General features: G+C 37.7%; 11 protein-coding genes across 14 annotated transcripts; 7 read left to right on the top strand and 4 right to left on the bottom strand.

Annotated features, from left to right (window-relative positions):
• Positions 1–7,903: 7,903 nt before the first annotated feature.
• Positions 7,904–8,838, top strand: LOC128235073 (uncharacterized). The gene has a single exon (XM_052949788.1). It carries the CDS (start codon positions 7,929–7,931, stop codon positions 8,700–8,702), a length of 774 nt encoding a protein of 257 aa, XP_052805748.1. The 5' UTR covers positions 7,904–7,928; the 3' UTR covers positions 8,703–8,838.
• Positions 8,839–17,994: 9,156 nt separating this feature from the next.
• LOC128235206 (uncharacterized) lies at positions 17,995–20,704 on the top strand. Its single transcript, XM_052949971.1, has one exon. It carries the CDS (start codon positions 18,105–18,107, stop codon positions 20,364–20,366), a length of 2,262 nt encoding a protein of 753 aa, XP_052805931.1. The 5' UTR covers positions 17,995–18,104; the 3' UTR covers positions 20,367–20,704.
• Positions 20,705–40,282: 19,578 nt separating this feature from the next.
• Positions 40,283–53,468, bottom strand: LOC128234309 (uncharacterized). The gene is made up of 12 exons (XM_052948477.1): positions 53,053–53,468; positions 52,142–52,516; positions 51,650–51,829; positions 51,201–51,314; positions 50,732–51,043; positions 50,572–50,631; positions 50,051–50,093; positions 49,471–49,541; positions 48,513–48,671; positions 44,453–44,575; positions 43,962–44,144; positions 40,283–43,708 (listed from the first exon to the last, which is right to left on the bottom strand). The coding sequence occupies exons 1-12, from the start codon at positions 53,117–53,119 to the stop codon at positions 42,645–42,647; spliced, it is 2,751 nt and encodes a 916-aa protein (XP_052804437.1). The 5' UTR covers positions 53,120–53,468; the 3' UTR covers positions 40,283–42,644.
• A 6,850-nt stretch (positions 53,469–60,318) lies between these two features.
• Positions 60,319–64,649, top strand: LOC128234311 (uncharacterized). Its single transcript, XM_052948479.1, has 3 exons — positions 60,319–60,474; positions 62,197–62,367; positions 64,090–64,649. The coding sequence occupies exons 1-3, from the start codon at positions 60,429–60,431 to the stop codon at positions 64,296–64,298; spliced, it is 426 nt and encodes a 141-aa protein (XP_052804439.1). The 5' UTR covers positions 60,319–60,428; the 3' UTR covers positions 64,299–64,649.
• Positions 64,650–64,740: 91 nt separating this feature from the next.
• On the bottom strand, positions 64,741–68,722 carry LOC128234310 (protein quiver-like). The gene is made up of 3 exons (XM_052948478.1): positions 68,514–68,722; positions 67,936–68,079; positions 64,741–64,982 (listed from the first exon to the last, which is right to left on the bottom strand). The coding sequence occupies exons 1-3, from the start codon at positions 68,683–68,685 to the stop codon at positions 64,765–64,767; spliced, it is 534 nt and encodes a 177-aa protein (XP_052804438.1). The 5' UTR covers positions 68,686–68,722; the 3' UTR covers positions 64,741–64,764.
• Positions 68,723–71,394: 2,672 nt separating this feature from the next.
• On the top strand, positions 71,395–78,293 carry LOC128236267 (protein quiver-like). The gene is made up of 3 exons (XM_052951149.1): positions 71,395–71,552; positions 75,881–76,036; positions 76,945–78,293. Exons 1-3 carry the CDS (start codon positions 71,486–71,488, stop codon positions 77,139–77,141), a joined length of 420 nt encoding a protein of 139 aa, XP_052807109.1. The 5' UTR covers positions 71,395–71,485; the 3' UTR covers positions 77,142–78,293.
• A 6,072-nt stretch (positions 78,294–84,365) lies between these two features.
• LOC128234000 (ATP-dependent RNA helicase me31b-like) lies at positions 84,366–101,865 on the bottom strand. 2 transcript variants are annotated; one of them, XM_052947918.1, is made up of 11 exons: positions 101,808–101,865; positions 99,823–100,201; positions 98,265–98,325; positions 97,609–97,843; positions 96,833–96,976; positions 95,548–95,642; positions 93,772–93,894; positions 92,814–92,942; positions 91,543–91,723; positions 90,660–90,813; positions 84,366–89,661 (listed from the first exon to the last, which is right to left on the bottom strand). In XM_052947918.1, the coding sequence occupies exons 2-11, from the start codon at positions 99,894–99,896 to the stop codon at positions 89,514–89,516; spliced, it is 1,344 nt and encodes a 447-aa protein (XP_052803878.1). In that variant the 5' UTR covers positions 99,897–100,201; positions 101,808–101,865; the 3' UTR covers positions 84,366–89,513. The 2 variants fall into 2 exon arrangements, with proteins under 2 accessions (XP_052803878.1, XP_052803879.1); XM_052947919.1 differs by having other exon boundaries at positions 92,814–92,939.
• Positions 101,863–110,339, top strand: LOC128234003 (cingulin-like protein 1). 2 transcript variants are annotated; one of them, XM_052947921.1, is made up of 8 exons: positions 101,863–102,148; positions 104,388–104,533; positions 104,909–105,018; positions 105,474–105,561; positions 106,148–106,270; positions 106,551–106,745; positions 107,060–107,148; positions 109,202–110,339. In XM_052947921.1, the coding sequence occupies exons 2-8, from the start codon at positions 104,465–104,467 to the stop codon at positions 109,260–109,262; spliced, it is 735 nt and encodes a 244-aa protein (XP_052803881.1). In that variant the 5' UTR covers positions 101,863–102,148; positions 104,388–104,464; the 3' UTR covers positions 109,263–110,339. The 2 variants fall into 2 exon arrangements, with proteins under 2 accessions (XP_052803881.1, XP_052803883.1); XM_052947923.1 differs by lacking the exon at positions 106,148–106,270.
• A 1,288-nt stretch (positions 110,340–111,627) lies between these two features.
• On the bottom strand, positions 111,628–115,576 carry LOC128234002 (E3 ubiquitin/ISG15 ligase TRIM25-like). Its single transcript, XM_052947920.1, has 2 exons — positions 115,418–115,576; positions 111,628–113,260 (listed from the first exon to the last, which is right to left on the bottom strand). Exon 2 carries the CDS (start codon positions 113,249–113,251, stop codon positions 111,920–111,922), a length of 1,332 nt encoding a protein of 443 aa, XP_052803880.1. The 5' UTR covers positions 113,252–113,260; positions 115,418–115,576; the 3' UTR covers positions 111,628–111,919.
• A 1,029-nt stretch (positions 115,577–116,605) lies between these two features.
• Positions 116,606–133,811, top strand: LOC128236013 (zinc transporter ZIP4-like). Of its 2 annotated transcripts, XR_008261218.1 has the most exons (16): positions 116,606–117,299; positions 120,257–120,500; positions 121,033–121,160; positions 122,597–122,708; positions 124,893–124,997; positions 125,346–125,476; positions 125,870–126,044; positions 126,459–126,628; positions 127,109–127,208; positions 127,497–127,555; positions 127,817–127,909; positions 128,222–128,339; positions 128,595–128,747; positions 130,887–131,074; positions 131,592–132,965; positions 133,023–133,811. XR_008261218.1 is itself a non-coding variant. In XM_052950802.1 (15 exons), the coding sequence occupies exons 1-15, from the start codon at positions 117,063–117,065 to the stop codon at positions 131,715–131,717; spliced, it is 2,139 nt and encodes a 712-aa protein (XP_052806762.1). In that variant the 5' UTR covers positions 116,606–117,062; the 3' UTR covers positions 131,718–133,811. The 2 variants fall into 2 exon arrangements, 1 of the variants encoding a protein (XP_052806762.1); XM_052950802.1 differs by having other exon boundaries at positions 131,592–133,811.
• Positions 133,812–134,329: 518 nt separating this feature from the next.
• LOC128233804 (tetraspanin-19-like) lies at positions 134,330–142,286 on the top strand. Its single transcript, XM_052947658.1, has 7 exons — positions 134,330–134,843; positions 135,788–136,018; positions 136,585–136,659; positions 136,930–137,028; positions 137,447–137,542; positions 140,567–140,650; positions 141,818–142,286. The coding sequence occupies exons 1-7, from the start codon at positions 134,769–134,771 to the stop codon at positions 141,884–141,886; spliced, it is 729 nt and encodes a 242-aa protein (XP_052803618.1). The 5' UTR covers positions 134,330–134,768; the 3' UTR covers positions 141,887–142,286.
• The last annotated feature ends 1,893 nt before the right edge of the window (positions 142,287–144,179 follow it).

The raw sequence follows: 144,179 nt of genomic DNA, 5'->3' as shown, positions 1-144,179 counted from the left end.
CAATGAACGAAAATTAATAGCATACATAAAATAGTGAACGAAATTCAATACGAACTTCAGTTGTTGAGTTGTTTACTCTACAATTTTATTTTTTTTAAATGATAGTTTTTCGTACTGTGTAATTGTTGTTGACCTCATTAATATTCATAATTCTTGATTTAAAATATCAACCAATCAATTGTGATAATCATTGCAAAAATAGTTAAAATACGCCCATTAAGAAATCAATTCTCGTAAACAGTCGATATTCTTTCGCTCGTTAGCGTCCATTGTTTGGTGGAAGGTCTCTAATTGGTATACAATAGAATTATGTAGGTGAAAGTACCGCTATCAAAACTTCGCTACTTCACATCAGTGCTAATTTGAAATAAGGGTCCTTTGTTGACAGTTTGCAACTATCACAACTACTGTCAACTAATTGATTGAGGTCAATTGTGTACACAGCGGGGATTAGAGGGACCGTAAATTGTCCTCTTGGCAACTAACCAGATCTGATATTTTGTCTGTAAATCGTGTATTTGGTGATTTTTATAGATGTTTTTGATTTTTTTTCCGAGTACTCGAGTAGTTATTTGGTACTCGAGTACTCGGACGTTCGATCGAGTACTCGGGTACTCGTTGCCATCCCTACTATTATTGTAAGCTTGATATTTCACAACCATTTTCTACGAATTCGTTCTTTACAAATTACTTACACTCTATCTTTAAATTACGCAATCAAAATTTAATACACATAAACTAGTAACAAGAAGAGCGTCGTTCTGTTCTAAAATTTATAACTTAACCTTGTATTGTTGATGTCGAAATCTATTCACAAAGTACACAGTTTAAGGCAATATTAACTTCCCGCTTCCTTTTTTATCGCTATTTGTTAAATGGCAACGATAAAGGTAAAAACGCCGACCTTTGACTTGCAAGGTTACCTACCACTATAATATTAACTACGTTACGACCCATATGCTTTTCAAAATAATAATTGTGTAAGAACAGATCAGTAAACTATTACTGAGTTTCAATATAAACATAATTAGAAAAATTATCGAATAGATTCTATTTGTAACTTTTTGAGTGTTCCGGAGAAGCATAAGTTTAACACTTAAGATATCTTATTGAAACGAGACCAAGGGTCACACAAGTGTGGACTCATGATCGATACGATGTTTTGTTTTTGTTTTACAGGCTTTCGAGTTCTGAGAAAGTTGGGTATATACTCGATCATATGAGTTTTAAATTAACACGGCCATCCTACGTTATGTCAAAGTAAAATAATAGTACTCAGTCCAAAATTGCAAAAAGCCAGACGATAAACGTAGATTTACAGCCTTGGTGTTGGTTTGACACTAGGATTCCTTGGAGTATGGACTTTTCACCAATGCAGCACTAGCTCTAGGTTGAATTAACTTTGCAAGGAGGATCGACCTCGGACAAGTTCTGCCTTGTGAAAAGTCCATACTCGTAAGAATCCAAACTAGTGTAAAACGTCGTTTCGGAAAAGACTAGTCCTATATAAGATAAGGTATGATCTGATAACTTAAGTTTTATGTTTTCTGTATTGAGGTATGTATTGTTGTGTGGACTTTAGTGTGGGGTTTTCCAAGTATTAAAAGCATACATTTTCCCGCCATGACAAATTGGAGATTTTAAAGAACGATTTCATTTCCTAGGTTGGTTACCCTCTCCTTAGTTAAGGGACGGATATGTTTGCCATACCGTGTGTGTTCGTACTTGAAGTATTCCATCCAATTCACGAATGCGGTCAGTTTGTAGTTGTTGGGACTTGTTAAGTCACTGTCATCCCAGGTCTTCTTTTGTGGATCTACTTTGATGTTAGTTATGCAGCTTCCAGATCATTTATTCATTTTCAAATAGCTGTTTGCAATATTGACAGTATTTAACTCTTGCAGGTTCCTTGCTTGTACCGACCTGATCCAAGTAAAGTCGTTTTTTTAGATTGCATCCGTATGTGTATCGGAAGCCAGGGTTCCTACACTTATTCATACCTTAGATCGAAAGAATTCCAAGACAAATCACTTAATATTGTGTAAACCTGATTACTCAGGTTGTCCATTACGACACGCGGAGTATATTTGTGCATGAACAAAGAACGAATTGAACAACAACACACTCATGATGGGCAGTTTAACACTGCTCGGCTTAACATTAATTTGGATGCCTGATACCACCATCAAAACAACCACATACACCCACTATCATAACACACATCTATAGGCCACGCTAGAGCGTTTACATTTTGTACAGCTTATCCTGTTCCATTCCCAGTCCACCTTTTTCAACATGATGTCCTGTGAAACCAACTTTCCCATTACACATAAAACACTTGTGCTGTTGAGTGCGCCGTGAGGCCTGTCTGTCTGTTGCGATCGAACAAATCCCTGAGTAAGGATGTATGCTTATGTTGTATGGGAGGACAGTGCTAATATTTGCGTGTGTCCAAGTTTATCATCCGCATAGTTTCTCTTTTGAACGCAGGTTTCTTAGAGGTTTCGCATCATTCAGTTGAATGTAGCACCTGAGTTGATCATACAAAACGGCATCTTCTAGGTCCCAGACTGAGTTGTTAATGCGGTAACATGTCTAGACTTCTCTTCCACATCTATTTGCCAGTAAAACCTATGGCAAGATCAATGTTCATGAAGAACCGGTCAGGCTTTAACTTGGAAAATATATATTTATTTAAGCCATTGGTTCCGTGTCGAAATATGTCACAGTATTGTTCTTTTCAATTTAAAACGACTTTGTTAAATCTTTCTTTTTCACCAACACAACAGGCAAGTTGTATTCAGATTTTGCAGGTTCTATCCCTCTATGCTTTAACATAGACAGAACCTTAGTTTTAACGTAAACTCGTTTTGAACACGGGATGGGGTATTACTTCTCACGAATCAATTCCTCAGTGGTAAGAGCAATATAATGCTCTATAGGTTGGTGTGACCAGGCTTTTTTGTGAAAATATCATTGTATCAATGAAGCATATTCTTAACTTGGCATCGCTGAGACTCTATCAAGATAGGCCATGTGTTCATATATTTGTACGTCCCATGGCCTCTGGTTATATCGGGTATTTCAAGCTGTCTACCTTATTGACTACATCTTAAACTAGATAGGTCCCTTCCACTGTAATAATAGTTTATCGTGGTCAGTGGGCAGCAATATACGCATTTTGTCACGAGCCTGCAACAGTCTTGATCTTGTTTGTTGGTTATAGTGGTGATTTTGTATATCAAGCACTGACAATAGGCTTCCACGGGAAAGCTTGCACATTTCTTCTAGGCTATTTACGGGTTAAATAACATACTCGTACGTTTCTGCTTCCGACCACTTCAATGCCTGCATGGGACATCATACTGTCCTCCCGTACAAATGTACAAACGGCAAAAACGCAGTGCTCGCATGGAGTACTTCTCGGTATGCAAACAATACCGCTGGCAAGTATCTATCCCAATCCTTGGGCCTTTCCTGGCACATGCGATTCAGCATACTCTTGAGAAGACATTTCTTTTTTTTGACATAATTGAATACACTTCAAACACACACCAAAAGAGCTTCCTCCTGCACTAGTTCGGAAGAAGACTGAGTCCCTGTTACTCTATATCTCTGACGGGAACCCTATCCGACAAAATATCTCTAGCAAAGCCTCAGCCACTCACACATCTTCTATTCTAGGCAATGTTACTGCTTCGTGGTAGTGATTGGCATAATCAACCACCATCAAAATATACCTGTTGCCTTGTCCGATATTGGTGATATAGGTCTGACCAAGTCTTTAGTGACTCTGTGGTATGATTCGTAAATCACATGCATGTAAACAAGCGGTGTCTTCCCAACCTGTCCTTTTGGTGTTATTGTTTGGCACACATCACACGACCTGCAGAAGCGCGACACATTGCCTGTGATCCCTGGCCAGTAAAACCTGTATTCTATCTTCAGACTTCCCTGCAGAAAGTTGGCCACCGACTATTGACACATGTGCTAGAGCCATAATTGTTTGTCGTTGCGAAGTAGGTACAACAATTTGCAATGCATGCAAAGCTTCTAAACCTCGGTTTTGCCGAACATACGATATAAGGTTATATTTTTTATCTCATATAAGAACCTGTTCCCATTCTTTGTGATCATGACATTTTGAACAGAGCTTAATTCTCTCGGCGTAGGCGAGTAAGCGGCAATCAAAGGTTAAAACAGCTTCAGCACTCTGTATATGTACTCGTGTCATCACTGGAACTTTGACCGTTTGTTGCTGCGGGATTCATTGCGGGTCTAAGCTGTCTCTAACGCCCGATATCTTTCCGATAACTCAATCACAGATCATAGGTTTTGGAACCATTGCATCAAGTTCGTCTTCGAAAGATGACGAGATCAACAATAAAGCGAGCTATTTTTGCGACTTTTCCGGCTCCATCAATGGTTATCATGACACAGCCCTTGTTAAGCAATTGGTCGTCTTGTACCAATGATCGACTCACTCAATTTACATCCAATGTCACGACGTACACGGACTGTTTGTGAACCAACGTAATCGTCTTTAAGTGCCAAATTCCGTTCGCCTGCAATGGACATAATAGTGCAAACCCCTGAGACCAATGGCACCTTGTCACTACTTGCGAGCTTTAGTTCCCCATCTGCAGTATTTTCTTCAAAAACAGAATAGTTAAAATCGAAATTTTTCTAGTGTGCAAACCCGCTTTATCATGGCTTATTTTACTGTCTTATTGAAAATCCTTTGCAACATGCTCATCACGACCACACAGGAAACATGTTCGTTGATTTGCTGGCTTTTTATCGTACCGAGGTGGATTGGAGCTATGTTTTTGCTCAGGCCTATTATTTGGTACTCGTTTTGGAGCCGTATTGAACTGTTGCCTGTTGTCATGGAATTTGACTTTGCCTGTCATGGTGCCGCCAAGTATTGCTCTGCAAGCATGACTATTTCTTCGATGCACGGAGGCACACGTTCCTTCAAGAAAAGAACCAATTTTGTGGAACATGATTGCACGAATCGTTCGAAATCATGAGGTCTATCAACGCCTCATATGCCTCAGCTACCTCGGCTAGCTCAGTCCAGCGGTTTAAATAGCGCCTCAATCTTGCAACAAACTGAAAAACAGTTTCCCCAGTCACCAATTAAGTAGTTCAGATAATTGCGAACACATATGTAATGTTTCAATGCAATGTTGATGCATTTGCCTTAAAAATGACTTAAAGCATCGTCGGCAACCACGGTACTTTCTTCCGTAACACTTCATGCATACCATGGGACTATTGACTGACAAAATCTTCTTTTTTAGCTCGACTATTCGAAGAATAAGGAGAGCTTTACTACTCACATAAGCTTTGGCGTTGGCGTCGGCGTTTGCGTGGGCCTTGGTTAAGGTTTTGCATGTAAGCACCTTTAAGTCATTATCTCAGTAAATACATCATGCATTGCATTGAAATTGTTGTATTCCCAACTATCTAACCTACTAAATTAAAGTTAGATAACACTTATTTGAATTTAATGCATATAATGGGCCTTTATTATTTGACTTAAAAATTCTGGTTAAGGTTTTGCATGTAAGAACACATAGGTTAAGATCTCAGCAACTACTTGATGTATTGCATTGAGACTTTATACAATGGTACTCAACCATCCAATTTACTTAAATAACCAAGTAAAATAACTCGAATTTGTATTAAATTCAAATTATGGCCCTTTTTTATTCGACATATAAATTCGAATACATCATGTATTGCATTGAAACTTAATACACAGGCTCCCAACCATTCAACCTTCTTAATAAATCAGAAAAGATAACTCTATTTTGCATATTATATAATTTTTGCCCCTTTATAATGCGATTTAGAAATTTTGATTAAGGTTTTGCATGTATGACACATAGGTTAATATAACAGCAACTACTTCATGTATTGCATTGAGACTTTATACAATGGTACTCAACCACCCAACCAACTTGAATAACCAAGTTAGATAACTGTATTTTACAAATAATGGCCCTTTATTATTGGACTAAGAAATTCTAGTTAAAAGTTTGCATGTAACAACATTTATTTTAATATCTCGGCAAATACCGTACATCATGTATTGCATTGAAATCTAATCTAATATTACAGTGATCCATGTTTCGCCAAATCTTTTCAATCCTTACACTGAAAAGTGGCGGAATATTAGAGCGCGCTGTCCCTGTGACAGCTCTTGTTATGAATATGCATGAAGCAGGAGAGATAACTCTCCTTCCCAATGCATTTGCCAGTTACACTCAAATATTGTTCAAAAACTCCACAGGGTCAGTAGCCTCTATGGCCGTGTGGTTTTTTTCTGCTGCTTATTATTATTGTACAGGGAAACGGACCCGGCTCAACTCCGGCGATCGCCAGAGTATTTTTCAACCGTTATGCATCTGGTTCTTTGCGAGTCCAATAAAACTGCCTCCTTAATTATTCATGATTACGAGATTTTCCTGGCCAAATTGCCCACGTTACACAACGAGGCATAGCGTGTATCGGGGGTATCCGACGATGGACTTAATGGTGCTTACATGCAAAAACAACGCCGACGCCGTAGCTCTAGTAAGTATGAAAAGTCGAGATAAAATTACTACTGGTCACATACTATATTGTGTCAGCGTTAAGTTACACAGACTATATGCGTTATAATGTAGTGTGAATTGAGATGAATCAGTATCAGCCGTTAATTTGTAACTCCGCAACGGCGGCTTATACGTCAAATAGTTTTGTCAGAACACACGATCTTGCGAGCGTCATTCAAAGCTACGGTGAAATGAGTCGATTGATGTGAAACTAACGTTACCTGTACATGTATGGGTGCATTACTTTGGTTTTTGAGCTCGTTTTTTCAGTTGTTAGTTCCAGTTGATACGTAAACGTATACTCCAACAGTCGGGTTCTTTTATGTGTATCGATGTTGGCAGGCGGTTTCTTTGATGTGTAAAGTCGAACAACTGACTAAAGACGCTGCTCTTGATCTGAAATTCACTTGTTGGAGTTAAGACAATGACCATTGAATTCTTCAAAACCTGTCACTAGCCAGCAATACAATGTATGTGTTTCGTAAATGCGTGCGTGCAAGATGAGCGATCACAGAATAATAACTATGCATCAAGAATTTGTAATGCAAAGCGACTGCAAAGTGGGAATTTAGTCTCCTTGATGTGAGAAGAAGCTTCAAAATACTACAAAGGCATATGCATGAACAACACAAGTGTGTGATTACTGCTATGTGTAACACTATGCTGGAAAAGTAATGTTTTTAACATACTTTTTAAAGGGCGCATTATAGTTTGATGCAAAAGAAAATCTTTTAAATTTAATGCATATTATGTTTTACTCATATGACTTTAAAGCTCAAAACAAAAAAGGCATATGAGTTGTGTCCAGATACAAAATATTAGCCTTTTTAAAAGTTGTTTTGTTTAATTAATAGCTACGTGTCAATGAATTCCCCAGTTAAAAGGCTCTTATATCGCTTATATTGTTTTATCCGTATACAAATTATGTTTTTTGGTGTTGATTATTAAAGTAAATTTGCATCAACATATTGTATTGTTCATTGTATTGTATTTCTTTAAAAGAAACCGAATAATGTCATTACTTCTAACACTCGTACATAGACTTAATGAAAAACATGTTTGAGTTCGGAACCAACGCAATAACTATGTTCTTTATTGTCTTAAATGCCACATCGCGTAATTTCATAGCACCAAACCCTTCACAATCTCTTTACATGCCAATATTTCGATGGCATGTAATTCCGTTCCAGCCCAGGCTACTTACGTATGTGGCAATTAGCATGTTGGTCCACTTAACAATAGTTTTAATGAAACATACTTTGCTTTCAGATTCCATCTATAAAGCCATTTAAAAAACATATTGTTATTGAATAGTGAGTCAAAATGGGAGCCCGTTTCGCCATTTTTATTTACATTTTGATAGGCGGAACCTTTTCAGTTGACGCCGAAAACGAAACCGAATTGTCTTTTCCTGAGCAACAAATTGACGGAAGTGTCCTGATAAAAATTGGAGATAATATGAACTCTCCTTTTATGAAACTTGTTGGACATGCATTTCGAAACATGGAACGCAAAATAGAAAAACAAATGTGCAAAACGTGTAGTGAATGGTCACCGTGGTCTCTGTGTTCTGCAGTTGAATCGGCAACGTTCGGTGTTAGGAGCAGGTCACGACCATGCTGGTATCAACAGAAAGACTGTGTTAAGAGCGGTAGGAAAACCTTTGAAAATGAGACAGCGCTGTGTGAAGGATTTTGCTCACCAGGATTTAACTTTACCCAAGGTGGACTGTGCCTCAGCCTCCATGTGTTTAAACTTGACAAGCATTCAGCTGAACAGTCTTGCCAGAAGTACGGAGGTCATATCCTTAATACCGATACGGAAGATCGATGGAATCAGGCGATAGCAATAGCCGCTTCTGAAAACATCGACGTACTGTGGGTAGATGGACAAAGATCGCAGAAGGGAGGGGAATGGAGCTTTATTCACGGACACGATCCGGAAACGAATGGCGTGACCTCGAAATGGCTTACCGGTGAACCGTCCAATGGTTCGTCGGAACTCTGCAGAGTGATTGACTTTGAACAGGGTGGCTACACTTGGTGCGATAGAAGCTGCACCAGCGAGTACCCATTCATTTGTGAGATTAGATCCTAGACATGCTATCATGCCAATTGAGAATATAAGCAGTACTTCATCAAATATTTTCTTTCTGATGAGATTGACATTCTTGTGAATGTTTATAAGAAGTATTATATTTCTCGATATTTTCTATTCAACAGTATAATGTTTATAATTTGAAATGTCATGCTAGTGAAACCTTTGAACAAATGTATGAATACTTAAAAAGTCGTGTTTTTGTGTCTGCAAATACGAATAAATGTGTTTGATTTTTGTTTTGTATCTTCTTATTTAAAACTGTAGTGCATTCAATAATTTTCTAGTATGTTCGAGAAGAAAAATAATTCAATGATTTATAAATCGGCGGAAATTATTTCTTATTTACGTTTACTTCAATAAACTTTATTTGACTCTCCAAGTCAGAATCACTTATCTATGGCATATCATGTGAAAATAAAGTTCAGAATGTTAAAAAAGACCTGATTGAAATCTTCACCCAATTCTTGATGCATATTAAGCCGCCACAATATTTTGTTCTATTCAAGCATGCCATATAGACTCGCGTTATCCTACTATCATTCAATCATGGAATTGAATCTCATGCTATACTACAACCATTCTAGTATAAAATTGAGGCCGACACAATTCTTCTCACATCCGAGCATGGAATTGAGCCTCACTCTATAGCACTATCATTCGAGAATGGAATCTAGCGTCATGCAATAATTCTACCATTTAAGAATGGAATTAAGGCTCACGCTATGCTATTACCATTCCAGCATGGAATTTAGCGACACGCTATTCTCCTATCCTGTGTATGGAAGAGAGCCTCACGAAATACTTATACTATTCAAGAATGTAATTTAGCCTCACGTTAAAATGCTACCATTTAAGAACGCAGTTGAGCATCATGCTACAGTACTACCATTTGATTTCGGTAATTACACCTCACGCTATACGACTACCATTCGAGCATGTAATTAAGCCTCACGCTATACCACTTCCATTCGGGCATGAAATTGAGCTTCACGCTATACTACTACCATTTGAGCATGAAATTGAGCCTCACGCTATACTACTACCATTCGAGCATGGAATTAAGCCTCACGCTATACCACTTCCATTCGACCATGGAATTAAGCCTCACGCTATACAACTTCCATGCGGGCATGAAATTGAGCTTCACGCTATACTACTACCATTTGAGCATGAAATTGAGCCTCACGCTATACTACTACCATTCGAGCATGGAATTAAGCCTCACGCTATACCACTTCCATTTGAGCATGGAATTAAGCCTCACGCTATACAACTTCCATGCGGGCATGAAATTGAGCTTCACGCTATACTACTACCATTCGAGCATGGAATTAAGCCTCCTCACGCTATACCACTTTCATTCGAGCATGAAATTGAGCCTCACGCTATATTACCACCATTCGAAAATAATTCAGCCTCACGCTATACCACTTACATTCAAGCATTAAATTGAGCCTCACGCTATACCTACCATTCGAGCATGAAATTTAGCCTCACACTATACTACTACCATTCGAGCATGGCATTAAGCCTCACGCTATACCACTTCCATTCGACCATGGAATTGAGCTTCTCGCAAATCAACTGTCATTCGAGTATGGAATTGAACATCTCGTTATTCTGCCACCAATCGTGCATATAATTGAACCTCACACAATAATACTTCTATTGAAGCATGGAATTGAACTTCATGCTATACAACATTCATACAAGCGTGGATTTTTGTCTCATGTTACTACTACCATTCAAGTATTGTATTGAACCTGACTCTGTACTACTACAATTTACGGATGGATTGCAGATTCACGCTATACTATTCTCATACTAAAATGGACTTGAGTCTTATGGAATATTACTGCCATTCATGCTTAGAATAGAGACTCACGCCATATATTACTACCATCCAAGCAGGGAATCGAGATACACGCCTTACTACTACCATTCAAGCATGGAATTGAGAATCGCGCTACACTTTTATCGTTTGAGCTTGGAATGTAGACCTACGCTATACTTCTACCATTCAAGCATTGAATTGAGACTGGCTCTATACTACTACTGTTCGATTATGGAAATGAGATTCACGCTATACAACTTCATTTCGAGTCTGGAATTGAACCGCACGCTATATAATTTCCATCGAGCATGGAATTGAGCCTCACGCAATACTTCTATCATTCGAGTATGGAATGAGTTCCATGATAAACTTCTACCATTTATGCATGGACTTGGTTTTCACGCTATAATATAACCTTTTAGATATGAAATCGAGCCTCACGCTTCTCTACATATACTACCCTTTAAGTACGAAATTAAGCCTCACGCAATAATACTACAATTCAAGCCCGGAGCTGAACATGATGCTATACAAAATCCATTTAGGCATTCTACTACCATTAAACCTCAAGCTACACTTCTACGATTCAAGCATGGAATTAAATCTCAATCTATAGTACAACCGTTTAAGAATGGAATTAAGACCTACACAGTGTACTTCCATTCAAACACGGATTAAACTTTACGCTATACTTGTACCATTTAAGCATTGAGTTGAGCCTCATGCTATTCTACTTCCATGCGAGCAGGGAGTTCAACCACACTTCTTTCATTCAAGCTTGGGAATGAGTATCATGCAAGTATACTACTTGTAGCTTTCAAGCATAGAATTAAGCCTCGCGCTTTACTTCTATCAATTAATCATGCAAATGAGCCTCATGCTAAACTTCTTCCATACAAGTATGGAAATGAGACCGACACAATACTTCTTCGATTCAAGTATGAAATTGAAACTCCTGAAACTACTTCCATTCAAACAAGGAAATGACTCTAATACTATACTATTACCATTCAAGTATGGAATTGGGATTCATGCAATACTACTACCATGGAAATATGGATTTGAGACGCACGCTAGATTATACCATTTAGGCATGGAATTTGGCGAAACGGTATACTCCTTCCCTTCAAGTATTGAAAATAGCCTCGCGCACTACTAATTTTATTCATGCATGGAATTAAACATATTGCAATATTACTGCAATTAAATAATCGACTTGAGCCTCACGTCAAAATAATTTCATTCAAGTAAAAATTGAGCCTCACTTCATCCATGCGAGCATAGGATTAAGCCTCACTCAATAACTCTACCATTCAAGCATGGAATGAGACTCAGTCTATATAACTTCCATTCAAACATGGGATTGAGTCTAACGGTATCCTACTCCCATTCAGGCATAGTTTTGGGCCTCATGCAATACCATCTCCTTTCCAGCATGGAATTGAGCCTCACACAATACAACTACCATTGAAGATAGGAACTGAGCTCCACGTTGTATTAACATTTCGTGTATTGAATAAAAGACTCACGCTATGGTTTGAATTGGTTCATTTGGTTTCAAGGGCGCTTAAGTGCGCAAAAAAGTGCGTATTTTTGGCCAATTTCGCGTACGGCGCTGCTCAGTTTTGTCTGGCTTTAAGGTGTTGTTAGTTTGAGGACCATCCACTCTCGACAACTAAACCGGATTTAACCGGTTCAGTTGATTCATGGGCGTTTTGGGGTAAATTTGGCGCTGCTCGATGTAATCGATTTTGAAAATCGATTTAAACAATTGAAAGTGTGATTCCTTCGGGGACCATCCACTCCCAACAAACAAACTTGTTTGAACCGGTTCTATATGATTTCAAGGGCGCTGAAATGGGCAGCAAAAGTCGAGCTTTAGATCCAATTTCGCATTTGAGAATTGATCTGAAATCAATTGAAATCTGCGTTTCGTCTGAGGACCATCCACACTGGACCACTAAACCGGTTTGAACCGGTTTTTAAGGGCGCTTACGAATATTCCAACAGTCGGTGTTTGATGTGTATTGATGTTGGCAGGCGGTTTCTCTGATATGTAAAGTCGAACAATTCTAGACAATGCTCTTGATCTGAAATTCCCTTATTGGACTTAAAGCCATCCACTGTCGACAATCACAGTACATTCAACCCATCATGTCGATTACAAGGGTCCTAATGTGCGCACCAAAGTTGTGCGATTTGGCCAAATTCGAGTACCGCTGCCTCATTAAATCGGTTTTGGAAACCGGTTTTAACAGGTTTTAAAAGTATGATTCACCCAAGGACCATCCACACTCAAATACCAAATGGGTTTGAACCGGTTAAGTTTATTAAAAGGGCCCTTAAGTGCGTACTTAAATTTTCTATTTTGGGCCAACGGCGCTGCCCGATGTAATAGATTTTTGTAATCGAATGAAATCTCTGGTTTACTCGAGGGCTATCCACATTCGACAACAAACTCAAATTGAACCGGTTCAGTCGATTACATGGGCCCGTAAGTGCGCACAAAGTTGCACGTTTTGGCAAAGTTCGCATACAACGCTGTCCTTAAAATCTGTTTTGGAAAACGGTTTGAACGGGTTAAAAAGTTTGGTTCACTAAAAGGCCATCGACATTTGACAACCAAACCGGTTAGAACCTGTTAAGTCGATTAAAGGGCTTTTAGGTGCGAACATATAAAGCTCTTTTTGAGCCAATTTCGCGTACAGTGCTGCCCGATATAATCGAATTTTGTAATCGATTTGAATCGATTGAAAGCTCTGGTTTACTCACGGGCCATCCACTCTCGACAACAAAATCGGTTTGAACAGGTTCAATCGATTACAAGGGCCATTGAGTGTGCACCGAAGTTGCGCATTTTGGCAAGGTTCGCGTACATAAGTCGGTTCTGGAACCGGTTTGAACCGGTTTAAAAGTGTGGTTTACTCGAGGGCCATCAACACTCGACAACCAGACCAGTTTGAACCGGTTCAGTCAGTTACAAGAGCTTTAAGTGCGCACCAAAGTTGCGCACATTAGCCAAGTTTGGTACGTGCCAAATAAAACAGGTTTTGGAAACCGGTTGGAACCGGTTGAAATCGTGGTTCACTCGAGGGCCACCCACATCCGACAACCGAACCGGTTTGAACCGGTTCAGTGGAGCTCGAGGGCGTACAAGTGCGTACCAAAGAGCTCTATTTTGGGACCCAAACACGCAACCTTGGTGCTCCATGTCATCAATAAATACTACAAAAGATTGAAACCGGTTTTGTTGTCGAGTGTGGAAGGCCCTCGAGTGAACCACACTTTTAAACCGGTTCAAACCTGTTTCCAAAACCGATTTTATTGGTCACCATTGCCGCTCGTGTAAGATAGGTTAATCCCGACCCTCGCGCAGGGTGTTCAGCGAAAACTCGGTAAACCTCGTTGCCGCAAAACACTCTACGTTCGGATTGGAATGAACCTATCTTACACTCTCGGCCATGGAAGAAACTTATAATATTTAGGCTTACTCATTAATACCTAGACAATGTTTTTTAACTGGTTGTTATCATTAATAATTTATCGCGAAAAGCATAACTAAATAATGTTTTATTCAATTATCACAGCTATGAAAGCCTTTTTTTATGAAAGTATCTTTTAAAAAATATATCTTTGGGGTGTGATCCAAAAATTGAGTTATCTTACTTATTTCAACTTAAATAGAGAACAAACGTGTTAAGAAATATGTAACAAACAGAAAATACATAAATAAAACTAATAGCATATAAATAATGACTGCACAAAAGAATATTACAAACAAGAGTTATAGTATTGTAACTAGAATTGGAAAACATCTCAGTGAGATTACAGAAAATAGTTTTATTTGTTTGTTACAAAAATAACATAACCCAAAATAGTTAAAAAAATATGTTGCAAAATATAAAAAAAAATGTGTTGTTTAGATTTAAATGGAAAAACTGCTTTCAACGATGACTTTCAAAATCTTTCAAATACCTTTAAGCATTTGAAATGATATATGAATTTGACAAACATCATGTTAGCAGTTTAATAAGTTTATTACCTTTGTTGACAGCTTTTAACACCCCCCCCCCCCTCCACCCCCGTTTGATAAAAATGGATATATCGAAATAGCAAACGTAGCACGACGGAAAGTATATTCAAAATTTAGCACACAAAAAGTTAAAATCAAATTTCCATGCCAAGTGACTTTCTTAAAGGCCCATTACATTTTGTAGTGTCAACTTATCAATGTGTTTTAATATACAAATGACTAAGTCTCTTTACCCATTTGAAAAAAAATTAACACACAATATTATAAATGTAATGCATTTATCGCAATTGAAATTAACATTCAACAGAACCGAAAGTATATTTTAGCGCCTATATAGCATATACAAATGAAAGGTCGAGTCAATGATTCTGCTTGATATTTCCATACATTCACACACATTTCTGTTTAATAAAGCCTGGTATGGACGTCGGGGTTTTAAACTACATTATCTGAGACTCTATCATAATTTTATACACACTTTTATTTTTCTCTAAATTATAAAGCCCCAAAACATTCTGGGCCTTTAAAGTATGAACTTGATTACCTATCAAATAAGAATCGAGCCAAATGTCACAACTGACAGCTGAGCTTGTTAAGCACTATTTTATATCTAAACATGCATATTAGGATTAAAAGCCGTAAGTAACTATTCGTATATTGACTGTACCAGCAAATAGAGCAGACGGCAATTTCTTATAAAATATATATATATATATGAAAGCAATTTGAATGATTAAAATGAAAATTGTATTTTATACACAAAATACCTTAATGAGGCTTATATGTAAATATGACACTGCGATGAATAGAACAAGTTGAGGAAACAGTCAAAATTTATATTACTTTATGTAGACTTATCTGGATTAATGTTTGCAATACAAGAACAAACTTGGCTAACAAATGACATTGGTCACACATAAGACATACAAAAACCCACTATCGACAAACATCGAGAGTAATGGAACGGGTCGATATAATCAATATCATATGCTCCTTCAGGAACACAACTGTCACCCAGGTTTGCAGGGATGAAGTTGGCAGATGAACAGATACCAGGTCTGTTAAAAAAAAAACATTCTTCGATGAACCGAAAGTTCTATATTGGTAAGATAACAAGGTTATTTAGGTTGACAAGTTGGTAATGGATTTTCGGTTATCAGGCATCGAACACTCCATGTTACCGATGAAGCTGTGCAGCTCATGTTGTTTAAAGTTTGTAAACTCCCTGACATAAATAGCTAAGGAGTTTATAGGAGTTGCGTGCCGTCTCACAGTCTTATTGCACATGCAACACAAAAACAATGCAATAAAACTCATGAAATGTTGCATGTAACCTAATTTATTTTCGACATACTACACAAAACATCGAATCGACAGACAAAGAACGAAGATGACATATAACCATCTTTTGAATTAAATAGACAAAAAAGAAAGGCCATTTTCAGAAAATACTTGTGCTGTCCAGTGTTTGTTTAGCATATATGTATTATTTATATGTACGATTGTTACGAGTTGAATTTGTGGAGGTAAGTCGTTGGAGAACGTTCATGGTGGTAAACACGACCAGAAATAAGAAATTTCATTACAGTAATCGAGAAATTGATTTTTTACTAGCATAGCTGCAATATGATCCCCTGTTATTGATTCCATGTTTTTGATTTCCTCTTCAATGTCGCGGTTTCCCCAATCATTCGAGAAAAAGATAACAGTTACATGTGTATATGGAAAGTATGATCGGCGAACTTTAAAAGTTAAAAAACATAAACAAACACGATCATAGAATGACAAGACAGCTTCTGTCCGTAAACATTATCTGTAGTGTATTTTGGTAAAGGACGCGTGTAAAATTGTCATTAAAGATGTTGTTAAGCTGTATGTTGTGGTGGACCTGTCAGAATGTGTTGGGCAACGCTGCTTCCATGATATTGGTTAATACAACAACAACTTTTAATGCATTCAGGCAATAATGCCTATAGCATACAAACAGTTTAAGAGCAAACAGGTAAAATTTAGCGGAAGCATAAAAATAAAATGAGAACAAAAAATAAATGATTGTTAGTCAGTAGTAGTGAACTATTTTGCAATTAATAGTAAATCTAGAATGCTTATACAACCCATAAATGAATCAACAATTTCACAGTTTAAGCTTTAAACAATAAGGTGTGAGCTTCGATGCTACAGTTCTATTTTAAATAAAGAAAATCAAAGAAAATCATGTATTTATCACCTTTGAAACTGATAATTGAAAAATCTAAATAATTCCCATCAATGTCTTTGATCGTTATGTTAAACGTATTTGAGGTTAAAACTCTCATTATATCATATTCTGGCGGATCCGTGGTCTAGTGGTAACACACTTGACTATCAATCCAGGGGTCGCGGGTTAGATTCCCCGTCGCATCACTAAACAAAATATTAATCGTCTTCCGGGAGGGCCGTTTAAATGGGGGTCCCGTGTGACAGTAATATACACTATTGCACGTTATTAAAATCAGGGTAGCTTTAACAAGGGTTACATTCTGTCTGTGCCTTTTGCTCCAACAATCTAAAATGACTAACAGTCTTAAAGGGACTATGCACCAGATTGGGACCAAAAAAGTTTTTTTCTGTAACGAATCTCAGGACAATTATTTAATAAAATGTTTTACTCTTTGATAGCATAATGGTAAAACAATGACCAAAATGTAAAAAAACGAGTCGGAGACCGGGTTCGAACCGTTGTCGCCAAAACTGCAGTCCACTGTTGTATCCACTGTGCTTGGAATATTTAAGATTATTATATACCTAACTTGGTAATATCACGTGATAACATCGACTAGCCAACCACGCACAGTGAATTAATTCTACTAGGTAGATATACCTAGTATTCTTTTTTAATGGAAAAATACGAAAGAACTGTGAAAATAAACTAATTGTTAACTATGTGGTACTTCAGTTAGTAAGTTTCAATGCACTGTACACATCGATACCAAGTTTATGTCAGTATTCGACAATTTCCTTTTTTTTTTCGCTATTTCATCATACGGGGTACAGCCCCTTTAACGGAGCTCTTGCCGAATGGGCAAGGCCCGAGTGCGAGTATAAATAAGCTTAAACACCACCAACATTATATCATTATATCTATCACTATATTAATTACATGAAAGGTTAAAATCTACTATAACTATTCAAAACATATTTTGAAACTCCACAGAATAGTTTATCATTAAAGTAACCAATTTGAACTTTTTTTCCGTATCCAATTTATATAGCATGTAACTGATATTGAAAGTTGTACCATGCTTTTTTGAAAACCCTGCGATATACAACATTGTGATACTATCTGTCAATCACAAACGTGCATTCAATTTAGAAAAAGGAAGTTAAATTCAGTCTCGATGTAAACAGGAAATATATCTACTTCTCCACACAATGATAAAGAGTGAACATTTTAAGAACAAATATGGAACTGTTATCGTAGTTTCATCATGCGGTTAAACAAAATGATCACATTTATATCATACAGAAGTTTGAGAAACTGTTTTGAAATTGAATGAAAATGTTGGAAGCAAGAACGTTGTTTCTTTTTCTGCTTCATACATTATTTTGTACAAATTCAGGCCTACAGACACATTGTGAAATCAGAGACAGTAGAATATATGTGTGTATAGACGGAATACCATCAGATCCTTGTGGATATACTTATATAATTGTAAATTTTACATCATACCATGAATCGTACACGATAGCAAATGAAACTTTTTTGGGTGATACATGGCTTGAAGTTGAGCGGTTTGAAATAACGAAGTCGCCAGCAATTCATACATCAATTGAGATAAGGCCTCATGCGTTTACAAAACTTGAAAAATTACAACATTTAAGTTTACATTTATTCACATCAGTTGTAAATATATTCAATGACTCGTTCACCGGTCTTATCAGCCTGAGAACACTGGATCTAACAGAATGGCAAAGGTTCGACGATCAGCTACTGCATGATATGTTTTCATCTAACGAATCATTTCCCAAATTACAAACACTTCTTCTTACTAATTCAGGAATTCAGTCCACGGTCTTTAATTTCGACGATGTGTTATTGGAACAATTATTTGTGCGGCCGTTGAAAGCATTATATTTGCAAGCAATTAAAGCTAATATTGACCTGTACGTATTTTCGCGAGTTTGTGGAAGTTTAGAATATGTTAATGTGTCAGAATCAATACTTCGGATATATGACAGAGAGAGGGTACAATATGCCGGTGTGTGCGATCATTTAAAGGTTTTAGACGTCAGTGGCATGCATGTTAAGTCGATGTATTGCTTTACAAATGTTTACGAAAATGCACACTTTACTGTAAACGAGTCTCATTTGAAAAACTTTTCACCAATTCGTAATGTGGAAAATGTCACTTACGACCGCTTGTGTACATTTACTAGTAGTGTTAGTTTCATAAGTATAACAGCTGACGTAAACATCACTTTACATGTGAAGTCTATTCGATCTCGTTACAACAGTTTTGACATTTTCGATGTTGCACTGAGCATGAATAATTGTCCTCTTGAGCAGATAGATTTGGCTGAAAACGGAATTTCATTCTTAAGCCCAAAGTTTGTTTCACAATGCACACGTATTACGGAAGTCAATTTGGCTGGAAATCGTTTATCAAAAATGTCAGAATACAACACTACACAATTCATTCAACTGTTCATGCTACTTTCTAATTTGTCAGTTATAAACTTAGCAGGAAATGGTTTGAACGTATTGCATGAAGGTTTGTTCTCAAGTAACAAAATGCTAGCATATCTTGACCTGTCTCAAAACGAGTTTAAAGTATTTGCGCTCTCATTAACAAATCTTAAAAATTTAGCCCTGCTCTCTTTGTCATCGAATAATCTCAACCTGAAATATGCAACAACAAGATTGTATCTTACTGAATACCTGAATAACTCGAAATCAAATAAACTTATGTTAGCCGACAATCCATTTGCATGTTATGATTGTGACGATTTAGAGGGAATTAAATGGCTAGTCCAAAATATGAAATCTATAGTCGACAGTGACAGTGTTCATTGCTCAGCAGATAGTGCAAAAGTTCAATTAGTTAAAAACGAAACGGTTACTGAGTTGGAAGACATCTGCAAAAGACCATTCCGGCAAAAAATGATCACTATAATACTGTGCTGTTCCTCGTTCCTTGTACTTATTTTGTCTTTATATTTGGCAAAGAAGAGCTTTCAACGTTATAACCAGCACAGAAAGCAAAAGCAAGACGAATGCCGTCTATTACATGAAGCTGAACTAGAAAAAGAGACGGTAAGTGTTTTGAAGCAAGAACAACACGCCAATACATTCGCAGTATTTCTAAGTTTTAGTGGTAATGACAAGGATTTTGTCAAAACATTCATCTTTGAATCCCTTAATGAAAAGTTGAAGTCACGTGTGGGGACTGACCGGGATTTAGTATTCTTCAGCGAGATTCATATGGAATTTGGCAAATTAACAAACGTGATAAAGGATGGATTAAGAAAATGTAAATCAATGCTGTTTATTCTCTCAGACTCATCGTGCAGGCCTGACAACGATAATTGGTGTATATTTGAATTTAACACAGCAATGGAATTAAATATTCCTGTGACATTGATGGTGAAAGAATATGTTAATGAAAGTACAATGCATCCGGATATAAGAAAATATTTCAAAAACAACTCGAGAATCATGTGGACCAAAGATGAGACGGGCACGTACCAATTGGAGAGTAGCTGGGACGTTGTTTGTTCCGCCATTCTTCGTTCTACGACGGATAACACTATGTAGAGTGTATTGCATACAGGATATGAATTTGGAACACACTATGTAAACACTTTCTCTATAACCTTCTTATTTAAGTCCAAATTGTTCGAGATAATATGTACACCATAAATAATAAGATTAACTCGCAAACTCCATTAATCATGTACATGCACAATTAACAACTTGCTGAGCATGTGCAGCATATGTTACATGTATGGTTTTGTCGTGAACTAGTACATCGTATAGAATTGTGGATAATTGTGAAAAAATATGTTTTCGTTGCAAAAGTGATCGCTTAAGTAAGTGTTTCTGTTAATGCAGAATATTTAAGATCGTTTATTTCTTCTTTATTTTTCCATTGCTTCTTTACTTTACCATTGCTTTGTGTTACAATAATTTTAATGTGTGTTTTATACTGCTGCAAGTTATACTGTTTTGTGGCAAAATAGATACTTATGATGATATTGTTGTTGATATTAAAGTGTAACATCTCGATATACTCGTGTGAGCTCCAATAGCTATACACTGATCAACTTTTCTCATTGGTCAGTTTTCAATTTTTCATATTTTTGAAGATTGATAAAGCAAATTAAACCGAACTCAATGATGAAGATGACATGGCCGTTTTTAAAGCATAAATGACTATTTTGATGTATCCACCAAATATATTGAGTTATAACCCCTTTTGTTCCTAACAGAATTTGTGTTCATTTCAGATAAATACTTTGTACATTAAAGTACAGAATAGCATATTAGGATAAAAAAAAAACAGTTTGTCTACCACTAGGGTAGTTTGAACAGAAAACGGTGTCAAGGTATCTTAATGTTAAATTACATCCATTGAAAATAAAAGGAAATTAACCCTTAAATTAATGTTCAATCAGTCTAAATTTGCAGCCGTTTTAATGATGAAGCATATTTTTAATAATTGCAATCGGAGTCTTAATTCGGCTAAAATGGCGAGGCATTAAAAAGGGAACCAGCAACGACATTGCGGCGGGTCTAGGACTTGCGCAGTATTTTTATCGATGGTCTTACGATAATCGTAACCTTTGGATGTTCGATAACCGGATATGTGCACCGTTTTTGAAACTAATTTTTTAGATCAAAACGATGTAAGTTTAGATGATATTTAAACCGTTAGCTTGCTCACCATTTATTTTCATTTTTTCTGCCACGAAAGTTATTTTAAAATGAGTTTGAATCATGGTCAACTCCTCATGTACTGTTTGCACTACACATGTTCACATTCAATCTGTTTACTTCCATGATTGGTAAATTTTGTCTACCTGATTTATTGTCTTGTTTATGTCCCAAGAAGCTAAATATATTATGAAACTGCTTAGTACAATCACTTTTCTGCTCTCAGGGTGCCTAGACTTCCTTTTCATGGAATACAATGGATCATTATCTCCTGTAAGGCATAAAGTCAAACTGTTTCACCATATTATATTAATCAACCTGGTTTCACGTTCAAATTCAGGATAGTATATACGATCTGCATGTCTTAAACACACAATTCAGACAAGTTTGCCAAATTTATTCTATCCAAGAAAATGCCATTCCCGATTTGTTATTGTTGATAAGTTATCGACTTTCGTTTCCGCTGTGAATGATGAAATTTGCCAGTTCATTTGAAGATTTACTTCTTGCAAACAACGCTTATATGTTTTTCACAAACAGGTATTAACAATTTTGATCATGAAATTGGATTCATATATTTAATATTTGTTTTGTAACTTTTCAAGAAACTCTACGAAAAAAATAGTCAGTCTCTCAAATTCTAAAAAATATAAAGGTACATTTTTGGCATTTCGGAAAGAAGAGGTGCGATAAATCCGATGAACAACTGATCAATTTGTTTTTGCCTAATTATGACCCCTTCGAAGGGTATATTGCTTTGCACATGTCGGTCGGTCGGTATGTCGGTCCGTCGGTAGACCAAAGCTTGTCCGAGGGATAACTCAACAATTCCTGGACGTATGGTCATTAAACTTGACATGAAGGTTGGGCCTAAAAAGTATTGATTTAAGGGCTCATCGGGTCAAAGGTCAAGGTCACAGTGACCTTTAATGGTAAAAGAATTCTAAAGCTTATCCGAGTGACAACTCAACAATGCCTAGACCTATGGTCATCAAACTTGATATGGTACAACAGAAAACGAGAAAAGTTGTTCAAAATATGCAAAAGACTGTCACGCCCTTCAAAATTTTATAAACAACGGAGACCCTAAATGTCTGTCTGATACGTTTACCAAAAACAAACTGTATACAAAGACCAGGGACACAACCGCAAAAGAAGCCAGCTTGACACTGATGCAAAATGAATTAGCGACAGTAATGACCAGAACAAGTCTCCTCACCCAAAAACTCTCTGAGCTTGAAACGAAAACCGCCTCTGAAGCAGACACTATATGCAAATTATATACAGACTTAGCGGAAATGAAAAGCTATTGCGCTGATCTCGCGCAGGCGACCAATCGAACAGTGAATTATCATATGCACCTTATACAACAAAGAGTGAAGTAGATACACTGAAGAAAAATGCGTCAGCTCAAAGCTCAGTAAGACAAACGAATATGAATGAACAAGAAAAAGTCCCGCAATTCGAACATAAACCGCCAAACAAGGTAACGCAAATAGAATCGCAAGAACAAACTCAAACTAGAATTGTGGATAAAACACAGGAATTGTTGTATGCTACTGCTCTGAAAAAGTCAGGGCCAGCTGAAAAAGTCACAGCCAAACAAATAGCAGTTCGGGTCACACAACGTTCCCCAAATCAAACCGCCGAACTACAACACAGAAGTGTAGAACCGAAATCTACGCAACAGGAAATACATAGAACATATATGAAACAACTTTGTCCGAAAACACCAAGACAAAACACACTTCACGGCTTTCGGACAAAACTCATTACGAACAGAGTACCGATACTGAACCAGTTTTTGAAAGTGTACAATCGGGTCGCACAAGAAGGTATTATGTGGGAGGCATTTCTTCTAACTCCAATCGCTCCGGAGTGTTGAAGTTTTTTACGGACTGTGGGATTAAACCTACTGGTGTACGGTTAATTGGCACTAAACGTGGCAGCCTCGCTGCTAAGGTAACCCTTTTCCAAAAAGACTGGCATAAGGTTGAAAGTAAACAGTTCTGGCCGCGTAAAATGTACTGTCGACGCTGGTACTCTGAAAATGAATTGGATTCTCTTTTCTACACCACGGCCGAAAGGGAATATGAACAAAAAGAGAAATTAGATTAATGTTGGCAGTTAAAATGAAGTGTTTGATTCCTATCCTTATATGAACAATGTCAATTAATGAATCAAAATCAGCGGTATGTAACATTCTTAATTGGAACGTAAGAGGTGCTATGTCCTCGGCTGCTAGCCTAAGTCATCTTCTAGATAAATATTCGATCGATTTAGCAGTCGTTACAGAACATAAATTGATGGAAAAATCAAAAACATTTTTCAACTCAGTTCATAACAGCTACACAGCAGTGACAGTTTGCGAAAATGTTATGAACGCTCAAGCTAGAAGCGGAAAAGGCGGAGTTAGTATCTTGTATAAAAAGTCGCTCTCATTTGCATCAAAACAAATAATATTACCAGAATGTAGCAGAATTGTTGGATTGAAATTATTCTCAGAAAACAGATTACCTATATTTATATTTGCAGTGTATATGCCCTCTGTAAACTATGACATTCAAGACTATATAGATTGCCTAGACCATATGCAAGGTCTGTTTAACAGATACACAGCTGAAGGTGTCGTCATCTTCGCAGGTGACATGAATGCTGACGTCACAATAGGACCTCTTCATAAAAATTCACGTGCACGGGAACTTAAACGGTTTCTAAACAAAAACAACATGTCACGAGTATTATGCAAAGACAATTCTGCATACACCTTCAGACCAACGCTCCGAACCCTCGACTACTTCCTCACCGGGTCATGGCAGTTGGACCTATTTCAAACGTGTGACGTCATCTGTGACGAATGTTGTAGCGTCTCCGACCACCTCCCATTACGGACAGTGTTAAAAATACCGGTGACACATTTCAAAATAAGTGATGTCAATCTGATTGCTTGGAACAAATGCTCAGATAGTCAGCTAACAAACTATTCAGATTTGCTTGACGCATACCTAAAATGTTTAGATGTAACGAATCTTATCGCCGATGAAAATAATATTGAAATAATATACAAACATATAGTTAAATCGATCGAACGCGCATCTCATGCATTACCACCAAGCAAGTTTAATAAACATGCGAAACCATATTGGAATAACGAAGTAAAAGAAGCACATTGCAATCAACGAAAAGCAAGGAAAGAACTTATATCGAATGGCAATATACGCACAAAAGGCAACGTGTATTTTGAACATTACAAAGACTCTAAACGCATGTTTCGACAAACACAGAAACGCGCAATCGCATCATGCAACGAAAAGTTTTACAATGAACTTAATAACGCGGCTTCTTGCGACATGCGGCTCTTCTGGCGAATGATACGTCTTAAGCAAAACAAGGAAAAAGAAACGATAAATGAAATTGCATCAGGAAACAAAACAGCACGTAACCCTATAGACATTTCCACGGCGTTTGGCAGCTACTTCGAGAACGTGTTCACTCCTAAACGTTCTCAAACTTTTAACACAGATCTAGACAATAGAGTGCAGACCTTCTTATACTCAGCTGACCGTAGCACTGATAACATTCTAGATCGTGACGTCACCCATGATGAAATAAATACTCTTTTTCGAAATCTCAAAAAGCGTAAAGCGGGCGGCCATGACAGACATGCCAATGAACATCTCATCTATGGAGGTCACACACTTTGTGTCTATGTGCAAAAGTTATTTACAATGATATTGACTGCATCTTACGTTCCTATAGACTGCAAAATGGGGATCATTATTCCTATTCATAAGCAAAATAAGCCAAAGAATGAGTGCAAAAGTTACAGGCCTATAACTCTACAACCTGTCATTTACAAGGTATTTGAAAACCTTATACACGATCGACTCACTCGTTGGTCCAAGGTACATGGTAAAAAGTTTCCCAATCCACAACAGAACGCATATCAACGTGAACTGGGTTCGCTGACAGTGTCTTTTAGTCTACAAGAAACAATTGCATCAAATCAGGAATACGGCTCCCCGTCCCATGTGACCATGCTTGACACTTCCGGTGCCTTCGACAACGTTCTTCACTCCGCACTATTTGTTAAGTTACACGAGTACGGAATACGCGGGCAGACACTACGCACGCTCATTAGCTGCTACACTAACATTGAAAGCGTTGTTATTGCAAATGGCGTCCAGTCATCACCATTTCCGGTACTACAAGGTGTCCGCCAGGGTGACGTACTGTCAACCTAGCTCTACCTCCTGTTTATCAACAAACTATTATGTGATCTGGAAGAATCTCCATATGGATCCTTTATTGGTGACATGAAAACGGGAAATCCAACCCTAGCTGACGACTTAACTCTAGTTTCTACAAATAAATCGTGTCTGCAATCCCAAATAAACATCGTTATATCGTATGCCAATGAATGGGGATACAAACTTAACGAATCAAAATGTGCATGTATTATCTTTGGCGGACGCAGGAATTACATCGATTCTGTACTAATTAATGAAACTATTCTCAATTCGTCTGATAGCGCCACCCACGTCGGAATAGTTCTACATAAGTCAAACAAATGCAGTTATGCTGTTGACGCAAGAGTGCGAAAAGGGCGTGCATCCATATTTTTCCTGATGACCATCCGTGACGCAAATTATGATGTCAACCCACTTATCATGTCGGATTTGGTCCAGAAGATTACAGTCCCATCTCTGCTATACGGGTCCGAGCTATGGTCGACTCTTACTGTAAACGACATTCTAAATCTGGAACGTGTATTAAGACTGGCTGCAAAGATGTGCCAAAACGTTTCATCACGAACACGCACTGACATGGCTTTGGGACTTCTCGGGTGGTACCCAGTGATTGCAAATGTCGACAAACGAAAGCTGATGTTCTTTCACAAGCTTTGCTGCATGAACGCTAACTACGCAGCTAAGAAAATCTTCGACTACAGATGGAGTTTATTCATGTTACGTAACACCACTGGTCAACGCGGTGTTATACCGGATTTATACAATGTGCTGAGGAAGTATGATATGCTGAACTACCTGACCTCTTACAAAGAAACATTCTCGATGCCGAGCAAAACATCATGGAAACGCATTGTCAGCGCACGTGTTAGTGACTATCACAAGCAACAGTGGCTTATTCGTACCAGCGGAGACCCTGACTTTACTCGGTTTACAACGGTCCATCCACTTCCTAGAAGGGCGTCTATATGGGCCGCCGCCGACTCCCCGACTGAAGTACGCAACGCCACGGTCGTGATTCGTTTACTGACGGACACGCGGACAAACGCTCGATCGTTGTGCAGAAGATGCAATGTTGTTACAGACAATGTTTGTGATCACAGGATCAATTCGTGCAACTATTTCAACCAATCAAGGAACGAACTGATAAACAAACATCCCATAGTGTGCGCCGGGTCAGACGTTGATATTATATCACATATGTTTAGTGAACGAACGCTACATACACTTGACCACCATATGGAACAGACATATATAAATGATGTGTGCAAATACGTATCATCAGTAATCCGTGGAGAAATAGACTAAGATGTTACAATGTTACTATTGCAAACTGTATATTGACTAGATCACAGTCTAAAACTCTGAAAGACGTATCACCTCATAAATGCTTGTTTTTGCATTATGTTGATATGAAATATTCTTCACATTAAATTCATGTTACATGTTTTACATGTTTGTTCGTAAATTGAATAAGCTTAACAATTTAACAATTCATATTTAGCTGATCTCATTAGCAACTAAATATTGTGCTCTGTTTTTGTTTGCTCTATAATAATGTAAAGCAATTTGTTTGTCAGGAACATATTTCCTCTTTTATTATTTCTATTTTTAATTTGGTAATTACAAATATTTTAATATTACTAATTAAATCATTATGGGAACTTAAACCATTCTTCCATATCAACATCAAACCACTTTAATTAAAGTGAGACGTATCACAAATACTATTTCCTTTTTACACTGTTTTCAACGTAGATGTTTAACACCGCACAACCTTCACTTGTATTTCGTTTCGACAAGTGCGGGTATTAATGCCTAACTCATCTAATATTATTTCTACAGTTATCATCCCTTGCCAAATCATCACCAATTTAAGTTATTCGGCAAATCTACCTTATCAACAACACCATTATTAACCTAAACTTCTCTACTCTAGCCATTGCCTTTTTACGATAAACGAGTACTCTTTTTCCTATATTTCCTTTGCATAAAGTTTAATATTACATAAATGTTCTTACTTTTTTGTCACCAAATACTACTATGATTGTGTTTGAGAGTGTGTAATAATGTTATAATTTGTTCATGGCATGTATGTGATATTGCATATAATTTATAATATTTCTATGACTGTTTATTATGTGTAACACTTGTACTATTTATATAATTTGTATTATTTATATAATTTATCACTGTAATGGTGGAAATAAAGAGAATATATATAGTACATCATATAGAATTGTGGATAATTGTGAAAAAAATCTGTTTTCGTTGCAAAAGTGATCGCTTAAATACGTGTTTCTGTTAATGCAGAATATTTAAGATCGTTTATTTCTTCTTTATTTTTCCATTCCTCCTTACTTTACTATTGCTTTGTGTTACAATAATTTTAATGTGTGTTTTATACTGCTGCAAGTTATACTGTTTTGTGGCAAAATAGATACTTATGATGATATTGTTGTTGATATTAAAGTGTAAAATCTCGATATACTCGTGTGAGCTCCAATAGCTATACACTGATCAACTTTTCTCATTGGTCAGTTTTCAATTTTTCATATTTTTGAAGATTGATAAAGCAAATTAAACCGAACTCAATGATGAAGATGACATGGCCGTTTATATAGCATAAATGACTATTTTGATGTATCCACCAAATATATTGAGTTATAACCCCTTTTGTTCCTAACAGGATTTTTGTTCATTTCATTAACACTTTTTTCTTATCAGATAAATACTTTGTACATTCAAGTACCGAATAGCCTCTTAGGATAAAAAAACAGCAGTTTATCTTTCAAAACCACAAGGGTAGTTTGAACAGAAAACGGCGTCAAGGTATCTTTTAAATTACATCCATTGAAAATAAAAGGAAATTAACCCTTAAATTAGTGTTCAATCAGTCTAAATTTGCAGCCGTTTTAATGATGAAGCATATTTTTAATAATTGCAATCGGAGTCTTAATTCGGCTAAAATGGCGAGGCATTAAAAAGGGAACCAGCAACGACATTGCGGCGGGTCTAGGACTTGCACAGTATTTTTATTGATGGTCTTACGATAATCGTAACCTTTGGATGTTCGATAACCGGATATGTGCACCGTTTTTTAAACTAATTTTTTAGATCAAAACGATGTAAGTTTAGATGATATTTAAACCGTTAGCTTGCTCACCATTTATTTTCATTTTTTCTGCCACGAAAGTTATTTTAAAATGAGTTTGAATCATGGTCAACTCCTCATGTACTGTTTACACTACACATGTTCACATTCAATCTGTTTACTTCCATGATTGGTAAATTTTGTCTACCTGATTTATTGTCTTGTTTATGTCCCAAGAAGCTAAAAATATTATGAAACTGCTTAGTACAATCACTTTTCTGCTCTCAGGGTGCCTAGACTTCCTTTTCATGGAATACAATGGATCATTATCTCCTGTAAGGCATAAAGTCAAACTGTTTTACCATATTATATTAATCAACCTGGTTTCACGTTCAAATTCAGGATAGTATATACGATCTGCATGTCTTAAACACACAATTCAGACAATTTTGCCAAATTCATTCTATCCAAGAAAATGCCATTCCCGATTTGTTATTGTTGATAAGTTATCGACTTTCGTTTCCGCTGTGAATGATGAAATTTGCCAGTTCATTTGAAGATTTACTTCTTGCAAACAACGCTTATATGTTTTTCACAAACAGGTATTAACAATTTTGATCATGAAATTGGATTCATATATTTAATATTTGTTTTGTAACTTTTCAAGAAACTCTACGAAAAAAATAGTCAGTCTCTCAAATTCTAAAAAATATAAAGGTACATTTTTGGCATTTCGGAAAGAAGAGGTGCGATAAATCCGATGAACAACTGATCAATTTGTTTTTGCCTAATTATGACCCCTTCGAAGGGCATATTGCTTTGCACATGTCGGTCGGTCGGTCGGTCGGTATGTCGGTCGGTCGGTAGACCAAAGCTTGTCCGAGTGATAACTCAACAATTCCTGGACGTATGGTCATTAAACTTGACATGAAGGTTGGGCCTAAAAAGTATTGATTTAAGGGCATCGGGTCAAAGGTCAAGGTCACAGTGACCTTTAATGGTAAAAGAATTCTAAAGCATATCCGAGTGACAAACTTGATATGGTAGTTGGGCCTGACCAGTAGATTGCCCTTATTGATATTAGGGGTCATCTGGCCAAAGGTCAAGGTCCGTGTGATAACTCAACAAAGCATGCACCCATGGCCCTTAAACTTTATTTGGAGGTTTGGCCTGACCTAGATTTGTAGATGACCCCTATTGTGACTTTGAATGGTTAAGGGTTGTCCAAGTGATTACTCGACAATGCCTGCACCCATAGCCCTCAAACTTGATTTGTAGGTTGGGCCTGACCTGTAGATTGGCCTTATTGATTTTAGGGGTCGTTGGGCCAAAGGTCAAGGTCACAGTGACATTGAATGATAAAAGGTAGTCCGAGTGAGAACTCGACAATGCCTGCACCCATGGCCCTCAGACTTGACTTGGAGGTTGGACCTGACCAGTATTCAACCCCTATTGATTTTAGGGATCAAAGGTCACAGTGACCTTGAAAGCAAACTCGACAATTCCTGGACCTATGGTCATCAAACTTTACATGCAGGTCGCGCCTGACCAGTAGATGACCTCTCTTCACTTTTGGGGTCATCGGGCCAAGGTCAAGGTCACAGTAACTTTTAACGCAAAAAAGTTAACAAATTTTCTCCCAGTGATAGCTCAACAATGCCTAAACCTATGATCATCGAACTTGACATAAAAGTTGGGCCTGACCAGTATATGACCCTTAATGATTTTAGGAATCATTGGGTCAAAGGTCAAGTTCATAGTGACCTTGAATGCGAAAATGTTTCGAGTGATAATATGACAAGCCTGCACCCATGGCCTTCAAACTTGACTTGGAGTTGCATCTGACCTGAAGATAACCCCTTATGATTTTAGGGGTCATCGGTCCAAAGGTCAAGGTCATAGTGACCTTGAACGAAATAAACCTGTCTGTGCGATAACTTGCCAATGCTTGCACCCATGGCCCTCAAACTTGACATTTAGATTTTTGGTGACCAGCTGATGACTCCTATGGATTTTGAGGTCAAAGGTCATGGTCATAACACACTCCATCCTCACACTTTGAAAGGTCATAAACTTAAAACTGCATCAACAACATCCAATGTAAGTGACAATTATTATTATTATTATTATTATTATTATTATTATTATTATTATTATTATTATTATTATTATACAGCCAAAACTGTATATTGCGGTAGTCAGTCCGGTGTATCGGCTGTACTTGCATACTTAGAATTGGGAACAAAATCTTCTTTTCTATTCACTCATTGTCAAGTAGTAAAACATCTACGTGTACGCATTTCGCATTCGCAGTGAAAGACGCAGTGACAGACGCAAAAGGGAAGTAACTCTTTCAATTTGTTCCTTGCGTTACGTTCGACAATCCTATTGATAGATAGGACCTTTAAATTTAATCCAAATCCTTGAGCATCGGTTTTGTCGTGGACTATCATGTACGAGGGTAATTAAAGGTAACTGGGACCATTAATATAATTATTTTCAGAACTGTTCATGCTCAACTTCTCATTTACACACAAACAAAATATTTCAAGCGTAACAGGTATGCAATGTTACAAATATGGCTGTGTATTAAAGAATTTAAATAAATTTAAAACAGGTATATCGTTGTAAAAGGAGCAGGATTTCGAGTTTAAACGTTGTGGACAAACGGATGTTCACGATGATCGAAATTTACATAAAATAAAACCAGGGAAACCCGTCACGCACCTTTTAAATCATTTGTTCAATTAAGTAGGTCCTATTGTATTTCTTCATTGACCCGTTATAGTTTTTTTTTAAATAAAGTCCATACTTGTGATGGAATCGTCATGTAAACTAACAAACGTCAGCCGAATCATTTACCGTGAAAAATGTTTACGACAGATGACAATTTGTCTTTCCTTAAATAAAATTATTTTTATATATGCTTTCATTTATTGTTCAGTAAGTGAATTCACTTTTTCACTTTATATGTTCAAAAAATGCGCATGTGAACAATTGAGGTCATATATTCGTTAACATTCAAATCACGAATTTGCAAATTCGTTGATCGAAACAGTTTTATTTGTGTATTTCTTGCGACTTCAGTTCACCGCAAACAGGACGTTCAATATGGGTTACAACCCCAGAACGGAAAAGGGATGAAATATCTCTTTCTACAACTAATATCAGTTCTTGGGAAAATAAAACTACCAATGAGTATTTAACAAAAAAACAGCATTCCTTTTATTTCCAATTTAGTGAAACAAGATTCAAAAATGTATATGAGAGTTCAATGGACATTTTGTCCATAAATATAGACAGTTCATTGGAAATTTAAACTGATTATTCCATTAGTTAGACTTATAATATTTAAATTATATTCAAATATTTTACATAGGTAATCATTGTGAAGAAAAGTTTAGCTAAAATATGTTTTTAGTTTTAGTACAATGATGCTTTTTTACTATGAAACTCTATGATCACACAGTCTTAAACCTTTTATTTTCTAAGGCAGACTGTGTGTGATGCTCATAGTTTCAAACAAATACTGCATCGTATCATTGAAATATTTTTGCATTAGGTCCTCTGAATTGTATTCCTCCGTCTGCATATAGAGTTGGGATCCCTAATCATTGAAGTACTTGGGGTTTACCTGTTAGTTTATTATTATTTATTTTATTATTAAGTTTCCTCAAGTTAATGCATACTTTGATAAGATTTACCTTTTTTCGTTTTTACTTTATACAGGATTGTTGGGATAAGAGTGAGGTTTGTGCACGTAAACTGATTTAAACCCCCCAGTAAATTTACATTTTACTGACCATTCCAAGGCGGTACCTAAAATCCTTGATAAACACACCTTTTATATAGTATATATGCACTGTGCTGTTTGTGTTGTTTTGTGATGTTGTTCCATGGCTACTGAGCTTGTTTCTATAGTTTTTCACTTAAATATTAGAATACTAATCCACCAAATAATTAATCCAAAACACAAGCATACTACAATGTATATAAAATGATGCAAACAAATGAATGATATGCTAAAAAAGACACATAAAGACTTTTGAAAGATATTTAAGAGTAAGACCGATGGAAGTTCTGGGGACGATATATAAAATAGTGTTAAGGGATTACTTATATAACTTAATGTCAACTATTGATGTTCAAGCTGTTGACGAAAGCAGGCACTTTGTGGAGGGTTTCGATATTATTCTCTTTAGTTGCCCTACAATTGAGAGTTTAGAAAAACTAATAAGTTACCAGGAAATTGTAAATGCTCTTAAGAAATTAGAGAACAATAATGCCCTTTTTCTTGATACATGGAGAAAATAAGGTTAGTGCAATGGAAGGAGAAAGTTTAACTGGCACGGGGGTTGAATTTATCGGGATTACTGAAGGTCATATAGGAAATATCCAATTATTTTCCAGATTATGGACAACAGGGTCTACAATTTGTATTTATTAAAAGGGAAATATATCTGATCAAAATATTTATAGCGTTTATCACGCTCTTAACAGTTAAAAATTGTACAGTTATAATTAATGACCGACTTAAAATGTGATCCAAAGAGCAAGATATTCTGACTGATGATCATTTTGGTTTTAAAAGCAATCACAGTTAGGTTGATCACGTATTGATACTTAACCCCCCGCATACAAAGGCAATCAGGAAAGACATTTATAATCGAATAATTTGCCATTTGCAATAAAAAGGGGAAATATTGTAAAAGACTGAAACAAACAATATAGACAGGAAGTTTAGTAAAACAAAGTGTGAACACGTCAATAAGATTAATTTTGCACATACATGAGAGGCACTTACCAACAATCTCTAGTTCATAATTGAAACACTTCAACATGAGAGGCAAGTGTTGAATGTACATGATAAGTGCTTACTATTAAGAATCGGTATGTGTCAGTCCTGAACAATGACTTATAGCACTCGAGCTCGAGTCAAAAGTCCAATAGTGTACCATATTTAGACAATAAAATAATTGTATTCGGTATTCAGTATACACATAGTTCTTCTGTTATCCCAGAATATGATTTAGGTTGACACCGTTCTGGCCGGAGGAAGTATCGGCATTTTTGCACATATAAATGAAAAACTGAAGCCGATTGTTCCATTCAAGATATTTACCCCATCACCCACCATCACATCTTGGATCAGCAATTATTTAAGCATGCCATTACCCGTCTTAAAAAGGTGGAAAGGATATTCCAATAATCCAACCACACAAGAGACAAGGTTCAACAAGAAAGGGAGACGTCATGGGCTATGCCTGTTTCGTTCAGGACAACAACGCAAGCGCAGAGCGAAGAGTAGAATAGAATCACTACAACGTCTACACACTGCCGGGACGAGTTTTTCCTATAGTCGCTAAAGTGTTATGTCAATGCTACAGAAACTGAAAGACCCACTTTTCTAGGAAGGTCCCTAGATCGGGCTCTAGATGACTGAGACAGCGAAACCAAAAGGGCAGGAAGAAGCATTGTCAGGTCACAAAAAATGGTGTATTAACCGCCAAAGGGGGTATAATATTGGCTACTGTGGACTAGAAGACTTCCGTGGGTTCGATAGAACGGAATGTTGTGGTAGTCATCGAGGCTTTAACAAAAGCTTTTAAAGACAAGATTTGCAAGGGCGTTTGGCGAACACACGAAAGAGCTGACCAGGATTCAGCGCAACGTAGACGCCATTCAACTAGTATGCGACAAAGAGACATCGAGCTGAGGAAAAACAGAAAGAAGCGCAGTCACAACGACTAAGTACGGGCAGGAGCGGGGACTTGAGGGGAGCAATAAGGTGTATGGGTATTTAAGACCACCATCATAAACTGACATTAATTTTCGTGTTCATTGTTTAAGGAGGAAACTACTGTACCAAGCTTATTCAATTAATTCAGAAACATTGACATGTTTACGCAAATAGATTAACCGTATTTACCGTATTGAAATTCATTTGTTCGAATCTCCGAAGGGCAAAAGCATATAAGCTGACTTTCTATTATTTCCAAAAGTGCAATTTTAGACCTTACCCCACCCGGCCATGGCCATTTTTGTGAATTTTGGTTCTAGCTTCAAATTGTTTGTAACGATGCCTGATCGTAAAATAGGACAAGGAAAACGCTCAAAACACCTTATTCATACTGTTAAGGCAACATTTTTATTCAAATGTAAATTTAATTTAGTCATAAATGTTTCATGATAGAGTTCTAGGATAGTTAAGAATATAAATCATGTAAAAAGGTTGGTCATTAGGTCAAATATGATAAAATAACTTTCAGTTTGTCTATTTTGCCATATCCCCTGAACTGACTTAAAATATGTGTATCTGTAAATGATTTACGCAATTTGATTATGAGCCATGTCCTGATGATAGAGTTTTAGGACAATTTAGAATATGGTTCATATCAAAAAGTTTGTCATTTGGTCAATTATTACACAATAACTTAATAGTCTTTTCGTTTTATCCTCTCCTCTGAAACTGACTCAAAATATGTATATCTATAAATAATTTCCTCAATTGAATTAAGGGTTATGTCCTGTCAACGAGAAGTTTGAACTTTTTCGAAATGTTCGGGAGAAATCGCTAACATTTATGGGGCCACAATCTATGAAATTTTAAAAAACAAAATCATACCGCATGTCCTCGCCATTATAAGGTCAAAATATTATATTAATTATAACAAAAAACAGCCATTCGGCGTTAGAAAAAGTGTCCCAATCTTCGTCTTAACTTTATTAGAATGTTAAGATAAACTCATTACTTGGGTCATGTAAGGAATATATTGTTTAGGTAACTCCACAAAATGTTTGAAAACCCTTTATAAAGCTCCGAAGGTCATATTTTAAACCTTAAATCAGTACAACTGGATTACTGAAGGCGTTTTTGTTGGTAATTTAACATCGGTTTTACGAACTGTGTGTTAGTGGTAACAGTTGCAAATAAAATGAAAACAGGTTTTATCGTTTGTTTTACACAAACCAAAACTGTTTTTTGAATTATCGAAACCCCGTCCGGAGGCGGTATCGTCGGTTCGTTCCATCCGAAAACGTGTTCACTTTGAAAAAACAACATGGCTGACAGTGATCCAACACGTGTGTTGTAACACCATTAAGTTAAAACAGGCAAACGACCATATGTGGTATCATTGTTATGAAGATATTCAGAAGTAATGGCTACATACATAAGCTCCACCATGTTGTTAAAACTGTTCACAAAACCATGCATTTGCTACTTCAAGATAAACTTTCCGAACAGGTTTCCAAACCGCCGAAACCCATGAAACCAATTCTGAAACTGAAAAATAGTTTTGTATCAACAAAAACACACTGAGCTGCTTGTTTATGAGTTTCTGTCAAGGTAAAATAACATCGTAAGGGTTATGTCAGATCAAAAAGTTTGATGCTTATACTTTATTCGAGGTGACAAACTGATTTGTGATGTTTTTATTTCATCAAGCTAAAAGTACACATTTGTTTACTAAAAGATTATGACTTAGATTATATTTCACGGAACGTCAAGCACAGAATAATAGAAGCGTTTCTCGATTTGAGTCTGTACAAAAAGGAAGCAACTTTTGTGTAGATAAATACAGGAAAGTCTGAAGAAAACGGTGAAATGATGACATTTTTGGCAACCACGCACTCTTTCACAAATAAGCATACAAATATTAATTTGCTAAGAGTTTGATGCAAACAAAATGTTTCATAAAAATGATTTAGTTAACAAATAAAGCAGTTTTGTTTTCGATTTTGATGTCACCTGCGTTAACGCTCAATAGGTAACATTTCCTTCCGAATCGTAATGAATATTTCTACATGTTATATTTAAATTGGTTTTGAGGTTCAGTACTTAGCTATCACAAACAAATCATCCTTTGCAACATGCATAAGTGCAATAACGAGTAGCAAAGTGTCACAGGAGGTGAGAGTGATGTCCCTTTAGATAGCCGTGTTTACTTTTTGGCCATAGAAAAAGTGTTAAATTTGTTTTTTGTGTTAAAAAAACACGGAGTTTGGAAAAATAAAGTTAACTTCAAATGAAAGTACCAGAAAATACCTTAGCTTTAACATAAAAACATGACTTTGTAAATCATTTTTAGTAAGCATTAGGTCATTGATGAATGTTCAATGCTAAAACAGTTAACTCGCTATATGTGTGATATATAGTTTAAAAGTTATTGTCAACGATTATTTAGCACGCTCTACTGAACAACCACGCGGTTACATACCGGTCACACCGCATTGTTCACCAATTACACTGCACAACAAAGTTTTGGGATGCAGGGTAACGAAAATAGAAAACGCGACAGAGAAGGTGAAAGCAGCATAAGTAGGGTTGAACTCGAGACAAGTGATATGGGAAAAGAAAGGTTTAATATTAAACAGCAAAAGAAAAAGGGAGGAAAGAAAATAAAGAATCTCAAACAACTTTATTTGAGAAAGTAAACTCCAAGACAAACACCGATTGAAAATGATGAAACCCAAACACAATCCAGTCAAGACTCCAGTTGTAACATGTTTGAAATACAAAAAGCACTTTCAGAATAAATCATGTTGATTATTTTATTTATTAAATGCAAATCTTATTTGTAAAACTGAAATAAGAGTTATCTATATATAATACTTCAAATATCGCATAAGCCTGAAACACTTAAAAACGTTACTCTATATATAGAATGATGTACATGTGTATATGTAAACGTAAGTATGTGTGTATGTGTAGGTGTTTGTAGGTGTATGTATGTGCATGTATACAGGTATATATGTGGATGTGTGTGTATATGTGTGTATATATGTTTATAAAAAATCTAGTTAATCGCCCTATTATAACCTCTTATTTTAAAGGAATATACAAACTTAAAATAAATGATGATATCCTGACATGGACAAAAACACACACACAGGGAAGAAGTTGAATTTTATAAAAATGCTTTACAGTAAAGATATACACATAAACAAAGAGGTAAGAGAAACATTTCTGAACTTAAATAAAAAAAAACTTCTCCAAAAGCAAAAGCGATGCTTGTGAAGGTATTCTGTATATATATGAATGCGGAAACGCCCATAAAGACATGAATAATAACAATAGTCCCGGTTCAGATGGCCTTGCAACAGAATTTTATAAAATATTTTGGAACGACATCAAAACCGTTTTAATAAACTCACTAAACTACTCCTTCCTGAATGGACACTTAACACCACTACAAAAACAAGGTATAATCACTTTAATACCAAAACCTGATAACGATTTAGAAAACCTCTCAAACTGGAGACCTATAAGCTTACTTAATATTTATAGCGACGAAAGCAATCGGAAACTTAATAAAAAAGGTACTACCACAAATAATTGATTTCGAACAAACAGGCTTTTTTAAAGGTAGGCACATTGGGGAAAATGTTCGACTGATTATAGAAGTAATGCAATATCTAGAGGAAAATAACTTACCTGGTATTTTATTCTTTGCCGACTTTCACAAAGCATTCGATAGCATTGACCACTCATTCATAGTAGATCCTTTTAAAACGTTTAACTTCGGCTCAGATATCATGCAATGGACTAAACTATTTTATACTGATGTACAAAGTTTAATCATAAACAATAAACACTTACCAGATGTATTTGCCATCGAAAAGGGAGTACGACAGGGCTGTCCACTGTCTTCGATATTATGTATCATTTGCCTACAAATACTATCAGGCCATATAAATCAAAACTCGGATATAAAAGGGATAAATGTTGGTAACACAGAAATCTAACAATCACTGTTTGCTGATGACGCGACTTACTTCAATAACGGTTCAGAAAAATCATATGAATCTTTAATTAACACATTAAACTCATAATGAGTACACAGAAACCTTACTCTCATGGGTAAAGTAACTATGATAAAAACATATGTATTACCGAAACTTATATATCCATTTACAGTCTTAACAAATCAAAATAACGGGGGTCCGCTGGTCTTTATATACAGTAAATTCTCAATCCACACAGAACCCGGGCTTTGCATATTACCAACCAAGTAAACAAACGTACTTTGAACGTACTTCCGTGTATAACGGAATGGTCTACTATGAACGCACATCCGCCGTTACATTATTATGAACGCACATCCGCCGTTACATTATTATGAACGCACATCCGCCGCCTACAGCGGACCGTTACATTACTTTCCCCTCCGAGAAGACTCGTCCCGAGTCTTGGTCTGGGAAAAAAGGTAAGGCAACTTCGTTCCGGCAGTTGTCAATATCCCACCGCTGCCACCATTTGTAACGTGCGACAAGAAGCTGATGCCTTACGGAAATTAATTAATCTTTGATTTTGAAAAAGATCAAACTCTAAATAGAATTTCTAAGAATCGTTCATCTTTAAACGACGTTCTTAAAGCTTGGAGTAATAATAAATAGTATGATATAAATAATATTTTACATACAAAACAAGTTTTATGGAACAATAAAAATATTTGTAGCAGAAACCTAACCTTATTCTATAGAGAGTGGTTTGAAAAAGTCATTAAACATCTTGAGCATATATTAGACTTTAGAAGAAACAATTTTTATGACTACAATCAAATGAGGTACCGTTACGATATAAATGATAATGCTTTCATAAAATATCAAACTCTTATTCGTTCAGTGCCACAACATATAATTAAGAATTGAACATTATTTTTCTGCGTTTCATTGATGTATGAAGTGTGGGTGTTCGGTGTTTATGCAAATTAGGCGTATTTTTTCCGACACTTCATACATCAATGAAACGCAGAAAAATAATGTTCAATACTTATAATTACAACTATAAAACAATAAATATAATCATTTTTATTTTGCTATTATCCAAGACCCGCAATTCATCACTCGATAATTCCAAGTAGTTTGAAGCCTTCCCACGCGTATGAATACATCGTCGTCTTGGAGACACGTGGAGCTAACCTTATTAACAATGAGACCAGTAATGGCTGCCGACTCCTCATTTTTTTTCCATTTTGAAGCGGATTGACAGCACTTTTCAGGTAAGATATTTACGTAAAGGCGACTTGTTTAAACTCTGAAATGTATTTTCCATTATTCCTTGCCTAAGTCTGAGTATTAGCCTAAGACAATATTTTTACCATTAAACCTACTGCCCTGTTGTTTATATTCATGAATTCTCGGCATGTCATTACTTTCATGAAGCTGTTGACCAAGAACTTGACTTTCATTTTCACTTTCATTTGTATTTGTTACTTCAGGCAAATCATCAAATGTAATGTTCATCAGTTGTTCAATTTCTGGAGAAATCACAGCAGCAGCAGCAGTTTTCTCACTCAATTGCAGCACAAACAACTCGAAACTACCAAAAAGATCTTTAAAAAAGTCGAAATCTGACAGATTATCCACCATGTTTCCTCTGCAGACGAACTTTTAGCTTCCAGTTCGCCGCAATCAGTTTATTGTCATTTATAATAAAAAAAATACAAGATCAATATTTTTAAAAGGTTTATTGTTCATTGTTGCTTTATTTTAACCCCAAATATTTTAAAGAAGGAAAATAGACATGTAAACAACGTAAACAATGCTTCATGGAGAAATGAATTAATGTCACATGGGGTGTCTTATCCAATAGGATTTAAGTATTCCTCGCAACTGCTCAAATTTTAATTATATATGCAATCAATCAAAGACGGCATCAACCTTACAGAAAACATAACACTGAAAGAAAAAGTTGTTGAAAAATCAGTTCTAACAAACGAATTTCTTTACTTAATACTGACCAAAACATCTATCCGTCTAACCTAAAAAATTATATTGACCGAACACATGGAAATCGAAAATAAACAATTAGATTGGAACAAAATATACGGTAATATATACCAATTAACAATAGATACAAGCTTGCGTAGTTTCCATTATTTTTTATGAGAATAATACCCATAAACAAATTACTCTATAAGTTAAAACTTGTCGATTGCACATTCTGTTACTCGAATGTAGAGTTAATTGAACATTTGTATCGGGAATGTAGTAAAGAACAACAATTATGGAACAAATTGTGTAAATCAATTGCATTAACGACAATTAATATAAACATAGGTAAATGCGAGGCTTTACTGGGAATATTAAGTACAAGCAGACACACGACAGCAAAATGCAACAATAGAGTATTGTCGTATGATGCATCCTTGATGAACCTAAAGCTAAGAATCAAAATAGGCTAATCATGACAAATAGGAGACCGAAAATCAAAAATGGAGAGTACTTGATATCTTATATGATTAATTAAAACATGACATGAGTAGCCACAACAATAACAACCAAAAATAACATTTTATAAAAATATAACAACATTTTTATGAAAAAAGAGACGTCACTCAGTAGGTGTGTGAATGCGTGTACATGTGTTTGTTTGTGTGTGTGCGTGCGTGCGTGCGTGTGTGTCTGTGTGTGTGTGTGTGTGTGTGTGTGTGTGTGTGTGTATTTTGTAAAATGTACTCAGCATTGGAATGTGGTTTTTTTTCAAAATACCATATTTGTTGTTTTTTATGTAAACATCATATGTAGAAAATAAAAGAGAAAAAAGAGTTACACTTAGCAAAACTTTTAACTTAGCAGTTTTAATATCGAGTAACCTTTAATAATCAATACATTTCTGCATGCCATTTTATGAATCGCCGGAAATCAAAAACATGTCATTATTAAGATCAGATGCGTTGGTGCGTGAAACGAAGAAAACATCAAAATACACGAGGAATTGTTGGTTTGGCGCGAAATAAAATCGCATGCGGTTATTCTGTATAATTAAACAGCCCGCATTACCAAATTGCTCTATGTCGATACAACAACATGGTTTAGCTGTCAGGATTTCGAATGCGGGAGTTGTATCGTGAGCGCGGGAAAGGTTCAACGACATTTGCGCTATTAAACGTAATAGATACGGTGGAAGATCAGTTATGGTCTAGATGGGTGTTTCATAAGACTAAAATTGTTTTTATTGATGGTATTCTCAAGCCGCACGTTTTCAAAATGAAGTTATTGCCTTTGATGAGACAAATCTTAAGTTTACGCCTGCTCCAAGACGATTCACCTCCAAACGCAGCTAGAACTTCAATCAAGCTAACAATATGAACTTTATTGACATAACACCAACGTCACCGGATCTCATAGAAAACATTTGGGATGAGCTTAATCGTCGAGTGAGGAAAAGGGTTAAAGCGCCTCAGACACTGGACCAGTTAGGAGCAAGTATTATTGCTGAGTTGGCTGATCCCAAAATTATGTGAAACGTAATGTAATGTCCATGCGACGACCCTCTCTCACCGTAATTACCAGCCAGGGTGGGCACAGCCGTTATTAGACTGTTTACGGCCTACCATATTGAAATTAACTAGATTTTTACACTTGTTGATCCTGTTCGTTTAATCTGTATAAACTGAACTGAATGCGCGAAATATCTAATCTGTATTTCCTGAAATTTTCAGCAAGATCGACCCAATACTAACCGAGATATGCCCATCTATATACCTGCTTAGTTTTAGGTTTTGCTAAGCTTAAATGCATTTATCAGTAAACTGATAAATTAAGAACTCAACACGTTGTTCTTCAATGAGGTGGGAAATATTTTTGGAATGTATTGCTCTCCTCATTTTGACGCTAACCACTGTAAACACTGACGTCATGAGACACCCTCGAACGTTGCATGTCAAATAGCGTCAAAGTTATGTCCAATGTACCATTATACTTGTGTATGACTATGACGTGGATGAGCAACGTTACAGAAAAAAGGCACTTATTATTCACTCGGACATCACTGATGATGGGCTGAAGGTTCTGTCACCTCAACTCATCAATTCACGCCATGTTCATTGTGTAAGCCTCCTCCGAGGCCAGGACGTGCTTAAACTCAGACCGAAATGTGTCGTAGTCCTTGTACGTGTCCGGAAGTACAATCATGTTCGAGCACGTGTGCGCCATGGGAATGCGTTTAAGGCCCGACTCGTGGGTAAAATCTATTATGATTCGCGAACGAGGTGTTGATTTTGATCCCGTCACAAAATGAAGAAACTCCAACAATTCCATTTGAGGCATTTCCTTGACAAAGTCCTTCAGGTAATTGAAAACCTTGCGCTCGTTTCTCGAAAGGTCATCATGCGATTTCTCTGTGTCAAGGCGCGCGACAACGCGGTCCGGCGTCGGTTCAAGTGCTCGGAACATTACATCGAGCGTGTGCAAGTGGAACCGAGACCAAAAATGGGTAAAATGAGCTTCCGGTAGCCCTGAACGCATCATCTCTAGCAAAGGCCGCGGCCGGATGCACACTACGTTTCGCGCTAGTAACGTTAAGTGATACTTGAATGTTTCTGGTTTCAACGACACTACCGCATAGTCAAACCTCTCAAATATAGATCGAACCTCGTCTGTCTGTTCGGGTGACAAGCTGTCCACGTCTTTGAGTGCGTCCATCACGAGTTTTCGGTCGACCTCGTCGAGGAAGTACATGAAATCCTCAATTATCGTCTCCTCTGCTACTTCCGTTGTATCATAAATCATACCAATAATAGCCGCCTTGCACATGGGGAGCGGAAACTCTCTGGTTACGGCGAGAGTGTGGGATAGAATGCGTCCGAGCGTCCGAAACGTTATGTCCTCCGAAAACCGGTGTGCGTGTAGGAAGGGAACCACTGCCTCGCAGCCTTGGAAGTAACGCTCGCGCACTTGGTCCCAGAACGTGGTGAACATGTCTGATGTCACACCGCCACAATCGAGCCCACTCTCGTCCAACATTTTGACAGTTATTCGAGACAAGGCGACATTTTCGTCGCTGTAGTAGGCCAGCACATTTTCGACGATGTTGTCGCGGCTGATTTCAAGAGTAACAACCTCGCTACGCAGATGACGGTGGTGGTTTGTCAAAACTGAATTAAACAAAGAGCTGTAAGATTTCAGGACAGATTTAATGCAATGCCTAATCCTATGTTAAGTGGGTTTAATTTATCAATTGAAAAGTTATATGGCTATAACTTAAGTAAATAATACTTAGAATGCAATATCCGTGCAGGTATACAAAGAAAACTAAAGTAGCGACAACGAAGATAACTTTGAGATTGCTTACATGATCTGATTATATTAAACAAAAGCAGATTTATCAGATGAGCTCTCTGTACATACGGGTTTCTACTTCCTTGAGCACCGCCCTATCATCCTTGTTACCGGAACCACTCCCTACGGCACCCGAAAGTCCGTCCTCGTCCTCGTCATCGCTGTCCAGTAGTGGTGGAATCTGTACCATTTCCGGGCTCAAAGAAGGTAGTGAACCATGACCATCATTTGAATTGCCGGCCACTTGATCACCTGTGCGGGTGTTATGAATGAAAATAAAACGCTGACGTTACTTTACTTATTTGGTTTCAGCTAGATGAAACTCGTATTATATAAAAGTATTGAACTTAAAAAAGGTCAGCGGTGTCGCAGGATTTTTGTTTGAAAATTTCAACTACCTGTGTAATACTTAGTGAAACGAACTATGGCTTCTTAGTGAGAACTATCTAGTGCTCATAGCAAAAGTCATATCTGGTTGACGTTGTAGTTAACGATGGCTTGAAAAAACGGAAGCACACGTACACAAACAAAATATAAAAACAAACGAGACGCTACAATACCGTCAGTTGCTTGGTTGGGTCTTGGTGGTAGATCCGGTGGGAGGTTCTCCGAGGCCTGTCGTGACTCCTCGAGCGCTATCTGCAACTGCTGTTGGAAATCCAGTCTCTCGCTGGTCCGTCCTACTGTTAAGTAAATGGGACGACAGGTGGAAAAAATGTTAAATAATTTTTTTTTTTTTCCGCAAACATTGAGCTTCAAAGACCTATTAATTTCCCGCTTTTTTCGGTATTAATCACGCGCGGAGTTTGATACAATGTAACACTTGATCTTAAGTGTTGACGGTTTAATTAGACAATACATGGTTGGTGACGAGATGGTGGAAGTTTATGACGGTTTAATTAGACAATACATGGTTGGTGACGAGATGGTGGAAGTTTATGACGGTTTAATTAGACAATACATGGTTGGTGACGAGATGGTGGAAGTTTATGACGGTTTAATTAGACAATACATGGTTGGTGACGAGATGGTGGAAGTTTATCCGGCGAGCGAGAAAGCTATCTTGCTTCAGCGAGCCATGATAGCTTTCGTAGCGAGCCGGTTAACTTCCCCCCACCTCGACGCTTTCCATGTATTCGATTTAACCTGCTGTTTGTCATATTATCTTCATATTATATAATCGTTGTTTCCACATGTATACCATTTTCATGTATTACTACTCATCGTGAGACGTCAAAGGAACAACTACATCAGTCCATGCAAACATGGCCAAATTTTAATATATTCACCAAAATAAAGGTATACGAGTGGCGAAGATTTGAGTGAAAATATTGTGTGTGTGTGTGTGGGGGGGGGGGGGTCTATGAGCACGAGTTGTTTTTCTATAATCACGAGTAAAAAAGATACCATCTTACACTTTAATCAACAAATTGTCTGTTTCTTTTATGCTTATTTTCGAGGTTTCATTGATATCTTAATTTATTTTCCCGAATACCACCATTTTTAGAAAAGACAGTTTTGTTATGGCGCTAACCGTGGAACACCCCTCACAACTACATCAGTACATACAAACACCGTGGAACACCCCTCACGACTACATCAGTACATGCAAACACCGTGGAACACCCCTCACGACTACATCAGTACATGCAAACACCGTGGAACACCCCTCACGACTACATCAGTATATGCAAACACCGTGGAACACCCCTCACGACTACATCAGTATATGCAAACACCGTGGAACACCCCTCACGACTACATCAGTACATGCAAACACCGTGGAACACCCCTCACGACTACATCAGTACATGCAAACACCGTGGAACACCCCTCACAACTACATCAGTATATGCAAACACCGTGGAACACCCCTCACGACTACATCAGTATATGCAAACACCGTGGAACACCCCTCACGACTACATCAGTATATGCAAACACCGTGGAACACCCCTCACAACTACATCAGTATATGCAAACACCGTGGAACACCCCTCACGACTACATCAGTACATGCAAACACCGTGGAACACCCCTCACGACTACATCAGTACATGCAAACACCGTGGAACACCCCTCACGACTACATCAGTATATGCAAACACCGTGGAACACCCCTCACGACTACATCAGTATATGCAAACACCGTGGAACACCCCTCACGACTACATCAGTATATGCAAACACCGTGGAACACCCCTCACGACTACATCAGTATATGCAAACACCGTGGAACACCCCTCACGACTACATCAGTATATGCAAACACCGTGGAACACCCCTCACGACTACATCAGTACATGCAAACACCGTGGAATACCCCTCACGACTACATCAGTACATGCAAACACCGTGGAACACCCCTCACGACTACATCAGTACATGCAAACACCGTGGAACACCCCTCACGACTACATCAGTACATGCAAACACCGTGGAACACCCCTCACGACTACATCAGTACATGCAAACACCGTGGAACACCCCTCACGACTACATCAGTACATGCAAACACCGTGGAACACCCCTCACGACTACATCAGTACATGCAAACACCGTGGAACACCCCTCACGACTACATCAGTACATGCAAACACCGTGGAACACCCCTCACGACTACATCAGTACATGCAAACACCGTGGAACACCCCTCACGACTACATCAGTATATGCAAACACCGTGGAACACCCCTCACGCCGCAGTGTTTACAGCTGATTACGTAGACTCTGTCATTCCTATTTCCGGCTCGTGGAGAAATATAGTTCTCAAAGATTGTTTCTATTGTATATCATTTACTCGTGCAATCATTTGATGATCATTTATTAATGAACTTTTATTAATGAATCTGTGTTCCAAATAATAACGAACACTGGTCGCCATTAACTAAATGAAATCGAAAATTCGAACGCGTAAAAACAAAACAAATGTGAATAAGTGTAGATAGGTGACATTTCAGTGGTCAGGCCTATTTACCTTATGCGCTTATTTGCAACATCAGAAAAATTATTAAAGCGGGCATTACGTCAAATTTAAAAAAAATGTTTAGGCCACATTGCAGTAATAATACAATCATCTATATTAGCAAGAACCGAACGGTAAAAGACACACGTAAGACGTACATGGCTTTAAAGCTGCACTCTCATAGAAGGACCGTTTTGACAACTTGTTTTTAGTTTTTGTCGTAGAATAAGCCCATGTTCGCGTAAATGTCAGATAACCAGTGATATAAGCCTGCTGATAAAGGATCAAATCACAGTTTTTCTTAGGCCTAAAAAATAATTGTTTGGTAAGGGTTACATCCTTTTCAAAAATAGGTAGGATTTTTTTTATTATTAGGTTTATATAAGAATGTCATTTTCATTATAGCGGAATGGTGTTAAAGTTATCTTCTGAGCAAGCATTTAAGGTTTTAACCTACATATTGAAAAGCAATGGAAAAAAAATGTATTTTTAGGCCCTATTAACGGTCGGAAATTGATGTTTTATTTCGAAAACTCAACTTTGGACTAGGGCACTTGTGCCGTAGCTCGTAGTGGTGCACCAGACATCGACCTTCTCGGATGTCCGTTAGCAGATTCGAATAATCAAAGTAGTACCAGGACTGATAACAGTGTAGAACATGAAAAATAGTTCTCTTAGCCAGTCATTATGAAACTGACAGCAGCCTTCGTTGTTAGATTATTCGAAATCAACAACATAAAAACGACAACAAGCCTAGCAGAATGCATGACATATTCTAGTAATGTAGTGTATAAAAAATGAAAGTAATCGATTAAATGATATCAATCAAGTCTGCAAAAATTTGACATGACAATACTACTTCCAGATAACATATATTTTATACAAGTTCAAGTGAAGTTATTCAGCAGTAAGGCCGCCAATATAATGATTTCCATCATCAAATGGATTCATTTACAATTTCGCGTGAGTAGCATGGATAATTTGACACGAAAGATCATATGCAATAAAATTCGTTGAATCCCGATCGAAAGCGGGTCAAATCAGTCATTTAATTTTTGCAAATTTCAAATATATTGAAATTATGCACATAATTAGTCTCAATGAAGCTAAATGTATGAATATGTGTATATAGCACCTAGATCATGAAACTGATGGTAGTTAACTGACGCCTTGTAAAGTCTTCGGAAACATTTATATTATTTAAGCGCTAGGAGCGATTATCGAATGTAAATATTAAAAGCTGCGATCTGATATTTTGTCACCAGTCTTGATCACTGGTTTTTATATATGTATGCAAAAATTGGTTCTTTCCAAGACAAAGAAATGAAAAACAGATGTCAAAACGGTCGATCTGTGAGAGTGCAGCTTTAAGAGAAACTAGTGTTATCCATATACATATACCGTGCATACAAAATCTAAGCACATATTCGCATTGAGATTTATTTTTTCTCAAGGTCATGTTTATAATTTAAGTTTGTCACATAAAAGTCACATGTTATTTATACTCAACACAGAAAGTGGTTACGCCTAAAGGTACCAGTATCTGACATTCAATTTTCTGACCCTTTTAATCCATGGAATTGAATTGTACGATTTACCCTGACCAATTTTTAATAATTTATAAAATGCCAAAATAATAAACAGTGGATACACACGTCCATCCTCGAGTCCAGTTCCAGAATCGCCGTTGTTATTGCCAACAAGATCCAAAATCTCCCTGCGCCGTCTACCGCCACCAAGCCTATGGCCAGCACGCTCCCCACCCAAAAAGCCCTCAAGGTCGGAGTCCGTGTCTGAGCTACTTCCTGCACAATCTGGATATAAATGAAATAAATAGTTGCTAAAACGTCCAGTGAACATATTTTGCATTGTTTTCTCTTATAATAATTAACGTTTTGTGTTCGTTTTTTTCTTCTGCATATTAGTTGTTTCAGGATGTTTTGTTTTCGTTCCTATTCGGTTGCCGTTTGATTTCAAATGTAAATAGAGAGACGTTTATTGTGTATTGGAGCTCATTGTTAAAGATTTCATTCGTAGGTATGTCATTCAGTCGCAGTACCTTTCTCCGTCCAACTGTCGGCCGCCTTTCCCAGTACGCTTCCATTTTGTGTTATGCGAGAGCTTATCCATTTAACAGATTTTGAAGGGTAAGAATTAAGTTTCTACTCAATGATTTCAAATTTACCAAGGTTAAAGATGAACTCTTACTCCAAAATAAGAATTTCCACAAATTATACAATAATATACCAAATAGGAAGAATAACTATCGAAAACAATGGTTCTTATGAAGGATACCGAGTTGAATTTGAAAGAAAAGTGCAGAAAACACTGTATCTCTACCTTACGAGACGATAAAAGTAAATCTTTTAGCACTGACTAATAATTTAATACTTTTTTGCGTTTTCAGCTATCAAATACATAGTTGCAATGTTGTAAGCATTAATTAATATTTTCATAAATGCAGTATTTAGGAAGAAGTTAAAGGTTTATCACTCAAAAATTATGTTTGTTATGCATGTGTATGTATTAATTTTGAATACGAGTGTCACTTTAAATGTTTAATTCACTTGTTTGTATTTATATTAATATTTTTTATATTGAATGTATACTTACTTTCACAAGCAGAGCAGCATTTCCCACAGCGCTTGGCGGTTCTCTTCCAGCACTTCCGGATCCGCTGTCGTCTAGTTTCAAAATGGACCGATTTAGACATGGACAACCAATCAAGTGTACTGTTTAACAAGATTCCTAGGTCCACGTTTGATGAAAATAGACAAACCGCGGCTTAAATCAAACAGCTCTGCCCACTAGAAACTAAATATAAGTAATAGATGACTTGAATTAAAATCTTAACGAATAAGAATAGGCGGAGTTGGCATAGGGAACGAGCCGTTCTTAATCATTACGAATTTAATTCAGGTCATCTTACTGGTTGGTTGATTCATTGTCGACGCAAGGATTGTGTATCGGATGAGTGGCAGTGGGCGGACCTTTTAAACACCCTCAAATTTTGAAATTCTTAATGATTAAGCCTAGTACTTCTGACTGTCTGCAATTTCGTTGAATGTATTCTAACCTGATATAAGCTGCAAATGAGTTTAATTGGGCACGAAAATCACGCCATTTCTTGGCGACAGAGCCTATTTACACTAATAAAACATTCAGTTTTCGGATTAACATCCAATCGACTTACCCCAAGACCAAGGAGATGACGATGGTAAAGATAAGCAACACCGCTGAAAACAAATAACAGTGGTAAAAACACTTGCAGCTTTAACTGTGTTCTTCCTCCCCGCTCCGTATTCCCAGCCCCAATGAATCGTTAGCATAAGAGGTAAATGTATTTTATTTCATTTATCTCATTTAGCCATATTACTTACTCAAGTTAATTATTTGATTTTACATAATAAACGATTGATCATAAACATGATTCATTTTTTAGTATCCGAGCTCTTCAAAATGATATTACATAAATTATACCATAAACAAAAATGTTGATCTTAGCTTGATCCGTTTTTAAGATATTTAAGATAGTTTGAGTATTTGGGGCAAGATCATTAGACCCATGGAATAACACCTAATACCGTAACAAATCGAATAGTCTGACAGCATCATTATTTTGATGAAGATGATCATTATTATCATTTCTTAATCGCAATTCTGAACGTGCGTATAAGCAGTTAATGGTATAACCTCTAAAGGAACAGTAGTTACCTAACACGATCATGGCTATGACGAATCCTTGCTTCCGGAAATCTTCTTGAAATGTATTACCTGAATAAAAGTATATACATGGTAAAAATACGGATGAACACAAACACATGTTTAATTTTAATTAACGCCAGCTCTAAATCTGTGATCAGTGAATTCTCACCACATTTGTTGCTGACGTATGCCGCGTCACTCTCGGATGTGAGGTCACCCTCCGTCACGATGCAGTACACCGGAAGTTGTGTCCTCTGATTGCAATCTAATCCGGACACCAACAGAGTTTGGTTGCTAGGTGACGCTTGGTATCCTGCATCGTCTGCGGGATCGGGAATGAACCAGGTGTATGCTAAAGAGGCGCCAAAGAAGGGCGGGGCAACAGACAGGGATTTTGAGAGGCAGGCGAGACTTCCTGTGAGAATGTTTGAAGCATTTTTCCAGTCATTGTTGAACTTAATGACTGGAACTTCCGGTGAATCTGAAAGAATACATAGCCCTTCACTTCATATATATGCCATTTTTAAAAATAAAAAATGCACAACGAAAACAATAAAATTAAAATTGAAACTGTGTATAAAGACATTTAAAAATAATTCAGCCCGATTGCGAAAATGTGGCTTCAATAAAACACTCACGTCTGATGACGAGTGTGCGGCCTATCCGGGTTTTTGATGTTGACAGAACATACGTTCCGTTATCGGCATCTTGTGCGTCCGGTATTTCGATCGTAACCGCCGAGTTAACGATACCTGTTAAGTTTTAGTCTCTGTGTTATTGTGTTGATTTTGAAAAGTAAGAAAACTATTCAGTTAAAAAAAACCAGAAGAAAATACAATTGGTGCAATACAAGTACAACGATGCAGTTTATGGTTTATACTTTATACTATATATAGTACGAGTTACCTAGTGACCTATTTCAGATGTTCTTTATTGAGGCGTTTTGAACGTAAGTAAGCATATAGTTACGGTTCCCACAATCCGAGTAATTGATTTTATACACGAGCACCTTGTTATGTAAATCACGAGCCAATGAGTTGTTCTTCCAAATTCACAGTTTTATGAGATCATTTACTCGAATACATACCCAAGTATGAAACCCGGTTGCTGTTCAACACGGTGGCGTTATTCGTTTGGTCAATGTGTACCAACGTTGTGCCATTGGGCGCCAAGATGTTGACGCCACTGCTTGATGTCACCATTGGCCACGTCAGGTGTACACTTTCTCCAGGTCTCCCATTGGCAAAGCCAAGATGTGCATCAAGCACTGAATGTAGCAAGATAACTTAATTGACTTTATTCACCAGTATATCATATTTGACTATATACATGTATACGAATACATACAGTATTGAAGTCTTAATAAAAAGCTAAGATTTATTCATTCGAACAAACCTCAGCTTTAGTTAATGTATGTTGTTTTTCTTGTTTTTTTTTAACATATTTTAAGGAGCAATAATCACAGTTTCAAATATCATCTAAATTAGTTCAAAAGATAAATCGACCAATACAGGGTTGCGGTCCTGTACATTAGTCATCTGAGCAAAACTATAAAGGCGATGTTAAAAAAGAAACCTACTCTCTTCTGTGTGTATCTTGAATGTACTGGAATTTCCGTAGAAACCACATTTCCAAGTTTCCCCTGCGTGCTGATTTAACAGATTTCCAGAGCGTTCAAATACCAACGCATCATCATTTTGCATCGTCACTATACTAAAATTTCGCACCAAACCGTCAAATTGGCACGGACCGGCTGCGAACCCCACATCAGCTTTCAGCAAACTGCATGAAGTTGTGATCCTCGCCATGACATCAAATGTTCCAGTCTTAGTCTGGCGCGAGAAGAAAACGGAAGCGGAAGTTGGGAGGTTTTCCAGGAAGCAGCAAAGAGAGAATGGCGCCTCGCGGAGAGGCGGTCCGCACGTAGAGAGATGCACGGGGGTTTTCGACTCTCCTATGAATGCACAAGCCGAACAATAAACACCATGCAAGTAAATAGGACTGGTACTCGTATATAAAGGTAAATATTTACTTCAGAATTTAAGAATATATAGTGAAAACCGATACAAACTTTTCAATTTCCTAAAGGCATGTTAAAGGCCCAGTTAAAGGAATGTTTGCAGGATACTTAGATTGGAGATCTGATAAGACAATTAGGCAAAAAGATTAAGATCAATTAACAGAGGTTGTGTACAAATACATGGGGGGGGGGGCGGGGAAGGAGGTCACTTATAGAAGGCTTAAACTCGGGGAAGGAGGTCACTTATAGAAGGCTTAAACTAGGCCTTTAACCAGAACCTAATTCTGAGTGATACATATTAAACAAATACTTCGTATTAGTTATGTTACGTTGAAATACTATTTAATTAAATGGCAATCAGATGTTATGGTCATGCATATACATTGGTCACTAGGTAACAAGATTAGCAGAGAAAATATAATATTCAGTAATAAAATAGGTGAAGGTTTAATTACGAAATAACTACTCACCATAACAAATGCTACAAATGAAAGCTAAAATCACCCATGAGCGTAATAAGGTAGATATCATATTCATTATTATTCTCTCTTTGTTAAATGAAAAGTTATCAAAATTCCAACTTTCGTTTTGAAAATGATCCTTCGTTTATTCCAATGCGAATGATATTATGAAAATCGACAAAAATAAACATTAGGTCACTCGGTCTTTTTATAGAGTTGCTCATTGCATTTTATTTCCAATTTAAGCCGGTTTGCATTTCTGTTAATATGTTTTAAACATTTTAAACGTATCATTTATATTTTACTTCCGGATATGGAATGATTATTGACGCATATACACCAAGAGCAAAAAAGTATAGTAGTTTCGTTTTACTATATCTGTACGTATAGAGCCGTGTGTGTATAAAGCCGGGTAAACCCAAAATTGACATTACACGCCTACTAAACGCCAGCTCCACCACTTGTGAATAAAATATAATTTGACATTTTTGCTTCATGGACATACATGTATTTCTAAATTCCGAGATTGTGGAAAACACCTTCTAAGCAAACTTCCAAAGCAGGAAAACTAAAACATGTTACGGTATAATGCACCAGTACATTGTAACCACGGCCCCCAGGTCCGGGGTATACCTGGGATAGACAGGGAAATGGGCCTTGCTTTTACCTTTCAGGTGGCCGCGCAGTGCCTGGTTAATGCGATGGTTTTGTCTTTGCGCCAAAATAGCGGGGAATGGGCCTTAGTTAGAGTCCCTGGGATGCGGGGGCATTTGGCGGGGATTTTATCCGGGCTTGTCTGGACAGAAAGTCAAAGTCCCCGCTATTCCCCGGACCTGGGGGCCATGGTTACAATTGACTGGTGCATAAGCTTGACCGTATTATCAATATGGTACTTAACGATTATGAAAAGCCAACTTCTTATTGTTCCCCTTCCCAAAACATTCCGGAATACCTCCAGAGTCGCTTCGAGGACTTTGGGTTCAAAAGGGTCGGTTTTTATGGTAAAAGACGCCGGTGCACAGCCTACTGTTTTGGGTTGTTTTCACTTTCGTTAAGGTATTATGCATTGCCTATTGCTTCCACAACCGATGGCCAAAACAATGCATAACCAAAATGGCACCCTATTGCTTTTTTTCCAAAGGCTTTAGATCATACATGTATTAACTTTCAGTGCAAAACATACTCGACAGCGCCACCACTTCTCGACAGCGCCATCACTAGAGCAAAAGCGCTACCACTTCTCGACAGCGCCATCACTAGAGCAGCAGCCCCACCACTTTTATAAATTATATACATATTTCTTTTTAAAGATAAGTTTGTAAGTTTCTATGTGTTTCGGCGTAAGTTTTATACACAAAAGTTCCATGTGCATGCGATTGAATGTTCTTACGGTGTGTCTATGCCTTGTTTACGTAGTTGACATGCTTACAAAAGTCTGAATAGGGATAAAAGCTTCTAGCTACACAGTTCCCACAATAATGATACGAAATCGTTGCCAACCTGTAGTAAAAAATATTCTTTCACGTTACCACATTTTCTGAGTTTTAGAATGTCTTTTTAATAAAAATATCAGATTAAATGTAGGTCATACTCACGTGTGTACAAATAAGCAAACGACACAGCTGCACCACGGAAGTTTCGGCAGCTATTTTTTTTGCACCATCGATGACTTATTTTCATTTGGAGAACCGGGATTCTGTACCAACCCATTTATATAAGGCTGTATTGGTACCGAGAAAATTTGAAATATAAAATGGTCAAATTCTACACGCATATTTATACGCCGCGCATCTTCCATCTCCCTCGAGTGTCATATTCCGGATACGCCGCGCACCTTCCATCTCCCTCGAGTGTCATATCCCAGGTACGCCGCGCACCTTCCATCTTCCTCGAGTGTCATATTCCGGATACTCCGCGCACCTTCCATCTCCATCGAATATCATATTCCGGATACGCCCCGCACCTTCCATCTCCCTCGAGTGTCATATTCCGGATACGCCGCGCACCTTCCATCTCCCTCGAGTGTCATATTCCGGATACTATACGCCGCGCACCTTCCATCTCCCTCGAGTGTCATATTCCAGATACGCCGCGCACCTTCCATCTTCCTCGAGTGTCATATTCCGGATACGCCGCGCACCTTCCATCTCCCTCGAGTGTCATATTCCAGATACGCCGCGCACATTCCATCTTCCTCGAGTGTCATATTCCAGATACGCCGCGCACCTTCCATCTCCCTCGAGTGTCATATTCCAGGTACGCCGCGCACCTTCCATCTCCCTCGAGTGTCATATGCCAGATACGCCGCGCACCTTCCATCTCCCTCGAGTGTCATATTCCAGATACGCCCCGCACCTTCCATCTCCTTCGAGTGCCATATTCCAGATACGCCGCGCACCTTCCATCTCCCTCGAGTGTCATATTCCAGGTACGCCGCGCACATTCCATCTCCCTCGAGTGTCATATTCCGGATACTCCGCGCACCTTCCATCTCCCTCGAGTGTCATATTCCAGATACGCCGCGCACCTTCCATCTCCCTCGAGTGTCATATTCCGGATACGCCGCGCACCTTCCATCTTCCTCGAGTGTCATATTCCGGATACGCCGCGCACCTTCCATCTTCCTCGAGTGTCATATTCCGGATACTCCGCGCACCTTCCATCTCCCTCGAGTGTCATATTCCAGATACGCCGCACACCTTCCATCTCCCTCGAGTGTCATATTCCAGATACGCCGCACACCTTCCATCTCCCTCCAGTCTCATATTCCAGATACTCCGCACACCTTCCATCTCCCTCGAGTGTCATATTCCGGATACGCCGCACACCTTCCATCTCCCTCGAGTGCCATATTCCAGATACGCCGCGCACCTTCCATCTCCCTCGAGTGTCATTCTCCAGATAGGCCGCACACCTTCCATCTCCCTCGAGTGTCATATTCCAGGTACGCCGCGTACCTTCCATCTCCCTCGAGTGTCATATTCCGGGTACTCCGCGCACCTTCCATCTCCCTCGAGTGTCATATTCCAGGTACTCCGCGCACCTTCCATCTCCCTCGAGTGTCATATTCCAGGTACTCCGCGCACCTTCCATCTCCCTCTAGTGTCATATTCCAGATACGCCGCACACCTTCCATCTCCCTCGAGTGTCATATTCCAGATACTCCGCGCACCTTCCATCTCCCTCGAGTGTCATATTCCAGATACGCCGCGAACCTTCCATCTTCCTCGAGTGTCATATTCCAGATACGCCTCGCACCTTCCATCTCCCTCGAATGTCATTTTCCAGATACGCCGCACACCTTCCATCTCCCTCGAGTGTCATATTCCAGGTACGCCGCGCACCTTCCATCTCCCTCGAGTGTCATATGCCAGATACGCCGCGCACCTTCCATCTCCCTCGAGTGTCATATTCCAGATACGCCCCGCACCTTCCATCTCCCTCGAGTGCCATATTCCAGATACGCCGCGCACCTTCCATCTCCCTCGAGAGTCATATTCCAGGTACGCCGCGCACCTTCCATCTCCCTCGAGTGTCATATTCCAGATACTCCGCGCACCTTCCATCTCCCTCGAGTGTCATATTCCAGGTACGCCGCGCACCTTCCATCTCCCTCGAGTGTCATATTCCAGATACGCCGCGCACCTTCCATCTCCCTCGAGTGTCATATTCCAGATACGCCGCGCACCTTCCATCTCCCTCGAGTGTCATATTCCAGATACGCCGCGCACCTTCCATCTCCCTCGAGTGTAATATTCCAGATACTCCGCGCACCTTCCATCTTCCTCGAGTGTCATATTCCGGATACGCCGCGCACATTCCATCTCCCTCGAGTGTCATATTCCGGATACTCCGCGCACCTTCCATCTCCCTCGAGTGTCATATTCCAGGTACGCCGCGCACCTTCCATCTCCCTCGAGTGTCATATTCCAGATACGCCGCGCACCTTCCATCTCCCTCGAGTGTCATATTCCAGATACGCCGCGCACCTTCCATCTCCCTCGAGTTTCATATTCCAGATACGCCGCGCACCTTCCATCTCCCTCGAGTGTCATATTCCGGATACTCCGCGCACCTTCCATCTCCCTCGAGTGTCATATTCCAGGTACGCCGCGCACCTTCCATCTCCCTCGAGTGTCATATTCCAGATACGCCGCGCACCTTCCATCTCCCTCGAGTGTCATATTCCAGATACGCCGCGCACCTTCCATCTCCCTCGAGTTTCATATTCCAGATACGCCGCGCACCTTCCATCTCCCTCGAGTGTCATATTCCAGATACTCCGCGCACCTTCCATCTTCCTCGAGTGTCATATTCCGGATACGCCGCGCACATTCCATCTCCCTCGAGTGTCATATTCCGGATACTCCGCGCACCTTCCATCTCCCTCGAGTGTCATATTCCAGATACTCCGCACACCTTCCATCTCCCTCGAGTGTCATATTCCGGATACGCCGCGCACCTTCCATCTCCCTCGAGTGTCATATTCCAGATACGCCGCGCACCTTCCATCTCCCTCGAGTGTCATATTCCGGATACTCCGCGCACCTTCCATCTCCCTCGAGTGTCATATTCCAGATACTCCGCGCACCTTCCATCTCCCTCGAGTGTCATATTCCAGATACGCCGCGCACCTTCCACCTCCCTCGAGTGTCATATTCCGGATACGCCGCGCACCTTCAATCCCCCTCGAGTGTCATATTCCGGATACGCCGCGCACCTTCCATCTCCCTCGAGTGTCATATTCCAGATACGCCGCGCACCTTCCATCTTCCTCGAGTGTCATATTCCAGATACGCCGCGCACATTCCATCTCCCTCGAGTGTCATATTCCAGATACGCCGCGCACCTTCCATCTCCCTCGAGTGTCATATTCCAGATACGCCGCGCACCTTCCATCTCCCTCGAGTGTCATATGCCAGATACGCCGCGCACCTTCCATCTCCCTCGAGTGTCATATTCCAGATACGCCCCGCACCTTCCATCTCCCTCGAGTGCCATATTCCAGATACGCCGCGCACCTTCCATCTCCCTCGAGTGTCATATTCCAGGTACGCCGCGCACCTTCCATCTCCCTCGAGTGTCATATTCCAGATACTCCGCGCACCTTCCATCTTCCTCGAGTGTCATATTCCGGATACGCCGCGCACCTTCCATCTCCCTCGAGTGTCATATTCCAGATACGCCGCGCACCTTCCATCTCCCTCGAGTGTCATATTCCAGGTACGCCGCGCACCTTCCATCTCCCTCGAGTGTCATATTCCAGATACGCCCCGCACCTTCCATCTCCCTCGAGTGCCATATTCCAGATACGCCGCGCACCTTCCATTTCCATCGAGTGTCATATTCCAGGTACGCCGCGCACCTTCCATCTCCCTCGAGTGTCATATTCCAGATACTCCGCGCACCTTCCATCTCCCTCGAGTGTCATATTCCAGATACGCCGCGCACCTTCCATCTCCCTCGAGTGTCATATTCCAGATACGCCGCGCACCTTCCATCTCCCTCGAGTGTCATATTCCAGATACGCCGCGCACCTTCCATCTCCCTCGAGTGTCATATTCCAGATACGCCGCGCACCTTCCATCTCCCTCGAGTGTAATATTCCAGATACTCCGCGCACCTTCCATCTTCCTCGAGTGTCATATTCCGGATACGCCGCGCACATTCCATCTCCCTCGAGTGTCATATTCCGGATACTCCGCGCACCTTCCATCTCCCTCGAGTGTCATATTCCAGATACGCCGCACACCTTCCATCTCCCTCAAGTCTCATATTCCAGATACTCCGCACACCTTCCATCTCCCTCGAGTGTCATATTCCAGATACGCCCCGCACCTTCCATCTCCCTCGAGTGTCATATTCCAGGTACGCCGCACACCTTCCATCTTCCTCGAGTGTCATATTCCGGATACGCCGCGCACCTTCCATCTCCCGCGAGTGTCATATTCCGGATACTCCGCGCACCTTCCATCTCCCTCGAGTGTCATATTCTAGATACGCAGCGCACCTTCCATCTCCCTCGAGTGTCATATTCCGGATACTCCGCGCACTTTCCATCTCCCTCGAGTGTCATATTCCAGATACTCCGCGCACCTTCCATTACCCTCGAGTGTCATATTCCAGATACGCCGCGCACCTTCCATCTCCCTCGAGTGTCATATTCCAGATACGCCGCGCACCTTCCATCTCCCTCGAGTGTCATATTCCAGATACTCCGCACACCTTCCATCTCCCTCGAGTGTCATATTCCAGATACTCCGCACACCTTCCATCTCCCTCGAGTGTCATATTCCAGATACGCCCCTTAACGCCGTATTCTCTATGTTGACGCTGACATCGTAATTGATTATTTAACGCTCTAGTTCGAATTTTGAAAGAAAAATATTGTTAAACAAACAAATGTGCATAATGTATTCAAGGGAATTGAAGCGTATGTTACATGTTTACCGCTTGAAGGTATCCCATCCCTCATTTAGCTTTCCCATTGAGCGTTGTACCAAAATGGGTCAGTGGAAGCTCAACAAAATGTTGGTGTCATTTGAAAGGGTCTTGTTGCTGATCGAGATTAATTCATTCAAATGACCAAAAGTACTGGATGGTGTAGTTTGGCTCTCTTTTCGTTTTTTTATTGTTTTTGAAGATATAACCGCCGATTTCACAATAGCCCAGAGCGATAATAGTTGTAGCATTAAGCACTAGTCAATTGTAACCACGCCCCCCCCCCCGGTCCGGGGAATAGCGGGGACATTCACTTTTAGTCCAGCCAAGCCCGGTTATTATCTCCGCCCTGCGGGTACGAATTGATTGTTAAATCCCCGCGAAACGCCCCCGCACCCCAGGGACCCTAGGTAAGGCCCATTCCCCGCTATATTTGGCTTGAAGACAAAACCACCACATTCACCCGGCACTGCGGGGTCACCGGGAAGGTAAAAACACGGTTCTCCGGCTATCCCCGGTATACCCCCGGACCTGGGGGCCATGGTTACATGCAATTGATTGGTGCATTATTGTGACACATTTATCAGTTTATTAGCATGAGATATACATCCTTAGATCCTTATCATGGATCTTATACCTTAAACTCATATTATGTATTGTGTGTGACTAACTCAGATTAATTGCTAAACTAGTTTCTGACCTGTATTACAGCAGTCGATCGACAAAAGGTGCGTCTCTGGGTGATACAGTGTAATTGCAAAATACAGCGAACTTTTTTAGTGAAAATGAGGATGCAGAAACATGAGTCTATTGCCTGGTTCCCTGCGTTCTGATTTTCCATTACCTCGTATAGCTGCTAGTTGAAATTGAAATCACTGTGCGCATGCGCAATATTTGTTGGGGGAAAAATCACAAGGACAAACCAAACGTCTTCAGGGAGAGTCATGCTCGTGTCTGTGATATTTACACTTCTATGCATCTTGTCACTGGGTGAGTGAACGCTGCTTTTAATTATTTATTTCATGTATGTATAGTTATCATTATATAGCCGCTCGTTTCATAAAGGTGACTTGATTTGATCTGTCTAAAACACGCTCTAATTTAGACACTGTATTTGTATGTCTAAAAACAAGAAATTAATATTGCCAAAAAAATCTGTATGAAATATCCTGTTATCATATTACAACATATTAACAAACGATGTAAACAAGTGTCATATATCGAGCATTTTCTTAAAGCCGCTAAATATGGTCAAAATTGATGACATTCAAATTTGTGATAACGTTGAATTGTTTTAAGATATTTTAAGATGTATCTTTGGTAACAGTGTCAGTTATCATAAATAAGGTCATGCGAGTCATTAGCTGAAAATAACTGATAGTTTTAAAAGCTGCAGAGCAAAGAATAAAGGCTTTATGTACCACACACTACCGGTAATTAAAGTAGTTTTATACGACACTCCTTTCATGTATTATGAGGAAGAAAAGTTGAGAGAAATATGGAATTATTGAGACTGCCGTATTTATATTAAGCCGTACATGTATAATACTAGCCAGTGCTACATGTCTGAACGTTTTATTTTGGCCTTAGTATTGAACCTTAAATCGATTGGGGTCTCTTCTACGCTCTTTGTGGAAGCATTGATTGATCTTGGCTATTATAAGGTCAACACACTGAACAGCTCTTATGAGTGTGTACTTTTAAATATGGTTTAAATAATGAGCTATTAGAAATACAATTCATGGCATTGTACAATTGGAAGCTAATTAAAAGTATTGATTTTTATCAAAAGCGCTTTATATGTATATGGAAGCTTTTGGGGCCATATTGCCTCGGTCTTACGCGTGTAAACTAAATAAAATGAGTCCCAATAGTTTCAGTATGAAATATTCAAACTAGTCTTGAGTCTTACTCTATTTCTTATATTTTGTTGTATATTTTTTCGGGATATGTTCATGGTTTAACTATGGCTTGGCACAGCCCAGGTATGGTTGTATTTCGTTCACATTCACTGCTATACGATGACTGGCTCCTTGGTACAGAATTAATTATTTAAAAAGGTTGCTCATCTGGTCGGTTTGATGCGATCTATCGAACACCAATCAATATCGGCAATTGAAGTAAGGAAAAATAGCAAAGTTGGTAAAACACAATCAATTACTATAATTAAGCGATCCGTCTGATTATGGCTTACCTAGCGAATGCAGGCGGACCTGATACAAAACAGCTATAGCGGTAGGTCGAACAGCTCAATCAAAGGGGAATTCTCGCGTATTTGTTTATATTCAGAAATGATTAAAATAACAGGTGGAAATCTTGAACATTTATCACTCATGACACAAATGTTAATAACGGTAACTGTCGGTGAAAATATGTACTTTTGTTCTTAATTACCGTTATTTGATTTCCATCTTCAAACCTAGTGTTTTTCTGCATAGTTTCCTTTAATGTTTAACGCTCGATTACAACAAAACTGTAGCTGATGGAGCGACTATACTGTTTCTCGATGGAGCGACTATACTGTTTCTCGATGGAGCGACTATCCTGTTTCTCGATGGAGCGACTATACTGTTTCTCGTCATACATATATGCAGAAATCTATATCACGTACACCGTGTCATATGCATACAAATGACAAAACGACCAGGTTGTGCATGCATATTTTGTAACACCATGTATCTTAATGTGTATTCATTATGTATGTCTACACAGCCATGAGCCAGGACAAGCCCCGGATCAAATGTTATGAGTGCATTAACCTCAAGGACAACTCGTGCGGCCGTACGTTCACCGGAAATGATAACTACCTGATAGAGTGTAGCGAGAACGCCACCGCATGCCAGAAGCTGGAGTACGAGGACTCATTCCAGGGGAGACATACAGGTGGTTTTCTTTCCCACTTTCGGTAGTAAATTAAGTTAAGAATCTGAAGCTATGTATATAATGAAATCAGGAAACTGGCGATTATGCACCAGTCAATTGTAACCACGCACCCCCCCCCCCGAGTTCCGGTGAATAGCGGGGACTTTCGGTCCAGCCTATCCCGGGTAAAATCCCCGTCCTGCGGTGACAAACTGCTGGTAAAATCCCCGCAAAATGCCCGCGCATCCCGGGGACATTCTATGTAAGGCCCATTCCCCGCTATCCTTGGCGCGAAAACAAAACCGCCGCATTCACTCGACACTGTGGGGCCACCTGGGAGGTAAAACACTGCACATATCCCCCGTTATCCCTGTTATACCCCCGGACCTGGGGGAGAGGGCGTGGCTACAATTGACTGGTGCATAATATACACTACTGCTTGTTTTCGAGAAATCATTTTGATTGATATTTTAACCTTCTATTCTTACGTTTCAATTCTTGACAAATATGTCATTGTGCGCTTATTTATTTTAAACCATATCGTTTGATACTTGAACAAATGAGACAGCTGTGCTGTTTGAAACACACTGGCTTGCTGACAGGAGATCATATTACTCATAATAAATCAGTTAAACTAGCCAAAAATTATATTTTACACATACTTGCACATGTATGCCATCAAAATAATGTATTGCCTTAAACAAAAAATGAGATTTAACCAATTTGAAAAGTACCCTATACAATATGTATTGTGAACAAAGTGAGGAATGTTCGCTCGGCGCAAATGTAAACAAAGGCCGATTCTCGTTGAGAATTATAACTACTACGTATGGGTCATATATAGGGGCGTAGCTGGCCCTCTTTTCATTGTGCTGGGGGTCTGGGGGCATGCCTCCCCTTCCCCTGAAATTTATGAAAACAATGGCACAATGTGGTGTATTCTAGGCGTTTTGGGGTGCTTTATAATTACTGAAAAATGGGCTGTATGAGGATAATGAATCAACAAATAAACCCTTCACTTTCTATAAAATAGCAAACAGCTAAGCCTCTGGTATGTTAATAACACTCAGATTGTCGAACAGAAGTGTGATTTTCGGTCCGTTTTGCCATTGAACTTTATAATTTCATGTTCAATGTCCATATGTCTGTAACAGCATGTAAAGGCAAGTACGAATACTGTAACCTTGGCTGAATTATTTAAAACAAAATTGTCAGAATCATGTGGATTCAGCCGCGTACTCGCGTATAGGAAGCTACGTGCCTGTAGGGTACTTTACAAATTTGTCAAATGTCATTTTTTGTTTAAGGCAGTGCATTATATCGATGATATACATGTTCATAAGTATGTGTAAAATATGATTTTGGACTGTTGAACTGATTTATTATAACTTATATGATTTCCTGTCACCAGGTAACTGTGGTTTGCAATTGGTAATCAGCATGGAAAATAGCGGAACTTTCTGGTTCTATATAAGTGCGGGTATTTAGCCCTATTAAGGCTTTATTTCGAATAGGTGCCCCCAACATTCCTGAATTAAGTGTCGGCTAACCTTACTTTATACATTTACGATTATACATTGATTAATGCGGCCTCAGTTGAGATTTGTCGAACAAAAACACCACACAAGACAGTTATAGTATCTATGATATTTAAATGAGTGGGTCCACTCTGACCCAAACTGCTTTCGTATTATATTAGTGCCAATCTTAGTAATAAATCCTTCTGTCTCCTGTCCGTTCCAGGCGGCCTGGTTGTATCTCGCTCGTGTTGGGAAAGCTCCAGTGCCGAGCAGTACGTCCCTGATACTGAGAAATGTGAGGATATGTTTTCATCCAAAGCCTGCTACTGTACAGGGGACGGCTGTAACGGGGGACAACTCTTGCATGCTAGTTGGGGAGTTTTGCTGTTTGCGTTACTTCCCTTGGTTTACAGTAACATGAAATGCTCATAGATGTTATGATTTTTACTGCAATATAATGACAAAGTTTGATCAAACGTTTAATAGCAAACCACAACGAAAATATAAATACAAACATGTTTGAATTTTATTCAAGAGGTTGTTGTTGTTTATACACGGTTGATATATGACAGTATAAGGATAAGTGGAACTTTCTTGTGAGTGGAGACTGGTTGAGTAGTTCTAGATACATGATACTAAATGAGTTGGAGACATACATTTATAAATATGCTTAAATAATCGCAATAACCGCACAAAAAGGAAACATTGCTTCACTCATTTTCACATTCAGAGTGCTGCTACTTATGTTGTTACACTTACACGTATACAAATGTGCTTATAATATATTTAGCGTTTTTCTTTCCTTTCCCAGAATATCAGTGACCACGACTATCAGTTCGTCGGCAGATATTAAGGTGTAAATGCATGGCGACTATAACATGAATTCAAACCATTTGTGTCAAACAATTCTTACTTTCATGAAAGCGATCGAACTGACGAGTCCGAATCCCGCAAGAATCCAATCCCCGTGCAAAACATGCGCGGAGTTGCACGCGTCTCCAAGGCAACGACACACGTGACCTCCGCGAATTTCGTCCTCGACACATCCGATGTGTGTGTAGGGCTCAAGTGTCGCTTGCTCCCAGCATAGGCGGTACACGTGCTGCTCACCAGACCCTGAAAGGCATTTGGATCTTTGACCACTGTCTGAATGTTCAAGATAGATGTGAGAAACCTTGCATGACCCTAAAGTAAAAATACTAACAGTGTCGGATGGGTAACTGGATTTAACAAACAGGTTTCCTGATATTTGGTGGCAATGACCTGCCTTATATTACGGTGTCACCTCACATTGAAAGTCAAGTGACCTGCCTTGTATTACATGTAGGATATGTCGACTGTGCTGAGCTTCATTAAAAAATAGTGACGAACTTCTGACAGGAATGACCTTCCTTGTACAACAGTGACAATATACTGATCACAGTGACCTTCCTTGTATAACAGTGACGATATACTGACCACGGTGACCTTCCTTGTACAACAGTGACAATATACTGACCACGGTGACCTTCCTTGTACAACAGTGACGATATGCTGACCACGGTGACCTTCCTTGTATAACAGTGACGATATACTGACCACGGTGACCTTCCTTGTACAACAGTGAGAATATGCTGACCACGGTGACCTCCCTTGTATAACAGTGACGATATGCTCACCACGGTGACCTTCCTTGTACAACAGTGAAAATATGCTGACCACGGTGACCTTCCTTGTATAACAGTGACGATATACTGACCACGGTGACCTTCCTTGTATAACAGTGACGATATACTGACCGTGGTGACCTTCCTTGTATAACAGTGACGATATACTGACCACGGTGACCTTCCTTGTACAACAGTGACGATATACTGACCACGGTGACCTTCCTTATTCAACAGTGACGATATACTGACCACGGTGACCTCCCTTGTATAACAGTGACGATATGCTCACCACGGTGACCTTCCTTATATAACAGTGACGATATACTGACCACGGTGACCTTTCTTGTACAACAGTGACGATATGCTCACCACGGTGACGACTTATATAACAGTGACGATATGCTGACCACGGTGACCTTTCTTGTATAACAGTGACGATATGCTGACCCCGTTGACCCTCTTTATATAACAGTGACGATATACTGACCACGGTGACCTTCCTTATATAACAGTGATGATATACTGACCACGGTGACCTTCCTTATATAACAGTGACGATATGCTGACCACGGTGACCTTTCTTGTATAACAGTGACGATATACTGACCACGGTGACCTTCCTTGTACAACAGTGACGATATACTGACCGAGGTGACCTTTCCTTGTATAACAGTGACGATATACTGACCACGGTGACCTTTCTTATACAACAGTGACGATATACTGACCGAGGTGACCTTCCTTGTACAACAGTGACGAAATACTGACCGAAGTGACCTTTCTTGTATAACATTGACGATATGCTGACCCCGTTGACCCTCCTTATATAACAGTGACGATATACTGACCACGGTGACCTTCCTTATATAACAGTGACGATATACTGACCGAGGTGACCTTCCTTGTACAACAGTGACGATATACTGACCACGGTGACCTTCCTTGTACAACAGTGACGATATGCTCACCACGGTGACCTTCCTTATATAACAGTGACGATATACTGACCACGGTGACCTTCCTTGTATAACAGTGACGATATACTGACCGAGGTGACCTTCCTTATATAACAGTGACAATATACTGATCACAGTGACCTTCCTTGTACAACAGTGACGATATACTGACCACGGTGACCTTCCTTATATAACAGTGACGATATACTGACCACGTTGACCTTCCTTTTATAACAGTGACGATATACTGACCACGGTGACCTCCCTTGTATAACAGTGACGATATACTGACCACGGTGACCTTCCTTGTACAACAGTGACGATATGCTCACTACGGTGACCTTCCTTATATAACAGTGACGATATACTGACCACGGTGACCTTCCTTGTATAACAGTGACGATATACTGACCGAGGTGACCTTCCTTATATAACAGTGACAATATACTGATCACAGTGACCTTCCTTGTACAACAGTGACGATATACTGACCACGGTGACCTTCCTTATATAACAGTGACGATATGCTGACCACGTTGACCTTCCTTTTATAACAGTGACGATATACTGACCACGGTGACCTCCCTTGTATAACAGTGACGATATACTGACCACGTTGACCTTCCTTTTATAACAGTGACGATATACTGACCGAGGTGACCTTCCTTGTACAACAGTGACGATATACTGACCACGGTGACCTCCCTTGTATAACAGTGACGATATACTGACCACGGTGACCTTCCTTGTACAACAGTGACGATCAACTGACCACGGTGACCTCCTTTGTATAACAGTGACGATATACTGACCACGGTGACCTTCCTTGTACAACAGTGACGATATACTGACCACGGTGACCTCCTTTGTATAACAGTGACGATATACTGACCACGGTGACCTTCCTTGTATAACAGTGACGATATACTGACCGTGGTGACCTTCCTTGTATAACAGTGACGATATACTGACCACGGTGACCTTCCTTGTACAACAGTGACAATATGCTGACCACGGTGACCTTCCTTGTATAACAGTGACGATATACTGACCGTGGTGACCTTCCTTGTATAACAGTGACGATATACTGACCACAGTGACCTTCCTTGTACAACAGTGACAATATACTGACCACGGTGACCTTCCTTGTATAACAGTAACAATACACTGACCACGGTGATTTTCCTTGTATTTTAATGACAATTTTCTGGCCGCAATGACCTACCTTATACTACAATGATGGTATTCAGTCCGCCATGATATAATGTCAAATATTGCTGGCCTCGGTGACATACCTTGTATTAGATTGACGATCTTAAGAGCCTGGTGTCCTACCCCTTTTCAAGTTTGGCTACCTGGCTAACTGATCTACTGGTCGTTACATGGGTTCTTTCAAGTGGATATAATTTTCCTGTGGAAGAATAGTTTTCATTTTCAACAGAACATGCCTTGATAATGACTAACCTTGAATTTCACTGACGATTTTCTGGCATGCAGTTGCGGCCTGCGGACACTGCACGCGGTGGGTGGTGGCTCCCTCCACTTCCCACTCAACTCCACACTTTGGGTCCGTCAAGCTCGAACACTGATAACACTCGAGCCCCGCCCCTACAAGGAATAAAATTCAAATTGCATTCAGATAGTTCAGAACACCGATATATTATTGTCATGCATTTAAGGTCATGAAATTATCAGCAGTCAATTTTATAAAACTAGTTAGTTCTTTGGTTTGGTCAGAGTTAGCAAAAATGTTGACTGATCCAATAATTACTGTTAATGATTCATAGCATTTGAATGTTTTAAACCATAAGAAAAAGTATAGAAATTCAATCAATTGACAGTCGTGAGCGTAATGAATGATGTTTTTTGCGGTAGATACGCTTAATAAGAGAACGAGCACGAGCTTTCTATATGTTTCTTGGATTCTTTTTTTCATTCTTTGTTGTTGTTGTTGTTTACTTTGAAAAGTAACGTTTGCTATAAGGTATATTAGAGTTTGGTACAAAGAAGAAAAAAGAGAGTATTATATCCATAGATGTTACCTTCTTTTATAAGCATGAGAAATAATACTAGTCCAAACGTCGAAGATATGGTTGAGCACATGTCGGACGAAAACACGAATTTCTTCTTTGTTCCTACCAACATGCAAATGCATCTAAACAAGATTACAAACATTTGCCAAATATTCGGAAAGGAAGCAAGAGATACCTCCATGGCAAAACGTGCTCGACTGGCTTATTATACAAGTCAGTACGACCTTACTGAGTTTATGTATGTCCATCGAACATTACCATGCACAGTACGTGGATTCAGTTCCTTCATTATTGGTTGTGGAAGTATTTATAAGCACCATTTTAGCAAAAAAACAAACGTTTACATATAACAAGTTGAAGATTGGGGAAGGTGACATATAGACCCTCTCTCCTGTGAAATTCCCACGTGTATATTCTACCGTGTGGCCCTTCTTTCAGGCTTCTTCTATTCATCTGAGCTTCTGGGCGGTGGATGTCAATCCCGCCACAGCTGTGTGAGATGCCTGACACCTAAACCATTACGAATATTGGTGGTTGATTTATGTCATTTTATAGTTTCGTATGCTCGCCAATTTGACTACGAAAAAGGCCAACTGAAGGACTGAAATACGACGTTTGGCGTAATTTCGCACTGCCACTTGGCGTATTTTCGCCAAGCCACTTCAAATCGAAATTGCGGAATTCGGCCACGATAATAAGAACTCATTATACGTATGCAGCGTTTTTATGATCTGACTTCATATTTGTTCAGGCGAGCTTCAAAGTATTAATACACATTATGAACGCATACATGTATAATTGATGTTCAATTGCGGTAACTTGAGGCTTTCTCAGAATTAAGAGCTGGTGTTTGGTAGTTTTATTCCCTGGCGCCTCGTTTTAGCTGGCTTGCGGTCACTGGATCGATTCCCTGTGCTGGTGTGGAACAAATATGCTGAGAAAGCATTTTGTGATATACTTTCTGATACTGTTTTTCAAAGTTGGAATGGGGCCATATACAGAAAGTACCGATATATATGTGCGTGCATGTATAGTGAAACATAACCACGCAAGTGATACTTCAAAGAAAACAACCGTTTTACCTTATTTATTTTCATTTTGGATTATTACAGACAAATCCTCGTTTTAAATTTCTAAGACACTTATGTATGCATCAATGATAATGGTCTTAATTACATCGTCCATTTGGAATGTCCTCAATCCCATTTAATTCATTAACACCATGTATTGTTCCTTTCCTTGGGGAAGGGGCGTACTTTCTTAGTTGCGATTCCAAAGTATACCAGTGTTTATACTCGAATATTTATGTATGCAATTTGGGAATAAGCTATTTATTGCTCCTGTACCCACAGACGAAAATATGATAAAATAATCATCATAATCATATGATATATTTTATTGTAGCTGCGGTCATGATTTATTCATGGTTTGCTGTAATTTCTGAAATATTGCAACACTAATTTAGTTTAAGTGCTGTTTAATTGCACTGTCGTGTTGTTGTTGTTTTTTGCTGGAGCTGAATAAATAAAAATGTTTCTTTAAAAGACAAGTGTGAAAATTAATAATAAGTTTGTTACCATGAAACATTGTTGGTGTGTATTATATTTGTTACTGATTAATGCACCAGTCAATTGTTACCACGGCCCCCAGGTCTGAGGAATATCGGGGACATCCCCGCCACATGCCCCCGCATCCCGGGGACATCCTCGGTAAGGCCTATTATAATGTACATACTTTAAGCATACGTTTTGTGTTTACTTCATATTGATGGTCATTTACGACAAATCCCGTTAGTCGAATCGTTTATGGATATTTCCCGGAAAAGGCCACGGCCCATTCGCCGGTCTTTTCGACGCGAAAACAAAACCACCGCATTCACTCGACACTACGGGGCCAGCTAGAAGGTTAAAACACGGCCCATTTTTCCCGCTATCTCCAGTATGCCCCCGGACCATGCCCCCGGACCTAGGCATAACTCGCACAAACATGAATTGATATTTTACAAAAAGTAAACAAATAATTATGTGGCTCAATGTCATCAGATAAAATAACGAAGAGATAAAACTTAATATGAAGCGAATCAGAAATGGGGTTTCTAGTAATGTCTATACAACGAGCCGACTTGAACGATATGTTCACATTCATTATGATGCTCGCAGGATATTTTCGACACACAAAGCAAATAAAGTACAAAACCAATATGAATACCTATACAGTGCCGTAGCCAGACTTAAAACAACACTGAGGCAAAACGATCTATGGGGGTCCTGAGGTATGCTCCCCGCCCCCCCCCCCCCCCCCCTGGATATTTTTTGCAAGAAGGGATTTCCTGCATTCTGGGGTATCTTTGGTCGATGGTTTGTGTACATTGTGGCAAATGAAGTGAGTCGAAAAGACTTATTTTTAGAGCTATAGAAATTGTTAAATGCTCAAATAAACCACCGAGTATTGCCTGAGTGTAGCTACGACACTGCTATAAGAATTCCTGTTTACAATAAAAGCTAGATCTCGCTGATTAAAAAGCATAAAGTGTTAACAGAATATTAAATCAAGAAAAAATAATCATTCAAATAATGTGTTATCTATTATTCCAAAAACTGGTACCCTCAGACAATATAAAGCAAGATAAATGAATTATTCTAATAAAACGTTAATAAACTCATACTGATATGCGCGATCCGGCATCACTTAGCATAACTTAGGACTCAAAAATCGATTGTGTGTTTCAGCTAACATATTCATAGCTCTTCATAGCCAGGCAAAAGGTTTCTAGTTTCTCTTTTTTTCTTAGATGCAGCAAACAAGAAATTCATGAGCTAAGCTGATGAACATTAACCAGGCAAAATCGTATTAAGTATTTTGTCAAGTTGTTAAGTCACGCAGAACGGAAACTGTTAGCGGACGAACAGATTATCTTTTCATGGCCTCATACGACCTTCACTCAAATATCAAGGTCGCTTCTTCCGGGGAAATATTTCAAAATGATCGAGATGTCTTATAACAGTTTCCTAGCGATATGTTTGACCGTGATATACCTCACAAGGAAAGGTAAACTAGCGTTTTGTTGCTTTAATTTAAATAGAATTTTCATGAGGAATGCATTTTGCGTATTAGCGGACAAGCTCGGGAATTTCCATTATACATTTAGTATTGCTTTGAGTAATGACGGATGTTTACAGGTACTTGGTAAGCTCATGTATAATACATTGAATGTTGTTACAGTCAGGAAATTAACTTATCTATCGTAAGCTTAATGCCAGAACGTACGAAAACCTACTGTAACAGTATTAACATAATTATTTCAAGATGCGGTTTTTTTCTTTAACAATGAAAAACCCAGATCAATATCACGATATGTATGCCGGGATAATTTCTATGGGATTCACTCAAGATCGTCATCAAGCTTTATGAATACTTATTTCTCTATTGAACTGCATGCGCACATTGACCTTCATTTTGTAATAACATTGTCTTTTCAACTACGTGATAAAACCTGTATAATGAAATCGATGTACTGGGGGTTAGGGCACCAGCCTGGTAGAAGTTGTGCTTGATATACGCCGTTTATATGACGAGATGAAGCCTCGGGCAAGTTTGCCCCTGTGGGCAAATAAACCACAGGGGCAAATATGTGCATGAATGCAAAAACTCACGAAGTTAAATTCGTCATCGGGGGCAGCAAATATGAACACAAACAGTAAATGTTTTTGGACAATATGATTTTTTTTTTAAAAACACCCATAATTCATTATTGTTTTTTCACGAGATTACTACCAACATAATAAAGAGTGGTATACATTGTACATATATGAGTATCATAATTTTGCGTTAGTTATATTAGCTTCATCATTAATTCTAATGTACTTTTTCTACACAAACTATTGGCATTTAATCAAAATATGCAGACACTTTTCTCCATCGCCATAAAAACGCGTTCAAGGAACACCTCTGACAGGAGCAAATTTGCCCACGTGTGTATTTTTGCCACTTAGGCGCAATTTAGCCCTGGGCAACTGTTGGGCATATAAACGCAACGTTAGTTTAGTGGGTCCATATTCAATCATTTAGTAGCAAAATTATGCAATCTGTGAGCAAATCGTGAACATGGGTACATATACTCATTATGTTTATATAATATCATTAAAGGAGAGCCAATCAATATGGCCGCTCTAGTGGCTGTACCTCCATTACTGGTAATCAATACTTCTTCACTGCTGTAATCTACGTCAGGGATGTGAATCCTTGTTTAAATCTCGATTGTAATTGTTTACAAGTGATGTACATTACCCCACTACCAGTTCAGTAGATGTCAGATAGTGTAGATACTTGAGCACTTGAATATAGGACTTTCTATTAACAATATTGATTTTGAATGCAGCCGAAATATTTTCATTCAGTGTTACGCTTGAAGGACGAAGTTAACGCAGCCGTATGTTACCCAATATCAAATTGTACATTAACAGTGTGTGTATACCACGTGATAAATTGCGTCATAAATGCTACGTCGGAAGGCAAAATTTTGCTTCGAATGAAGACTTAAAACAAAGATAACGTCACTTTTTTCTTCACCATTTTAAATGAAACATAGGGCAGTCTTCGCCGCTTACGGAGCCCCGCCTTTGATCTTTTACCAGAGTTTGATTGAGAGTTGAGTTTCTTAAAACACTTCGACAAACCTTTTAACAATACGGTCGTCTGACGTAGCACTGTCAAAGCATAATTTTGGAATCAGGTTTGTTGAAGTGTTTGATGAAACTAATCACATAATCAAACTCCGGGGCTCTTTACGCGGCATAGACTGCGCTTTGTTTCATTTAAATTGGTATAGTCAAACTAAAGTTATCTTTGTTTTAAGTCTTCATTTTAAGCAAAAAGTTGCCTTCTGACGTAGCATATATGACGTAATTTATCACGTGGTATACACACACTGTTTACAGATGAATAAAGAGGTTTGCTAGATCAGATATGTTTCATTGTACTACCAGGACAAGATATACGTGTTATCCTTCAACAGGATGATAATGGAGCACAACATATAAACAAACTGAACATCTAATATAATTGTTTTAATTACATAGAGGATAAGTGTTTGTTTCAGTGTAAGATCGTTCTATATTTCACCGAGTGAGCACCAAAAGATATAATGTTCACTTTTGGTGTTCACGGGGTGAAATATATTGCTATCTAACAATGAAACAAACAATTTTTCTTTTTATTATATGCATTAATTGCATTAATTGGAGTTAAAAGTCACTTAATTTCACTTTTTTTATATAAAAACGCGTCAATTTGTATGCGCACGTAACGTCATGTCGGAAATGACGTCGTTGAAATTGTGTCCCAGCTCTGTGCGCGCTGTTTGAAACAGTGAAATATCAATTTCGTTTCACTGATAAATCTCTATAAACCACCGGAAAGCATTTACTAAACAACAGTATTTGCATTCAAAGAAGAGTCAGTTCTAGGTTAATTTTACATATCTTATTGCTGTCGGATACTCTGCATTTGTATCCTAGTATTGCATATCCCTTTTGTTTATTTGTGTGAACGTAATATATCTGAGATATGTTCATGTTTAGACATATTTTCTTTTAAAATGTTAAATGCGAATAGGGTTTAATTTACGTTGCCTTAAAACAAAATGTGCATAAAAATGAAACTGCAAAGCAGCCATATTTGTGAAATAATTAATTAAATTTAATACTTACAAAAAGTATGGCATTTTATGATAAACGATTCTAAAAAACTGTTGCTGTCGACCAAGATTATCCTGTCAGTTGGATTTCTAATGCATATAAATCAAATATCACGCATTATGCAATAACTGAAGTAATTCTATCTTAAATAAATAATTGTACAGTGATGTTTTGTTGTTATTTATCACAAACTTTATGCATAGACGGACTGAATGTGGAGGTTTTAACCCAAAGAGTAGGTAGCAGTGTCCAGAAAATCCGACTATGATATGGCTCATGACCTTTCAGTGTGCACATTAGCTATGACCACAGTTTGCCATGAAAGGAAAAAAATGTTTCTATAAAAAGGCTCGAAAACATAAAAACAATCCAGAAAACCTACAAATTTCAATAGTATTGATGTCCATCAAGTCCCAAACAAATATAAGCGTGGTAACTCCAACGAATACATGGGTGCAAGAAGTTTAATGGGGGTTTACTTCCAAGTCACGAGAAAAATGACCGAGGCGTTTCGAATGCGACGTACTACAATAACTCGACCAACAACCACCATGTTTTCAGCAAAGTATACGGCGGTTACATTTTAGTCAATCCAATTAATTGCCATTCTTCTCTGCATGGGTTCCACATATACCAAACTAGTTTGCTGAAAGGCCGTGTTAAAAATCGTACTGTGTCAATGTCTTAAAATGGCTAATGCAAAACTCATGGTTTGGAGTTTCAGTTATAAAACCAATGTCTAATTTATCACGAAGCATCGGTAAGGTGCCAAATTAATGTCATTATGTCTACTATAGCAATAAAAAATGTAAATGTAATTGATATTAATTGTCTTGACACTTGATGTTAGCCCATATACCTAACAAGACGGGCATATTCAATCAAAAACCAGGTTGTGGCTACCGCCATGCCTCTACAGTACAAGCCAAAACATTGCACCTAGCCTGCATGTTGTACCTATAAGTTTGCACATTGTACCTTACTTGCACATTGCACCTAGCTTGCACATTGTTCCTAGCCTGCACGTTGTTCCTAGCCTGCACCTTGCACCTAGGTTGCACGTTGCACCTAGCCTGCACGTTGTATGTAGCCTGCACATTGCAACTAGGTTGCACGTTGCACCTAGCCTGCACGTTGTACGTAGCCTGCACATTGCAACTAGGTTGCACGTTGCACCTAGCCTGCACGCTGTACGTAGCCTGCACATTGCACCTAGGTTGCACGTTGTTCCTAGCCTGCACGTGGTACGTAGCCTGCACGTTGTACGTAGCCTGCACGTTGTACGTAGCCTGCACGTTGTACGTAGCCTGCACATTGCACCTAGGTTGCACGTTGCACCTAGCCTGCACGTTGAACGTAGCCTGCACGTTGTACGTAGCCTGCACATTGCACCTATGTTGCACGTTGCACCTAGCCTGCACGTTGTTCGTAGGCTGCACATTGCACCTAGGTTGCACGTTGCACCTAGCCTGCACGTTGAACGTAGCCTGCACATTGCAACTAGATGACCCGTTGCACCTAGCGTGCATGTTGTACATTGCACCTAGGTTGCACATTGCACCTGGCTTGCAAGTTGTAAATGGCATGCATGTTGTACATAGCTCATACGCATGTTATAATCACTCAATGATTTAGCTAATGCAGAAATAATTGTATTGTCACGTGCACTTTACACCTCAGTTGAGAGCCTGGAATGTTACTCTTGCACGAGCAACGAAGACCCTAAGTGCGGGGTGGAGTTCAAGTACTCGGGCACTGCCGGTGACAAGTACAAGGCCCCATGCGAGGGAGGCACCGCTGCCTGCCGGAAGTTGGTCACCCAGGATGCACACAAAGGTAGGGACATTTTAGTGTCGTCATGTTTAAATGAGAAAGTATGTTACATAATTCATCATAATAATTATTGAGTATCAGGTTATATGAAGTCTTTATTATATATAAACTCGTATGTGTATTTTGTCATTGCGAGTATTAAATTTAAAAAAAAAAACATGTAATATCTAAACCAATTATTGGATAATTCATTTTCAACCGTTTTGCATACTTGTAAGTACATGTCCCTTTGTATTGGAGTTTAGATATATGCATCCTCGGCATCCCAGCATAACATAACCTATATGATATAGGTTGTGATACGCTGGGGTGCCGAGTATGAGATATATGTTACATCATGGCATCATGTTTACATAAATAGTACTCTTCTGTCTAGTCCAGATACACGGGAACAGTCGATTGCATTAGCAAGGAGGACTTTAATAATAACTAGTAAAGGTCAACTACGGTTGAACGGCTATGGTGCTTCATATATTGATATACTTCAAGTGTTCGGTAGTGACACTCGTATTCAAAATCAATATATACACATGTGTAACAAACATCAATTTTAAGTGGTAAACCTTTAATTACTTACTAAATATTGCATTTATGGAAAATATTAATTACTGATAACAAGATTGTAACTGTGTATTTAATAGAAGGAAGCGCAAAAATATTAAATGATTGGTGAATGCTAAAAGATTTACCGTCGTCTACAGTAGTATCATAAGGTAGAAATATCGTGTTTTATGCTCACTTCATAAGATGCATTGTATTCGACATTTATTGATCATTTTTGGAATATTGAAACAATGTTTTTAATTGTGGGAAATCTCATTCGGGAGTAAATGTGCATCTTTAAGCTGTCTGAAACAGATAAAGTAATAACGTGACCGTCACTATGTGACACTTATTGGTGTGTGTTTCAGGGGCGGAAATGGTGGTTCGATCATGCTGGAATGCTTCTACCGTTGAAAACCTGGACAAAGACTTTCTGGACTGTAGCACACTCATGAGTAGTACCGGAGAAGTGTGTTACTGTCAGTCGGATTCCTGCAACGGGGCGCAACTCATGTACGCTTCACTGGTGACGGTCTTAACTGGGTTGTCTTTCTTAGTCCTTTGAGTTGTGTTACAAGCGCTAGTATTTTCCGTAGTTCAATTTTTGTGTGGAATAAGCGACTATATTTTTGTTTCTAATTTAAATTGTTTCTAATTTAAAGTGTATCTTATTTGTGATACCTGTAGTATATTTTTTTTCCAAAGTATGTGCAAATACTACAATATGCAATGAAATAGACGCGAGATTTTGGTCAAACATCATTCCAATGCGTGTGTCATTACGTAATATTGTGTGACTATACCAGAGCGGTTTATCATATTTATTGTGCGATGCTTCGAGCATGGGAACAGTCCTTGTTAGTTTCGGTTAGTGACCGTTAGCAACGTGTAGATATTTACTTTATTTGTAGAGCTTCGAGTAAGCGATGTACTAGTATGTGACTTTTGGATGCGTCGACCTTTTTCTTGGCATTAATTGAAAGGTTAAACCTGTTAACATACCGAAACAAGATGTTTACAAACAAGATTTACGGTCATAAAACAAACTGCAAAATAAGTCATTTAAAATCCGATTCATTTGAGAGAAAAACTGCAAAGTCGTGATTGCTTTTTCCATAACTTGTTTATCATTCAGCAAGTTATAACCTTTCAAATAATTCATCCACATTAAGTGTACAGCGTATGCCTTAAATTGTACCGCTTATGTGTACCTTGATAAGATATGGGAGGGGGGAGTATTACAGGAAAACCAAAGACATTTTTTATATTCGTGAAGTTTGTAATCTACCAGTTACCTCAATCAGGAGTTGTAACACCCACGGCTTAGATTTAGACTCCTTAAAGAAATGGCTGTAACTTTTGCATTATAAATCTACCATGTGAATGTTCTTTGCCTACAGCTACCATTTATCTACCCCAAAGATTGTCTGCATGTCGACAAAATACAACTAGCAGGTAGCACCCTGTTAATTTTTAGATGTTTCAACTGGTTCGATATGCAAACAATGTCAGTTTATCTTTCAACGCTTTCAATGTTATTATATGTGTACAGTATGTGTGTGGTATGGTTGCACATGTATTTTAAATACATATTAATAGTGTTTACTTGTAAAAAACATCATCAATGGAAAGTATATCAGTTTTGTACGATAAGGTTTTGTAAGGATAGTTATACAATGTATTCTAGTGAATAAAACTACAAATGAAGTTCATGATACTTGAATCTTATTGTGTTTTCCGTCTAAGTCTACAAATATTGAAATATTGCTTTGTAAGCAAGTACTATAGTTGGCTTGAACGCCACAACAAATCCATGTTTTGATGACAGATAAATATTGGAGCGAGCGGGCAAAATTAATGTTAAACATAGAAAATATCCATTTCGTTTAAAATAGAAGAGGGCGAAGGCGAAACTTTTTATGCTATACGATTAATATCTAGAAAGACATTCCTAAACAAGTGTGACTTCATTCTCCCTTCTAATTGTAAGTTTAAGGACTTCCTATGTACCCAACGTTGACTTGAGACCATAAAACTGTTTCAGTCTGCTTGAAGTTGACGAGGAGCGGGCGTTTATTTCAAATATTTTGTTTGCATTTCCGAAAAGTCGCTATGGTAAATCTTACGAACGAAGCATCTGTTTAAGAGGTGTTTTACTCACTTTCGACCACACATTGAACATGAGTCGGTAAAGGGTAGGGCCATCCAATGCATTTCCTGTATCTTCAATACAGTAGTGGTTATTGACCGATTCGCACGCGAAATTACACTGGCTTCTATGTCTTTCGACCCCCCATTGGCCAACAACATATGTTTGAAGAAAGTTCCACTTGTGCAAAGTTAGAAGGAAGTTACGTTTCTTAGAAGAAAAAGTAAAATTTGTTTAGCGTAGCCAGTATGTATTCGATTACTTCTCTCAAATCCAGTCAATCAATGCGGTGACAATGTAAACAAAAATGTAGATCAAGTAGATCATGTTCAACTAGATTACTTTTTGGGAACCGCTTTTCGATTAAGTTACCATAACCTTGCCCTTTGAAGACCTGATCTCAAAATCAAAAGGGTCATCTGCTAGTCACGATCGATATTCTACATGAACTGGCATTTTGAGAGCCGGCCGGAGAGAACATATTAAATTCTCCAGTAAGGCCGCTACGACCTTGACCTACATATCTGCAATGAATAGCAACCATCTATTACATTTAGGTTCAGTTAGCGCCTTAGATACATTGACCGAAAACTGTTTCTCAGTAAAGCTTAACGTGGCATAATCCATTGACCTACTTACATCAACATTAACACCGGTTACTACCTATAAATGGTCATTACTTGAATTTTCAAGCGTTTCGTAGAATAGCGAAGAAAATATTGTCTTATGCGGTACAGTATTATAAAGATTAGTTGTATGCACGAGGTTTTCGTGCAGGAAAGATGATTGCTTACAGTGCACATCAAATTTTTTCACTGTTATCGGTATGGCTTCTGAAAACGTGCTTTTGACGAGCATTGAAAAACTAATTGACGATAAATTTTCGTCTTTTGAACAACGAATTAATAGTACACAGAGGGATTTAAGTACGCAAATTCAACATTCTTTGTCAACCAGCAATAATTACATGTTTAAGAAAAAAGGAAATGAAGCTCAGTTCAAGGCTAACGCGCACGTGCTTGAGAAACTCCAGGAGGCGGGCTCTAGTCTACAAGATGTCACCACAGCCCAACCGGAAGAGGCATTTCTTAAAGCGCGTGAAATGATTGTAGAAGGTATAGACTTACTCAAACATAGGCAAAAGTTGGTAAAATTGGCTGACAGTTCTGAGCATGGCTGGAAAGTGGTTCAGGAGTATGAAGCGCACCCTCTCGCCGAAGATTCTGACGACGAAAAGAACATATACAAAGCGCAGCTCAAGGCAGACCGCAAGATCCGAGAGGAGCGTCGGGTTCGTTCTAGGCGTGTCAACCCGTATTCCGCGGCTCCTTCGCCGCCAGTGTCGCAGTCACTTCCGGCTCTCAGGCGTCCAGGCGTTTGCTTCCAGTGCGGCAAGCCCGGGCATTGGCGTTGCGACCACACCGGGGCTCGTTCCGGGGCGGCGCAGGCAGCGGTGCAGGATAATACTAAACAGATAAGTAGCACTTTGGTTTGCTCTCTTAGCGCTGTTGGCGAACATATATGTTCAAATACTGATTCAGCTTGTAGAAGCGTGCTAATTAGTGAAACAAGTTCAGGCAAAACAGTAAGTTCTGATACTGAAACTCCAGTGGGTAGAGTAAAATTCTGTTACGCACATTGGGCTCAGGCAGAAGCAAATGATCATGTTTTAGATGTTATCCAAAACGGATAAAAGATTCCATTCAAGGACATTCTAGATAGGGTCGTTTTGGGTAATAACAAATCTGCCAGGGACAACGTAAGTTTCGTTAATTCTGAAATAAGCTTTTAGCTAAGGAATGTATAAGTGAAGTGGCAGACGTCCCGCACGTGGTGAACCCGCTTACGGTAGCATATGGCAAAAATGGTAAAGCTCATCTTGTATTGGACTGTAGACATATTAATCAGCATTTGTACAAATTCAAATTTTGCTTTGAAAATCAAGAAGTTGCAAAAACGATGTTAAAGAAAGGGGATTTTATTTTCACTTTTGATTTAAAGTCGGCTTACCACCATATCCAAATTTTTACAGAACATAGCAGATTTTTTCATGGCATTTTCAAGGAAAAGATCGTTACTTTGTTTACAATGTCTTAGCTTTCGGACTGAGCACAGCTCGGTATAGTTTTTCTAAATGTTTGCGAGTTGTTGTTAGCAAATGGAGAGCCATGGGTTACAAGGTAATAATGTTTTTAGATGATGGTCTTGGAGGTGAACAACAGTTGATAAGAGCGTTGCAGGTTAGTGAGTATATACACTCGGATTTGGTAAACTTTGGTTTCTTGATAGCTGATGAAAAATGTCACTGAGCTCCTTGTCAGACGCTTGTTTGGCTTAGTTATCGCTGGGATATGGAAAAAGGTGAGATTTATGTAACGGACGAAAGGCTCGAAAGAGCTTTGGTTTTGTTAAACGAGATTATTAATCTTGTTGTCGCTGGAGGCGTTTTAATTCCTGCCCGTAGATTGGCACAATTAGTTGGCCAGATTGTGTCAATGAAAAGTGCTGTAGGCACTGCTGTAAGGCTCCGAACCAGGTCTTTATATGACTGTATATTGTTAAGAGCGAGCTGGAAGGCTCCCGTCATAGTGACGAGTAAAGCTCTAGATGAGCTTTTGTTTTAGGAAAAATTTAAAATCTCTAAATGTTGCTAGTATAGCAGTATCCGATGTAGTCGATAGTGTACAGGTTTACTGCGATGCTAGCTCTACAGGCTATGGTGGCTATATTGAGGGCTACGAGAACAGTGAAGTAGTAAGTTCTTGGTCAGTAGAAGAAGCTATTTTGAGTTCTACCTGGCGTGAGCTAGAGGCTGTTCATCGTGTGGTACGTAGTGAAAATAAAATGCTGGACGGAAGTGCAGTTCTTGTTAACAATGTTGTACAGATAATTTCTAACGACAGTAAAAAGCCATATTTGCATGAAATTGCTTTGTCCATTAACGAGGTTTGCCAAGAAAAAGACATTGATCTTAAAACCAAATGGGTACCACGCTGTGACAATGTTCAAGCAGATACGTTAAGTAGAAATGGCGACTGTGACGACTGGTCTATTTGTAATTGGATTTTCAGATCGCTGGACGAGTTGTGGGGCCCACACACTTGCGATAGATTCGCTACAGACTATAATGCAAAGTGATTATGCTTTAATTCTAGGTACTGGTGTCCGGGTACTTCCGGTGTTAATGCTTTTGCACATATTTGGTCGCATGATATAAACTGGCTTGTTCCGCCTCCACTTTGTTACTAGCGTTGAGTTTTTTCAGCCCGGAGTTTTGACGTCATCAGGCCGAGGTAGAAACGGCATATTTGATGGAAGGCCGCTTAAATTCGGCTTTGTAGCATTAAAATGCAGATTTTGATTTGTTTATGGTATCTTCAGGCCTACGGATCGAGCAAGCCATAGAGGCGGAAGTTCGCGCCGGGGAGGCAGACAATAGCCGGTTTATGGACTTGTTCAAGAAGATGGCTACCATGATGACACAGAGTAAAAGTGACAATACAAATGTCAAATATTTTTCGTATTTTAAGAAGTGGGAACAATTTATTGTGCCACAAGGCGGATCGGCTTTACCAGCTTCGCCTATATATGTGGCACTTTACTTGACAGATTTGATTGATAAAAAGTGTTCAACTAGTGTTATTTCTTCTACTGTTTATGCAATTAAGTGGGCGCATAACATGCAAAATTTATCGGATCCTACAGAAAATATGTTTGTAAAGAATCTTTTAGAGACTGCTAAACGATCGTGTTCAAAACCTGTAGTTAGGAAAGAGCCAGTTACTTCAGATATGTTTATTCAGCTTTGTAACAAATATTCGCATGTTAGTGATTTACTTGTTGTCAGAGATTTATGTATGATAGTTGTATCATATGCTGGATTTTTACGTTACGATGAACTTAGCAATTTGAGATGTACTGATATAAAATTCTTTGATTCATATTTTTCCTTAAAATTAAGAAAAAGTAAAACTGACCAATACAGATTTGGTAACGAAATAGTAATTTGTAAAGGGAATTCTACCGCTTGTCCTTATCTTTTGTTAGAGAAGTATTTGAAATTATCTGGACAGAACACGTTTTCGGACAATTTTCTTTTTCGACCTTGTTTTCGATCAAAAACAAATTATAAACTGATATACAAGGATAAAGCACTTAGTTACACTAGGGCTCGAGAGTGCTTGGTCGGTCGGCTAAGAGAAGTCGCCGGCACGTTAGAGTTAGGCTTGCACTCTTTACGCTCAGGTGGCGCCACAAGGGCAGCAAACTCTGGGGTTTCTGATCGTTGTTTAGAGGCATGGCCGCTGGAAATGCGATTCAAGCTAAGATGGCTATATTGCAGATTCTGTTGAAAAGAGACTGGAAGTGTCTCGAGTTTTGGAATTGTAAAAGAGCTGCAAAACGTACTTAAAATCATATTTCTCAGCCCGTTCTTTTTTTCTACAAGCCATGCGAAATGTATCCAAAAAAGAGCATTTTGTCTTGTTTCTTTTTATTAAGACGAGTATTTAAGTAGAGCTTAGACCAATACTTCTATTGCTTTCGGTTTATGAACGGTAAGATCATTCATTGTGTCTCTACTACTATGTTCAATTAGCATCTTAGATATGTATATCGAATCATGTTTCGAATATTAGACACCACGACCTTTGAACTAGTTACCTTTATATCAATAGGGGTCATCGCTTGTTGGGCGTAACTGCTCTGGGGTTCCACATGAACATTTGCTGACCTGGTTAATACAATATGGTGCATGGTTTTGTTTGCGAACAATTCTTAAGCACTTTGGCATGTGTGGGGCTCAGGAATCGGCCACAGTAGCTGAAACTGTCCATATTCCAACCAGGTTTGGTGGCAGTAGCCGAAGCTTTCCGGAAATGTTGACCGAATACAGATCCTGGAAATTAATTAAAACCATTAACCAAGTCATTAGAACGTAAGCTATCTACCATTTTTTTTCGTTAAAGGATTTAATTCAACGCCACGGTATTGGCCTACTGACCTAAAAACTGACCAGAGGCCCAATATTGCAAGGACAAATGTGATAACTTGATTTAGTAAAAGTCATCATCTTGGCCTAAAAATCAATGTACTGTATCATCTACTGGCCATGACAAACATTCCTGCAAAGTTCAGGTGTTGTACTTTATTGACCGGCAACGGAATTGCTTATTGACGGACAGCCAGCGCCATCAAAGTTTACACCTAGGTGTCTTGTAAGCTTTTCAATATCAACTGATCACCAGTAACCCAAGTTTTGATGCCGTCCTAAATGCTGACTGAAAAGTTGCCACGAAAATGTTGCACCTAATGCGTCTCTTTCAGAAACATGTGGAAGGTTGAATCAATTTGCTTTAAGAAATAATGCATCGAGTACTAACAGTTGACAACTATTTCAACCTTTGGACTGCTGATTAAGTTTTTACAGACTGTTGACCACGCGCTAGTAAGTCCATCTACTGGTCAGGGGCAGCCTACCACTGAAGTTTCATGGTCCTAGGTCAAACTGTTCTTCAAGAAATAGCACGGACAGTCTTCACTCGACTGTTGATCGTGACCTTGAAATCTACTACCCCTTATTATTCGGGGAATTATCCATCATTTCTCAAAATGGGACACACAAAAGAAATAAAACACAAAATATTGTCATTATTTATTAGATTTAAACCTGTTTGCATGAATGATATTCTGTCCAAATGGTTTTGCAACAACATATCAAGAAATTGAAACTTATTATCCAGTGTGTTTTTCCCTATTTCAGGATTTTTAGTTGTTGCCATGTCGTCTCAACATAACCAGAACAGTTGATGCAGATGTTACAATTTCAAACTCACACAACAATTCCATCTATTATTTGTCAATCATCTTATGCTTTTCTTACAGCCCGACATGGTGGTATACAGAATATCAGTGTCATGCAATGAACAAGGCCTTTTATGGCAATTTGGTTTTTCAATTATAAACAATTTTTTTAACAAGTACATTCTCTTTGCACAAAATCATCAACTTTTAAAATTGTCGATTGCAAGAGATCAAAACTTATGAATGTAATTAGAAAATGTACTAAAATCCACCCACCCCACCCCGAGTCTGATTCCACTCTGTCTGAACATACATCTTGGTCCTGTATCACTTTAACAGCCCAGCAATGCTTTTGACCCTGCTTTTAGCTTTATACCGTGCTCTTAGTGCCTTATACATGTATCTAGTGTGTAAAATACCTAGCTTTCTAAAATTCTTCTTGACACACTTTAAAATTGTACTTCATAGGTAAAACAAATCACACACACCTATCAAAATGTCATTATCTATAAACTCCTTTTTTAATTTTAAGTAATTGTGTTCCGATTTTCAGTGCAAAATCTCTAGTTAATTCAGCTTTTTACATAGCACAACTAGATCCAGAACACAAACATTGGATTTGAGCATCTGAAACTTGACCCTAGCATTCAAACAGGATTACTAGTGTATCCAAGACAGAGTGAAAACCAGATCTCAATATATAGGCCCTGTATTCAGCAGACATCACTGTACATTATTGACTTGAACTGGCATTAGCTGGTCAATGAGCTTAAGAAACACAATACCAACATCTTCCATTCTTATTGTAAGGGTATTGAACAGAAAATCTGTTTCTTCGCTCACTCTATTTCAAATGCCATAATTTGTGTTTCATAAATCTACTGATTTCCAAATAATGTTGATATGATATAAAAAATAAAATCGCAGCCAACAACCCATCAAGTCAATGAGTACACACGTCTGTTTACTGAGCAAGTCCTTTCTTTTTAAAGTTCAATGTTCCGAGAAGTCATATTCTTGTAGCTTCAGAGAGAAGTCCACAGTGTCATGAACATGATGCAGTACTTTTACATCATTTCGAGTGCTTTATGAATGAAATCTCGTTTAACTTTTTTTTTTACTTTTTTTTTTACTATTAATAGCTTTTTACGAACAATAAACTTTATAAATTACAGAAAAGACTTTCTCAGCTTTCAACAAAATTTAAACACACAATCTCGAAAGAACGTTGTTTAAAATTGTTTTTGAAACATTTATTCACTTTAGAATAAAGCATTTCCAAGGACCTTTCCCAATAAGGCATCATCATATATATCTAATATTGCTTAAAAAAAAGGATTGTTACAGCTAACCCAACCTTTTATTTTGAAAATGCTTTAAACCAAGGCACGTTTAACAGTGTTTTTGATCAACACAGGTTTTAAAAATCTTGGCCTCAACAAAACAAGGTTGCCATAATTAAAACTTCCATCAATACAAAAACCTGCTATAGATCTGCATAACTCCAATCAAAACAGCTGATAGCAAAATGTTTCAAAAACCATCATTACTGTTTCGATTGGTCTCGAACCCACTTGGCTCTGTATTGTCAACTTCAAACCTCCAACATCTATTTCTATGAATTACCGCCCATAAAGTCTATTTATTTCCACTTTCAATCTTTTTATGGACATTCTGTAGGCATTCTCTTGACTAAGTATCAACACATTTTTACTTAGAAAAAGCTGCAAAATTTAACACCTAATGTCAATCTGAGATCAAAAGAAAGTCTTCACTCTATAATCTCTTGTGATTCCTGCAACTGTCCTTACATGTGTATGACTTAACATGTGTTCAAAAACACGTCTTTTCTGACTTTATGAACTGACTAAATGAACACACCATGAATCCATAGGTAATTCCAGTAGCCTTCATTCTAAATTTTATAATACTACTTCACTTGAGCTATTTCTGTTCTGAATAAAACCCTAAAATTACCAGATACATGTCAGGCACAGACCACATCCAAGTCAGGCACAGGGTCTTCTAGTTATAAGCAGCACTAGTGAATGTTCCACAAGCTAGGGTACAGTTATCTGCAGCGGGGGTAAAGACAACTAACATTGGTTTGAAACGCAAGGAAGATCAGTAACTGCCCACCACAAACACATCTTAAGACTCTTCAAAAGTTTCACACTAAATCCACCTTAATTTGATCGATGTCCATTATAAAGCTTATACCGTTGATAGAGCTATTCACTTTACGTAGCTGCAACTTGTAATCCAATATTCATCAAGACTTGGCAAATAACATTAAGCACAACTTAATTCGTGTTGTGAGGGCCAGTTCCTCAAGATCTGAGGATGTTCACAGAGACATTTCATCCTATAAAGTGTACAGTGTGTACCAGTCACTACCTGGCTAGGAAAAATAACTGCCATTTCATGTGTGCACCGGTGGACATTTTTTTTTAAAACTCATACTTGTTCAAACATTTACATTCACAATTCCTTCACATTTCTTTCTATTTTCTTGAAATCTTCAACATGATTTTATCTTATTTCAATTTCATAATAAACACCCATCACTTTCATCTTCAACACACAAATAGAAATACAAATAATATTTTACCACTTTGAAGTATTTTCACTGCAGCCAGCAACCAGTCTGCTGATTTGAAACTGGACATTTGTCTTTGCTGGACGTGACCACCTAATGCACGAGGGATCCTACACTGAACACAATAGTTGGCAAACAGTTTCTGGTTACATGTCACAGCTTTGTTTAAGCTTTTGTTCCTCTCATCTATGATTGATATATGCTTTGTGAGCTTTCTAAAGATACATCTTTTTGTTTTGTGTTTTGACAATTTACTTCTTAATTTTCCGTTGTGTATTTTCCAGTTTGAATTTTCCTTGTGTATTTTCCGGTTAGAATTTTCCGTTGTGTATTTTCTGGTTTGAATTTTCTGGTTTGAATTTTCTGTGTGTATTCCACTGTTGTTTTTCACAATACACTTTTGAATTCACAAACTTTGGTACACTTTGAATACATTTCTATGTAAATGTCCACATTGTCTTGCTGAAATTTCAAAGCATTTTAACCACAAATAACTTGAAAATGGCTAATACAGTCAAAAAACCAACAGAAATGTTTCGAAGAGCGCAATAATGTATAAGCCCTACAAAGCTGGTTATCATGTCAGATTCAATTTGTCTTTGAAATTACCTCAGCTTTTAAACATAGTATCTTACAAAAATAGAATAATTTACATTATTTACAATTAATATGAGAAAACCACTGATATATGTATGCATTCTTACAACCTGTAGAAATATTCAACAAAAGCCTGCATAATTGACAATTGACAAGTGTAGGCTCATACGCCCTGCTTAAACATTTGACAGGCTTGCTTCTATGTTGTCAGGTGTGTGACAATTTCTTTAGCCAAATACTTCAGCAACAATGCAGGCTGATCATTTCAAGGGGGATTTAAGCGAATGTCTTCATCCACATTTGTTAAGAATCCAAGGATATATATCAGCATTTTTCTCCTACCAGTACACATCACTATGCAAACATCAAATTGGAACATAACTAATTGAAATATTATCTTACTTCAGATTTCCTCAGCTCTTAATTAAATAAAACTGTAAAAGTACAAAATATTAAACAAACAATACTTTAAACAATATCTTTAACTTAAATGGTTAACATTGTTCTTTCGTGACATCCTGCGTCGAGAGCTTAAAACTTAATACACAAACAGTCAAAACAGTAATGTTTAACAAAGCTATCTGTTTTGAATACTTAACTTAAAAAAAAATATGAATATTTTTAATCAGATTGTTAAAATATTATCAGATTGTTTTAAATTGCAGTTCAAAAGAAACATTTTTGAGTTACTCATTCATAGAAATTTTCACTGGCCACGCTTATTTGGCAATGCAAAACATCCAGAAAGAGATTTTCAACACCTGACAGATACATTTTATTGCAATTTCAACTCAAGCCTTTTTCTAGCCATTCCATGGGTGAGACATTCCTACCAATTGCGGCAAACTTTTTTATAAGCATGCAGAATTCCCAATCTCGGCAGGTTAACCTTGGATTTTTCAATCCCAAAATAAGGATTTTATCTATTAAAATTCCTGAAAATGTCCAAATGTCTGTTCCCAAAATGCCTTGAAAAAGCCCTCCATCTTGTTGCTTGCAATAGGTTGATTGGACATTTCCTAACTTTGTGAAGTTTTTTAATCATTATTCATACATAAGCAAATTCCCCAGATCAGATTTGCCAAATAAGCCTGGCCAAAGTTGTACTTTCTGTGAACACCTGAAAATCTATTCCAATTAAATTAATCTAACACATAATATCCCCAGGTCAGCACTTTAAAATGTATGCACAGTTTTGCTCAAGTGTCGTAAACAAAGCTACAACAGTATTGGTTGGCAAATGAGTTTAACGTTCACATTCATCCGCATCCATACATACTAAGTATTACATAATTCATCAATTGTTCCATCGATTCTCAACTAATGTTTTGTGTGAAAGCTTTAATGCCCATTTATCTTCTGTCATCTAAGGTGAGTGTTCCTTCAATTAAGTGTTTGAAAGAAACTTGTGTTCTCAGTGTTTCATTCTCTTCAGTTTTCATAATTAAAACTTGCTTCACACACATTCTTTGAACAAAGAGCAGTTTTCAACCTAGCTCTGTGTGTCTTAATCTTAAAGCTAACATGTATACACACTTTCACACTAAATAATAAACCCATTTGCAACCATAACAATTCATGTACAAAATGACAACATATCTCAAAACATATTACGACCAATAAACCACTTTTGACAACTTCCATGAAATCTTGCCAAAAATAGCAAGACACGAGATGCTATATGAAACATTCGGCTCGAATAGAGTCCATTATGAAAACATGTTTGACGATGAATGGGGATATGAGGGCCCTGAATAGTACACGAGGGGCTTTCAGGGGTGGGACCCCGTCTAGCCCTTCGCTCCGTTGGTTTTCTCGGGGAGGTCATCTTCATCAGGTTCCGTGTGGTACTCGGCAACGTACAGCGCCTTGTCGATGTTCTTCGGAATGGGCTTGATTTCTGTCCCAAGTTCACTCTCAATTTTGTGCAGTGAAAACCTACAAATATTGGATAAGCATCATTGTGTTTGTGTATGCAATAGGTTTTATAGAGGGCAGGTGCTGCAAATGAGGGACAGTGTGCTTAGGGAGAAAGGTGCACATTGTAGCGCACTGTGAAGAACTTGGCCACTATGAATTTTTCAGAGAAAGTTAGGAATCATGTATTGAAGTAATATAAGGTTTCAACTGCCAAATATGAAACCTTTTTATGTATTTATAATCATCTTATATGTTTTAATAAAAACAAAAGAATTAAATATTTGCTTTAAGCATTCAATTTATAGGAGGTAGAAGGGTGAACATGCTGGTCACCATGCAGGCAGAGTAAGAACAGGGTGCAGCACCCTTCCATAACTCTTAAGCTGAAACCTAATTCAGAGACATATCTTCACTAGTCAATTACACATCTTCCTGGTGTTCAAAAAAATTGTGATAATTTTTCTCAGTCTATTAAGTGGCACAATACCAGAAATATATGAGCGGAAGACACAGGACTTGCTACATGTGTGAGATTTACATGACATAGTGTACATGTGTACAAAGTTTCATAATAATATAGTTAACAAAAAGTTTTATACTTTTGGCCAAGGTTAACACTTTTCATCACAACAGCACCAAAGCTAAGACCCAAAACAGACTAGTGAAATTATTAATTACAATTCTTGAAGTGTGCCAGCAATTGGAACATGTTTGCTGCACTTGTTATAAATATAAGCTTCACAAACTCACTTTTACTGCTATGTTCAATACCAAACAGAAAAGTTGTGAAGTAGAAGATGAGCTCCTTCCAAATTTTAGTCAAAAATGAGTGTACAACAACCAGCTGTTCTAATTTTATTCAGTTCATAAAGGGGCGTAACTTTCCTATAATCAATGCTAGAGTAGCAGACCTTGATACACAAGTGGGCATTGTGGCAAAGGTTAAGCATTTGCACGGCACGCCCAATTCCAAGGCTACCACACAACACCTTGCCTTTTTTCTTAACCCCACTTACCTGTCATCATATGTGATGAGATTGATGGCTATACCGAGGTGGCCGTATCTGCCAGACCTGCCGATCCTGTGGAGGTACGTCTCCGCGTGCTTCGGGAAGTCAAAGTTGATCACTACATTTACCGCCTGAATGTCAATACCTCTTGTGAACAGATCTGAAATACATGCTTCATTGTTATACTGAAGACTGAAATTGTAATATGAAATATGGAATTAGTTCTTTTTAACAGAAAGTGATATGTTAATTATGTTTTAGTCAATTTCATCCAAACTTGTTGAGCATTAAAGTATCTTATTATTTTGGAACAAAAAATGGAACAAACCAATCATGACAATTCCTGATATATATGACTTTAAAAGATAATTTAGATAAAAGCACCAAACAATGGATGGCCAGTATTCAATATTGATCTTATCCTTATCCTTAGACATGCCTCAGTGATTCCATTCAGCCTATTGGTTAGCTAAATATACAGGCAAATCAAAGCACTTAGTTTCTTATCTTAAATTTAAGTTCAATCTAAGAACTTTATTGAATACGGCCTGTAGGGTTGGTATTCATTTAACTCCTCAAGTCAGTTCTTAACTTAAGCCTATATCCTAAAATTTTCATTGTCAATATTAAAGGAAAGTGTTTTTAACATAAAAGTTTGTATAAAATCAATGAAAATATAGTATTAATGATTCCTTATTTTGTTATAATATCATGTGAACTGTGGGATACTTAACTTAGGAAAATGACTTAAGTAAGGAAATAACTTGGAGATGTTTTTATGAAAACCTGCCCAGGGAATCAAAGTTAATGCACTATTAGTATCCATCTTTAAGTTTTAAGTTATGTTAGTATGCCCTAGTATAACAAGTTAACAATCTTTAATACAGACCTGAGCAGACAAGATTTCTGCAGAGTCCCTGCCTGAAGTCATGAAACACCCGATTTCTGTGCTGCTGGTTCATTCGGGCATGAATGTAAAAACATGAGTAGCCCAGCTCCGTAATCTTCTTGGCCAGCAGTTCCACACGTTGGGTTGAGTTGCAGAATATGATAGACTGGTTTATTTGGAGCTGAAATATGAATAGTTGATAATACCTTTAATTATAGGAGTACTAGCATTGTATTTGCTATGTAGTCATGAAGATGAAAGGAGATTCAATCTCCCGGGGATGTTATGCTATTGATGGCTAATATGTTGTTGTTTTTTGGTTGTTTTTTTTATATATATATATACGCTTGTTTGGTGCAATTATTTTGAACTGAAGTCTATAATCATTCTCAAATGCTTATGAAGTCTTGTAAAATTTCTAACAGCTTCTGGTTCAAGACAGCCCTTTATATCGGAAAATAATGGTTAAAACACCGTACCTTCTTATACCGTTTTACCTAGTGTTTGAAAATCAGACTACATTTGCTATCGATAATCGAATCGAATCAGGCCAAGCATTTCCATTTACTATCGGACAATAATCGAAAGTTCATAAAATCAATAAGGAATATATTCTTTATACATAGTATCATCATGATCATTTAATTTGGTAAACCTGGAATCAGTACGTGTGATACATTAGTCATGCTTTTTGCAACAGTAAGTCAATTTCCATAACCTTTTTCGGTCTTTAATAACTTCATGAAGAAAACATAAAAACACAACACATACTTAATAATTGCACATCAAAAATGTAAATGAAAATTAGTTCAATACAGATGATACCAAAAAAAGGTTCAAAAACAGAATGCATCGAGCCGGGATTTCCGGTATTTGCAGGTAAGACCAGACCCACCACACTATCCTAAGAAACAGGTTATTGAAGAAGGTTTTATGAAATAATTATATCAAAAATTAAAAACAGATTGTAATTTTGGGAGAGTGTGTTTTTAAGCAAAAGTGTATACATTCACCGCATTTGTGTCGACTTTTACCACAAAACAACAAAAAATGTAGTTACCGGAAGTAACATTGGCGACATTGATTTTGGACAAGCACTATCGATTGTCGCCAACATAGCATTGTCAGCAATGATTAATCGATTGTACTCGATAATCGTTTCATCACTAGTTTTACCCATTTAGTTTTGTGGATTGTGCTGTCCATTTTATCACCAGCTGCAGTGTGGGCAAGCAGCAAATATAACTTAACCAGTATGCAACAGTACTTACCTTAGAGAAGAGGGTGTTCAAGCAGTGGACTTTCTGTTTCTCTTGGACAAAGGCGTAGTACTGTGTGACTCCCTTCAACGTCAACTCGTCCATCAAGTTTATCTCGTATGGACTGTGCAAGTACTTCTTCTATCGAGGTAAAAATAAGTAAATATTTGAAACTTGAACATGGACAAAATGAAGTAGAAAGGTTTGTTTTATTGGGGTTTTCAAAAGAAGTCAGGTGATGAGACTTATTTACAACAAATTCGTTGTGAGGATATATCTACTCCAGTATTATGCCTACGGTACATTTCAATTTTGTGTATCATAAACTATGGTTTGAGCATGTATAATGTTAATTATTATCACATTCAGTGTTGTTAAACCATGTGTACCTTGATTTTTCAAGGAAATTTCCATGAAAAATCTAAACAAGACAAGTTAATACATTATAACCATTTTATTGGTTGATAAATATTGACCAATCAGTCAAAAGCTTGGATAACTTTGACCAAACACTTAACCACTGTTTTACAGTAGAAAGCTGGACGATATCAGTAATATCAATATAACAGTTATTTTTGCCTTCATGACATCCACTTACAAAACAGTTCAGACTCCATAACTGAGACATCCACTTACAAAACAGTTCAGACTCCATAACTGAGACATCCACTTACAAAACACAGCCGACTGCCTCCATGATTGAGACGTCATAAAACATTAGACCACCTCTATGACTCGGACATCCACATCTGCCTCCATGATTGAGACGTCATAAAACATTAGACCACCTCTATGACTCGGACATCCACATCTGCCTCCATGACTGAGACATCCACATCTGCCTCCATGACTGAGACATCCACTTATAAAACAGCAATCCACCTCCATCAGTGGATATAGCAGCCTCCATGCATGAAAACCAACTGTATACAAAGAATGATTTCCCCTAACATTAGAAACTTTAACAAACCATGAATTGTTCGACGGAGAGAGGAAATGTGGCTGAGTAGAGAAGGATCTGTCGGTCGTTGGGTAAGTGACTGATGATGTTGTCCAACATTCCCTTGAAATCCTGGGATAATAACTTGTCAGCCTGTGTTAAAAGAAGAATGTATCTTTTAAAACAGAAATTATATCTTTTAAAAGCATGCCAATTTGTTTTCATAAATGATTAATAATACATCCATTTAATATTTTATCAATATCCCAGTTCTATAAATATTTTTGATTCCTACATTGAAGCAATAAGCTTTACAGTCATAAGATATAACAAGAACTGTCGGAAGGACAACCACTCGACTATACAACGCATTGTCTTAGAAAATGAATTCAAAAACAATGTAATATTTGTCTGTCGAAAGTTCAATAAAAATGTCAAATTAAAAAGTAAACAAGAGATGTTAGTGAAACATTTATGCCCCCTTGGGAGCCAAATTGTTAGTAGGATTTGGACACTTAAATAAAATATGGACAATCAGAAAACCTTTTTTCAGCTTACAGTCACACTGACCTTGACCTTTGACCCACTGACCTCAAAATCAATAGGGTTCATCTGCTGGTCATGACCAATAAGCCTACCTAGTATGAGGTCCCTGGGTCAAAGCGTTCTCAAGTTATTGATCGGAAACCGTTTTTCATGTTAAGGTCACACTGACCTTGACCTTTGACCCACTGACCTCAAAATCAATAGGGTTCATCTGCTGGTCATGACCAATACACCTACCAAGTATGAGATTCCTGGGTCAAAGCGTTCTCAAGTTATTGATCGGAAACCGTTTTTCATGTAAAGGTCACACTGACCTTGACCTTTGACCCACTGACCTCAAAATCAATAGGGTTCATCTGCTGGTGATGACCAATACACATACCAAGTATGAGGTCCCTCGGTCAAAGCGTTCTCAAGTTATTGATCGGAAACCATTTGGTATTCCGACCGACCGACAGACAGACAGACCGACCGACATGTGCAAAACAATATACCCCACTTTTTTCAAAAGGGGGCATAAAAAGAAATGCAGCAATGTGACAAAACCAGGTTTCCAATGATTGACAGATGCACTACAGCCTTCTTTGTTAAGATTCTGTTTCAACTGTTTTTTTTTTCTATTCTTACTAACAGTGACATTGACATTGACCCTAGGGGCCACAAACCCAATCCCATGAAAGGTTTCTATAAACTCTTCCTATTGGCCACAAACCACTTGTACACCAAGTTTCATACACCTAGATCCATTCTTTTCCAGATGGATGGAAGGACATTCCCATCATTTCTGTTCTCATAGAAATGTTATGTTTTGTCTGACAAAAAAAGGCATACATAATCTCCAAATGGCCTCTTTCTACATACCAAGTTTAATGAATGAAGCTGTTGAAACTTTTAACGTTAAGCTAAGTTCCAGTCAAAAGTCATATTTTCACTCATTTTGTTGCTTAAGTTGCCTAATAGTGGTCTGACACAAAATGAAAATGACGCATAATACCTTAATGGCCCTCTACCCACACACTTCCATGAATGAAGCTTTTCTGATATATTCATTCCCATAGCAACCACATCTTGTCCAACAAACACATTAAATGTACCTTATTTCCCAGTTGGCCCTCAATACAAAAACAAAGTTTCATTAATCTAGCAGGCATACTTCTTGAATTATAGCAGCATCCAGATTTCACAAACAGACGGACGGAAGGTAAACCTATAGCACCATGGGTGACACTGAAAGAGGGCTAATACAAAATGTAAGCTCACCTCATCTAAAACCAGGATCCCACACTTGCTGATTTTCACCAGGTTTTTATTCATTAAATCCAGGATTCTCCCGGGCGTGGCTACTACAACATGTACTGAAGAGAAGAACGCATTAACATTCATTACATCTGCTAACAAGTGTTTTGAAATCCAAATACTCCTTGTTTTCAAAACTGATTTTGAGTCAAAGCTCCAACAATATCAGGGGTCCTAACAACTGATAATGGCCAATCCTGATATAAGCCAGGCGTCTTTATTATTGAGTACAAGTATTCATAACCAAAGCAGGGTAAAGGGGTTTAAACACCAGCTGAAGTTGTTTCCAAAATAATTAATTTCATGGTGCTTCCTACTGTTTATCATGCATTTGTCCTTGCAAATAACAATCTTTACAGCTCAGAGCTTTTTCTATAGTACCCACGGATCGGACTATTGGACCCCTTCCAAAAGCAAAATATATTATATTTTTCACAATATTCTGAAAAAAAATAAAATCGAAAGTAAAAAAAAAAAAAGAAGCTGTACAAGATTAAAACCTAATCCTAATTTCAGAACTTCAGAACCCCTTGTTACTAGCTAGAGGATAATGGCTGGTTTGTAATTTTAACTGTAACATGTATATGCAGGGCTTCCTAAAACTGACACTTTGCCAGTCTGGACCAATTTTGACCTTCTAGGACCGATAACAATAAGAAAATGGCTTAATATTCGGAATTTTCAAGGACGACGGCCCAGACTGATTGAAATTTCAAACTTTTAGAAGCCCTGTGTTTATGCATTGTCAATCTTGCACATGACCATGTGTTTAAAGTTCAGGTTACAGATCAATTAATTTAACAGTGGACTTTTCTAAGTTATAAATGATCAGTATTAACGCTGTATACTTCATGAACCCCACCCTGCTAACAGAACAGTAGTCCCCTATATAGTCCCACAGTCTTCCACGCGTGGACAAAATGAACACAGGGCTCAACCTAGGATCAATTGTTAGGGAAAGTCACTTCAATCAATTTATGGTTATGGAAAAAGTAAGCCTGGTTGACTTCTCTTTTATGTAATTAAACAGCAAAGTCAAAAAGCACAGAGCAAGGAAATCGCCAAATTCGTCTTCAAGGATGAGCCCTTGAACATACAAAATATTACAGTCCATGTAGATTGAACCTCAATCATAGATCTAGAGCAGGGTTTCCACTAGAAAAATTCTCTAAGAGCATTTGCTAGGTAGAATCGGGATGCTAAAACACATATATTTTTTCTATGCCATAGATACTGATTAGCTGGTTACCTGGTTCATAAAGCCTCATAATGTCATCTTTAAGATTGGTTCCTCCTGTGGTGACCATCACCTTGGCCCCGATGTGTTTGGACAGCTCGATCAGGATCTGACTAGTCTGCAATGCTAACTCTCGTGTCGGGACTACACACATGGCTGAAACATTAAATAATATCTATTTAGATAGTGTTCATGTTTAGAGTGAAAATAACAAGTACTGGATTACAAAGCAGTTGTCTGACCAATTTCAGGCTGAAATTCGACCCGATTCCCAATGCTAAAACATACTTTATCACAATTGTGAATAAGTATTCAAATTTTATGTTAAAACAGATAAAATAAAAAAAGATGAAAATGGAAAATGGTGTATGCTTAAATACATTTTTTGAGGTTTTCTGCATGTTTTTAAATAGTGTTTCCCCTAAGCATCGAGCATGGCATCACTAGTAAGCAATATTGAGATTCCTTATTTTAGGCAAAATGACCCATTTTCACAACCAGATTTTTTTTATCCCGCCCCATTACCAAAATTGTTGCAAAAAAAAATACTGCATAGAACAGCGATGGTATTCTGAGAGCATATGTGGAACAGTCAATTTGATCATGCAGCTTTAGAATGCATGATATCTCCATTTAAACTGGTATTCAAACAAACCTCCAAATAATATAAACCAAGTGAACTGTACAAGTAGGTTCAACAAATAAATCACATCAGAAGTCAGTGCACTAAACTTAACTACTGAGCACCTGTTTCACAGAAATCAAGGCAATAGAAGCCAGTTTCATACCTTGCACCTCATCTCTTGTATTATCCACCCTCTCCAAGATTGGAATGGCATACGCTCCTGTCTTGCCTGTGCCATTCTTTGCGCGTGCAAGAATATCACGGCCCGTCAGTGCTATCGGGATGCTAGCCTCTTGGATTGGGGAAGGTGATTCCCAGCCCTTCTCAAAAATGCCCATAAGCAGGTCGCGTTTCAGGCAAAAATCTTCGAACTCGTTGCCTTTAGTGTTTGTTACATCCTGTAATATTTGTGATAATTTGTAAGCAGAATGTAAGAATTTGGGCTAACAGGGAGGGCCTAGTCCTGCAGTTATATCCGAAAGCCCCAGAGTGATTGAACCAGCCTCATGTTTGTGACATTTACTCAGACTGCAAGCAAGTCTGATCAGTAATAATTTGAACTTTCTATCTTTGCATACTGACAATAATTTGCATATATATATATATCAACAGCAATCAAAATAAAACTTTTAAATGCCTGAATTCTGACTATATATATATATATATATATATATATATATATATATATATATATATATATATATATATATCAAATTCGTTTTTGGGGGCTTCTGATAATTTAATATAAATACCTCGAGAAGTAAAAAGATGTCTTCAATCAATTCTTATAAAAGTTAACAAAATATCAATAGTACATACGGATGTTTTGAATCTTTGATCCTTTGGTGGCATTTTTAATTTCGCTTTCCAACCCTGGTCACTGAATAATAACATTAAAACAATTGTTTGTACAAGTTGCACAATATGTTGAAAGCACATACATATTCCTCTTAGACTTCTCTCATTTAGATGCTAGTTTAAAACAACATTAAAATCTACATTGTTGTGATATATGTACTATATGTGAAACATACATGTATATTACTCAGGGTTGTCAATAAGTTTTTGTTAAACCGACTGAAACAGAAAAGTAGGCGGCCAGCTAGGGGGATCCGTGGGCATGCCCCCCATCCCCCTGAAAATTTTGAAATTCAGCGCTTCATTTCCTGCTGCTGGGGCATTTGGTGAATATTTAACCCTTTATTTCATAGATACGCAATTTTACTTATCTATCTATAGCTTCATAGATACGGAGATCCACGCTTTATCGATAGCTTCATAGATACGTAATTCTATGTACTCGTAATGTAGGGTCATTTATTTTCATATCTGTTGCTTGTTTATTTGCTATAAATTCATTTCCATGAAGTATAAACATCGATAAATACAAAGCTCTAAAAAAAACGCTATGTTACTATTTTAAGAATTTTGGAAATCGCGCAATAAGGTCATTGGTATCAAAGATGCGTATAATGTTGACTGCACAGGTTTGTGGGCATTCCTGTCTCGTGTTCCTCGTGGAAATTTACACAATGTTGCAAGTTATAATTAACTACCAATAATACAACTATATTTGATTGATCACGCGTCACAGGTCATGGTTCAGAATCGTGTCAAAATGTCGGCAATGTTGGATAAACAAAATATCGTCCACTGTGTCTACATTCGGAGCTCCTTGGCCATTTTTATCGAAAAAAAACCTCGGATCAATTTGGACGGTTAACATACTCAAAAATAGATACGTTTAAGTCCGCTGCAAGTAGATCGCGTAGTAATTTCATTTAGCAGTTAAACTTTCTTTCTGAACTCTGGGGAATCGCAATTATGTTTGCAATAAAACACTTCACTGGCAATCAATTTAAACTTAGATCAATAAATACAACTCTAAAACACTACATTTAATTAATGATATTATTCAAAAATTTACGAACTACTTCAACAGATGTACCGGCATACATCCGAGGTTGTTTTCTATTGAAATGGCCAAGGAGTTCCGAATGCTGCGTCTACAAATACCCCGAATCATGATTCAGATTATCGGAAAAATTTAAACCAGTCAAGGCGATGCTCTAAATATCGAAAAGAGATGTTATAGGCATAAAGGACCGTTTTTAGCGGTAAGGAACATTTATTACCAAAAAGACTCGCAATCAAAAAAAAATTTCTTCCAAATTTGAACCGGCCCAAACTACATTTCAACCGTCCATTTCAGCCGGCGGCCGGTTCTTATTGACAACCCTGTATAATTACACATGTTTATGGGGCCTCTTGATTTACCTGATCCCAGGGCAAATGCGGAAATTGGTAAAAAGGCTTGCCCACTTTTCCATAAATTCAAAACCGATACATTAATAAACAATTATTTTAATGGTCTTACTTTTCTGCCTTCATATCGCCAGTTGCTGGACTAGAATGGTTGATAGGGTTCTCCATCTTGGTGGCGGCTGCCATGGTCGTTTGGCTGCCTTATGCAGCTACAGCACGCAATAAAATGCCTTTAAGTGACTGTCGGTTTCAACAGTCCCGTTAGTTAGCACCTGCTAACCCACAGAGTTGTACTGCACTGTTTTAGTGTTATTTTTCTATAAAGTTGTTATCACAGTAGTTTTCACTTCGAAATCATAGTCTTATAACACAAGCACCAGAGTCACGCCACACACAGTTCAAATGTCTTAGCACAAGAAATGCAGTACCGGTAAATGCATTCAGATTTTCTATGACAAAAATCTTAGCAATAAGAAAAACGCACAAATATCCTGAAATAGAAAAAACGACACTTGACATCTTTGATTCTGTATCAAGAAAAAAATGGCTTACGGTGATTGCACCCTTAAAGCTGACTGATAAGCAGCATGAAACAACAATATGTAGGTAATGTCATTTGGTATTCAGTCAAAAAAAATAATTGTGGTTTTGCAAGTCACCAGAATAAGAAAAGTCATGTGTCAGGCCTATACCATTGGTGAGAAGGGCTAAGCAAGGCACTACAAACTAAAAACTGTAAAGTCCCAGGCTCCATATTTGTTTACAAGGCACTGGTAAGAAAAATGCAAAGGATCTAACTAAATTATTAAATATAACCTTCATTTGAAATATTATGGGAGGCATTATTTGTATAAATATTGTATTTTTAATTGGTTTCGATGTGCATGTTTACAATGTGTGGACGACAAAATCGCATGTCTTAGAAAATAACCAACATTGTTTTTATTAATAGCAACTGATCAAGCATCAGCAGTGAAATATTCAAAACAACTGTCTTTGAATAAATGCACGAAGCCCTATACTTTGAAAATCTACACATGTTCCCAATTTATCCAAATGGACATAAAACCTGAAGAGAAAGAGCCCAGATATTTCACTTAACTACAGAGTAATACACCAGTCAATTACAGACCCCCCCCCCCCCACCAATTCTATTGGGGATACCGGGGATGTGGGGGAAATGGAAAGTGTTTTCACCTTACATGTGGCCCCGCAGTGCTGAGCGGATGCAGAGGTTTGTATTTGTATTTCAATCAAAAATTACAGGAAATGGACCTTACCTAGGATGTCCCCAGGGTGCGGGGGAATGTGACGGGGATTTTACCAGCAGTTTGTCTCAGATTTTACACAGGATTGGCTGGACCGAAAGTCAGTCACAACTATTTCCCGAACCTAGGGGGCATGGTCATAAATTGACTGATGCATGATGCCAGCATGCTTCTAACATTTCATTTAAAGATGCACTATTGCTCCCAAATAAGATTTAACACACTGAATTCAATTGTTTTAATATACCAAAAGGATGAACAAATGTCGAAAACAATGGTTCTTATGGTACTGAGTTTAATTTAAAAGATACTGTAAAACAAGATGTTGTCAATGAGTGCTTCCAAATGAAGCAAAATTCTAAATACAGTAAAATGCAATAGATAAATTCTTCTTCCAAGATTATCTTGCTGCATCTGTCTATGCAACTCTCTTGTAGTTGTTTCGATATTGTTTAGTACTATTGTACCATGACACCGGTGGATGGGGTAAAAACAATCCTTGGTAATAGCTCTTGTTTATGAACCACAACTGATTTAAGATAAAAACAACTCGATCTACGTTTTAAGCTAGCACTTTTATTTACTCACCACTGGATGATATTATTAACTGCTACTATTAACTGACGTTTCTAGCAATAAATCAGGCGTTAACTTTTAACATTTTTACTAAAAATGTACCAATATTTTGACAGTCTAAAAGATCCTGTTTAAGGTTTTTTGGGGGATATCCTTAGGAATCTCAAACAAATACACTCTACTCAAATAAGAAATATGCATAAAGTATATAAAATCTGCTTAATTACGACGATGCCAGTGGATTTACACCTACCAATTTCGGCCGAAGCTGTGAGAGATTGGATATCTCGTCGACGAATGGGGGCGCTTCGAGATCAAAACAAAAAGAAAATTCAATTTTTTAACGTGAAATATTAAAAGAATACCATTAAATATATATTTCAGAATTTAAATTACGCTGAAATAACATAATAGAGGTTGAACATGCTTCAATTTAAAGTTTAAGGATTAAATTTGAAATATTCGAATCGGCGGCTAAACGTCACCCAGCACTAATGTAAACAAACCGTTTTTGATCTATGAGGAATAATTCGTTCTATTTAAGATAACAACAAAAGTTATATAACCGTGATGGCAGCTTTCAAAGCGTAAAAGGTACAATGTTTCCCTAAACAGAGTTTATTCTTATCTTATAATAAAGATAAATATACAAATTCTCAAAAAGACAAAATACAGAAAAAATCAAGTCATCTAAAAATCAACAAACTTTATTATTACAGTATAAAGACATTGTCATTTTGTTATGTACATCAGTAATAACAAATGTTAACAAATAAATAAAATGTGAATGTGTGTGTGTGTGTGTGAAATTGTTTTAGTGTGAGCTGCATGATGTGATCAAAGGCCATTTGTCATTTTGTGACTGTACATACATGTAGGCTTTACATTTGTATGTTAAGTGCAGCTTATATGATTAAAGGGTTTCTTGATAACCTACGTCAGACTGTTGTTGTTAATGGGTCCTCATCAGAACCCATAGCTGTCTCATCTGGAGTCCCCCAGGGATCTGTACTGGGACCACTACTCTTTCTAATCTACATTCATGACCTTCCTCAGAATGTTCAATCCAAAGTCAGACTACATTTGTATTTGCTGTCAATACTGCCATCAATTAATTTTCTCAACATCCGCCCAATCAGAAATTCTCCAGTAAGATCTTGATATACTGGAACATTGCAGCCATAATGGGACATTGAATTTAACCCATTTAAATGCCAAATAATTCAGATAACAAGGGCCACAAACCAAAAATCAACACAGTACACTCTTCACCATTGCTAACTAGAATCTGTAATAATCAGCAAAATATCTTGATGTTGACCTGTCCTCAGATTGATTGTGGGACACACACACACACACACACACAAATGGCATCTCTAAGAAGGCAAACAGCACATTGGGCATTCTGAGGAGAATTATTAAGGTACACTCTGAACCACTGATATCTTCTGCCTACAAAGTTCTTGACCACCCTCAGCTTGAATATTGCTCCACAGTTTGGTGTCCTTTCACTGATACCCGCATATACCAACTTGAATCTGTCCGGATGGGCCAAACATGACTATGGACAAACATCAAATGTCACAGACATGATGCAGTCTCTACTGTGGCGAGGGCTTGATCATAGAAGAATGGATAACAGGCTCCGTCTTATGTACAAAATAAAACATAACCTAATAGCCAACCCCATCTCTGGCTACCTTATCTCACTGACAAGACCATCTCCACATTATCACAGCTCCTCTTACAGATATATGTATCTGCCACCACTGACTACTACAAATTCTCCTTCTTCCCAAGAACTGTCTTCCACTGACACAACCTCCCACCCAACTTAGTGGCCTGCCCTACCCTGGAGCAGTTCGATCAGGCTGTCTGTCAAATTGAACATGACTCGCTACAGGGAGCTACCAAACTTCTTTTTACTTTTAAACCTAATCTGGACCTCCCATTTTTTACTTTGCTTTTAAAAGTTTTATTTCTTTCACAACCTTTTATACTAAAATTCTTGAAGCTTTATGTGCAAGTGTCTAGGTCCCCAGTAGGGGTTTGACATTAATGGAAGAAAGATAGTCACAGAGTGAGAAAAATGTGCAGTCAGACCCTGGCTCGAAACCCAGAACCCTCGCTTAAGGGCGAGTGCTCTACTCAGACAGCATACACACCTTCTCACAGCCTGTATAGGTATCAGTACCGTGACATACTTTCAAGCAAATTGGAAATTCGTTCTCGAATGTGACGAACACCAATACTAAGGGATACACATAATTAACATAAAGAGCATGTCATACTGCTAAGCAGTGCCAAACAGAGCTGCTATGGTCCCTTGTTGTCACAGGGTTAGAAAAATGAGTAGCTAGACTGGGGCTCAAACCCAGACCCCTCACTTACAAGGTGAGTGCTGCCAGAATGCTTACACACCTTTCACAACCTGTATGAGTAAAGGTTCTGTGTTTTGCTCTTTTATATAATTTCCCACCAGGTGCCATGGTCTTTTGGCTGCCTGATGTGTTCCAACACACAACGATATGCCTAAAAGTGACTGTAGGCTTCAACAGTCCAGCTAGTTAACCCAAAGAATTGTAACAAGCTCTAATCTGTACTGACTGAGCTAACCAATGAGGCAGCTGATTCTCATCAACATGTAAACTCATGTCTTTTAAATTGGCTATTGAAATCTTACACAATAATAAAAGCATTACACCTCCAGGAGCATAGCTAAAACATTAAGTAGATGTGCTGGTTGGTTTTGCTAGAGTGTTCTTTAATATTCTTGAAGCATTAACAGCATATTTGTTAGAGGTTTAAAAAGCATATTTTCTTACTTTTGCAGCAAATGAAGTCTTAGCTGCACCAATTTGATGTTCCATGTCAGCCTGATTTAGAAGTTTCGGAGATTCTTAATACAGAATGAGCAAGTCAAAGCAGTCAGCTGGTGATCATGAACTCATTGAAAGTTTGAGGTTCAAAATTAAAGAGGTATGTAACAAATGCAGTTATAATTTATAAAACATAATATATAAGCACAAACCTTAAATGATACTTGTGATAACCAAGACATGACACAGCTTTATTTCTTATTATAATGTTTATGCATATACAGCACAAGTTATCAATAACTTTTTTATTTTTTTTATTTGCCATTGGCCGTGTTATTTCTTTGATTTGTTATTTCATTGACTTTTAGACGTTGACTATTTATTTAACAAGATGATTATTTATCATAAATTAAAACTGTCTTTTCTATAACATTTTCTTTGTTAGCGGAATGTTGTGTTGCAGTGATTTTACTAAATTGTTAAATAAAAAGTAACCACAAAAGAAGGCCTTGACAAGCATTGTGCATGTTTTCAGTTAGAACATGAGGTATCAACATTGAGAAGTAGACTGGATGGACTACGGAAAGCCAAGAATACAACCATTACTAAACGAGAGAGAGAAGTTGTTGAAGTTGGATTTAAAAGGTACAGAATTGTTACTCATATTCTCATGATTCAGGTTTCTCAGTGGTATAGAATCTTAGGTTCTCTGCCTTTAATCCTAACACTTACTGCTGGAGCAATGTTTCAAGGTTTTAATATAAAGGGCATTGAATAGTGGTGGTGAATCCAATATAAAGGATTTATGTTTCAAGAAAATCAAAAGAAGAAGAGTAACAGATGCATGTGTATGAATGTTCTTGTTTGTGTTGTTTATCATGAACTCATCTTCTAAAGCCAAGTTGCATTGTACACATACTTTTCTTAAACGATTGACTTGCATGGTTATTAGCAGAGAGCAGTATATTTTCTGGGGTTTTTTTTATAATCTTGGAGTCGGCATTATTGGCAGCATGTGAAAACTCTGATCTTTGGCCATAACTCAAAAACCTGTAAATAAATATATTTCTAAGTTTACAGATTTCATGTATATTATATAGGGATCCCCACTACGATGCCAAAATTGAGGAACTAGAGAAAAAGCTTAAGGAAAAGATGACCAATAGCCGAGAAATGGAAGAGTTGAAGGTATGGAATGTGCCATGAAATAATTATGTTTATATATGCTAAAACTTGCCAAAGCAGACTCATGTGTCTTATGTTTGGTTTGTAGGTTCTGTCTCCTGGGTAGTTTGCAGTATAAATATCATATGAAAGATTGGCATAGCTCTTAAAGCTACACAAATGAAGATAATCTCTGTGAAACTTCTCATAAAGGTATGTTTGTTGACCATTTTTGTGTCGCCTGCGAAGCATGACATTTGTATAGGCCTGTTATTTGTTTGGTGGCTTTGTCTACAATGCCATTGGCTTCACTTTTTCGATGAGGATCAATAAGTTTTGAATGATTTTCAAACTTGGTATGCATGTTGAACATGGTCAGTACACACCCTAAAATAATTTGGAGCCAGTAAATCAAAGGTCAAGGCCGTTGTGATCTTAACCAGAAAAATGATGGGCGCTCTCAACATCGGATTTGTGGTAAATTAGTTATGAATTACTCTTTCCCTCCCTGACTAAACTATGTTTGGTTTTGAACATTTACCTAACCTAACATCTACCTAATCTTTCCTATGCCTTACCTAACCTAACCTAACCTTTACCTAACATATAGAAACAACATGCAGAGCAGCTTGCAGTTGCAGAGAAATCTCGTCGTGACCTACAGAAACAACTGGACGAACTGTACGCCCGTATGGAGACAGAGAGAAAGGATTTAAAGGACAGACTAGAAAAGGTGCGAGAAGTTTAACGGCAAACATTCCCATGGCTGTTATTGAGTGTAAGGCTGATGAGCTGTGAACAAGTTATCAGTGGCCAATCATTTCAATCAAGCGAGAGTAAGTTGCAGCATAGGGTCCCTCATACATTCACTCGCCATTCAAAAAATGTACTCTAAACAAAAATATGGGGGTTTGAAGATTTAAGTGGAATCCATAATGGATTGGTGATGGTGGTACAAATGTATAAACAAAATTACATTAACTTGCACCCATGCTATTAGTAATGTTTTTCAGGAAAAGGGTAAGAAGGCGGACAACAATGATTCTGAGCTCTATAAGTTGCGGACCAAAATTGCTGAGTTAGAGGGGGACAAGTCTGCACTTATGTTGGAGAGTAATGATTTGAAGGAGAGAGTTAACTCCCTTTGTCTGGAGCTCTCTGTAAAGGAGGCCAAATGGTGTGAGAGGGAGGAGCAGTATAAACTCAAGGTGAGGCTAGGATGTTTATTCTAAAAGTGGTCATGGTTCAGGGAGAAGGCCCTAAAATGTAACCATTCCCATGCTACTCAGTATGTTTGGAGAGATCACTGTTGTCAGGCAGATTACTGCCTTTACAAGCAAGGTTCCAAAGTCAGTATTGTGTTCCACCTGATTCTTTCATGAAATCTGAAAAATGTGTTTGAAAATTATGGTAGCCTTTTTATGTCATGGTCAATTACCAAACACAATGAAGTTCTTATCATATACATATTTATATCTGTCATTTCACATGCACATTCACATTCAAATTTTGTTACTGCTAGCTGAAGCAGCAGTGGGGAGACAAATATGCTGAGTGGATGGCAGAGACAGAAAGGAAAATTAAAGAATTGGAGGAGACAAACCAAATGTTGTGAGTATTGATTTCGAGGTAGTTCATCGTCTGTTAAATAAGCAGTGAGGCACTTATATCAAGATTTTAGTCCTATGGTGAAATTATCTAAGTGTAATATTATCTTTAATAGTTAAAAACAAAAATGAGGAAGTTAAGAAATCAATGTGTTGCTTTTTGTGATTTTCTTACAAATTAAAAATCAGAAACAACTTTATTGTATTGGTTTCCAGGGTATACAACGTATTGTTAATGAAGTTTTAACAAGTAGTGATTAAACTATTTAATCACTAAGATTATCCTCAAAAGTGAGGTCAGATTTGGATAAAACCTCCCAGGAGTGTTTGTAACCAAGAAAGGTGGTGCATACTTTGTTCAGGTTTCTTCTTAGAGTATTTTCCACTGAGTAATTGCCCTCCTCTTTTTTATAATAAATATTTTGTACACAGAGATACTTTTGCCCACTTTGACTCCAAAAACAACAACCGGATCTGGATAAAATTTCACAGCCTTCTGCTGCATGCTGTCAGCAGGGTTCACTCAGAAAGTTTTGGTGCAGAGTGGAGTGTCATCTCTCCTGTGATAGCTCTTGTTTTCATTTCATTGGAATATTTACAGAAATATTTTTTTTCAAAAAATAGTTTAGTGAACACATACATGTATGAGCCCATCTTGTATAAACACATACATGTATGAGCCCACATTGTATGAAAACATACATGTATGAGCCCATATTGTATGAACGCATACATGTATGAGCCCACATTGTATGAAAACATACATGTATGAGCCCATATTGTATGAAAACATACATGTATAACCCATATTGTATGAACACATACATGTATGAGCCCATATTGTATGAACACATACATGTATGAGCCCATATTGTATGAACACATACATGTATGAGCCCATATTGTCTGAACACATACATGTATGAGCCCATATTGTATGAACACATACATGTATGAGCTCACATTGTATGAAAACATACATGTATGAGCCCATATTGTATGAACGCATACATGTATGAGCCCACATTGAAAACATACATGTATGAGCCCATATTGTATAAACGCATACATGTATGAGCCCACGGTGTATGAGCCCATATTGTATAAACGCATACATGTATGAGCCCACGTTGTATGAACACATACATGTATGAGCCCATATTGTATAAATGCATACATGTATGAGCCCACATTGTATGAAAACATACATGTATGAGCCCATATTGTATAAACGCATACATGTATGAGCCCATGTTGTATGAACACATACATGTATGAGCCCATATGTATAAACGCATACATGTATGAGTCCATATTGTATAAATGCATACATGTATGAGCCCATATTGTATGAACACATACATGTATGAGCCCACATTGTATGAAAACATACATGTATGAGCCCACATTGTATGAACACATACATGTATGAGCCCACATTGTATGAACACATACCTGTATGCGCCCATATCATCATGATTTCATGCATGTATGTGTTCTGCATAATATGGTCTCATACATGTATGTGTTTTGCACACTATTGTCTCATACGTGTATGTGTTCCACACACTATTGTCTCATACGTGTATGTGTTCCGCACAATATGGTCTCATACGTGTATGTGTTCTGCACAATATGGTCTACATGTATGTGTTCTGCACAATATGGTCTCATACATGTATGTGTTCTGCACCATATGGTCTCATACATGTATGTGTTCTTCATCATATGGTCTCATACATGTATGTGTTCTGCACCATATGGTCTCATACATGTATGTGTTCTTCATCATATGGTCTCATACATGTATGTGTTCTGCACAATATGGTCTCATACATGTATGTACTCTGCACCATATAAGTCTGATACATGTATGTACTCTGCACAATATGGTCTCATACATGTATGTGTTTTGCACCATATAGTCTGATATATGTACATGTTCATTACAATAAGACCATATCATCATGATCACATATATGTGTGATACCATATTGAAATGAACACATACATGTATGTGACCATATCATAATGACAACCATTCATCTCTATTACAGGCGTATGTACCTCCACCGTTCTGGTCAGGGAGTACCTGAAGAGGGGGCAAGGCACTCTTGACCACAGCCACTCACCTGCTGTAATACCATCCACTGCTGTTCAAATTAAACAAATTTGTTTTTCTGCTATACTAGGTACCTTAACATTGTAAAACTTGATAAAAATACTCTCTTGTATTGTTGTATAATCCTTATTGTCATTTACTTAGTAAAAAGAAGAAACATGCCAATGAACTGCACAACTATACAATTGTAATATATAAATGTTCAATTATCATAGCATTGGGAAATCTGTCGTTTGATAGAATTAGATGTTTCCTTTAAAGGCTTTAAACACTTTTTGCACAAACATTGTATGCTGTCCCCTATTTCTCGTAAATCTAAAGTCCATTATAACAGAGGCATTTTTGAGGGGTTTTATGCTCTATGATTGATAGAGATTTTTAACAGAGATTTGTCAATGAAATAAAAATTATATTTCATTGTTTCAATCAGTTCAATAACAATTTGATATTTTCACTGTTTTGAAATTTTTGCCCGCTCTCAAATTCAGTTTAAAGACTAGTATGCACAGGTCTAAAACACAAATACCGTGACGCCTTTTATGTTTTGCATAATTTTCAGTGCCTTAAAATTGAATACAACATTTCATTTTAAATCATGTAGGCATACAAAACAAATAAAAAATAAATGTTTAGGTGTAAGGGGTTGGGGTCTTGTAGTGTGAATCACTGTAGAGAATTGTTCCTCTATATTTTCACTCCATGTTTAGTGTACAGATTTCAATAAATCACAATATATGATATTATATAACAGTTATTTAAACAAGTGTTCATCTGTGTTCAACAAGACAATAGATGTTTGTACTAAATGAAAAACATGGCTGATAACCGTCAACCTTGCGTTGCTTTGCACTTATGTTTGGCATGCTGCTCCTTGTGGGTAATGCGCACCAGCCACAATCATGAACATGTCTTACAGGATTGATTTCAAACTTGAACAATTTGGCAAGAGCAGAAAACTGAGCTGTATTATATTTCATTGAATACATGCAATATTTGCATATTTCCCTTGACTATCTTACATTTTTTTGTTAAAGTGCAAAAATGTTTTGACAAAGCAATGTAACAACTAATTGAGAAGGCCATGATAGATAAAGATGGCTTTCATAATTCTGGCAATTGATATAACTTCATAAGGATTAAATTTTCGTCTTTTTTTAATTTGAGTAGTGGCAAACTTTAGACGAAGTGAACAGATGTTTTCCATTGTTAAAATAATGTTGACCTCACAAAATTCACTTAAATCAACAAATCATGCAAAAATGCTGTAGAATTCAAACAGTTATATTATAATTACAGTAATTATAGCTACCAAGTGAAGTGATTTGATACAGCATGTTGTGATTTTATGTTAGTATATTTTTATCAGAAGTATTTTTGTTGCCATGGTATTCAACTTTCTCCCCGATACTAGATCAAGTTGTATATTATTGAGTACAGTTTTAAATAGTTTGATATTGTGTTGCAGCTGCCTGTTTTTACAAGCTATATTATATAAATATTATATTATATATAAGATGCAACTGCTGATGTAAAAAACTTACTGCTGAAACATACTGTGATAATATATTTTATACAATGTTCACCTCGTTTTAAAGGCATTCGTATTTACTGTCACAAATATATTATATAGCTATAAAACATTGTGTTATATTTTGTACCAAATGTATTTTTAATTTATTGTACATGTCACAGCCCAGGATTTCGGGCTCAATGGTAATTTTCTTTTAGGAATTCTTAATTCAAAAACGATTTGTTTTTTTCAAAATCTGACTTTAAGCAGATGATTTTTTGATACGACATTAATATACAAGTATATTTTGTTTTATCTTCATGAATAATCATGTTTTATGAACTTATATATGTTGTTTATTACAAATTATTCATTTACCGAAGATCTCAAAGTTGTTGTTTTTCTGTCTGTGATACATGAAGATTTTATTGTTTTAATTTATATGAAAGAGTTATTTCAAATGTGAGTTTACATCTAAATAGTGTTGAAATATTATAAACTGCATGTAATTGCTTTTTTTTCATATGCACACGTATGTGCACTCACGCAGGTTTTGTCGCAAATAAAATCTACAGTATGACTATACCATATTTCGACTGGATAATTTTGTGCTAAATATGAAGTGTCACGTCTTTTGTCGGTTTGTGATTTAGATTTTTTCTGTGTTTGTGTACTACTAGTAAAAAGGGAGTACAAAATGGAATGTTAGTTTTATTAGGCCCCCCTACCTCCCCCGCGCAGGTCAGCATATAGTAATTTGTCCGTCCGTCCGTCTCACGGCGATCATTTAACAATTGAAAAAATAATGAGGAATTATGTTAAATAAAAATGACGAATTTCAACCTCGTACGAATCACGCTCATCATTTATTTCTCTAAACTGAACGTCTGCTTCATCACACTTGTATAGTCTTATGTACGTGTGTCTGTGTGTCTGTCTTCTGCCTTCTCACTGCATGTATAAAGCAGCAACAACGCGGTTGAAATTACTAGCTAAAAGTGACAAACAGCCAAAGAATTCCTTTGTGTGACACATGAATACCAATGAAAGGCACGGATGTTCGAAAACCTTGTGAAGTAAAATATCTACTGGATATATTTCAACTTCGTCAGATCTACTCAAATGCTCGTCATCATAGATGGTTCATTTCTTTGCGTTCTTTTTCCAGGCAACTGTAGTTTTGGCGGTCGTCTTCTGACCAAGAGGGCCAGGGGGTTTACTGGTCGAAGTCTGAGGTCCAGACGCAGTGCTTTTAGTTGATGAAGTTTGACTGCCAGGAGTAGAGATAATTTTGGGTGGCAAGGGTACTGTCTGTGAGACAGTTGTTTTAGTTGAATTCTGAATACCAGGGGAAGTGGTCTTAACTGAAGACTTTTGAGTGTTAGTCAAACGGGTCTTGGTGGAAGGCGTTTGGCTCGGAGGTGCAGAGGGTTTTAGAGGTGCTCTCTTCAGTATATGTGAGATTGAGGAAGGGGCATCTCTTTGCGTCTGCGCTTCCAGCTGTATATCACCGTGGCCGGGGACGTTGGAGTCGATAAATCCCACACTTGTGTACATTCGTAGAAACGCATCCATTTCGGCATCTCGCACAAACCTCATTGAGTGATTGTCAGTATTTTGTGCGCTTTCTACTTTAGTCAAGTCCACTTTTGCTTCGCTTATTTCATGCCTTATTTTCTCGAGCGCGCATAGCACGTGGCCGGTGTCAGTGTTACCACACAACGTGTCAAGAACATAATTATGCTCCAGTAGACACGTGACCACGTCGTAGAAATCTTTTCGAGCGTCCAGGTGATGTCGGGTACATTCTTCGACGTCTGCGCGCAGGTGCGCGATTTGCTGCTTGGCCGATGAGTACACTTGATCCAGAGCGTTTTCCATATCTAGGATTTCGTACAAAGTCTTTGTTTTCGTCTCGGTAAAGTTCTTATCAGAGCCACTCATTTCCCGTGCTTTTGCCAACTGCTTCGAAACATCCTCTTTTAATGCTTCAATTTGTGGCAATACGATATCTCGTGCTTTCTCAGATGAATCTACCTCGCACATGCGGTGATCTCGCGCTGCGCATTCCCAACAAATAGTCTGCGCATGCGTGAAACAGTAAGCTTCTTTTGGCTTTCCGCCATGTACGTCACATATTCTTGGCAACCGCTCAGGATGCCTGGGTGCTGAGCCCCTGTGCTGGTTGACGGTTGCTAGCAGCGATTCTATGAGCGAATCGCTCGGGAGGGTAACCACCCATGAGTGCGGATCAAACTCTGCCCGAGCCTTTATGGACACAAGGTTCCGACAAAGCGGACAACTGACCTCGATGTGATCTCTGCGGCGCACATGCGTTGCGTCCACGTGTTGCACGAGACAGGAACAGCAGAACACGTGCTCGCAGGGAAGCGCACGGGGCTGCCGAAAGGGCTCCAGACAGATTGAACAGCTAAGGTACTCTGCCTGTAGCGTGCTTGCCAAACGACCCGCCATGTGGTTGACCTGAATTGTAGAATGGATATGTATGGTAAAGTGAGTTTCATGACATGTATACCTACTTCTAATGTAAAACGAGATAGATATTGACGCACCAATACCATATCATTTACCAGTATAATGCAAACGGCGTTTATGTTTTTCTCTTCAGTTTAAAAACGCGTTCCTTTATATGTTATTCAGTGGCGTAGCTAGTCCTATATTTTTGTAGATTCATAATTGTGCTGGAGGGGGGTCCGGGTGAATGACCCCTCGGAAATGGCGCAATCTGGTGCATTTTAGGTACTCTGGTACTCTATTTAGTACTGGTAAATGGACAGTTTTAGGATCATGTAGTCAAGTCACATACTGCAACTTTGGCTGATTTTTTATTTTATTTTCGTCGGAATCATGTTGGTTCAGCCGCGTACTTGCGTATATGGTTATGACATTGTTGAGAGATATTAAGAAAACGGTTCAGAAGTATGCATATTAAACATTTGAGTACAACTCATTATGGTTGAGCAATTGCTCAAGTAGATTTTTGTATCTACATGTATAATTATTTTCCCTTTATTATATCTGCATTAGTATCAACATAATTTATGAGAGATTGCACTTTTTAAAAAGAGTAACATATTACTGACTTTTAATAATACTCTGCGATAAAATGTGTTGAGATTGGGAAATGCTTGTAATAAAAAGTAAACATTATATCCATATTAATCTTAAATGAACATTTCAATTATCAACTTCAGAATTCAGGCAAAGTCCTTGAATGCAGGAAACAAAAGCAGAAAACAATTACAACACAATTCAATATGCACATGAATAACAGGGAGTGGCTACAGATGGCGGGAATGAGTTGACGTTTTGTTGTTGTTGAAAAAAACTTACAATAAACTGGACGATTTGATTTTCTACTTATTTAAGGTATTTTTTTTCGTAATATAAAATGGTAAAAGGCATTTCAAAAAATACAAGTGAATAATGAAAGGTGAAGTACATGTAAGCAAGAAAGATGAAGAACATGTAAACAAGAAAGGTGAAGTACATATAAGCAAGAAAGGTGAAGTACATGTAAGCAAGAAAGGTGAAGTGCATGTAAGCAAGAAAGGTGAAGTACATGTAAGCAAGAAAGGTGAAGTGCATGTAAGCAAGAAAGGTGAAGTATATATAAGCAAGAAAGGTGAAGTACATGTAAGCAAGAAAGGTGAAGTGCATGTAAGCAAGAAAGGTGAAGTACATGTAAGCAAGAAAGGTGAAGTGCATGTAAGCAAGAAAGGTGAAGTATATATAAGCAAGAAAGGTGAAGTACATGTAAGCAAGAAAGGTGAAGTACATGTAAGCAAGAAAGGTGAAGTGCATGTAAGCAAGAAAGGTGAAGTATATATAAGCAAGAAAGGTGAAGTACATGTAAGCAAGAAAGGTGAAGTGCATATAAGCAAGAAAGGTGAAGTACATATAAGGAAGAAAGGTGAAGTACATGTAAGCAAGAAAGATGAAGTGCATGTAAGCAAGAAAGGTGAAGTACATATAAGCAAGAAAGGTGAAGTACATATAAGCAAGAAAGGTGAAGTACATGTAAGCAAGAAAGGTGAAGTGCATGTAAGCAAGAAAGGTGAAGTGCATTTAAGCAACAAAGGTGAAGTACATTCAAATATTAAGAAAGGTGAAGTACATGTAAGCAAGAAAGGTGAAGCAAGAAAGGTAAAGTACATGTAAGCAAGAAAGGTGTAGTGCATGTAAGCAAGAAAGGTGAAGGACATATAAGTATTAAGAAAGGTGAAGTACAAGTAAGCAAGAAAGGTGAAGCACATGTAAGCAAGAAAGGTGAAGTACAAGTAAGCAAGAAAGGTGAAGCACATGTAAGCAAGAAAGGTGAAGCACATGCAAGCAAGAAAGGTGAAGTACAAGTAAGCAAGAAAGGTGAAGCACATGTAAGCAAGAAAGGTGAAGCACATGTAAGCAAGAAAGGTGAAGTACAAGTAAGCAAGAAAGGTGAAGCACATGTAAGCAAGAAAGGGTAAGTACTTGTAAGCAAGAAAGGTGAAGGACATGCAAGTATTAAGAAAGGTGAAGTGCATGTAAGCAAGAAAGGATAAGTACATGTAAGTTGAGAAAGGTAAAGTAAGGAAGAATTCAGTAACTTGATGACAGCGTAATTAAGGTGGTACTACTTACCCTAATGACCGTTTAAAGTTACATGTGATTTAAAATTCCCAAATGAACCAAAATTTCATAAGCAAAAGATTAATATACATTCATGATATCTTGTTCATAAAATCTTTACAGATACCAAAAGAACTGTTAAAGTAAGCCTTAAAATATACAGGTGATCAATATTTGCTCAGGTTTAGTTTAAATACGAATAATCATATTGATTTTCCTTTTCGGCTTACGAAGCGTAGGGAAGTCTGTATACAAAGTACATGTTCTGTATGTCCCGCATACAAAATCACTGGATTTATACTTGTAAAGAAATCTTGTGATGGGTATTACATGCTAATTTTGGTGTGTATCAAGTTGCAAGTGCTGTAAGGAATAAAGTACGCATTTTACTTACTTCATATTGCAATGTGATACGAATCGTAAGGAGACTCACGTCCGTTCCAAAAACGAGACATTTACGAATGAGTACGGAAATTACCGAGATGATCCGATTGGTGAACGAAACATGTCATCTCTGTAAAACGTGAAACCCATAAGGCAATACTGAAAAACATCGGCCGAAATGTCAAGCGCTTTTTAAAAGCCTTACCTTGAACTAAAAATAAATCACGTATTTACCCCTGCATGAATGCATTTGTATACATATTTCAGAAGTCTTTTGAAGTCTTTTGAAATAAAGGATAATACATTTTCAGAAGTTATTGGTTCGAAACTGAGACATGATTTTACTCAATGCTTATTTGATATGGCCTAACAGAGCTCTATTATTTGGCAACATGAAACCTTACACGTGCTCTCAGATCTCCGAAGACTGGTAGTTAAACACACAGTGGTCAATGTATTTTTCTTAGCGTAAAAATGATACAATTGAAAATATAGCGTTAAAATGTTAGCAATCCACCCATTTGTGAAGAGAGTAGATAATGTATCTAAAAAGAATGCCGGTTTGATTTAATAGACGTATTGAAAAACATATGTGTATGCGAATGAAATATGTGTATTCATGACTGAAAAAAGAAAACTTTTTTATCTGTTATAACTATCATGGTCAGGAAAATGACATTAATGGCACTTTAAATATAAAACATTTATAGAAAACCGGATTTAAAACGCCTGACATTTTCATTTTGTTTTTTTTAATATGCATGCATGCACACGTGTTATACAAATTGAACAGAAACCAATCAGGTTGGAGATTTCTAGATTTCATCTTTGCTTCCTGAAATTTGAAACGAGTGACAAATTAAAGATCGCTTACAAATTATTGATATAGCCCGGTACACGCAACACGTTGACAATCATTTCTTTTAAAAGTGTTGGAATTACAAAAGCGCCGTTCTTCTGTATGTTTTCATTCCGTCTACTTGAATAAAACCAAAATCAATATTTAAGTAACATGTGATACTGAACAGCCAATCAGATTTGCGCTGGCTTCACATTTTCCTATTTTTGATGCACTTTGAGGCTTAACTGCAAACCGTGAAAGCTTACACGCCGCTTGAGTGAAGTACTGTAGGATTGCGACGGCAGTGGTGTTATAGTACTAAAAAAGAGTAGTCTCAAGATATTGACATAAGAACAAAACAGAACCTATCAAAGTTCGGAACAGATATTACCAATAATTTTTTGATAACAGTACGTTTGTCTTAAATCAAAAATGGAGACCTGGATACTACTATCACTTGTGTACATTCTTGGAGCACGACTTGCCGGTGGCTCCGGGGAGCACGAGGACGTCGGTGGCGTTGACCCTTTTGAGGAGATTCTGGAGTACTTGAACGTGACGGACACTTCCGGCTTCACCGAGACGCGGCTACAGGAAGTGGTGGCGGTGTTTGTGAATCGGTTCCATTGTGATGCTGACAGAACTCCAGGCCCATGTCAGCACAACTACGTAAGTTCCGGTATTCGGTATATCTGTACACACAATTTAATCATATAGTTTAACAGATGGTTTTCACTGTCTGTGCATTCCCTGCGGCTTGTTGGATTTGGCTAAATACTTCTATTTTGGGTAACTGAACGGCTCAAACCCTTGTTTCCTGTGAAATAATTTTGAGCGTAAACAATCAGAGGTAATAGATATGGGAATTCATTAAACGCCGTCTGTAATGGCCCCTATTAAATACCCGTAAACTGAAACTTTCCCTACCGGCAGAACACGCTATATTATTGAAATCAGTGTTTTATGCAACAGTCAACTGAACCACGCCCCACAGGTCCAGGGAATAGCGGGGACTTGGACTTTCGGTCCAGCCAACCCCAGATGAAACCCCTCTGCGGGGACGAAGAGATGGTTAAATCCCCGCCAAATACCCCCGCACCCCAGGGACCCTAGGTTAGGCCCATCCCCGCTATATTTTTGCGAACACAAAACCACCGCATTCACCCGGTACTGCGGGGCCATCTGGAAGGTGAAAACACCGGCCATTTCCCCGGCTATCCCCGGTATACCCCCGGACCTGGGGGGTGGGGGCGTGGTCACAATCGACTGGTGCATTATACTCATGAGGGTGGCTCGCAATACGCCGAGACTTACCATTTTGCAGTTTAGACCACTTCATGGAAAGGTCTGTAATGGTAGGTACGCAGAATCTCAAATTTGTTTAAGGAATATAGTGAGCGTAGCGAACGAGCCCTTTTAATAATTCACATATTAATTCAAGACATATAACTGACTAAGAATACAACCACATTGGCTGACACATTGTCAACGCAACATCAGACGCAAGGATCAAGTGTGTATCTGATGGGTGGCAGTAGGCGGACCTTTAATCGGATGATTGACAGGCGGTGGACTTTTAAACACCTTTGGAAGTTGAACTTTTAAATGATTATGCTTATTACGTATTAATTGCATATCTGCAATTTCGTTTGCTGAAACTGTCGGTTGAATTCTAATACTATTTGATACGCTGTATCTGATATCACATCAATGCTGTTTACGGTACACGTGGTGGGGTGGAGCATTGGGGATGCTTTCAATTTTAATATTTAGTAGTCTATCTTGAAGTAGTGTCAACTTGGGAATGGTGCTTACCGTAAATATAGTTTACAAATGCACGAACTCGGGAGTTGTCATCAAATTATTTTTTTTATTAATTTGTTGACAACATTGTTAGTACGCAAGGTGATTCTGAATCAATATAATTTTATTAAAACACTAGATGAATTTGCACATTTTAATAATTCGAGTGTTCAGTACTCGCTGGGGCATTCACAAATACGAAAATCATAATAACTTTTAGAAAACAGGTAGTTAGGCTTAGTAAATTTATTTCAAATATGTGGGTAGTGATGATACTTGTTAAGTAAGTAAATTATGTGAAGACGTAGCCTTGGATTTGTTTTGGGCTTCATAAGGTCAAGGTCGCTGTCTCTTTGATATATAAAAATCCGCTTAGTAAGTCCATTTAGACATACTTTGTAGTGTAGTTAGTGTGTAGCAAGCTTCATGACTTACATTGCAATTGCTTTTAGGGTCAAGGTCGCTGTAGCAATAAATAAAAATAACTTCAGTTATTTTTAAGGATATTGATGAAACTCGTTGGATGGGAAGATTATGTTAAGATAATTTGGGGTTAGCGGGATCAAGGCCAATGTCAAGGTCGTTGGTTAAAAAAAGTTTCAGCTCAAATGCTTTAAGCTTGAAGGTCAAGGAATTTGGGGTCAGCGGGATCAAGGTCAATGTCAAGTTGGTGTCGTTGGTTTAAAAGTTTATTTTAGTTTTAATTGATGGGTAGTGATGGAACTTTTCGAGAAGGAAGTTTATGTGAAGACATTTTATGCGTTTAACTAGTGAATCAGTGGGGTCAAGGTAAATGTCGGTGTTGCTTACAAGTGAATAATGGTTTTTGTTCAATATCCTTTGCTTGCAATATATTATATCGACGGAGCTTGGTAAATAGAAAGTTGATGTGAAGAGCATTTAGGATCAGTCGGTGCACGATTAATATTTTTGTTAATAAAATAGAAACTAAAGATACTCAATAACTTGAGCTAAGAATGACATGTCTCGATAACATAAATTTATAGGAGCCTGATGCAAAAAAAATAGAAAATGGTTTCTGCTTAATAACTTGAGTTGGAAATTGCATACAAGCTATGCAGCTTGGAATATTGCAAACTTATGTGAACATGTACCTTTAGATTAGATTTTGGCGGAAGAGGTCACGTTCACTGTTCAAAATATAAAATTGGTTACTAATCAATAACTTCAGTTAGAAATGGCGGTTTTTGATTAAGTGTTCTATTTAGATATTTTATTTTGAATCGTTGATTTGGATCATTGGTTGTTTTAAGGCTGAACTGCTATAAGTATAGAAAGTAAATTTCTGCTATTCCATATAAACAGGGGCGGATCCAGGATTTGACGCACTAAGGGGCGTAACCTTTTGACTTGCGCCCCTACCTCAGAAGTGAAATTTATTTGTTTAAAAAGTGCTGGCAGTGAGGTTTTTGGGTACTCCCCAATTTGTTTATTATTTCTAATCCGAAACTTTTTTTCTCCTATATTGTATTTTTTTTTAACTTGGACGTTTTGGATTTGGACAAGTTTTAAACATTTGTATCACCATGAAACCAGGTAAAGCTTCCTTTTGTTGAGCAGGAAATAGTCAGTAAATCCGTTATTTGTAGATTATTAGATATAAATCGGTCAGTTGGTCGGTCGGTCAGTCATGTATGTTGGTCAATCGGTGGATCTGTCAATCGGTTGATGAGTTTGCTGTTGATCGACCCGTCAGCTGATCGGTTATTCGGACGTCGATCGGTCGGTCGTCTAGTCAGCAAAGCCAGTATTTTTTTAGAATGAGAAAATGCTAGCCTTATTCGCCATTTTGGGTTTTCCAGTGCCTGAACATGACGTTATTGCTCACCGGATGTAGTGGCCTGGTGGACGAGGAATGCTGGGGTCAGGTGTCCATTGACCTCCTGGCGGTCGCCCCAGCGCTTTCAGGAAGTTGTCACTCGGAGGTTCGGTCGTCGTCGACCAGTTTCGAGGAGCGCCGACTTTGGCTGACCGGAAATATCAGCGCCGATGGCCGGATAGACGTGGAACGATTTCAGGAGTACTTGGATATGCTTGATTTAGAAGGTACGTTCAAGGGAGATAGTTCTAGTTTTTTCGACTTTGTTTAGTACGTGTTAGTGTGAAAGGACCTACACTTTCTTCGACTGAGTCAAAAATAAAAGCCTGTTTCGACTTGAAAAATGTGTGTGTATGTTTTTGTTTTATTATTTGTATGCGTATACAATGGTAAACAAACAATCATATTAGTCCATTTGAAACAATGACAAGAAAACATCTAGCAAATCTCTTAAATTTATCTAAAGAAATATTAGAAATGTAATTTTAACCCGCTGAAAATGTGATGTAAACATGCATCATTATTATAAGTATTGATGGCAGTTTTGTAAAATCTTACATATATTTCGCTAGTTATCATAGTAATACATCGCTCAGAGTACCGACGGTCTCCAAATGGTACGTTCTGGCACGATGTTTATGTAATTCGAGTTTTTATGAAAATTACTCACGATTTCAAAAATAATGTATTTGTTATGTCAACTGGGTGTTTTTGGAATAATATTTCCCAAAACAAAACAAATGTACAATATGATTCCAGCCAGTGATAGTCAACAGGAGCATACTGACGAAGACGAACACTCGGAGAACGAACACTTGGAGGACGAACACTCAGAGGACGGACACTCGGAGGACGAACATACTGTCAGCAAATCATTTAACCCCAATGTTAGTGGTGTTTCACTTTGGTGGGTAGACGCCCTAACCATATTGAGTCCTGAATACAGCTTTAAGGGGCACATTAATGGTTGATGCGAACAAATGTTGTTTTTGTTTTTTATTTCAATGCATTACTATGTTAAAACCATTGACTTTAAAGGCGTGCAATAGTGGTTGGCGCATTTGTTTTTTAAAATGCGTTTTTACGTACAACTCATATTGTTTTAATAATCACAACAAAACAAATACAAGATTTATGTACAGCTAGAAAGATATCAGCCTTTATAAATGTATTCTTAATTAAAAGCTACGTTGTCACAAAGTTAAAAAACGCCAAATATCGCTTATAATTTTAACTCTACACACTCATATGCTTTTTTATTATCAAAAGTCAATTTAATTAAACATAAAAATGCATTACAATTAAGAAAAAGAAAATATTTGTAACAGGTATTGTGCTCCTTTAATGATAAAAAAGGATATGATTTGTGTACATGTAATATAGCATTAGCCATTCTCAGCTGAAAATAATCACCAAAATATCCCTTACTTTTTTATCACAAATCATAATTTCGTTTTGATCATTAAAGGCAATAAACATAAGACATAAAGATAATAATGCATTAAAAATCTGCTTAAATTGGCTTCACCTATATTGGGTCTCCTATATGTTCTATTCAACTCGTTCAGGGTGAGGTGACACCGACAAAGATGACATCAAATGTAGAAAGAGAAAGATTTATTGCGCCTTTTCTCTTCGATAGAATTTGAAATTACAAAAGAAGCGGTGATTGTTTAAAATTGCACCTTTAAAGTCGTTGGCCAGCGTGTTTTATAATTCTGATGACTTTAGACGCGATAATTTATTTTTTACCATACATGGTATTTAAAGTAGTAAAATGTTTTATAAAGAAAAACATCAAAGAACCTCTAGATCAATGGCATTATAATTGCGTCCATTGTACTGGACTAGCGTAGCAGACCGGTTGTCAAAATAGCCTTTGACTGAAAAACGGTCTGTACAAAATAAAAGCGTATTCGTTCATAATATATAATTGAAAATAAGTTTAAAGTAAAGCAACGTGACACACATTGTTATTTAAAATATACATATGTTTGTTGTTTGATTACAGAAAAGTTGTTAAAGAAATTGCCAGGAAACTATACTCTGATATGAAAGCTTCTTGTATTATATAGGGCTGGGGGCTGGGGGTAGGGGTGGGGGGGGGTACCCGAGAAAAACACACTTGTCCGAGTTGAATGCCTAAACTCATATTTGTTCAGGCCGATAAAAAATATGTTATATTTAATATATGCACTTTTTAACTGTCATACATGTTGTTTCGTTTTGCATAATGCCGATTATATGAGGTCATACGCATAAACTTTGCAAGTATGACCAAATATCCCAAATAGCTTTGAAATTTAAACTTTTTTCTTTTCAGTGCTTGGGAGCGGACGTGGTTTTCCACGAGATGGCACTTCCGGTCGAGCGGACTGCAAACTTCTCCAACCTCGCTCACTTGGCGTCGCTGGTTGTCCTTCATATAGTCAGAGGTCAGTAGTATTCAAAGAAAACCATTAGGGGTCGAAGTTTGGGGTCGGGGTGTCGAAAAGTGAACTGATTAAGAGGTAGACATGACGGGCGGTGGCGGGGGGGGGGGGGGGGGGGGGGGGGGGTAGGGTCAACAGGTAACAATCCGTAGAAGCCATTTGTTATCTCTTTTTTTAAATTTGGTCAGAATGTTTGACTGTCTTTATATACAATGCCTTGAATTGTGTCACGGATCAAATGTATGCGCTAGTCATTGGCATATAATTTTAGTCACAATTTCCACTCAAACCTCATGAAACCTAGTCGTAATAATTGTATCCACATTAGCATACAGAGCTTCAATCGGAACTCCTTGGTCGTTTACTATTGAAAAAAGCGTTGTCCCCACTAACACAATCTTTGACTTCCAAAATGGTTATTTTATATAAACTATAAGTCAGGGTTAAATGTGCATGGATCATGTTAGGTCATGTAAAAGGGCATAAGTGCAACTAAACGACAGTTTTAGGAGCAATTTAGGACCAGATCCTTAGAACGCAGGTGGACAATTAAAGATCAGATCCTTAGAATTCATGTGAGCAATTTAGGACCAGATCCTTAGATCGCAGGTTGACAATTATAGATCAGATTCTAAGAACTCATGTTAGCAATTTATAAACAGATCCGTAGAACGCAGGTGCACAATTATAGATCCTTAGAACGCAGGTTGACAATTATAGATCAGATCCTTAGAACGCAGGTTGACAACTATGGATCAGATCCTTAGAACGCAGGTGCACAATTATAGATCAGATCCTTAGAACGCCGGTGCACAATTATAGATTAGATCCTTAGATCGCAGGTGGACAATTATAGATCAGATACTAAGGACTCATGTGAGCAATTTAGAAACAGATCCGTAGAACGCAGGTGCACAATTATAGATCCTTAGAACGCAGGTGCACAATTATAAATCAGATCCTTAGAACGCATGTGCACAATTATAGATCAGATCCTTAGAACGCAGACCTGTGCACAATTATAGATCAGATCCTTAGAACGCAGGTGCACAATTATTGATCAGATCCTTAGATCGCAGGTGCACAATTATAGATCAGATACTAAGGACTCATGTTAGCAATTTAGAAACAGACCCTTAGAACGCAGGTTGACAATAGATCAGATCCTTAGAACGCAGGTGGACAATTTCATATCAAACCCTTAGAAGTCATGTGAGCAATTTAGATCCTGTTAGGGCCAATGCAATCAACATATGTATTAAAGCGTTTTATTTTTAGTGGACCTGATTGACTGATTAAATACTGATATAATTTTCTTTTAATATACAACAAACAACAGGTTTCAATCAGTCTCGTACACTAGAGAAACGCATAATAAACAGCTTGAATTACATCGCTGTCTAGACTTTTTGGTACAATAAACTTTAAAAATATGCCTGTCGTATTAATAAATTAATGTGCTTTTGTAGGCTCAATTTGATATATTGTGTTTATTTATTTGCCACGCGTCTATTTTTGGATATGTGGAATGTGTTTTATTTCAAATGGAGTTTTCTTAAAGTGTTTCGTGCAATATGTTGCCATGAGAACACCGCCAATGCAAACGCTGCAGTGCGTTGCTTCCGTTGTACTAATGTGCATGCACTATAAAAGAAATATACTATATTTCTCTTTGGGTTTAATTATGTGATCATATTATACCAATGTTAATGAATTGTTACATTGTGATTTGTTACATTGTGGTTATAGTTGTTCTCTTGTGATGAATGTTTAATGAACGATAGCAGAAATAGGCCACCATAGTCATACCGGGTTTACAAAATTATGATTACAAGAACTATCTTAAAAAGACAAAGGTAATTAGAAAGTTTTAAGGAAGCCGAATAGGCTTACATATATATATAAATATAAAAGAGCCTCAAGGGGACCTTCTTAGGCACTCAATTTCTTCGTTTATGTTCATAAGCAAGCCTATTTATCGAACAAGTTACTAACATAATTATTTATTCAGAATAGTCGTAAACGTACATAACTGGACTTCATTTTTTCACATTTTTTTACCAAACTGTGGAAAAAGTTAAATGTTTGTTACACCTTTTCGCCAGAATTATACGTTATAATTATTAGTTTACTACCAGCACAACCACAAACATGTTCACCAACACCTCCACCATCACTTCTTTACAGGATGGCCGGTGTCGAGGGAGTGTCGCTTGTTGCCATGGCCACAGTTCTTCACGGACCACCTTCTCGAGACACTTGGGGCCGTAAACGACACCGTCACAGAAGCAGGTCTGTGTATAACGTGTTTATATTTTAAAACTGTTCCGAGAAAAAAACAAACTGCTTATGCTGATGTCCGTAAATGTATATTTAGTAATACTAAACGAGCGTGATCCGATTGTCTGAACTGATCAGTCGCATTCGTGACCACATTGTTTTCAACCGACGCCACCTTTATTGGGTTTTCATTGTTCTGTTTCATTCCAAAAGAAGACTCGGGGCAGGTGTTCACGGTGCCAAAGATCAGCAGTGCGCAGCCCGATACCACCGCCGGCATAGAGGAGACCGGCAACACCCTCTTAAGATGTTAAATTTTCATTATAAGATGTGTGATGTATTATCTTTTCTCCCTACCAGACCTGGAACAGATATTCACGGCACTTGAGATCGGCAGTGTGCAGCCAGGGGCACACGCCGGACATGACGACGCTCATCGACGACGCCGACGGGAGGCGGACCACTCAACGTTCCTCTTGAAACACGATTGGGTAAAAGTTTACAATCACTGGCATACAAACGTAGTTTTTTTAAATGTTTTAAACATTCAAGTTATTATATGGGGGGGGGGGGTAGCTGAAAAAGCAACAGCTTACAACATAGAAACATCCTTTTCTTAACCTAGAATCTAGACACAAATCGATAATGATTAAGTGTAAAATACACTATTCATAACTATTCATAACGTCCTTGATAAATAGTTCAAAATAACACAAAAGTCTTCAAGCTGTTTTTTTCTATGAAGTCAAGCTGTTTATTATAATAATAAAGTACTCATAAAAATGCCTGCTTCCATTTGAATAATTATTGATTCGCCTAGCATTGAACTTGTTAAATAAATAAGGGATATATTTATCTTTATGTTCTTTTAATTAAATTCTCAGGAGACCACATGTTACACGGCGGACCAACTGTACTCGGTGTTTAGCGTGGACCCGGTCGCCATTTCCGGGGATGATATTGGGCGCCTCTGTCCGGCCATACTTCAACAGAAATTGGCCGGAAGTTGTGTGAAAGATGCAGAAAAAATAACGGTTCAAGGCCCAACGGACGCCGAAAGTATGGAAATTGACACTATATTTGTTTCCATTTGTAAATCCATAGACAACGTAACGGTTTTGACATTATGGCCGCTGTAAATCTTAATTGAAACTTTTTGGGACGAAACCGGGCTTTTTGTGATCGAAACGTGTACCTTTTGGGATTAAACTGGTACCTTTCGGATTTGGAACAAGTAGTTTTCAGAATCGAAACTGGTAACGTTTTGAATCTAAAGTGCTTTACTGCATTCAGAAAGTATACAATAAATCTGACACCAATGACTTTTTCAAGTTTCTAGTAATTTTATCACATTTTAACACGATCTTCAAATATTCATTCATGAACTCGTAAAACAAAAGTATTTATTTGCATTAGTAAAACGAAACCATAAACCATCAAGTCACCTGCCAAATATAACGCCCTCTCCTTCAGAATACGGTTACGGTACGCTGGCGACGTTGATCGTGTGCGCATGCTCGGCTGTCGGCGCGGTGTTTGTCCGCTGTGCGGGCTCGGTCGCCCATTCAGTGCTTATGTCCGTTTTCTTGGGTCTCGCCGTCGGAACTCTGTACGCGGACGCTCTCCTGCATCTTATTCCGGTTGTAAGTACTGACTTGAGTGGTCTAAGGTAGTATGGAGCCCGAGTTTTTCGAGACAGTGCGCCAGACACGGCCATTACGAAGCATAAATGTGATGGTTAACGTGGCAGTTGAGACAATTTCAGACTAGGTATGAATAACGAATCAGTTAATAAGGTCCTGTGTTAATTTGATTAAGAAAGTATTCGAGTTTTTGGGACGCAGGGTCAGGATGAGCGTGATCGGATGAAAAAAGACGGAGGGGGGGGGGGGGTATATGCTCGTGGAGCCGCACACCCTTTCATGTTTCATGTGCGCAATTATGTATTAATACCTATATGTTTGTGTCATTTGATCATCATGTGCCTTTGTTTTCTTGGACGTTAGGACGGGAAGAGGACGCTCGGACCAAAGTGCGTGCTGATGTAGCTGTTCTTTTCATTGCCGTATTTGTTTTATCATAGCGATGTTCATCACTATATACATTCAACTTATAAAAAATAGGCGCTCGGTGTCGATAGCCATGGTGACGAGGAGGGAATGGAAGAGGAGGAGCACGAGGCGATGGAGCCGTACGTCTGGTTCTCCCTTCTCACGTGCGCAGGTACGCTTCACGTGCGCGAGTAGTGACTGTGACTATAGAACGCATGACAATCAAAACTGACTGTCTCTTAAGATGACTTCCACCTCAGGTTTAGCTTGGAATAACTCTTTCTTACCATTATTATGGGCATAATTTTAATCAAAAATGACAGGCACTAACAGACAAATAACAACATAGACAATAGAAATACTCCTTTTCGCAAGAATGCATTGTAGGAAAGAGACACTTATGCTTATAATCAGGATTGAATAGTGGATGAGATAATGTATTGTTTTCCCTGTATTTCAGGAATCTACGTGTTTTATCTGTTTGAAAAGCTCATAACCCTGTACCGTCCTAGTTTTTTGGTAAGCTGAATATAACTTAATACAGTTAAATTATTCAAGTTACTTAATAATATTCACTATTACAATGTTTATTCAGGCCAGACATGTGTAGTTTATTTTGCTTAATTTAAAACTAATTAATTGCTAAATAGATCCCCAATGTTCTTTTCGATCATTTCAAAGCTTTGATTGTTACAAATACCTCGATCGGAGTTGATCGGTAGTTTGACTTTTTTTTATCACAAATCGAAAATTTAAATACCCAATATTTATTTTCAACAGCGTTATCAATCCGATCCAAGTTCAGGTGGCCACGGACACAGTCATAGCTGTATGCAGACGGCTGCACAGCATGGGGAGGCGGCCAACGGACAGGTATAACAATTAAACCTCCGGGTGGTATTCAATATTCAACTTAAGCTCGTCTTATAGTCAGACATCATTGAATTCATTCACTCTATTGGTCAGTTATTAATAACAAGTAATCCGATTAGCTACATCGTTCTTAGATCAAATTAAGACCTATATTGAATGCCAGCCCAGTGTTATTCCCCAGTGTATCCAAGAGAAACTACTCGTACAGAAATAGGAACATCAACAAGCCTATGAGAGTTACTTTTCATTCTGTTGGCGCACTACACGGCATTGTTTCTAGAAGACATGTATTTTACTGTTACTCCCTTGAAGGTGGTGGTCGTTGATCAGGCGTACCAGAAGGGGTTCAAGTCCTTCAAAGAAAATGATCTGGTGGATCAAGAAAAAGTGGACACCGTTTCCAACATGAAACATAAACCGCAGAAACAAGGTGGACTTCTGAATTTATACGTTTTAGAATCCTTGTGCTACGAGTTGACGATTTGTCAGAGGAAATAATTCGGTAGTTTCCATTTTTGTTTGCTTACTGTGGCGGGATGGTGATACTGGTGTACTGCTGAGTGGGTGCGTGATTGCGCTATTAAAGCGTAGCCCTGCCAAAACGATTGTCTATTTATATTTTCATATTGTGTCCCAATTCGTGTAAAAATAATAAAATACGCTTGGCTCCATTTTTATCTTATAGGCCTGTCCACAATAGCGGTTATGGTGATAGTTGGGGACGCGATCCACAATTTCGTGGACGGAATGGCGCTCGGAGCCGCATTCTCCACACGCCTGTCCCTCGGCGTCGCGACCACTATTGCTGTGTTCTGTCATGAACTTCCGCACGAACTAGGTAAATATTTTAGTGATAGCGATTTTACTGGCGGCCGGTTCCAATATTGAAAGTCTCCGGTCGCGTCGTAAATTTATCTTACACACACACAAAAAAAATCCCCCCCCCCACAAAAAAAAATAAATAAAAAAACAAAAAAAACATTATATAAAATAAATAAATAAAAAATGTATAATAATAACAACTTTATTTAACGAAGGTTACATACTAAGTGTACAATCATTACAGACATACTACTTATTTCCAGCATGGCCTTCACACAAAAAGTATTACAAAAACACATGTACTATACATATTAAGCAACATACAAAACATACAATCACACTATCACTATCATACATTTCTTCGACAAACACAACTCAGTTTAATATGATGATTATAAATTACAATAATTTCATACTGTAAATAATGTAGATATATTCAGTAAAACCACATTCAATCAATATATTTACATATTTGGTAGTATCCATTACAAGTTGTTGCAAGAATGTCATATACGTACATTAACACAATTCATGTAAACAATGAACTATTCATTATAATGTGATTTAAATAAAGTGTCAAGATTTTTTGTTCATGTGATAAAATTATTTTGCCAATAAGTAGCCTTTTAATGCATGTTTAAAGGCTGGTAGCTTATCTTGACATTTTATGTATGTAGGAAGATTATTCCAAATTTTCATTGCTTTATAGGCAAATGTATTTTTGATATAGTTTGTTCTAGGTTTTACAACAAAAAGATCCTTGTTTTCTGAAGAACGCAAGTTATAGTGCTCATTTTTGGCAAATGTTAACAATTCTGTGAAGTACGAAGGAGTCAAACAATTCATGCTTTTGAAAACAAGTAATGAGAGATGACCTGTCTTCAAAAGATAGCAACCCAGACTGTTTGAACATGTTTCCACAGTGGCTAGTTCCCGACTTCATTATTAGCTTAATCACTCTTTTCTGAATGTTAGTGATTTTAGTGGTATCTGAGGAATGTGTAAGTCCCCAGACACTACAACAGTACTCCATGTTTGACATGATATATGCATTATAATACAATGATTTCATCTCGTCTGTTAAATAATATGCTATTCTTCTTAAAAGTGCCAATTTTGAATTAAGCTTATTCACTACAGTCTTAACATGTGTATGCCATGACAATGTCTGATCAACATGCACCCCGAGGACCTTTTGACATTTCACGTTTTCTACTGACAATCCATCTATTGACAGTTCAAGTTGCAATGCATGTTATGCCTTATAATTAGTACATAGAATCATACATTTGGTTTTTGATGGATGGATTGACATATTATTTGTCTCACACCAACAGCTCACACTATTAAGACTTTTTTGTAGATCTGACTGAATGCTCAATATACTTGGACCTATTTTGTATAACGTGGAATCATCTGCATATAAGTCAATACATGAATTGGAAGAAATTAAAGGCATATCATTGATGTATATTAGAAAAAGTAAGGGACCGAGTATTGATCCTTGAGGGACACCCGACATAGTTTTCATTTTCTCTGAATTTATGTTGTTCCCTTTCACAAATTGCATCCTGTTAGTCAGATAGGACCTAAATAACTTCATAGACCTTTCTGTGAAGTGATAAAGTTTAAGTTTGTGTAAGAGTATTTCATGGTCGACTAAGTCAAATGCTTTTCGGAGATCGAGATAAATGGCCCCTACATAATCACCACTGTCTATACCCTTCAACCAAGTATCTATAAGATGGGTTAATGCAGTCTGACAAGAGTGATTTGGACGGAAACCCGACTGATTTTTGTGTATAATATCCGTTCTCTTAAAAAACATTTGCAACTGAGACGCAATATGTCGTTCAAATATCTTTGATAAAGTATTGAGAATGGATATAGGGCGATAGTTTCCCGGTTCGTATTTATTTCCTGATTGTATAATCACATTGCAGGTGAATTTTCAATCCTTTCGTGACGGCGCTGGTCATTTCTTCGTTCTAACAGTCATTCATGGTTCATCAACACGATCACTGTCTCCGGATCCTGGATATCGCCAAAACATACTTATGAATATGTTTCGAAATTATTGTTTTATACGTTATAATATATATTTATATAATATATAAAATAATCATGTAGTTGTAAATTCCCGTTCCATTTGTAGGCGACTTCGCAATTCTTCTTTCCTCCGGACTATCATTCGGCCGGGCGCTGGCCTTTAACTTCCTTTCCTCACTGACGGCACTGGCGGGGCTGTTCGTTGGGTTGGCGGCTGCCGCCGATGACTCGGTCAAGCTGTGGATCGTCGCTATCACTGCTGGCATGTTTCTGTACATAGCTCTCGTGAATATGGTATGTTGGCCATTGGTGTATCTTAAATTATTAAACTCATATTTTGACACAAAATATGCGTTAAGATTCTTAATGCATTGCATGATTCTTAAGTATTCTGTATACAGTTACCGGCAACAACATAGTATAAAACTGGTGGTTTCTTTGGTTTTGTCAAAGATAGCCAAATTGCTGATTGATTGATCAGTATTTTTTCCAAGAAGAACTATCAACCAAAAAAATCATTTAAACGTGTAAGATAACTGTGGATAACTTATAAATGTTGTGTACAATTGGCTGCTGGTACCTATTTCGCTGTCATCCGGAATCTAAAATCGATGTTTTATTATCCTATCAGATTCAATAGCTTTAAACTACTGACCGTGTGAACTGTTCATGTTATACATGTAGTTTAAATGTTGGAAAGAAGTGTTTTACACTCAGTCTCTGACAAGTTTATGAAAACGGCATGTTATAATGACGCCAATTATTTTGAAATTGTACATTAATGTCGTTCATGAACACGTCCGTATTTCAGTTGCCGCAACTGCTGCTCAGATCTGAGGAGCCCGTGCGAGATTTCCTCCTCAACAACGTGGGAATTCTCCTCGGTGTCGCCATGATGCTCATTCTAGCCATATTCGAGGAGAAAATCCAGTTATAATAGAATCCAGTTCATATTTATACAAGCCAAATATGGAGAGAACATCTACAAGGTGGTGCTTACGAATGTTCTCGAGTATGAGCCTAAACTCCCATTCAGGAAAGCACTTGTATTAAATTACAAAGGATTAAATTTGTTCCGTTGGTTTTACAATAGTAAATGTAAATGTTTGTACAATTTCAAATGGTGATAAAATTCAGCAAACTCCATCATCAATATTAAAGAAAGTGACATGGAATGAATACTTACAATGATCATCAAGGGCGTCAACATACATGTATATACTATTTGCGAACTTTGATTATCAGTCAGATTTAGACACCATACACACTAAATTCAGAACAGCATTATCACGACTAAGAGTAGCCTCACATAGATTAGAAATAGAAATGGGCAGATGGCATAAGCCCTCAAAAATACCAAAGAAATGACCGAAAATGTCAGTCTTGTAATACACTCGAAGATGAATTCCATTTTCTTCTAGAATGTCGATTATGCCATGAATTAAGACCTATATATTAAGCAATATTACTTGCGCAATCCAAACCTCCAAATACATCGAGCTTACCTCGAGTGAAAATGAAACTATTGTTAGAAAACTGTTGTTTTATTTATATGGGCTTTGAAATGCGTCAGAACAGATACTACACAATTTTCTCCATTTACTTAATTGTTCGCGTTATAAGCAAATGTATTATAATTGTACGTAAACTGAACTTGGGGAACTATGTTTGATAGACGGCAGTTTTTTATGAAAAATGAATATTAAAGAGTTAATTTGTATATCAAACACATTTAACATAATGCCTCGATTATTAAATAAATACATTTTAATATTTACCAAACAGTTAACTTGGATATGCTGCAAACAGTTACTTCACATTAATAATATATTCACATGTATTTTGTTTACACATTATTACTCATTTTGAAAGTTGTTATACCTGAAATGTTTATAAAATGTACATGTTGGTATTATATGTAAATCGTGGGCTGTAAGCTAAATGTTAATATATTCTTCTTCATCATCAACATCCGATCACCCAGATTCCTATAATCCAGTTCACATATAGAGATCGCCATTATGGTCATAGTTTTGATTTTGAAATGGCAAATTCAGTTTACATAGAAGGTCTGCTATTCTAGAAATATATGTGATTTTATACATGGGAAATCCAGTTTACTTTTAGAGATCACTATGTGGTAATACTTGTGAAAAATAAAGGAGAAATCCAGTTTACATATAAGGTTCGCTATTATGGTTTACTTGTGAAGTATAAAGGAGAAATCCAGTTTACATATAAGGTTCGATATTATGGTTTACTTGTGAGTAATACAGGGGGAATCCAGTTTACATATAGGGATAGCTTATATGGTCATACTTTTGGTTTAGAAAGAGGGCATCAAGTGTACATTTCATTAGGGGTCGCTATTCTAGTTATATATGTCATTTATACATGTTAAATCAAGTTTACATTTAGGGGTCGCTTTCATGGTCTGATTTCATGTGATTTTAATATGAAGGGAAACCCCATTCAATATGGTCTACTTTCTACCCACCTTTCGTCTCTTCGAACTTTTCACAATTATGCAGACTGTGTCAACCATATTTTAATTTGTTTTTTAAATGTTTGTTTTCTTTTGTTTCTTTGATACAGCAACTTTCGCGTTTATCTGCTGTGGTTGAAAGCGAACAACCCTTGTATAATTATTATAATGATTGAGAAGGTTCCAGCCGATAAATAAATATAGTAGTTGCTATGTGGTGGTAGTTGCTACGAAGTACATGTCGATAATAACTTTATATACATATATGAAACTGAATAATTATAAGTGCTTGCTCGTTAAATGAATTGAGTGAAAAGGTGACATTACAAAATGCTAATTATTTATGTAAATATATATTGTTACTAGTATCACAATCAGCGTTGGTCGTGGAAGCGCATACAGTGTTATAGCCAGATACTTTCATACAAGCTATGCGTACCATATACGAGTACATCATATATATGCGGAAGGTTTGCCTTATTTTAATGCATTCCGTAAAACATTATATACATGTCGCCCATGCGGAAAATAAATGTAAAAACCGTCTTTATTTTCTTTTGTATCATTAACTTCTCACATTTCACTAAAGGTCACATACTCTTATTTTGGGTTTAAAATATATATCAGTTTAAGCACGCATATATTGCTTTTGTTTATTCTTGTATAAAATTAATGAGGAAATAATGTTTCGACGAAATAATTATTAAGTCAAAAAGTTAGTGTCAAATAAACTGACGTCAAAATATGACGTCAAGATAAAATATCTGTTCTGAAGTACGACATAACAAATATAAGAAAATGAACACAATCGTAACAAATCTCCCTTTTTTTCATATGAATGTTATACATCAACACCGTACGTATGAATAAACACCATGCTGCCTCTTTGTATAATACTATCATGACGTCAAAGCTGCGTTCACCAAGCTATCATGGATATATATGGTAATGCATACAAACTCGTTAGCTATGACGATTCGCTTGAGTAGAGATTTACTTGCACGAGTAAACAGCAAACCTGACGGACAAGTTTTAAGCTTTTGTGAATGAAATCGAGATATCGAGTATGGGTGTAGCCGGCCTAATGGCTTAAATAACATAGCTATAATTACAAAATACCGACATTTATACCTTGATCAATATCGTTTTAAGGCAAAAACAAGAACAATTAACATGCCAAGAACAAATTAACATCGATAAATCCAGTAAATATAATATCTGATACATTGCCTAGGACATGCGCCAATGCGTACGCATTAAATGTCCTCCGGTGTTTAGATCGCGACTGATTATTTTTAGATTTTAGTGACACAAACGGGGCGTGTATTGCATGAAATAAGGTGTGCTATTTACGGGTATAGTCATACTTCATACATTGTGTAGGAGGCAGGCAATACGTGTGCTTACAATTGACCGGAGTGGATTACCTGTTTTCGATTTCGAAAGATTAGTGAATACTTATAAAAATACCTGTACAAGGAAAATAACTCAACAAACATCAAGATGGCCAAGAACCCACTGAGCTGTGGGCAACAATGTACCAGGGTTACGCTCATCGCCTTGAACGTTCTGTTTCTGGTGAGTACTCTTTTATGATACACTCTCTCTTTAAGTGTTGATTTTAAATCTGTAAATGACATTTTAAAGACTACTATTACAAATGTACATCTATAGCTGGTTTCAGCAGCTGGATGGCTTGAGTTACATGTTTACCTGCAAACTATACAATGGTATACATTTTGTAAACTGTTAAATCATGTATCAGACCTGTGAATACCCCACGTGTGAATTCGAGTACCTCGATAACTTGTGAAAGAACCTCACTTGTGAATGTGAGTATCTGTCACAGTTACATGAACTAAAATTGAAACAACCACACTTCGAAAGACAGACATATGGAGAAAAAAAACAGGAGTAAATGTATGAAGTCATCAGCCAATTATTGAACATCTTATCTAGTGGAAAATGATGTACAATTGTTATGTGACACGATATAACAGACTGTACGAGTTTGTAAATGTACCTTATATACACCAGTCCCGGGCAACATTGACTGCAACACAGACCAGCTGCTTCCCTATTTTCTATACCTATTATACAGATATGCCTTGCCTAAGCTGCTACCATCCATTTATATCGATTTTATCATTTCCCTTATAGCAGATTGATCAATATAGATCAATGCTACAGACTTCAGGCAACGTTCGTTATATTTGTACCATTGTCCATTAAAAGTTCAGTAAAAAGGCTGGACAAAAGACCACATGTAAATCAGGGTCAACTTATATTTCCCAGAAGTCTTCTTCAAACTGTGATACTGCATATATGATCAGTAGGAATCAATGTTAAGACATTCCACAGCAACGATATATATTCGAGTGTACATTTGCACATGTATATTCATGGCGGACAAAATGGACCATGCGTACATTGACACAAATATCTGTGTCCATACCCTCTAGCCGGTTTCTCCGCCAAGCCCTTACATTTATGCTAATATTCCTTTTCATTCTCGTTCAAAGCTCTGCGGTATCGCTCTATTCGTGGTCGGTCTAGTATTCCGATTTGGAGGAAACGGTCTCAAGGAGGAGATCAAGCCAGCCTTCGAGAACATTGAGATCAATGGCTACGAGTTCTATGACCTCGTCAACAGCCTCGCCATCATCTTCATCGTCGCCGGCGCCGTCGTGATCGTGTTTTCGTTCCTTGGATTCGTCGGGGCAGCCTGTTATGTCCGTGGCGCCCTTGTTGTGGTATGTTTGCGTATACGAAGTTAGCTCATTGTGAAGACAGCCATAAATGGGGGGGGGAGTATATATTTGCATAGTTTGTAACGCCACTTAAGATGTTTTGTGTGAAACCAGGCCTCCATTTGTCACTCAGTCTTAAGTATTTTATAACAGCATTAAGTTAAGCACACTATCAATATTATTTTATAGAGAATAGTACTATTTGTGTAATATTTTCATTTTGAAAATTTCTGAGACTGACACAGGAAATATCTTTATGATTGTCATGATAAACTAGTTTTTAATTGGTATAATCAAGAATAAGTAGGAAATATCGTTTAATCAAAATATTCTTATCCTTGTCATATATTACCCTAAAGATATTCAAGAAATTGGTACCAGGCCAATACTGGTGTCCTTTCTGAACTGTTCAAATGCTGAGGTTATATGGCATAGGCGTCTATACGATTACATGCCACCAAATTAAATGGACCATCACAAAGAATATCCATATATTATACCATATAAATGTACTTGGATTATTGAACAAATCATCTTAAATTAACCCTCTTAATGTCTAATGTTTGCAGTACGCGGTGCTGATATGCCTCGCCCTTGCCCTGGAGCTCGCTGGAGTCATTCTCTTCTTTGTCCTCAAAAACGATGTAAGTATGAACCACTTATAGCCAGAGGAGAACTTGTAGGATCAAGTTCTAACCCATGCTAGTAAGAACCAGTTACAAACACTTTTAAGTAGGAAAGAAATATAGCCACAATGCCAGAAGGAACCACTTATAACTCCTGTGCAGTTATGATAGCCTCCCGCTTGTGTCGGTAGCTCACTCGTTTATGTCCTGGATAAACAATCTTCTTAATACAACAAATTCCCTATCAAATATAACAAATAAACATGTTATAAAGGTGGTTTATTTCAGTTTGAGAAGGCATTGAAAATTGGCATGCAGGAATCCATACAGAGAGCGAACGAGGGAGACTCGGACTACCGGAAAGGAACAGAGTACCTCTTTGAAAGCGTATGTTCACTCTGTAAAACTTAGTTTCAATGTTGTCACATATATGAGACTGTCTATGCGAAAACATATTCAACAGGTTCTTGGTATGCTTTTTAGGAAATCTGAAATAAAACCTGGTCGCATCCAATTGTGTCATTTTAAATGGTTTTATTGTTGTCCTGAAGTGTACCATGTTGCATGATAGAACGCATTGCTAATTGAGTAAAAAATAAAGGCGGATCACGTCCAGTTATTGTTTAAAACAATAGATTTAATAACAATCGGGAAATTGTCAAGAAAATGCCATTCGGTACCTGAATTGAATTTTATTTCAAACTTGTTGTTAAACATACTACAACCGTTTGTCGTTTCAATTTGCAGAACACTTAAGTCGTGTAAAAGTTGACTCAAAGTTTTACTGAATAGTGTTATATTTTAGTTCGAATGTTGTCACGTGTCCCAAGAGCGTCATAACTACACCGAGGGTAACTCTGCCCAGGATGTCTGCAATACCGCCAGCAACACATATCAAGTGGTATAATACCCTTTTGTTCAATTAGATAGTTCGTTGTCATAGACAATGTGTGTATACCACGTGATAAATTACGTCATAATGCTACGTCGGAAGGCAACACTTATTTTTCTTCACAGTTTTAAATGAAACAAAGGGCAGTCTATACCGCTTAAAGAGCCCCGCCTTTTTTCATTATCAGACTTTGATTGGGTGATTAGTTTCATCAAACACTTCGACAAACTTGTAACCAAATATTGTGTTGACAGTGCTTCGTCAGACGGCCGTTTTGTGAAAAGGTTTGTCGAAGTGTTTTAAGAAACTTAACTAAACACAATTGTGATCTATTTGTGATAGGTATTTCTAACAAGGTTCGAGATGACTGTTTTGATGAGCAGCTGTACCTGTTTTATTGAGATACATGGACATATCAATAAGTATTTCATCTTTTAAAGTTAACTTTGATGTCGTCAACAACGCTTTTAAATTTCAACAAAATTCTGAACAATCGGACCATTATGAACTCATTCTACATGGTACATAAGACTCTGAGTGAGATAAAAATGTACATATGTTGGATAACTAGCCGCTCCCACATTCAGTATAACTGATAACTCCAAAATAAGGACCAACTTCAATGTCTTTGAGGTTCGAATAACATTTTGCTATATAGAGGATCTGACATGAGTTGTCATTTAATACCAATTTTTATTAAACGAGTTCAGGAAAACTGTTAGTTAGCGAGCCTTTGGCGAGCTTACTAACAGTTTTCCTGGACGAGTTTAGTAAAAATTGGTATTAAATGACAACGAGTGTCAGATTCTTTTTATCACATGCTTTTTCCGGTATAAAATGGCAAAAAAACCCCTACCTGTTTCACCTGCGAGGCTGATGAGCCGAATATCACCAAGTGTTGTCATTTCCCGCGCTACATGCATTGCAGGAATGTAGTACCAGGATTTATTTAAAACAGCATATATACCCGATCGTTTTAATTCCGTTTATTTAAGAATGCATTCTCAGATGATATCCAGTAAAAATCACACTGTAAACACTTTAATTTTAACGAAATCTTTCTTTCTGTTATACCGGAAGTGAACATAAACATCATGACGTCATCTAGTAGATGTGACGTCATAATGTTTATGTTCATTTTCGGTTAAAATAAACTAAATTTTGGACGCTTCTAAATTTGCTTTTTCAAGATATCAAGACGACATACTTTGTTATCCTCTTAATATTTAGAAAGAAATTCAACTACTCTAACAAAACAAATATTTATTATAGAAATAAAATAAGAATTGAAGGTTTGGTATACAGGAATATTACCAATTAGCAGTTCCTTTTTGCCAATTAACTTTTTATATAAATGCGGAGCGATATATTTTCTGACCAATAGATGAAGAGCAATGTTATATTACACATGTGTAATATATAGAGGATATTTGTTTATTTCAGTGTAAGATCGTGTTTTATTTCACGAGTGTCATAGAAAAACATATTTTCACGAGTGGCGAAGCCACGAGTGAAAATGTAGTTTTTTTATGATCACGAGTGAAATTAAATACGATCTTACACTGAAATTAACAAATTTTCTGTTTCTTTTATGCTTATTTTCGGAGTTTTATTTGTTTTTTATTTATTTCTGAATTACCCCCTTTTTTGAAAAGGGTGGGCTTTATGCCGCTACCCGTGGGGCGCCCCTCATGCATAATTATAGCTGTCAACTTTTCTACTTTCAGTTTGCTGAGAAATAGTTCTCTGCTATTCATTCTTATAGCTTAATATTCGCTCGTTTTTTATTGCAAAGCTTTATGAACAGTAAAAAATGAAGTATTATTAGTGCACAAATGTTCCAAAAAATAATGAAAACACTTTATTTTAACCAAATTACTACGCCGCTATTTATGGAATGAAAATTTGGAAGGTCAAATGTGTTAGCAAAACAAATGTGGATACTCATTGGATTTTAACCATTCTTCTTAGTTTAAGACTGCATATACGCGTGTTTTTATAGTAAGTTAATATTCAGTCATCTTACAGACCAGTCTGTTTCGCTTTAAAATGTTTGTTTTCCAGAAGAGTAAATGCCACACTAGTTTGTTGACACATTTTGAGATGTGGGTGGGGTAAAAAATATCGGATCTATCTGTAAATTGTTGTGTGAATTCTCCAGGAAGCTCATTTTACGTACTACAACGGTTAACAGTTCAAAATACATTTGAACAATGCTATAAAATTTTATTTATGTTCGAACAGTTGCTTTTGTCTGTAATTTGTTTGGAATGAAAGCAAATGTTCGAACATTCAGCTTCAAAGATCAGTAAAATGTTTGATAAACGGGATAACCGGTAATAAACGGTAAGTTGTTAGTTTCCAATTATATATTTATTTAAATTTATAAAATATTTCTTTATTTTTTTTTAACATTTTTTGACATAATTTACTGAAGTCCAGTGTTCTGTTTTGACCAAGGCAAGTACATGTAATAACAAAGGATTTTAAAAGTAGTTCTGAAAATTGATATTTTCACTCCTTATTTTGCAGTGAAAATATCAAATTGATATTTTCACTGTTGTTATTTCACTGTTAAAACCCCATATTTCATCGTAAAGCATGAAAGAAAAAAAAATACGTGATGGTTATATTAAACCGGAAACAAGGTGTAGCATGTGATATATATCCGTCTGTGGTTGATGTCTATCATGGGCCTTGTCTTATTCTATGCGGTGTTTGGTACTTCTTCTCTCCAGTGCATTTATTGAATGAATGTTGATGAATGCAGCTTACATAGCTAAAGAACTTCAGCGAACCTTTTGGGACGTGTTCGCTGAAACTTTAATGTGTAGTAAACATAAAAAAATCAACATTAAAGTTATGGAAGCCAGAACTACAGCGTACACATCTTAATTCATCGAAATATACATGATCACGAAGTGGAAGAAAACAAAATGTTTCCTTTGAATCCATTTTCATTTTCCTTTATTGTTAATTATGCATGATGTCAATACTTGGCTATAAATGAGTATTTTAAACCTCTATTTTCAGGACTGCTATGACGCTTTTACGGATTGGCTGAAGAACTACCAGGGTGCCCTTGTTGGTGTTGGAATTGCTGTTATAATCATCGAAGTGAGTACACGACCATAACAGTTTCAGTTTACCGAGTGTTATGTACAATGTCATGCACGTTTGACATCATTTGTGCGTGTTAACGCCATCTTTGCGTGGGACAAGAATTTTAGCCCCAGCTGTTAAGGTTTTATTATATTTGCCATTATAATAACTTACGTGTACGTTTATGTGGTCAATTTTACGAAAAAAACCCAGAACAGTCGAGCGTTCAACAGTTTGATGATGATGCTCTTGTTTACTAGCGTGTTGTTCTTCAACGTAGTTATTTAAGGAATGAATTGCGGAGTTGATGTCATTATCGGGGTATGAACGCAATTGGGTTGGTCAGTGTGTGTGGAGTCCGAAGGACATTGTACATAACACTCGGTAAGTCCGAAGGACTCCACGCGTACTTTGACCAACCTTTTCCTTATATTTATACCAATAGTTCATTATTTCATTCAAGAATTGTTAAAAAAATACTTCATTTCATTTAAGAAAACCTTTCAGTAATCTGTTCTTACCCATTCTGTAAATAGAACGACCCGACTATAACTGGAAACATTTTTTTCAAATGACGTCACAATAACGCGGGAAAAGATCAACCACTTGAAATCACTTTAAAACGTAAAATTGAAACACTTCTGGTACCAATATATTGAAAATATAATAAACTAATACTTTTAACAATGTTGATCTATATTTTACGGGACCTGCAGACACAATACAACCAATAACAGGATCAGTAGCTTTCATGTATAATGTTATGCAATGAAATACGATCCGAACATATCCGAAGATGTTGCGTTCATCGATTGATGAACGCAATTGCCGAAAGGCAGTTCATTTAAGGAATGGAAGTTGAGGTGTAAATATTTTCATATTAATGTAATTATTATTATTAGTTACATAAACGTGTATACAAGACTTTTTTCATAATACAATAAAATGCATGATGAGCTGCCGATTATATTCGCATTTATATGTGAATTGAAAATACTATCAGACTTCCCATATAGAGGCCTTATTAAGAATCCTAGGTAGATAGCAGTACTACTGATAAAATCTGCCGTAGTTACGAAACCGTTCTATTAAATCTTGAAACGCCTCCCACTACCGTTTTAAAGCATTTGTTTGTTTTTATTCACACCCTGAATTGGCATTGACCTTCACCTATGTTTTTAGCTGCTGTGTGTCATACTGTCCTGCTGGCTGTGTAGAGTGATCACCAAGCGTAGTTCGGAGCTCGTCTAGTCAAATTCCTCGCGATGTCTAGCAACGGTTACCAGGCAATAGATGTTCATAGCAATTGCGGCTTGCCCCAAAGTGCCTAGCCAATATACCCAGGGAAACTTACAGATTAATTCACCAAAGAACAATAAAATGTGACTAGCACAACATTTCATGATATTAACAAGATGATTATTGAAATATTTGAATGCTAATTTTGACATTTTCGTAAGGTCGAAATTTGAAGGAAAAATATGTACAACTACAAGTCCGAATTGGACAACATGTTATTTCTTCGGGCATTTTAATAGATAAGATCCTGCTTTTTGTATAAAATGTATATAAGTTTATATTGTTCATTATTTGTACATATAGTAAATACTGTTTATTGAACATAACTGTACTAATAAAAGCAATGCTTGTTGGTGCTGTGTCTTCTGTCATGTCCAAAAGGCGTGTAAAATCATTATCGAACCGTGTGGGGGAGTGTTGGGTAACGATGGGATTGAGTTGTTGCTAATGTCGGTGTGACCGTGTAGCCGTACTGCAATGTGCAGTTTGGAGTGTAGATCAGCCCTTCTCTTCAGTATAAGTTATTACCATCAAACCGTCGGCTCCGAATGTCAGCGCACATTTGCCAGCGTCAACATGAAGACGAATCGTACAACTCGACTATAAAGCACCAGTCAATCGTAACCAGGCCCCCCTGGTCCGGGGAATAGCGGGGACTATGAATTTCGGTCCAGGCAACCCCCGGTAAAATCCCCGCCCTGTGGAGACAAACTGGTGGTTTAATCCCTGCCAATAGCCCCCGCAGCCCAGGGGCATCCTAGGTTAGGCCCATTTCCCGCTATTTTTGGCGTGAAAACAAAACCGCCGCAGTCACGCGGCACTGCGGCTACATGGATGGTAAAAACACGGACCATTTCCCCCGCTATCCCCGGTATACCCCCGGACCTGGGGGCAGTGGATACAATTGACTGGAGCAAAACACGTATTGCCTTCATCACAAGTCAGTTGTTTGATGAGAGTTAATCACTATGCATGTTTAATAGGATGAGCAGCTCCAGAGTTATTTTGTAAATCCCCGTCACATTCGCGCCATTACCAACAAATTGTCAACTGCTCATTAGATAATTCATACAAAGGAATATCACTGGTGTTGCGACTGTTTTGGTTGTGATTACCCGGTAGGATGTGAAGATCGGGACATGCGTGGGACATTTACAAACTATATCAGCATACCCGTGATAGTGTATTCATAATAATTATAACTAAATTCAAATACACCTATGCCACATTTTTTCAGGATTAAGTCACTTGATAATTTCAAAAAGTACGTACATGTAGGTTTCTAGCTGGTGAGCAGCTTTGGAATAAACAAGCATTTTAAAGCAAACCTGCAAGAACACAAGCCCCCCCGTCATAATCTCCCCCCTCCCGCATGCTATTAAAATGTCAAATTTTAGGTCTCGGGTGGGGAGGTGCACTGAGCAATGACGGAGAAATAGTAAGTTATAACCGTGTATAACTGCGTAGGTTTCGAATATTTAGATTTGTTCACAGTTACTTCCCTTGTGTATATAACTGCCATAGAATAGACGCAAACCTTCGTAAATTTCTCATTAATTTATATAAAATGCACCAAATACTTAGCATAATTAACCATTTCAAGTACAATGGTAGGGAATTTCACTTTTAGAGTCCAATAGAACCAACTCTTTGGCTCGTGTTTGAAGAGTAATGGTGAAAGCACAGGTGCTCGTCACATTGCCTGGATACAGTGCTGGATACAGTAATACATACTTATTCCATATTTTTTTTTTTTTTTTTTTATTTTATCTTTTTTTTAATTATTTATTTATTTCGGTCAAGATAGTGAATACATGTCATTTAAAAAAATATTCCACAATTTTTCATGAAAGAAAATTAGTATAATATATACATAAATATTATAAGGTAAACATGTGCAAAAAATCATCAATTCCAAACGGACCTAATCAATAGAGCATAGTTCCTAAAATAATTGAGATAATCTAATAATTATTACTGTTCTGATAAGGTAAGATTCCCATCTACAAGAAAAATATAACTTTTATGCTAGTAACCTTTATGGCATATTCAAACAAAATGCACTGACCAGAAACTGAAATTCGCCATTACGAAAGAACCGGGAGGTTGAAAAACAACGGATTTTTCCCCCCTAAAACACGTTAAGAACAGACTGATTTGCAAACTTCGTATGCATTACAAAGAGAAGCTTAAAATATCATTCCTACTGTTAAAAACTCATTGAGTAAGATGCGTATTTATCCAA

This window comes from Mya arenaria, chromosome 5 (assembly GCF_026914265.1).
Source record: "Mya arenaria isolate MELC-2E11 chromosome 5, ASM2691426v1".
NCBI classification, from domain to species: Eukaryota; Metazoa; Mollusca; class Bivalvia; order Myida; family Myidae; genus Mya; species Mya arenaria.
This window is presented reverse-complemented; position numbering and strand designations above follow the sequence as displayed.

Coding starts and splice junctions, on each gene's coding strand:
- LOC128235073 (XM_052949788.1), top strand. CDS start 7,929: ATGGGAGCCCGTTTCGCCATTTTTATTTACATTTTGATAGGCGGAACC.
- LOC128234311 (XM_052948479.1), top strand. CDS start 60,429: ATGCTCGTGTCTGTGATATTTACACTTCTATGCATCTTGTCACTGG. Junction 60,475..62,196: donor TCTATGCATCTTGTCACTGG/GTGAGTGAACGC, acceptor ATGTCTACACAG/CCATGAGCCAGGACAAGCCC. Junction 62,368..64,089: donor ATTCCAGGGGAGACATACAG/GTGGTTTTCTTT, acceptor TGTCCGTTCCAG/GCGGCCTGGTTGTATCTCGC.
- LOC128236013 (XM_052950802.1), top strand. CDS start 117,063: ATGGAGACCTGGATACTACTATCACTTGTGTACATTCTTGGAGCACGA. Junction 128,748..130,886: donor TGAACTTCCGCACGAACTAG/GTAAATATTTTA, acceptor TTCCATTTGTAG/GCGACTTCGCAATTCTTCTT. Junction 131,075..131,591: donor ACATAGCTCTCGTGAATATG/GTATGTTGGCCA, acceptor TCCGTATTTCAG/TTGCCGCAACTGCTGCTCAG.
- LOC128235206 (XM_052949971.1), top strand. CDS start 18,105: ATGAAAATGTTGGAAGCAAGAACGTTGTTTCTTTTTCTGCTTCATACA.
- LOC128234000 (XM_052947918.1), bottom strand. CDS start 99,896: ATGGCAGCCGCCACCAAGATGGAGAACCCTATCAACCATTCTAGTCCA. Junction 97,844..98,264: donor ATCAAAGATTCAAAACATCC/GTATGTACTATT, acceptor CAAATATTACAG/GATGTAACAAACACTAAAGG. Junction 96,977..97,608: donor TACAAGAGATGAGGTGCAAG/GTATGAAACTGG, acceptor TTAATGTTTCAG/CCATGTGTGTAGTCCCGACA.
- LOC128234003 (XM_052947921.1), top strand. CDS start 104,465: ATGAGCAAGTCAAAGCAGTCAGCTGGTGATCATGAACTCATTGAAAGT. Junction 105,562..106,147: donor GAGAAATGGAAGAGTTGAAG/GTATGGAATGTG, acceptor CCTAACATATAG/AAACAACATGCAGAGCAGCT. Junction 106,271..106,550: donor TAAAGGACAGACTAGAAAAG/GTGCGAGAAGTT, acceptor AATGTTTTTCAG/GAAAAGGGTAAGAAGGCGGA.
- LOC128234309 (XM_052948477.1), bottom strand. CDS start 53,119: ATGAATATGATATCTACCTTATTACGCTCATGGGTGATTTTAGCTTTC. Junction 51,830..52,141: donor CAAGATACACACAGAAGAGA/GTAGGTTTCTTT, acceptor TGCTACATTCAG/TGCTTGATGCACATCTTGGC. Junction 48,672..49,470: donor ATGCTGCTCTGCTTGTGAAA/GTAAGTATACAT, acceptor ATTTATATCCAG/ATTGTGCAGGAAGTAGCTCA.
- LOC128234310 (XM_052948478.1), bottom strand. CDS start 68,685: ATGGAGGTATCTCTTGCTTCCTTTCCGAATATTTGGCAAATGTTTGTA. Junction 68,080..68,513: donor TCTCATGCTTATAAAAGAAG/GTAACATCTATG, acceptor TATTCCTTGTAG/GGGCGGGGCTCGAGTGTTAT. Junction 64,983..67,935: donor AATCGTCAGTGAAATTCAAG/GTTAGTCATTAT, acceptor AATGCCTTTCAG/GGTCTGGTGAGCAGCACGTG.
- LOC128236267 (XM_052951149.1), top strand. CDS start 71,486: ATGATCGAGATGTCTTATAACAGTTTCCTAGCGATATGTTTGACCGTG. Junction 71,553..75,880: donor GATATACCTCACAAGGAAAG/GTAAACTAGCGT, acceptor TTTACACCTCAG/TTGAGAGCCTGGAATGTTAC. Junction 76,037..76,944: donor CACCCAGGATGCACACAAAG/GTAGGGACATTT, acceptor TGTGTGTTTCAG/GGGCGGAAATGGTGGTTCGA.
- LOC128234002 (XM_052947920.1), bottom strand. CDS start 113,251: ATGGCGGGTCGTTTGGCAAGCACGCTACAGGCAGAGTACCTTAGCTGT.
- LOC128233804 (XM_052947658.1), top strand. CDS start 134,769: ATGGCCAAGAACCCACTGAGCTGTGGGCAACAATGTACCAGGGTTACG. Junction 134,844..135,787: donor CCTTGAACGTTCTGTTTCTG/GTGAGTACTCTT, acceptor TCTCGTTCAAAG/CTCTGCGGTATCGCTCTATT. Junction 136,019..136,584: donor TCCGTGGCGCCCTTGTTGTG/GTATGTTTGCGT, acceptor TAATGTTTGCAG/TACGCGGTGCTGATATGCCT.